Source organism: Glycine max, chromosome 2 (assembly GCF_000004515.6).
Source record: "Glycine max cultivar Williams 82 chromosome 2, Glycine_max_v4.0, whole genome shotgun sequence".
NCBI classification, from domain to species: domain Eukaryota; kingdom Viridiplantae; phylum Streptophyta; class Magnoliopsida; order Fabales; family Fabaceae; genus Glycine; species Glycine max.
Genome location: NC_016089.4, coordinates 34,339,136 through 34,483,314, shown reverse-complemented (window position 1 = coordinate 34,483,314; position 144,179 = coordinate 34,339,136). Strand labels below are relative to the sequence as shown.

Here is a 144,179-nt window from a genome sequence, read left to right as displayed (position 1 = left end):
CACTCATACTCCCTTGTCTAAGCCTTTGGAGCTTGTCCATAAGCTCCCTTTCATAGTAGGAGGGAATGTGCCTCTTCCTAAGGGCACTCTTAAGATTATTCCAATACTCTACTGGAGGATCCCTATGAATCCTTCGTTCCCTAACAAGGGAAGTGCACCAATAGAGGGCATACCCTTGAAAGCTAAGGGTAGCCAATGGAGCTTTTCTCTCTTCGCTAATATGATGGCAAGCAAAGAGTTGTTCAACCTTCATTTCCCAATCTAAGTAGGCCTCAACATTATCTATTCCATGGAAATATGGGAGGCTAATGTTAACATCTTGAGGCCTTCTATCCTTTTCTCTTCTTTGAGAGTGATGTTTAGTATGTGAACTATGGCGCCCTCTATAATAGTCGTTAAGTTCTTCACTTAAACTCTTGCAAGAGTCATGACTACTATAGGAGACATGTTTTTCTCTGTTCATTTCTTTCATTATTTTTCTTCTTTCTTCCTCTCTTATTTTCTCTCTTTCATCTTGACTTATTTCTTCCACTCTTTTTTTTACCTTTTTCTTTTCTCTCTTGTTTTTCTTTCCACAACTTAAGGGATGTCAACTCATCTAATATCTTATACAAGGGGTCCTTAGGAGTAGAACCCTCACCATTAACACTAGATGAAGAATGAAGACTCATGTTGGTTCCTAAGTTATGGTTCTTTCTTGTTGGGGGTTTGAAAACAAAAGGTAAAAGAAACTATGGTTGAAACTAGCCAAAATAAACACTAAAAGAGGTGTGAAAGATAAGGTAAAAACTAATTGGTAAAAGGCAAGCTATTTAGGCGGTTTGACAATGGAGGGTAAAGGAAATAAGATATGAAAGTAAGCAAGAAATTAAAGTGCAAGAAATGCAAACTAGGCGGATCCTAAGAGTTCTTGGATGACCTCATTTAAGGTTCCCAACAAAACACTCACTATCCTAAGGGAAAATTGCCTAAAATTATTACACACAAATGGAAGTAGGGTGACCTAGTGGAGGCTCCCAACTTACTTCCAATGAAAGGCCTTTTTGTTACAAATTTGAAAGCAAAACAAATTGTCAATTACAAAATTACAAAGAAAAAAAGTCCTCAATTGTGGTGGCTATTCTCTCTTTAGTGTTTCACTCAATTTGGAGTGCTTCTTATTCCAATAGCTCTTAAGGTGGTTGGCTCCTTGCTTCTTGACTCAAATTCTTCAAGATATGGCACCAATCCTCCTTCCCAATTCCCTATATGGCAACTCACAAGCAAGGAAACAAAGAGACAAGCAATAACCAAAGACCAAAAAAAATGAAACGAAAGCTAAACCAATAGAGTTTTAAAAAGACAAATTTTCAAGGATGATTCAACAATTAAAGCAATGAAAAGCACAAAAAAGCAAGCTAGGACTCAAAGAGAATCTTATAATGGCTCTAGAGTAGAGTAGAAAAACTAAAAAAAAAAGACTCAAGAAACCTCTAGTTTTGGCACTTGTTTTCACAATAATTTTCAATTGAAATTTCAGAACTAGGATTGGTATAAAATAGGCACCAATTATAGAACAAATTTTGAGCCAAAACAACAAGCACACTTTCCTTTCACTTTTTTTTTCCTAGACACTGATTTTTCTTCCAACTTGTGTGATTTTTCTTATTTTTTTCCTTTAATCTAAATCGCTTGGTTCTTTTTTTATAATTTTGGTACAGATGTCTAGAAAATTCAGTTAAAGTTTCATCTCAAAACACGTAGTTACCAATTCCCAGTCATTTATACAAGTTCGTATGTTCAAGCTGCCAGCACCAGCGATTTCAACCTAGAAATCAAAAGTAGTGTTTATGTTGCTTAAGGCTTGGATAGTTACAATTTGTGTTTGATTATGCTCAATTATCTTGAATAACACAATTCAAGAGAGCTTAAGACTTATTTGATTCACAAATCCAGCCACAACTCATCACCACAACTCAACTTCGTCATAGGCATCATGTAGGAATCTTAGAAAACAAAAAAAGAGTTCAACAACAAGACTACTTCTAGGAATTGATTTAGAACATGTTATGAACTAAATAACATGCATGAATTAGACTCAAAATTCAAAAGATAGGCTAAGAATGACAAGAATACATGAAAAAATGTATCTAGAATTCAATAAACAAAATAAAATTCAACACAAACTTAGAGCATAATGTGACAATTACTATGACTAAACATGACTCTAAGACAACATGGATTAAGTGATTTACACTTAGATTTTTGTGTTTTTTTTTCTAATCAATATTTTGGAAGAAAATTTATATCTAAAGGTTCAGCACAAGAATATTATGAATGAAAAATGATAGAACCTAAAATCAACACAAAAACATGATTCAAGAGTAGATCTACAAAATTTGAACCATAGAAATGCAAGAACAAGTGTAGATCTAAGATTTAATCGGTTTATTTTTTTGAATCTACTCTAAACAAAACCAAACCACAAGACAATGGAGGATATACATGTAGAATAAGATGAAGAACAAGGAATTAAAGAGAATTCACCAAACAAAAAGATAGAGGAAGCAAAAGAACATCACCTAGATGAAGATGCTCTTGATACCACATGGTGTAAGCTCCATTTGAGCTTGTAGGCCTAGGATCTTCTTCATCAATGGATTCCCTTGCTTCTTGGAAGATGAATGGCAGTGTAATGAAGAAGGAAGAGAGAGAGGAGACGCCACTTCAAGGAGAAGATGAGTCTTGAAGAAGCTCACCACCATAGGAGGCCATGGATAAGAGCTTGGAGGAAGAAGGAGATGAATGAAGGGAGAGGAAGAGAGGAGCCCAAAATTTTGTGCTCTAAAAGAGCTCTGAAATATGAAGTTTAATATTCAAATGATCAAAGTTGAAAAAAATTCAAACACATGACCTCTATTTATAGCCTAAGTGTCACACAAAATTGGAGGGAAATTTGAATTTCAATTCAAATTTCACTTGAATTTGAAATTGAATTTGTGGAGTCAAACTTTGGAGCCAAAATTTCACTAATTATGATTAGTGAATTTTAGTTATGGTTCAGCCCACTAATCCAAGATCAATTCCAAGATTCTCTACTAAGTGTGCTTAGGTGTCATGAGGCATGTAAAGTATGAAGGACATGCACAAAGTGTGACTATATGATGTGGCAATTGGGTGTAGTAAGCAAATGCTCACCTCCCCCTCTAAAATTTAATTGGATTGGGCTTCTACCAATTCAATTAAATTTATTCCCAACCACACACATCAAATATTCACTTAGTTCATGTGAAATTACAAAACTACCCCTAATACAAAAACTAGTCTAGGTGCCCTAAAATACAAGGGTTAAAAAATCCTATATTTCTAGGGTACCCTACCTATAATATGGAGCCCTAAATACAAGGACCAAATATAATGACATCCTAGTCTAATATGTACAAAGAGAATTGGACCCAAACTTGGCCCATGGGCTCAGAAATCTACCCTGAGGTTCACGAGAACCCTATGGCCTTCTTCAGCAGCTCTAGCCCAATCCTCTTGGAGCCTCTTGCTCATGGCTCAAGTGACTAGTCCCCTCCTAGGGAGGATTGCATCACCCTATACCTCTGTTATAGGGTCTAGTCTATTAGTCCTTTGTAAATCCACATGATTTTTTATACACTTTGGCTTTTAACCAACATAACTTTCTGGTCGACTATGCAATTGATGCACATGACCTATCAAAATGAAGCTTCTGACGAAAGCTACAAAAAATTTTCATTGCATGTGGCTTTCATGAACCCAAAAATAACAAGCAAGTCTCAAAGAGGTTCAGCCATAGGTGGAAAAAAGAAATGTTTCACACTTTCATTACCTTTTTTGACTTCTAGCCTACGAAGAGTGCATTAAGGTTGCAATCTGAACTTAGTCAACAAACTAAGTAAAAACCTTTTTGCTTAAAAGTTAATCGAAGTCTTTTCCAAAGGGTAATTGAATCCTTTTTTTCTAAAATGCAAATGAAACTTAAATGACTAAGTAAAGACCATTTCCTCAAAAGGGAAACAAAACTTAAAGTGTTGAAAACTTCACAAGGATGATCAAACCATGATAAGTTAGAAAAGTTCAATGAAGAACCAAAGAGAAAACTCTCAAATTCTAAATTTTAGAAGCAAAATTCATATAACTATTCATGATTCTTAATACACATGGTTTAAAACATAAAAATAGACTCTTTAAACTTTCTAATTGTTGAACTATGTAACAACTAAACATTTAAACAACTTAATTAACCTATGTAACAACAAATACATAGTTATTGCTAAGCTATTAACAACTTAATTAAGTTGTGTAATAACACTACATTTATTATCCCTAGGAAAAACTAAAGGATAATGTTGGATTTCCCCTACAGTTACTTTTTGATCCACTTTTTCTTTATACAAATATGTTCAAGGGAAGTCCAGTTTGCCGAAAAGTGCACCGGATCGTCAAGTATTTAAAATTAAAATGGATGAATCCGAGTATCGAACTCAGGGAACTAGTCTTAGACAAGGTTAAATTTAGAAATAAGGCATTGATGAAAGAAACATTGATAATTGATGATTTAGAACAGAATTAAACTAAGTCTAGGCTAAAAATAGTAAAAATGCAAGTAAGTAAAATTAACAGCAGTAGGTAGAAGTGTTGGGTCTTTCTAACAGACCAACTGATGTGTATAGAGATGTTTCTCTAATTAATCATGCTTTTGTGTTCTATGTTGTAGCCTAAATTACTAAACCTCGATCCCTAGTTAGACTGAATCAATCCAAGCTTCGTCCTCAGATCCTTCTTGTTGGACTAGGCTAAATTTAGACAGCCCTCCTAGGTTTAAACTAACTTAAACTAAGCTTCATCCTCAGATCCCTCTTGTTCGACTAGACTTAGCTTAAATAGCTTACAAAAGTTTAAACTAATTTAGCCTAAGCTTTGTCCTCAGATCCCTCTTGTTGGACTAGACTTAGACGAAACAGCATTATTGTAACAACATATTTAAAACCAAAACTTAATCCGCTGATCCCTCTTGTAAGACTAAGTTTCAATTCTGCTTCATTCAAGTTCTAAGGCAACAATACATTTCCCAATGCTAAAGTCACCTAACCATGCACACAAATGGTTGATCAGACCAAGAGCATACATAATTTAAGCACTAAGAGAAGCATTGAACACAAGAAACACAATCAATTAGATATTAAAATGATTACATCAGCTGTTCTTTAGAAATCCCCAGCAAAGGTGTTTAGCCAGCCATTACAGAAGAAACCCTAACAATAATGAGATTACAAAACCTAGGTATCTCTGCAAAAGCAGCTCCTCTTGCTGCCTCCAAAGTTGTTTTCCCCAAATAGGCACTGTGGTGTGCTATGGAATGTTGCTAAAATTCTGCTGTAAAAATTTTGTTGTTGTCTTAAAAGTTATGTACCCTAATTTTGCACAAGACAAGCTTTAAATAGGCTCTGAATTTGCGACGTTGCGCTTAGCACCACCCTCGCGCTTAGCGCGAGTAAGTGGATTTGAGCTTAGCGTCAGTCATGTGTTGAGCCTGGCTGAAGATAACTGTTGCGCTTAGCGCACTGATGTCGCGCTTAGCGCGCGACCTTGATATTGATGCTCTGCCAAATTCTTCTGTCGCACTGAAGCTGCGCTTAGCGGTGGATGCGCGCTTAGCCCACTGATGAGCTAAGCTCAACTGTCACTTTTGGCAGTTCATGACTTAGCCTCTTTTTCACTTGAAATTGCACATATTTCATCATTAAATTCAATGGACATATTCTAGAGACAACTTTAACAATAAAACAAGATTTATTTACAAAATAACCATAAATTGGGGAACTATACAAGTTTTGGAAAATGTTTTCTATACAAAAGTTAGTCGTATAAGACAACTAACAAACTCCCCCAAATTTATAGTTTTGCTTCTCCTCAAGCAAAGAAAGAACAGTTCACTTGCCCTCAAGTGACAAGCTACAGTGATCACTCAAAATGGTGTTTGCTTCACAGAGAAATTCAACCATATGAACTAAATATCATGGACTGCTTCAATCAATTGATTTTCACAAACATGCAGCTTTTCAAAGATAGGAACATACACATTAGAGTCACAACTGAAATAAGCTAGTAAGGATGGCAGAAATCAAGGAAGGATCATCAACCACAACCTCACAGTCATTGTTTCACTCAAGCTCAAGTGTTTAGGCTCATTCCATCATAAACAACTAACACAAGTCCTAACATTTGCATTTCATCTCATATCATACAACAATGAACACACAAAATGAATCCGAAGGACTTTCTAGGCTTGTAAAGGGGTTAGGCTGCCAACAAATCATGGTTTTTCTAGGATTCAAAATCTTAGGTTCTAGGCGAGCATTCATCCAAAGATAAACCTTCACTTTTTCATTCATTCACACCCCATACTTGCCTTTTATTTAGGCACTCAACTTCATTTTATTATTTTGCAGCATACACACTTATTAATTTCATTTGTATTTACATTTCTTTTACATTGAAACAGAGACATTATACAGAAATAGTGTGTGTATGCTCTTTACTTTGACCATTTCAATTCTTACCTAGTGCCTCCCCCAAATTTGGAATAAATTTGCTTTGAACCACGCTTCCTGTAGATGATGCTCTCCTACAACCTAAGTCAAGGTAGCAGGAGATAACATTGTATAGGCTCAGGGTTCAATCAATCAATAATTCATTCAGCTCAAATTGGGTACAAGCGATAATTCATTTAAGCACATGGTCAGCTTTTTGGCTAAGTGGCTATCACAATAAAACATGGCCTTCATCATCCTTAATTTCATGCATTCAATCCATACTTTAGAGATTCATGCAAAAATCAGTACTAAATGATAGTCATTTCTCTCAAAATTTAAGGATCACACTCTCACCGGGATACGGTTAATGCATTCCTTCACAATCAATCTGACAAACTAACTAACATTTTTAGTCATACTTCTAATCGCATGCTCATTCTCTTCTAATGGCTACAAGCTTGATCAAAACAATTATCTAATCATTCCAATCCACTCAAATCATACAATTGCTCATTCAAATTATTCTCAAACACTCATTTCATACCAAGCAATCCACTGCATATCATTTTCAATCAATTCACTATTCAAACACACTTTTGGTACAAGCAAACAACTCAAAGTGCTGAAATTTAAATAATTGAAATTTAAAAGAACTGAAATATAAAAACTGAAATTAAAATGACTGAACATAAATCATAAAATAACTGAAAATAAACTAAAATATTCAAGATGCACAAATTTAAATGTTCTGCTCCTGTGGTTGATCTTTATTAAGATCTAGTGTTGGAGCTACTGATGAATCCTGGATAGGCTACTTTGGCTCTGTGACTAGTGTAGATGGCTGGGTCTCATTAGGAACAGGTGCAGGAGATGGCTCATGTATCTGATCTGTAGAAGTCCCCTCCTCCTGAGCTATGTGTGCATCTGCATCAAAATAAAAGGGCTCAAGAGGGGTGAGCTCATCCTCCCCCTCTACTGTTGTTGTTGGCTCCTCAGGAGCAGGCTTCTGGGCTGCGGAGGCCCCACCCCCTCCAGAAGGAGAAGGCTGGGCTCCTGGCCAGGCCACCTGCACATCAAACTCATCCATGCTCAAAATGGATGACAAGCCCAAGCCCTGCAGGCTCTGCATGATGATGGACTGCCCCCTGTGTAGGCTCTAGAGCATGGAATGAAGCATCTGAGGTGTAAATATGAAGTCTAATGGTCCTACAAATATAGGAGCTGGAAGTGGTAGCTATGTAAATGTAGGAGGAATAACTGGAGTCTGAATGAGAGGTACTGGAGCTGCGGAAGAAGAAGGAGCTGGTGTTTCTGGTGGTGTTGAAGTAGTGGGGACCTCTGATCTCTTACCCCTGGCCTTCCTTGGCCCTCTAAATGTCACTATTGGATCATTAAGATTCCAACAATTCTTCTTAATATACGCCAAGTTAATGGCAGGGCTCAAGTTCTCCAGGGATCTAGAATCTGATTGGACTCCTCTGGCCTTGCATAGAGTTGTGATTAAGGCAAGGAATCCAAGTCTGGATGTGTCATGCTGTGCAATCAGAGAGATCTGGTGGGAGATGAGGTACCCCAAATTCATATCCATCTTCATGATAATACCATAAATCAACTTGGCTCTGTCCAAGGTGACATTAGATGTGTGGGAGGTAGGAATGAGGCTAGAAAAGGAAAGAACACTCCATGTCTGAGCTAGAGTGGTCATGTTCTTCCTCAATATCTTCAAAGGATGCCCATCAGCATTAAGCTTGAATCCCCTCCCTGGGATACAGAGCTTAGCAACCAATTCCTGAGGATCAGGCCTCAGGAGTGCAAATCTGGAATAAGTACACAAGTTCTCCAATTCCTCCAAAATTACTGGGGTCTTCAGAAATGTGTTTAAAGTATCCTCATCAAACTTCACTAGGTGACCTCTCACCCTCACCTGCTTAGTTGATTTATCCTCGGGGTAATAGAGGTTGGCGTAAAACTCCTTTACAATGGCGATGTCTATGCTACTGCCAGAAAAATCAGTCAGCTTCTCATCCTAATGTCTTCTCTCGAGTTCCTCCTTGAACTCATCAAACTCTGCGTAATAAACTACTACATTTCTCTTTGGTAGTAGCTTTCAAGGCACCACAATGTCTGTATATCTCTCCCAAGCATCTTGGGATGTGAACCTAGATCTATCAAATCTGGTTTGGGTAGGTGTAGAAGGTGCCTTCCTTTTCTTAGATGCCATCTGCAAAATATAAGTCAAACACAAAAGATTAGTACAGGTTATTTTCACAAAAACAGAAAAATAAAACTAAAATTTTGACTGGGCGCTTAGCGTAGCAGGCTGAGCTTAGCGTGCCTTATGAAATTTTACTCAGGCGCTAAGCACAACAAGCTGGTGCTTAGCTCGAAGATAGAGAAAAAATTTCTTCTGCATAATAGGCTTAGTGCATAGCTGAGCTTAGCCTAAGTCTACAATTTTCAAAACCGAAGAGGGTTGGAGCTTAGCGCAGCATGGCACGCTTAGCTTAGCCTCAACTGAATAACATTCAGGCTTAGTGCACAGGGCGTGCTTAGCCTTACTACAAAAACTTAAAAGACAGTGAGGGAGTTGAGCTTAATGCAGCAAGGTGCTTACCTCAACACACAACAAGGGCTTAGCACATAGACGTGCTTAGCCTTATTCAAAGGAAAACTTACAGAAGCAAAGTGGCGCTTAGCCTGACAGGTCAAGCTTAGCGCTGAACAAAAATTCTCAAAATCTTAATGTCTGAACACTTGTCCCACTTAGCGCACAGACATGCTTAGCGGGCTCATCACTTATGTTCATTAGCAGGGATGAACGCGCTTAGCGCGACATGGTCCGCTTAGCGCGTTCATCTGGAAATCCAAAATTTTGACAGCTGCGATGAACAGGCTAAGCGCACAGGCACGCTTAGCACGTTAGTCACGATTTCCAGACAAAACCACAGGGTTCTTCACCCCTTTCAGCCACATTGACCCTATTGGGCTTCTAAGTTACATAAAATCCTACATTGACTAACCCTAAAACTAATAACCTTAACCTAACATCATACAACTAAGAAAACAAGAAGTCATCTATCCTAAGGTTTGAAGAATGAAAAATAAAAATTGAAATGTGCTAACTTACTTGGATTGTTCTTGAAATGAAGCAATGAAGATGCAGGCAAGCAGAAGGTGCAGAGGTTTCGGTGCAAAGGTGTTAGTCGATGAATACGAATAACTTTTGTGTATAAAACTTGTGTAAATTGTATCAAACTCTTCCAATTTATGGTTATTTTGTAGTGTTATAAGTATTTTCTGTTAAGTATAGGTAATGAATACTTAGTACTTCCATTTTGTGTATTTAATAATCATTTTCTCTCAATTTCAGGTTAATTAGGCAAGCTTTGAAAAGTGCTGTTTTTCACCTTCTCGCTAGGCCAATCTACTAGCTTAGCGAGCGTCCGCTAAGTGCGAAGAAGACTCTAGAAGAAGATGAGCTATACAGGTTCGCTAAGTGCACCGCTTCATCTCACTAAGCGCACCGCTTTAGTTCATCCACTAAGCGAGAAAGGCACGCGCTAAGCCGAAATTCACTAATGTGCGCTAAGCAGTCCATAAGTGCGCTAAGCGCACGAGCACGAACAAGACCACCTATTTAAGCCTAAAATCAGATTTTAGAGAGGGAGTTCGGATTGAGATTTAGAGCTTTGCATGTCTAGATTTTCTAGAGAGAGCAAGGTCCAAGTTCTAAAGAGTTTTGAGAGATTATGCTGTGTGAAGATTTGAAGAGACCAGAGCTTGAAGCAGGAGCCAGTTTAAGAGCTTGAGATGAGTTTGTGAGTGATTGTGAGATCCTAGAGGTGAAGGAGACATCCTCACCACTTGTATTTTTGCAATCTTTCATCTTGTTCTTCTCTTTGTTGTAAAGATGGCTTCCTGGTATGGAAAGCTAAATCCTCTGTTGGATCTTCCCTGTAGGTACCTGATGTAAATATATTTTTATCTAATTAATGATGTTTTGTGTGTTCTCTGTGTTATCTGCTTTTCATTCCAGTATGCCTTTAGCTTGATCATGTAGATGCATGCTTTGTTAGGGTCATTCAACAGTGGAAACTAGTCTGACTCTAAAGTCCTTGATAGTACAGGGCTAAGTTGTTGTACTATCACGAGGAATCGGGGTGCGATAAGTTAGTTGTGTATGTGTGTCTTAATGCGGTCCTGGTTGAGTTTAGTCTTACAAGAGGAATATGCGGATGATGCTTGATCAGGATTAGGCTAAACTATCATGAGTAATCAGGTTTAGAATCTCAGGAGACACCATAAGAACACATGAGCATTGTTAGATAGAGAATGTCTTTTCAGCATCAGGCACCTATTAAGGAGACCAACGTGTTTCTACTTGTTTTTACACATTATTTATCTCGTGTGATTTTCTTTCTTTTTGCACAGATAGTTTATACACCTGTTCATATTCACACTTATCTTTACACACCAGACACTTATTTGCTGAAATAGCTTACCAAATAACACAAGTTCCTCGAGACTTCAATACTGGGTTCTTACCGTTTTATACTACTTGTGCGATCTGGTGCACTTGCCGGAATCTGAACAAGTTTCCGGAATCTGAACAAAAGATAACACCCAAAGTGCCTCTGCCTTTGATTTTTTAAAAACTGAAATTCGTATGGCACGCTTAGCGTGCCAACGTGACATTTGAGTTTAAAACCCAAGCGCTTAGCCTAGCCTTGCGCTAAGCCTAACTCTAAGTTGTAAAGTCCCATAAGCATCTGGGGCTTTGCGCGACAGGCTGTGCTTAGCACTTTCTGCAACACAAATTTTTTTCTGCAATATGCGCTTAGCCTGAGATGTGAGGCTTAGCTTACCATCAAGCTTCAACTTACAGAGAGTAGTTCCGGCTTAGCACAACAGGCGCGCTAAGCGCACTTCCAAGAATTCAAAACCCGTAAGAGATTGGCGCTTAGCGCTTCCTGGCCCACTAAGCCCGGCTTAAAAACTCAAGTTACAGAATGAATCTGGGGCTTAGCACAGGATAGTGCGCTTAGCGCTGCTACAATAAAATTTTTCCAAAGAAGAAGTGGTGCTTAGCGCATCATCCACTCTAAGCCCACTGGTTAAAGTTCAATTACCATAAAGATGTGGGGCTTAGCGTAGTGATGTGTGCTTAGCTGAACTATTCAGCCAACCAATCAGGGGTCTATGCGCTTAGCGTGAGCAAGCTCGGCTTAGCGCGTGAAGACAAAGCGCTTAGTGCAAGGTCTGCGCTTAGCGGATAGACAATTGCAAAAAAAATTTTGAGTCTTTTTCTGTCTATCTCTTCACACAAGCTTAAAACCCCTTGTTCATTACTAAACAAGCTGAAATTAATCACAATCACAATCAAGGTATCCTAATTACATGCAAGAGATAAGAATGAAAAATAGGAAAGGGAAAGAAAAGTTGGGTTGCCTCCCAGTAAGCGTTCTTTTAACGTCACTAGCTTGACGCATTGTCCTGTTATCCAGGATTCAATAGAGTTCCTACTTCAAGGACCTTCTTCTCAAGTCTCTTTTCCTCCATCACATGCACTTTAAGACAGACATTTTGGCTAGGTGGATCTTTGTCCTCATGGAACAAATCAAAGTTGATCTTCTATGCCCATCTGCAGTATCTTCTTTCCCACGTCTACCATGCAGCTTGCAATAGACATGAATGGGCAGCCAAGAATGAGAGGAATGTCAGCATCCTCTTCTATATCTATGACAACCAAATCAGGTGGAAATATAAGGTGTTTAACCTTCACCAAAACATCTTCAATGACTCCATATGGCGGTGTAATGGAGCAGTTAGCTAACTGGAGGGTCATGCGTGTGGGCATTATCTCTATCTCTCCAAGTCGCCGGCACATGGAAAGAGGCATTAAATTGATACTAGCTCCCAAGTCTATGAGAGCTTTGCCAACAACAACCTCAGCAATAAAACACGGTATTGTGACAACTCCACGATCTTTGTGCTTGGGTGGAAGAATGCATTGAATAACAACACTACAGTAACCTTCCACAACAATTTTGTCACTATGGATGTACCGGTTCTTCTTGGTTAACAAATCCTTCAAAAATTTTGGCATAGAGGAGCATTTGTTGAAGTGCTTCTCCAAATGGCAAAGTAATTTCCAGTTTCTTGAAGATATCAAGAAATCTGGCCAAATGTCGCTCTTTATCCTTCCGGGAGGGTACCAATGGATAAGGTTCCTCCTTGCATTCAATAGAAGTAGCCTCTTTCTTCTTTTCAATGTTAGCCTCACTCTTGCCTTCCTTCTTTTCAAACTCAACAACCTTTTCTTTTTGTTTTTCAATTTTCAACTTTTTTACTTTTTCTTCTTCTTCTTCTTTTATTTCTTCTTCTTTTTCTTTTTCTTCCTTCTTCTTTATTCTCTCTTGACAGTCTCTTATTGGTGTCTCTCCTTCTTCATCACCTTCTGCTTCCTCAATAATTTCTTCAAGTTCAACTAAATCATCAACCGGTTCTAATGCCAGTTCATCAGCCAGTTGTTGTTTAAATCCCTCCACCTTCTTATCAGCTCTACTTTCCTCCGCTTGAATCACCATTTTGCTCCTAGTCATCACAGCTTTGCACTCTTCTTTAGGATTTTTCTCTGTGTTTGCTCTAAAGCTATTTGATGGTCTTTTAGCTAATTGCTTTGCAAGCTGGACCACCTGGACTTCCAGATTCTTAATTACACTCTCAATTCTCTTTTGGTTAGACATTGACACTTGCATGAATTGAGCTAGATTTCGGTTATAGAGACTTGGCATCTGTTGTTGTGGCCTTGTAGATGAACCACCCTGGTCTCTGTTGAATTGGTTACCAGGGTGATTTTGCCATTGTCTCTGTTGTTGATACTGCTGGTTGTTCTGAAGTCCTGGAAATCCACTTGTATTGAAATTACCTCTAGGTTGATTCCCCATATAATTGACTTCATATGCAAATTGCTCTTCATTAGGAATACAGTATCCGGATTCATGAGCTCCACCACAAATTGTACATCCTGTAACCTGCAAAATAGAAGAATGTGATGTTTGTGCAAAATAAAGCTGAGTTGGCAACTTACTGAGTGTTTCTGTTAGTGTCTCTAGTTGCTTAGATAGCAACTTGTATTGTGCCAATAGAGTGTCCTGTGAGGTTAGCTCCAATAAACTCTTCTTGGTAGGAATATGGGCTCGGTCTCTCAAAATGGCAATGTCACTAGCATCCATGCTTTCAATTAAGTCCATTGCTTCATCAGGGGTCTTCATTTTGATCTTACCCCCAGTTGAAGCATCCAAGAGCTGCTTAGATTGTGGTCTCAACCCATTTATGAATATGTGGAGCTGTATTGGTTCTGAAAACCCGTGAGTGGGAGTTTTTCGCAATAAACCTCTAAATCTTTCAAGTGCCTCACTCAACGATTCATCTGGAAACTGGTGGAAGGAAGAGATGGCAGCTTTGTGTTGGATCAAGTGACCTCAAAATAATTAAGAAGGGGGGGGATTGAATTAATTATTAATGTGTCTTGACTAATTAAAAATTATCCTTCTTAATATTACTAGATTCAATTAGGCTTTTACTACTAAGTTAAGAAAGTAAAGAACAGAAATAGAAACTTAACCAAAAGTAAAAGCGATAAATAAAAGTACACAGGGGAAATTAAAGAGTGTAGGGAAGAAGAAGACAAACACAAGATTTATACTGGTTCGGCCACAAATTGTGCCTACATCCAGTCCCGAAGCAACCTGCGGTTCTTGAGATTTCTTTTTAACCTTGTAAAATCCTTTAAAAACCAAAGATCCACAAGGGATGTACCCTTCCTTGTTCTCTTTGAATAACCAAGTGGATGTATCCTCCACTTGAACTAATCCACAAGAGATGTACCCTCTCTTGTTCTCAGTATAACAATCCCCAAGTAGATGTACCCTCTACTTCTACCACAAAGGATGTACCCTCCAATGTGTTGGGACAAAGAATTCTCAGGAGATTAGCCCTTTGAATCTTTGTAAGGGGAAACAAAAGATATCTCAGGCAGTTAGTCCTTTGAAATCTTTTGCTTAAAGGGAAGGGAAGAAGCAAAAGAATTCTCAGGCGGTTAGTCCTTCTGTTCTTTTAGCAAAGGGAGAAGAGAATGAAAAAGATGAATAACACAAGTTTTTGATCAAAGAATTTTTCTTGAAAGAGAAAGTATTGAACAAAAACTTTTTGAAAGATGAAGAGAAATGAATCAGAAAATTCTGTAGAAAGATATTGAAAGATTGATTGAAAGATGTTGAGAGATGATGTTGAAAAAAGATTGAAAGATAGATGATTATTATGAAATTTATGCCATGGTCACATATTTATAATCTCTTGATGACTCAAGTCGAAGTTTGTGACTCTTGGCAATTTCTTTAAAAATAGTCACTTAAAAAGTTATGACTTTTGAAAAAATCTTCAGAAACAAGTCACTTGAAGAATTGTGACTTCTGGAAATTTATTTTTTGAAATCAGTCACTGGTAATCGATTACCATTAAGATGTAATTGATTACACATCAACAGATGTGACTCTTCATTTTAAATTTTGAAAATCAAAACGTTTAGAAGCTTTGGTAATCGATTACAAGTATTGTGTAATTGATTACACAAGTTTAAAATGATTTGAAAATGTTTAAACACAAGTTGTAACTCTTGAAATTTGAAATCTTAACATTTTAAAACATTGGTAATCGATTACTACCTTCTAGTAATCGATTACCAGAGAGTAAAACTCTTTGGCAATGATTTTGTGAAACTTCTTGTGCTACTCAATGTTTTTGAAAAACGTTTTTAGTACTTATCTTGATTGAGTCTTCTCTTGATTCTTGAATCTTGATCTTGATTCTTGAAACTTGATTCTTGAATCTTGAATCTTGATTCTTGAAACTTGATTCTTGAATCTTTGGAATTTGCTTAACTCTTGATTCTTTGGCATCATCAAAATAACCTTGGAAGACATTGCTTCCACAATCTCCCCCTTTTTGATGATGACAGTCCTGAAATCAAGAGAATGCATACAAGTTTTGTTCTACGGTTCACTCATCCCTTTCTGCCCCTTTCTTTTTGAATTTATGCTTAATTTTAAAGCTTTTAAAATATAATATCTTGATTTCTAAAATACCCATTTTCTCTCCCCCTTTGGCAACATCAAAAAGTCCAAAGTGAGTAAAACATACATAATTTAAAACATACACAAAGCATATTTTGTAAAGTAAACATAAAAGATTCTAAGCCATTCATGAAGCAAGACATGAATAAACCAAATTAAAATGCAAACCACATAGTCATATATTACAACCCATAAATATTCAGTCATACTAAGCAAAAACATAAACATCTAAGTGCAACAACAAATATCAAGTTCAGTCATAATTTACTAAGTACTAAATACTTAAAACATAACCAATGTTTAGAGAATAAGTAAATAGCATAATGTCATAAATCATTCACAAAACATAATAAAAGTATGTGTATTAAACAAGTCATAAGTCATCATAACAAATCATTTTTCTAAGTCACTGGCATCTAGAAGTCCAAATTCTCTTCTATTGGTGTAGAAGGAATCTTTGGGTAGAGGTTTTGTGAAGATATCTGCGAGTTGATTTTTGGTATCTTCAAATTCTAGAACACAGTCACCTTTTAGGACATGATCTCTAAGAAAATGATGCCTAATTTCTTTGTGCTTGGTTCTAGAGTGGAGAATTGGGTTCTTAGATATATTTATGGCGCTTGTGTTGTCACATTTTATGGGAATATGGTCTAATACAATCCCATAATCAGATAGTTGTTGTTCCATCCATAGAATTTGTGCACAACAACTACCAGCAGAGATGTATTCTGCTTTGGCTGTGGATAATGCTACACTATTTTGCTTCTTGTTGTGCCAAGAGACAAGAGCAGATCCTATGAATTGACATGTGCCACTAGTGCTCTTCCTATCTGTTTTGGATCCAGCAAAATCTAAATGAGTATCCTACTAAATTGCATAAAGAATTTTTTGGGTACCATAATCCTAAGTTAACTGTTCCTAAGAGATATCTTATGATCCTTTTTATTGCAGTTAAATGTGAAAACTTTGGATTTGATTGAAATCATGCACACATGCACACACTAAACATAATATCTGGCCTACTTGCAGATAAGTAAAGTAGAGATCCAATCATGCCTCTATATTGCTTTTCATCAATGGGTTGACTGGACTCATCTTTATCAAGGTAGCAACCAGTGCTCATAGGAGTAGCCAAGTGTTTTGAGTTCTCCATTCTAAATTTCTTGATGAGTTCCTTGAAATATTTTTCTTGGTTGACAAAGATCCCATCATTTGTTTGTTTGATTTGTAGTCCAAGAAAGTAGTTTAACTCACCAATCATGGACATCTCAAACTCACTTTTCATGTCAATAGAAAATTCCTTGCACAAAGATTCATTAGTAGATCCAAAGATTATATCATCAACATAAATTTGTACCAATAAGATATCATTATCCTTCTTCTTTATGAATAAGGTGGTATCTACCTTTCCTCGAATGAAATTCTTTTCTAATAAGAATTTACTTAATCTTTCATACCAAGCCCTAGGTGCTTGTTTTAACCCATAAAGTGCTTTCTTTAACCTATAGACATGATCTAATTTTTGTGAGTCTTCAAACCCAAGAGGTTGTTCTACATATACTTCCTCTTGGATTAGACCATTTAAGAAGGCACTCTTGACATCCATTTGATATAGTTTAAAGTTCATAATAGATGCATAAGCTAAAAGCATCCTAATGGCTTCTAATCTAGCTATAGGTGCAAAAGTTTCTTCATAGTCTATCCCTTCTTCTTGGTTGTACCCTTTTGCAACTAGTCTAGCTTTATTTCTAATTACTATACCATTATCATCTAGTTTATTTCTAAATACCCACTTAGTTCCTATAATGGGGTAGTTATGTGGTTTCTCAACTAGTTCCCAAACATTATTTCTCTCAAATTAATTTAACTCTTCTTGCATAGCAACTATCCATTGATCATCTATTATGGCTTCTTTAAAGTTTTTAGGTTCTATCATAGAAACAAATGCCATGTTATTGCATAAATCTTTAAGAGAGTGTCTAGTTGTTACCCCTTTTGAGATATCTCTGATGATGTTGTCAAGAGGATGATTTCTTGAAGTTTTCCATTCATTGGGAAGATTATCATTTTCTTGGGGTATGTCATCTTCAACATCCTTGTTTTCTTCATTTCTCTTCCTTTTTAGATTCCTTTCTTGATTGTGCATATCTTCCAAAGAATCTGCAATATCATCAAGAAACTCCTTTCTCAGAGAAGTAATATTAGTTTCATCAAAAGAAACATGTATTTATTCCTTAATTGTCATGGTTCTTTTGTTGTATATCCTAAAGGCTTTGCTGTGTAGGGAATAACCAAGGAAGATGCCTTCATTTGCCTTAGCATCAAATTTACCTAGGCTTTCTTTACCATTTTTTAGGACAAAACATTTACATCCAAAAACATGTAAATGAGCAATGTTTGGTTTTCTATTGTAAAATAGTTCATATGGGGTTTTCTTAAGAATGGGTCTTATTAAGGCTCTATTCATAATATAACATGCAATGTTGACTGCTTCTGCCCAAAAATATTTTAGAAGTGGTGTGTCATTTAAAAGGGTTCTAGCGATTTCTTATAAAGATCGATTTTTCCTTTCTACTACTCCGTTTTGTTGGGGTGTCCTAGGTACAGAAAAGTTGTGTTCTATGCCATGTTCATCACAAAACATTTCAAAATCATTGTTTTCAAATTCACCTCGATGATCACTTCTAATGGAGATAATTTTGAGATTTTTCTTGTTTTGGATGACTTTGGCAAGTCTTCTAAATGCATGAAATGCATCATTTTTATGAGTAAGAAATAAAGTCCAAGTATACCTAGAATAGTCATCAACAATTACTAAGGCATAGTAACTACCACCAAAACTCATGACCCTAGAGGGTCCAAACAAATCCATATGCAATAATTGTAATGGTTGAGTGGTAGAGACAATATTTTTAGATTTAAAAGATACTTTTGTTTGTTTACCTTTTTGGCATGCATCACATAACTTATCTTTTTCAAACTTTAATTTTGGTAAACCAACAACTAGGTCTTTTGAAATTAATCTATTTAGATGATCCATGTTAATGTGAAAATTTCTCTTATGCCATAACCATGGATCACTATCTTTACTTAGAAAGCATTTATCATTTTTAGATTTTTGTTTCAAATCAATCATGTAAACATTATTTTCTCTGAAATCTATATGCTCAATATCCTTGTCATGCTCATGCTTGATAATACATTTTTCAGACTCAAAAGATACTTTATATCCTTTATCACACAATTGACTAACACTCAATAGACTATGCTTTAAACCTTCTACAAGTAACACATTTTCAATGGGAGTAGAGGAACTCGTACCTATTTTGCCGACTCCAATGATTTTTCCTTTGTTGTTGTCACCGTATGTAACATGTCCACTTTTCTTGGGGGAAATGGTTGTAAACTTGGATACATCTCTCATCATATGCTTGGAACATCCACTGTCGATGTACCACTTCTTCCTTACAGATTCTTCCTCGTTGTCCTTTTGAGATTTTTTCATGAGACACAAGTTGGCTTGGTCATTATCATGATCTTGAAATGACTTCAGATTTGATCTTTTCCTGAAATTACTTTTGAGAAACAGAAAATTTAAAGAGGCCATTTATCTTAAAGTTGTGAAACTTTCTACAAGATACCTGCTCTGATACCACTTGTTGAATTAAGTGGCCTCGAAATAATTAAGAAGGGAGGGGCGTTGAATTAATTATTAATGTGTCTTGACTAATTAAAAATTATCCTTCTTAATATTACTAGATTCAATTAGGCTTTTACTACTATGTTAAGAAAGTAAAGAACAGAAATAGAAACTTAACCAAAAGTAAAAGCGATAAATAAAAGTACACAGGGGAAATTAAAGAGTAGGTCCTCAGCACCCAAGCTTACAAATAAATCTCTTTTAAGTCCAGGCCCAAAAATGAAGTAAAATAAAATTGGACAAAATAAAATAAAATTGTCTGCTCTCTTCAAGTCCAAGCCGGTTCAGCCCAATTCCAGATCCAAGCCCAATTGCTTATAATTCTCCTGAAATTAAATTAAAAACACAAAATTAGTCAAGTATGCCCAAATGATAAAACTGCATAATTAATTTGACAATTAAGGCTAATCAGTATTTAAAATGGTGACAAAAAGGGTTAAGAAATAGGAGAAAATAATGACACATCAAAATCCCCCACACTTAGTCTTTTGCACTCCTGGGCAAAATCAAAAAGCAGAGCAAGGAACAAATCCAAAGACATTAGAGAGAGACAAACAAACACAAAAACAATTACATATTTCTCAATGAATCTCAAGGAATGAAAGGAATGGGCAACATCCAACACGTAAATAGTTAAAGAATCAAGACAGTCATGAAAATAATCCAAGCACCTCAAACATGGTAAGATAGTCAATCAGCTCAATAATGAAAAGTGATAAAGTCTCATAAGATATACACTTTATCTCTCCAGTGTCTAGGCTACTGTTTACTCTCAGAGCACCCATGAAAACAAACACCACATAGACTTGGCAAAACTCTAAAATTGACAACCAAACTCGACAAACACATACACATGAGGATCAAAAGGTCTTTTATGGTTGTAATGGGGCCAGGAACAAGGTAGAGGAAAGTATGGGATAAGTTAGCTAAAACCCAAAGGAAAAGAGGAGCAATTGGGAATAAATGGAAATTCAGAAAAAGTAGTAAACCCAAAATCTCCAAAATCAACCAAGTCTTCAAACTAGTCAAAGTCCTCAAAACAAGACCTCATTTATTCAACTTCACTCTTTTTCTGTTTTTGTCTCTTTTTTTTCGAGAACAGAAAATGAAAATTTAAAAGCATTTTGAATATTTGAAAAATAAAGCAAGAATTAGGCAATATATGTATATACATCAAGCATGGCCAAAATACATCATCAAGCATGGCCAACAACCACATATCATCCAATAAAACATACCCCCCCTGATGGAAGCTTGCTTGTGGGGCTTTTATGGAGTCTAAATCTTTGAGCTTCAATGAGGTCCTTTAATGGTGATTTTCCACCATGGAGATGAAGCGGAAGACAAAGGAGAAGAGGTGAGAGGAGGCGCCATCCACTAGGGAATAAGCCATGGAAGAAGGAGCTTAACCACCAAGATGAGCCATGGATAAGAAGCTTGGAGAGGATGCTTCAATGGAGGAAAAGAAAGAGGGAGAGAAAGAGAGAGGGGGGAGCACGAAATTGAAGGAAGAAAAAAAGGGAGAGAAGTTGAACTTTGAGTTATGTCTCACAAGACTCTCATTCATCAAAGTTACAACAAGTGTTACACATGCTTCTATTTATAGACTAGGTAGCTTCCTTGAGAAGCTTTCTTGAGAAAACTTCCTTGAGAAGCTTCTTTGAGAAAATTTCCTTGAGAAGCTAGAGCTTAGCTACACACACCCATCTAAAAACTAAGCTCACCTCCTTGAGAAGCTTCCTTGAGAAGCTAGAGCTTAGCTACACACACCCCTCTAATAACTAAGCTCACCTCCTTAAGAAGAGAAGCTAGAGCTTAGCTACACACCCCTATAATAGCTAAGCTCACCCCCATGACAAAATACATGAAAATACAAAAAAAAAAGTCCCTACTACAAAGACTACTCAAAATGCCCTGAAATACAAGGATAAAACCCTATACTACTAGAATGGCCAAAATACAAGGCCCAAAAGACGGAAAAAACCTATTCTAATATTTACAAAGAAGAGTGGATCCAACCTTGACCCATGGGCTACAAAATCTACCCTAAGGTTCATGAGAACCCTAGGGCCTACTTTAGTAGCTCTAGCCCAAGCCTCTCGGAGTCTTCTATCCAATACCCTTGGGGGGTAGGATTGACTCATCCCCTCCACCTTGGAAAGGATTTGACCTCAAATCCTGAGGTTCTTCATACTCTGGGCTCCTTCCCTCGACACCTGTAAAAAGAATAAAAACATATTGTCGCAACCTACCCTTCAGCGGGAGGGCGACGCGTGACTCGTGGGATGCGTGTTTCACGAACGGAATACGCGCGGAGTCGCCACCAACGTTTATTTGAGGAAAACGTCGGAAAAACCGGAAAAGACGCGATCTACAAACTTTTAAGTGAAAGGTTCGGGAGTTGTATTTACGCACGGGGAAGGTATTAGCACCCCACACGTCCGTCACAAAGGACAACAGCCCTTAATCGAATGTGCAAATATGACTTTGATTTTTACATTCCCTTTTATGTCCTTATATCCTTTATACCCTTTTTTATATTTTTTCTCATTTTGTGGTCGACAAGGGTGTTTCCCTTTGCTCCTACGTATTCCTCAATTGCGATGAGGAAATCAGACCTACGTAGTTCTTTCTTATCAAGTGATTCTTTTTTACTTAAGTGGTGATCATTTTAAGGCGTTGGACCTTGAGAATGATCCATTTTACTTAGTAAGAAATTGAAATGACAAACTTCAAAAACCTATTTTTATGGACGAGCTTGACTAGGCGAGTTGATTTTAGCCTTAATTTCACTTTAGTTATTAGTCAATTCAATTAAGAATGAGAATCCCAAAGAGAAAACGTCCGATTGATTTTCCGCTTTATTTTACTAAAAGATATTTTTTTGATTATTATATTATTATTTTACCTCTTTTTTTTTTCAACGTGGTTACGGCACGACCGAACGGTCGGAATTCATTTTAACCGAAGTTAACGGATAATACAATTCAAATGTTCGGTGGAAACTTATTTTATTTTTAGGTTAAGCGAGAAATGACTTAAATAAAATGGCTTAAGCACGTCAAGAGGGGGTATAAAAAGTAAATGAAACGAGAATAGAATTACAAAAAACACAATGTGGACCACCACGGGTACATAGAATGAATTGAAAAGCTTGGTTCGAGGTACTTACCCGTTGAAGATCGAAGAACGATGAAGAACGAATGAAGAACGTCGAAGAACAGTCGAAACCTTTGTGAAATTCCTCACGGAAAACGTTACGGAAACGTTTCGGAAGCGCCTCGGCTTAGATTTTCTTCACGGAAACAATTTTTCCAAGCAAATTCGAAAGAGAGAGAAGTGCCTAAGGGGCTAAACCCTTTTCCTTCTCACTTCCTCCCCTATTTATAGCAAAATAGGGGAGATGGTTGCCGCCCAGCTCGCCCAGGCGAGCCAGGTTGCTTCCTCCAGAAGCAACAGCCTTCTGGAGGGCCCAAGTGGGCCTGGTTGCTATTTGCACCCCCATTTTTACTAAGTACACCCTCCTCTGCTTTTTTTTTGTGATTCTTTTTTCGTAAAGTTATTGAAACTTACGAATTTCGTAACGATACTTGTTTTCTTTCCGTAATGTTACGGAACCTTGCGGATTACATAATCATCCCCTTTTTGACTTACGGAATGTTACGGAACCTCACTAATTATGCAACGATGCTTCCATTTGATTTCCGGTGTGTCACGGAACCTTACGGATTGTGCATCAATATTTTCTTTTGTTTTCCGGCATGTCCCGGAATTTCACAAATTGCCTAATGATGGCTGCCAAGCACCTTACAAGGACCAAACAAAGGTCGCATGTCACCAAGCAAAGGTCCCTGGACGAAATTAGGGTATGACAGTTGCCCCTCTTTACTTGCCTTTTATTGGAGATAAAAGGAAAGTAAAGATAAGACACTAATTTCGTTCCTCTCGATTGACGAGAGTCGCAGGTGACCATAAAATCTCCACATGCGAATGACTTGTTGTTCCTGAGGGAACAAAAGGTGCAGAAGACGATGTCAGTCTCTGCATGCTATCAAGCGTTCTGTCTTACAGATAGCAAAAGAATGTTTATACGGATAACCACTCGGGTATTTCCGCCCGTCAGCGTGACTCAAAAGTCAGTATGACAGATCTTGTGAGTGCGGAAGATAATGTAAATCTCTGCGTGTCATCGGGCCCGCCGCCTCTGGATGACAAAAGGGTGCAGAATGACCAAATTTTGTCTCTGCGTGCCATCGGACACGACTGTGTCTGAATGGCAAAGGGGTGCGGAATGACCAAATTTTGTCTCTGCATGTCATCGGGCCCACCGCCTCTGGATGACAAAAGGGTGCAGAATGACCAAATTTTGTCTCTGCGTGCCATCGGACACGACTGTGTCTGAATGGCAAAGGGGTGCGGAACGACCAAATTTTGTCTCCGCATGTCATCGGGCCCGCCGCCTTTGGATGACAAAGGGTGCAGAATGACCAAATTTTGTCTCTGCGTGCCATCAGACACGACTGTGTCTGAATGGCAAAGGGGTGCGGAATGACCAAATTTTGTCTCCGCATGTCATCGGGCCCGCCGCCTCTGGATGACAAAGGGTGCAGAATGACCAAATTTTGTCTCTGCGTGCCATCGGACACGACTGTGTCTGAATGGCAAAGGGGTGCGGAATGACCAAATTTTGTCTCTGCATGTCATCGGGCCCGCCGCCTCTGGATGACAAAGGGTGCAGAATGACCAAATTTTGTCTCTGCGTGCCATCGGACACGACTGTGTCTGAATGGCAAAGGGGTGCGGAATGACCAAATTTTGTCTCCGCATGTCATCGGGCCCGCCGCCTCTGGATGACAAAGGGTGCAGAATGACCAAATTTTGTCTCTGCGTGCCATCGAACACGACTGTGTCTGAATGGCAAAGGGGTGCGGAATGACCAAATTTTGTCTCCGCATGTCACATGACCTCAGGGTCAGTATGACAGATCTTGTGGGTCGGCCGACAAAAGCAAGGCTCTTGCTCCTACGTATCCTCCAATGAGGAACTCAGACCTACGTAGTTCTAGATAACTTGTGAGACTTGAAAAAGTCTCCACCGGAAGATGCTGACATCTCCGGAAAGGGCGCAGATGACCACATTGGCCTCTGCTCATCAATCACACTTGGGGTCACTGAATGACGAGGTGCGGATAACCGTAAGGTGTCTCCGCGGGCTACCAGCTCTTGGGTCATGGTAACGAAAAAGCGGTGTGGCCGACAAAAGCGGGGCTCTTGCTCCTACGTATCCTCCAATGAGGAACTCAGACCTACGTAGTTCTGGATAACTTGTGAGACTTGAAAAAGTCTCGGTGTTTTCTCCACTAAAATGCAAACATGCTTTAGTAAAGAGACAAATATTCCAACTGATTAGAGCAGCATATGCTTTTTTGAGTGAAAAACAATGCGTCTACCGGGGAAGGAGAGTATGCTGATGAAATTTTCTCATAACCATAAATGAGATTTTGAATGTTAGCATTTCGTTTCTAAACGACCATTTAGAGGAAACACTGGGTTCGACAAAAATAGAAGAAATCCACTCAAAGTGTATCAATCTCGCACAGGTAAGTGTTTCATCCTAATTCCGAACCATAGATATGTCATGACTTGATTTTGCAAATTATTTCCTATCAAATCAAAAATTACATGCGTGATCATGGATCAATAGGACTTCCCTTGGGAATGGGTTCTTTTGATGGGTTTTTCGGGTTTTGTGTGTTTTTGGCTTTTGATTTTTGTTGGCTTTTTCCCTTTTCTATTTTTGTTTAGTGCGGGGCGAAAAAGTCGCTAGCGCACAAGATTTTGGTTGGCAATTAAAGGGAGAAGACCATTTTAGGTCGTGGTTTCCTTTCATTCTTTTTGTTCATTTGGTGACAATTCTGTATTGTTCAGATATTGTATGGTCCAAAGACCTTTCTGCACATTTCTTCTGGTTTCTTTGACCAGGAGCTTTCTTCTTTTTCTTCTTTTTTTTTTCTTTCTCCCATTCTTTGATTGGGAATTCCCTTGCTTCCTTTTTTTCCTTTGATTGGAAATTTTCCTTCTCTCTTTCTTTTGCTTTCTCTTTGATTGGAAATTTTTCTTCTCTTTTCTTTGATTGGAAATTTTCCTTCTCTTCTTTTTTTGCTTCCGAGGGTAAGGATTGACATTCTCACCCTGGGTCAAGGTTTATGGTGAGTTAGGATTTTGGCTCAAGGCTTGTAGAATGGCTAGACATGATATATGTTAGGGTTTGGTTTGGCTCAAGGATAAAAGGGATGCCCCACATTATTTCCATGACACAAATGCAAAAACGATGATTTGGAAACTTTATGCAAAACTGGTCATGCATGCACCTATGCGGACACTCAAGTGTCAAATTTTTATGGTCATGTGATGCTAGGGCTCAGGATTCATTTCCTCTATTTTAGTCAACCCAACGTTTCCAAAATATGTTCTTTTATCAATTTGTGCATTCATCCGAGTCCATTTTGGGCGTCCGGGAAAATTTTCACAGCATTCACCCTTCAGGTGTATACACATTTTTTTCAAAAATTGGTTATGATCAGTGAATTTTTTTTTCAAAGAAAAGTTGGAAGTTATCTCTTTCAAAAGCATGTTGGTTTTTTAGCTAAACAACTTATTTTTCTTTTCCCTTTTTCCTCTCTTTTTCTTACTTGCTCTCTTTTTTCCTTACTTGCTCTCTTCTTTTCAGTTCATTTTTCTTTTCTATTTTTATTTTTATCATGATTTTTGTTTGTTTTACATATATATATATATTTTTTTTGACGATGTTCCTAAACGAAGAACTCTACACGGTTCCAGAATTTCAAACATCATTGATTGTAATGATATAAACACTAACGCAACAATCCAAACAAAAATGTATGCGCTATACAAATGACAATCGAAACAACAAAAACAAACATTAGTCTCTCAAGTCAAAACATAACATATAAATGATAACAGAAATACGAAAGAAAACATGAATCTGGGGGTCTCCCAGTCATGTAGGTCCACTCCCTCCCAAGAAGTCAAGCAAATCGGCCATCTCCTCGTCCTCGTGGGCCTCTTCTCCATCGCCGGGAGCTTCTGGGGGCGCCTCTCCTGCTTGGGCCTCGGGCCAATCTCCGGGCCATGCAACCTCTGCCCTGAACTGGTCTGGAGTAGGGCATGAAAAAGAAGCGAAACCCTGGCTCTGCATGCTAAGGCTCATCTGGTACAGACAATCATGGGTCTGTACATGTGCCCGGTGGTTGGCCGCCTACTGGCGAACCAAATGCTGTAAATACTGCTCCATGTCAAATGACCCAGCCTGGCCAGCCTGATGAGGTGGTGGGGGCGCGCCTGCGGCCTGTGGAGCATCACCCTGAGCCTGTCTCTGGGTACAGTACTTCTCAATAAAAGCCCGGGTGATGGGCGGCCGAATTACCTTGGTAGGTGCAACGAGGACTCCAAATGACTGGCAGAGTCCTGTGATCAGTGCGGGAAATCCCAGGGCCCTGTTGGACTTATCTGGGTCCAAAGGGTGCCTAGTAGGCGCCATACCTGCAAAAATATAGATGGCATCAGCGATCAACTGAGCCACATGGACGCTCATCCGCGTCAGGATGGCGTACACCAGCTGACACTTCGGCAGGGGGAGGTCGGAATTATGATCACTGGGCAGGATGTTGCTGAGGAGCAACGTCACCCATATCTGGGTCAGGGTGGTCATGTTGGTGCGCATGATTCGCACTCGCCTCCCTGCAGCAGTCCGGGCAAAATCTTGCCCCGGTATACATAGCAGCTGGGCGATGGCCTCCTCATCGAACCCATCAGACCGGTTCCTCCTCTGGCCATACTCGCACTCCTGGCCCTCTTCTAGCACTAACGGATATCCCAGGAGCTGGCCGATAGCATCTGCATCGAACGGGATCCACTGACCCCTTACCCAGGACCTCATGTCGCGCACACCCTCCTCTGTTGGCCAAGCATTGGCATAAAACTCAAGGACTATTTCTGGATCGAACTTGGCCATGGGAGTAACCAGTGATGTCCACCGCCGGTGCCCTATCTCCTCCTGGAAGTCAGTATACTCGTCGTCCCTGAGCTGGACGCGTCGCTCTCAGAGAAACGACCATCCCTTGATGGCCTCGAAGCGCTGCTGTGTACAGCGCTCCTAAAGCGGTGACTGTCATACTCAGGAGCGGAACTAGTTCCTTCGGCTGCCTTATCCTTCCTGGACCTCTTTGAGGCAAGCTTCCTCGGGGCCATTTCCTGCGAAGGCAAACATTTGGAAAGTTAGTTTTACCAAGAGATGTTACTCTTAAAACAAAAATGGCATACAACCTCCTCCACCAACATCAATGTAAATTTAGCGCAAACTCATGCACATACTTCTTTACGAACATTCACTCGCACAAGACATTCTTCTAACTAAGCAAAATGCACCCATGCACAATCAAGGCACCTTCTTTACCTAGATTATTTATATGTACTTCCAAGGTGTATTTGCTAACCACATCACATGCACTTCCTTGGCTAAATTTACATACATGCATGCTCAAAGCCTCTTGGCTACCAAAAGTTGCACACATGCAAACTTTATGATGAATCTTGGCTATCTACACAATAAGGTGCTACATTTCATGCTTTATTCAAGTGTTTTTGCTACCTAAAGCCGCACGCAAATTCAAGTATATTTTCTTTTGCTGACTAAAATTGCATTCAAATTAAAAGGTATTTTTGTAATGTATTTGCAACATATATGTATGTATTTTTTGTGAGACATTTTGACTACCAAAAATTTCATGTACATATACCCTAGTATTTTGCTACCACACCCAAAGTGTAAATTGCCAAAGGTATTTTGCTACCTATTTTAAACCTACACATTTATGATGAGCAAAATTCCTAAACATCTAGGCATAGGGAAATTATTGTAGCGTGGCCCACAGCTAATTGCTAGCCAAAAAGGGTAACTTTACCCAATATGCACCTCCTCTTGTGTTCTTTTGCATAAAACTTTGGCTCCTAGGCCTAGGATATATGTGGGGTAATTACTCTAGCCTTTTCAAAACTGAATGCATGTCCCAAAAATATGTGCAAACCAAATTGCCCCATGGGTTGCTTCCTTACAAAAATCACGCGCTAATGCCATTGAGGCATTTCACCGAACACTTGGTGGGCGCGCGTTTAGGCATCAATAGCAAGAGAACGGGGACAATGTGGCATGTCCCATTGCTTCAAAATGCATTATAGGCCTAGGGCCATCTCATACAAACCCCCAATTCAACCCAATCAAGCAAGAAAACAAAACAAAATTGCCCTACATATTTGAGCACATTCCCACAATTTAGAGCACCAAAAGGAGATCAAAATACACCGATGAAAAGCTAGAAAGCTTAGGGACGGAATACTTACTTGTTGGCGATGAACAAAAGCGTGAAACGGAATCAAAAAATGCGAAAAATGATGACCCTAGGGCTGAAAACTCGTAAATCCCGTGGGTATGGCTTTTGAAAGGGGGGAAAAGAAGTTTTTGAATGCAAAAACGTCCCCCCTTTCGTCATTCTTATATTTTGGTGCAGGGGTGGCTCGCCCAGGCGAGCTAACCTGCACTTTTTTTTTTTTGAGAGGAACATTAACCATGTCCCCTCCTTCCTTATGGTTTATCGTTTTGCCTAACTTGAACTTACTTAAGTTAGAATTAGGCGTTGATTACTTATTTTTTTTTTAAAACAAACAAATAGTAAAAGACAACTGCGAATACAAAGGATACGAGGCTGCCTTGCAGCGACGTTCTCTGCTTGTCTAGCGCAGAGAAAAGGGCAACGATCAGTCGGTCGTGACCCCATCCCCACCTGCATCTGTTCCTAAGTACCTGCAAGTAATAAACAACCAGGTTTGGCCAATCTTGACCGCGTTATTGTCTTACCTTGATTGGTTTCTGCTATCCATGTTTTGTCCCCACCCCAGAAGGTAGCTCAAGATGATCCTGCCCCTGTTTTACCACAACAATATGCATGCGTATGCGTATGCATGAATGTTTTCAAATGCAGCAAATTTTAGTGAAAGTTGGTTTAGGTTCAATTTTAATTAAGCGCTTAGGGCATCCCATGAACTGAGCGGAAGGGCTCAGGTGATCACAAATCAACGCAAGGTTTGAAACCAACGTGAGGACTAAAGCCTCGAATCCACGTTCATTTCTTTGAAAAGATTGTAACAAGAGATACAACAGACGGGAAATCCCTGGGGGAAATCCAGAAAACACATAAAGATAAAGAACATGCAGCAACATCCTTAATTGCCCCAGATTCTAAGCATAATATCGCTTGACGACATCAGAATTCACGGGTGAAGGTAGCTCTTCGCCATCCATGTTGGTAAGCACCAGGGCTCCTCCGGAAAAAGCCCTCTTCACAACAAAAGGCCCTTCGTAGTTCGGGGCCCATTTTCCTCGATTGTCCTTGACAGCATGGGACATTTTCTTTAGGACAAGGTCTCCCTCATGGAACTTGCGCAAGCGTACTTTCTTGTCGAACGCACTCTTCATTCTTTGCTGGTACAAACGCCCATGACTCATGGTCGTTAAGCGCTTACCCTCAATGAGGTTGAGCTGGTCATAACGCGTTTGAGCCCACTCTGACTCCTTTAATCCGGATTCCGCCAAGATCCTTAATGACGGGACTTCTACCTCAAACGGTAACACAGCCTCCATCCCATATACCAATGAGAACGGCGTTGCCTCAGTTGACGTTCGCACTGAAGTTCGGTAACCGTGTAATGCGAATGGGAGCATTTCGTGCCAATCCTTGTATGACACGGTCATCTTTTGGATAATTTTTTTGATATTTTTGTTGGCCGCTTCCACGGCTCCATTCATCTTTGGCCGGTAGGGTGTGGAATTGTGATGCTGGATTTTAAACTCCTCGCACATTTCCCCCATCATCTTGTTATTCAGGTTGGTGCCATTGTCCGTGATAATCTACCTTGGCAAACCATATCGACAGATGATCTCTTTCTTAATGAACCTGACCACCACACCCCTCGTGACGTTGGTATAGGAAGCCGCCTCGACCCACTTGGTGAAATAATCTATCGCTACGAGGATGAAGCGATGACCATTCGAGGCCTTGGGCTCAATGGCCCCGATGACATCTATTCCCCACATGGAGAAAGGCCAAGGGGCGGACATGACATTCAGAGGATGCGGTGGAGCATTGACATTATCTGCGAACGTTTGACATTTGTGGCATTTCTTTACATGGACACAACAATCACTTTCCATGGTAAGCCAGTAATAACCTGCTCTTAGGATCTTCCTGGCCATAGCATGCCCGTTGGCGTGCGTTCCAAACGAGCCCTCATGGACTTCTTCGATCATGTGATTTGCCTCCCTGGCATCTACACACCGCAGGAGTGTCATGTCGTGGTTTCTCTTATACAATATGCTTCCGCTCATGAAGAAACCGGCCGCCAACCTTCTCAATGTCCTCTTATCATTGTCGGCAATCTCTGCCGGGTATTATTTGCTTACGACATATCGCTTGATGTCGAAATACCAAGGCTTACCGTCCCGTTCCTCTTCTACTTGGCAGCAATGCGCAGGTTTGCCGCGACACCAAAATTCAATGTAGGGTAAATCCCCGTGCGGCGTTAGCTGGAACATAGACGCCAAAGTAGCAAGCGCATCTGCCATTTGATTTTCCTCGCAGGGAACATGATGGAAAGAGATCTCATCAAAGGTTTTAGCCAATTCCTTGATATAGGCTTTGTAGGGTATCAGCTTGGGATCTCTAGTTTCCCATTCCCCTCTCAGCTGATGGATTACCAACGCTGAGTCACCGTATACCTTGAGTAATTTAGCATTGGAGTCCATTGCTGCCTGGACGGCTAGGGCACATGCCTCATATTCGGCCATGTTGTTGGTGCAGTCGAATCCTAGCCTGGCTGTGAAAGGTACACATTGATTGTCCGGAGAGACCAATACTGCCCCAACGCCGTGGCCTAGAATGTTTGACGCTCCGTCAAACCATACGGTCCATTTGTCCCGATCTTCGTCCAATTTTTCCTCAAACAAGGCCATGATGTCCTCATCCGGGAATTCAGGAAGCATGGGCTGATAGTCGTTAAGAGGCTGTTGAGCCAAATAATCTGCTAAGGCGCTTCCTTTTATCGCCTTTTGGGTGACGTAAACTATATCAAACTCGGATAGCAGGACTTGCCACCGGGCAATTCGTCCTGTGAGAGCTGGCTTCTCAAAGATGTACTTAACCGGGTCCATCTTGGATATCAACTAGGTAGTATGGCTCAGCATGTACTGCCTTAGGCGATGGGATGCCCATACTAAAGCACAACACGTTCTTTCGAGCAAGGAATAATTCATTTCACAGGTCGTGAACTTCTTACTCAGGTAGTAAACAGCGCGCTCTTTCTTTCCGGATTCGTCATGTTGCCCCAGCATACACCCCATTGACTCGTCTAAGATTGTCATGTACAAGATGAGAGGCCTTCCAGGTACTGGTGGCATAAGCACGGGAGGATTTATAAGGCACTTCTTGATCCTTCCGAAAGCCTCTTGGCAATCCTCATTCCAGCGATCAGTTTGGTTTTTGCGTAAGAGCTTGAACAACGGCTCACAAATGGCAGTGAGTTGCGATATGAATCTGGCAATATAATTCAAGCGTCCCAGGAAACCTCGAACTTGCCTCTCAGTACGTGGTTCCGGCATCTCAAGGATAGCCTTTACCTTTTTGGGGTCTACCTCTATCTCTTTCTGGCTTACAATGAAACCAAGCAGTTTCCCTGATTTGACCCCAAAGGTACACTTGGCGGGGTTCAACCTTAATTGATATTTCTTGAGCCTTTCGAACAATTTCCGCAGGTTGACAAGGTGTTCTTCCTCGGATTTAGATTTAGCAATTATGTCGTCCACGTAGACCTCGATCTCTTGATGCATCATATCATGGAACAAAGCTACCATGGCCCGTTGATAAGTTGCCCCGGCATTCTTGAGTCCAAAGGACATCACCTTGTAACAGAACGTCCCCCACAGGGTGACGAAGGTAGTCTTTTCCATATCCTCTGGCGCCATCTTTATCTGATTGTAGCCGGAGAAACCGTCCATGAAGGAAAATAAAGCGAAATTGGTCGTGTTATCCACGAGGATATCGATGTGTGGCAAAGGAAAATTGTCCTTGGGACTGGCCCGATTCAGGTCCCGATAATCCACACACATTCGTACTTTCCCATCTTTCTTAAGGACCGGTACGATGTTGGCAACCCATTCTGGATACCGAGCGACGGCCAGAAAACCAGCGTCAAATTGCTTCTTCACTTCTTCTTTTATCTTCAAGGATGTTTCGGGCTTCATCCTTCTCAGTTTCTGCTTTACCGGGGAACACTCGGGATTTAGGGGTAATCGGTGTTGTACAATGTCAGAACTCAAACCGGGCATATCTTGGTATGACCAAGCAAAGATGTCTTGGTAATCTTTTAGCAGGATTATTAAGTCTTCACGGATAGGTGCGGTAATATCTGTACCTATCTTTACTTCCCTTTTTCCATTGCCAATTCCTAAGTCTACTAGTTCTGTTTCTTCTTGACGAGGCCCCATTTCTTGGTCCTCATGGGCGACCATTCTTTCTAATTCTGGGGGAAGTCCCACATCCTCGTTTCCTTCATCTTCCGTTTGACTCATTTCTTGCTCGAAGCTGATAAGCGGGTCCCAGGTATTAGTACCTTCGGGGGACTCGTCATCGGATCTGCCGTTTCAGAAATAAAGAAGTAAACATGCAAATGAATGAGAATGGGTAGAGACGTAGGAACAGATGAAGAAAGATCCTTGTATTATAAATTCAAAAACAAAAGACACAAAGCCTTAACAAAAGAAAAACTCTAAAGCCTAGGCCCAACTATAGAGCTTTTAAAACCGTAAAGGTTTACATTATGCTCGTTGCGTAAACGCCGGGGCGTTCCTCCACTCGCCAATTTCCCAGCTGGAAATCAGGAGGGCATGGCCGTACCAAATCCAATGTACTCGGGACATCATCTTCGTATATCGCGACCACTTGACCTTCGTCTCCCAAACCTGCGCTTATAAAGCTTCTGCTTATGTGGCAGGGCGGGCTTCCTTCACTTTCTTGTCTCAACTGCGAGCTTTGGCCACTGCTTTTCCTTCCCGCGGTGCTTCTCTTCATATTCGCCTGAGTGGGCTTATAGCCTAAACCATACTTCCCACAATTTCCTTTGGCATTTATCAGGCTAGTTATGCCGCCGTTGTCTTTGCCTAAACCCATTCCGGGTTCGTAACCGTTCCCCAACATAACTCGGGCCATCATTACCGCTGCGTCGGACAGGCAAGGCTGCCCAGAGAAGGAGTCCACAGAGGAAATGCTTACCACCTCAAAAGACTGGAAAGCGGTTTCTAACGATTCCTCTACGGCTTCCACATAAGGCATAGAGGATGGGCAGCTCACCAAAATGTCTTCCTCGCCTGATACGATGACCAGATGCCCTTCCACTACGAATTTCAACTTTTGGTGGAGTGTAGAGGGAACAACTCCTACTGAGTGGATCCACGGGCGCCCCAACAGACAGCTGTAGGGGGGGTTAATATCCATTATTTGGAAGGTGACTTGACAGGTGTGAGGGCCTATTTGTACTGGGAGATCGATCTCTCACCTAACCTCTCGGCGGGTGCCGTCGAAGGCACGAACCACCATTGAACTCGGCTTTAAGTGGGAAGCATTGAATGGTAATTTCTCCAAAGTGCTCTTAGGCATCACGTTTAAACTGGAACCATTATCGATGAGCACCTTGGCTACGATATGGTCCATACACTTGACCGATACGTGTAAAGCTTTGTTATGCCCTCTCCCCTCGGCGGGGATTTCTTCTTCGGCAAAGGCGAGATAGTTGTTGGCAGTGATATTATTGACCAGCCTTCCGAAACCTTCTACCGAGATGTCTTGGGCCACATGGGCCTCGTTCAGAACTTTTACTAGCAGAGCCCGATGAGGCTCGGAGCTCATGAGTAACTCCAACAGCGAGACCCTGGCCAGAGTTTTGTTGAGCTGTTCGATAACCTTGAATTCGCTCTGCTGAATTATACGAAGGAATTCACTGGCTTCCTCTAGCGACACCTCCTTTTTACCATCCTTTTTCTCCGGAATACCTTTCGCCGGAATATCTTTATTCGAAGTGGGGGGTGCTTCACCATCTTGCTCCTCCACCACTTTTCCTTTTCCCTTGACGTCCGCGGGTTGGACTGGTAGGTCCGGAGGCGCAAACACACGACCACTACAGGTCACACCACTCAGTCCCGTGATATTTGTTACCTTAGCCGACAACGAGCTGACGTCGGTGGCTTCTTCTTCCTTCCCCCTCGGAGGTGCATATCTCCATGGGACTGCGTGGCTATTTTGGTATGGGAAAGGAACAGGTTTTGCGAAGCTATGCCTTTAGTGAAGTATATCACCAAGGGTTTGGGCTTCGCAACACTGCTCCCATCCGTGGACTGCATGCATATGTGCTGCTCTTCTCTTCCTTCACTGCCAATTTCCAGTCGACCTTGATCTATCATCCGCTGTAACAACTCCTCTACTCCCAAACACGTTTCCATGTCATGCAGCTCGCCGGAATGCAGCAAACAGGAATCCTCCTTACACCCACTATAGGGAATCACACCTCCCTTTTGTAGGGCCTCAAAGATAAACCTCCTAGGGGTTGCCACATCCCTTAAAGGTTTAGACTTGCGCGGCCTATCGGACTCAACGGCGTTAACCGCTCCCCCTCCATGATTGGCGAGCGGGTTGGTTCTCACATTGGGTCAATCCTCTTGGAAGGTCAGCCATCCAGCATCCATCAAATGTTGGACCTTGTATTTAAGGGCCAAGCATTTTTCAACGGAATGCCCCGGGACACCCCCATGGTATTTGCAAGTTGCATTAGGATCATACCACTTTGGGAAAGGGGGTTGGAGGACCCTTCCGGGAGTTACCACGGCCAAATGGTTGTCGATGAGGGACGACAAGAGGTCTTCGTACGTCATTGGGAGTGGGGTGAATTCTTGAAATGGCCTCGGAGGGAAGTTCCTTGTTGCGTTGGAATTACCGGCCGGGCGAGTCGTGTTTGGAGTTGGAACTTGGGGAGCTTCCCTCTGAGTGGGTGCCTTAGGCTGCACGGGTGCTGAACTAGAGGCGTTCCCGGTATGAGCCGAGAAGCTCGGGTGATGTTGCGCGTACTGATGGGTACCATGAGGTGTCTGCGGGGGTTTGACCCATGCGGGCGTTGAAGAGACGGCATGGGCATCTCCTTCCTTCCTTTTTGCCCCTGTTGTCCCGATTCTTTTGGCATTCGCACTCGTGGAGGAAACGTAATCGAACTTTCCTCTTTTCAATCCTACCTCGATTCTTTCCCCGGCGAATACTAGGTCTGCAAAACTGGACGGCATGTAACCTACTAACTTCTCATAGTAGAACACTGGCAGAGTGTCTACCATCATGGTGATCATCTCTCTCTCAACCATGGGAGGAGCTACTTGTGCCACCAAATCTCTCCACCGCTGCGCGTATTCTTTAAAGGTTTCGCCCTCTTTCTTGAACATATTCTGCAGTTGGGTGCGGTCGGGAGCCATGTCGGAATTGTATCTGTTACTTGAAAAATCATAATTATTCTGCTCTTGTTGGTTTTGATGCTGAGGAGGCCTATTATAAATGTTTGTAGCATAAGCTTCAGGTTGCTCATTGACTCCAAATTGTTGCAAAGAAGGACAGAGATCTGTATGGTGATCTGCAAAAAAACATAGACCACAGACTCTTTCAATAGGTGCAGATGCAGATTTCTGATTCATGGCAAGCTGAGTTACTAGGTTGACCAAGGCATCAAGTTTTCCCTTAAGCTTTTTATTTTCAACAGATGAAGATGAATCCGTGGCCACCTCATGGACTCCTCTAAGGACAATAGCATCATTTCTTGCACTGAGTTGTTTTGGAGTTGGAAGCCATCTTCTCAATCAAATTCCTAGCCTCAACAAGAGTCATATCACGAAGAGCTCCACCACTGGCAGCATCAATCGTACTCCTCTCCATGTTGCTAAGTCCCTCATAGAAATATTGCAGAAGGAGTTGCTCAGAAATCTGGTGGTGAGGACAGCTTGCACACAATTTCTTGAATCTTTCCCAGTACTCATACAAGCTCTCTCCAATAAGTTGTCTGATGCCTGAAATGTCTTTTTCTGGTGGCAGTGGTCCTAGATGCAAGGAAGAATTTCTCCAAGAACACCCTCTTAAGGTCATCACAACTGATAATGGACCTGGGAGCAAGGTAGTACAGCCAATCTTTCGCCACTCCCTCCAGAGAATGTGGAAAAGCTTTTAGAAAGATATGATCTTCCCGGACATAAGGGGCTTTCATGGTGGAATAGACAATATGGAACTCCTTAAGATGCTTATGAGGATCTTCACCAGCAAGACCATGAAACTTGGGCAGCAAATGTATTAGTCCAGTCTTAAGAACATATGGAACACCCTCATCAGGATATTGAATGCACAAGCTTTCATAAGTGAAATTAGGTATAGCCATCTCCCTAAGAGTCCTCTCATGAGGTGGGGGTTGAGCCATGTTCTCAGTATGAAAATTAGTAGTCGAATGCTCAAAATCAGAATGTTCAGAATCACCAGCAACAGAATACTCAGAATGCTCAAAATGCTCAAAATGCACAAAATGACCAAGATGCACACTATTCCTAAGTAATCAATGAAAGGTTCTATCTATTTCAAGATAAAAGGGTTGTAAATCACCTAGATTGCCCCTACTCATGCACTATATGCAGCAAATCATGTGTTTCTCAACAAGCACCAGGGGAGGGATAAAACTACAACTATAGTCAAACGATATCCAAATGAGCTGAAATTTTGTAAGCAACACCCTAAAATCATGAAAAGATAGCACAAAAAATTTCAAACAAAAATTCAAAGTCTAACTAGGAAATCTGTCGAAGGAAAGTTTAGAAAAATAAGACAATAATACTTGAAAAAAAAAACTTAGTAAACAACTGATTTTTCGAGTTTGGGAAGCCCCAACTGGCTAAAGCCAATTTTCATAATATGGGAAAATTTTTCTACCCCAAATGCATATATAATAATAGTCATTCTGATACCCGGAGCAAAAGTTATGACCGTTTTAAGTTTTGCTAAAAACAAGTTCCCAAATTTTTTGTCTCTCTCAAATTCAGCCACACCAGGTGCTTCTGGTATTTTTCATACAAAATATGGATCAAAAGAAACCACCACACAAAAAATCAGCCAAAAATAATAACTCTAACTATCAAAAATAAATCACCAATTAAATTGCAAAATCAGTCGCTAGTTCTCAGTCGCTAATCACTGTTCACAGCATTACACAAAACTGAAACAGGGAAGTGCTAAACAGGGGACGCGACTGAAATGCACAATAGAACACTGCATAAAACAAAACAACACACACTCACAACACTAAACAACAGAGCTACACTCAAAACAACTAAACACTATTATGAACCTTTGGACCACTACTCCCCGACAACGGCGCCAAATTTGATCGAGGTCGTACCCAAATCAAATAAACATTAAAAATGCAGTATCTAGGAAGTGATCATAGGTTGTCTCTCAGTGAGCAATGATCAACCAAACATTCATAACATATGTTAATCAACAGTAATGAATTGGGGGGGGGGAGTTTATTTGTTTTGTAAATTAAACAGCAAGCAAACTGGAATAAGAAAATAACAGAATCAAAACGTTTTGTTTCCCTTGATTCAAAAACAAGTCTCTTATCCTAGGTTACGAGAATTTATCCCTAATCAGTTCAACCACTTAATCCCACTCGAAATTAATTGACTAAGCGAAAATTAACATAAGGCTGTCATTATGTGATTAAGCAACACATACACCAATTAATCCCTCTCACATGTCCATTAAGCATGAACGAAATGATCATTAAGCAAGAACGTAAATTAAGCACAACGGAAATTAATCAAGCATTAAGCATGCATGGATTAATAGCAACAAATACAGAGCAATTGCTGAATGAGAAAAACTTATCAGAATTCAATAGTAATAACAAAACCTCAAAGAGAGTTGTGCTTGATCCTCAAGAGAAAACAACATTGGAGACTTAGTCTTCCATTAATCAGCAGAAATGAAAACGAATTCAAAGACAGAAGCAAAAAGACGAAATTGCAATTGAAGCAGAAAACGAAATTTAATTGCTACGCGAACAGTGCGCTGAGCGGTAACTGAAAATGCAAAACCCTAAAATTCTCTCCTATGTCCACAGTCTGTTCTACTAAAACCCCGGTGCTATTATATAGGTCCTCAGCACCAAAGCTTACAAATAAATCTCTTTTAAGTCCAGGCCCAAAAACGAAGTAAAATAAAACTGGACAAAAAATAAAATTGTCTGCTCTCTTCAAGTCCAAGCCGATTCAACCCAATTCCAGATCCAAGCCCAATTGCTTATAATTCTCCTGAAATTAAATAAAAAACATAAAATTAGTCAAGTAGACCCAAATGATAAAACTGCATAATTAATTTGACAATTAAGACTAATCAGTAATTAAAACGATGACAAAAAGAGTTAAGAAATAAGAAAAAATAATGACACATCAGGAAGTCATCATATAAGGTCCAAATAGCTTCAAAACAGGTCTTTTATGTTGCTTTCGTCTAGTTTGGTTTTCTAATCTTGGGAGAATAGGCCTCTGATCAGATTTTAACCATCCTAGATGGACCACCACACCCTCCTGAAACTTCAATCTCCAGTCAAGATTAATAAGGCATCTATCTAGTCTCACTCCCATTCTGTCATTCCTCCAAGTCAGCATATTCCCTTAAAAGCCCATATCTAACAAGTTCCCATGATGTAAGAATTCATGAAACTTGTCCATATCTCGGTGACCTTGCATATTAACACCTCCAATACTATCCATAGGGAAAAAGTGCAATTAAAATCCCCTATGATAGCCCAACTCCCATTCACTTGTCGGCCAAGCTCATAAAGCTCATCCTATAAGTTCTGTCGTTGGGCAACTTGAGGGGCCCCACACACTACTGTAAGAAGCCAATCACTGCTATTCCTCCATTTAACTTTCATATGAACCAGTTGTGTCGAGCTTTTAATCACCTCCACCTTCCAGTCCTCTGATCTCCATAAACACCATATACCCCTTAATGGCCATTCGCTTCCTGGATAAAAGAGCCTCAAAGACCAATATTGCGAATGATATTCTTAGCCCTATCTCCACTATTATGTGTCTTCAATAGGTTAATGAAAGAAGAATTATTTCGCTTCATCAAATCCCTAATCAGAACTCCAAAACCCTACAATTCCAACTGATAAAATTCATAATTAAAGAGTGGCTGAGTTTGGTACATCACTACTTTTACATCATGAGAGACTTCACGCTCCAAATCTTACATCATAGATTCCTGCACTCCTACCATATCAGTACATTCCATAACTGCCTCCCCTTGTAACTAACTTCATTATCTAGTTGCCTATTTTGAAGAACAAAAGCTGCTACTTCTTCGTCTATATGCACATTCACAACGGATAAATTATAAGCATCACTAGATTAATTGTCCGTAGGAGGCCATCTTTAGAAGCCTTCAGCTTTCATCCGGGACTAATTCTCTTTTCGCAACACCATCAGGTACCTTTGAAGCAAAATTCTTCACTAACACCTCACCCACATGGTCTTTGTATTTAATGAGTTGCAGTACATTCCTTTTAAACTTTTTTTTCCTCCTGCGTGAAGCTCCCCACCTTTTGTCAATTGCGGATTCTTCCCCCCATTAGTGTTACGAACACGGGTTACATTGCTTTGATTGGCTTTCTCCTTTTCCTTCCCCATGAGAATAAGAGGACTGTGCTTGGGGGCTATATATGTTTTGCTGGAGACAGCACGTCCAGACCTATGCGGCTTTTTCACGTTGTTTCCTGTTGCCACTGCTTTGGCTTTGTTACTCTCTCCTCCCTTGTTGACTCCATCAACCATCCGTTGACTTTCTCCATTTGAGCTTGATCAAATACGTTCTAGTTTCCATTATTAGTTGTGAGGATATCGAATTTGTTATTATTTTGGTGTGTTAATTAATTTGTTTATTAGATTTTAGAAACACGTATTTAATTATCAATGTTTAAGAGGTTTATTGACATTCTATCTGTTCTTATTGCCCACCATAGACGTTTCATTTTAAATCTTATGATTAAGTTTTTATCACTTCAATCCTTAAAAACATTTACTCTAATATTTCCCCCCAAAGAAAACAAAAATAAAAAAAATTACACTATTTTATCTAATGTTTTCTTAGTAATTCATAATCTTTAAAAGAATTCCAATGGTCCGACTTTATTTACTTCCAGTCAAACCCCAAATTAGTCAGGATTTTTTTGTCTCCTGATGAACTGAAAGGTTAAAACAAGAAAATATGATAAAACAGAAAACAAGTTAACAAAAAATAAATAAATTAACCATGGCTCACTTTTCCCATTAGCACCTTTCATACCATTATTTCATTACTTGAAGAGCTATATTTAAGTTACGAGGCACAAATTGGTTCAGTTAAACCCGCAAGGCCCAAAAGCAGCCCAATTAGCCTTTTAATTCTCCCAAAATGAGAACAAAACCCTCCAGAGCATTAGGTTGGAGAGAAATTTTTTAATGCCCGAAAATCATATTTACTGGACCAGTAAAATCTATTTAGTTGATTATCATAAACATTTAGTTAAGTTTTTTAAGAATTGAAGAGTTACGTGATATTTTTACCTTTTATTTTAATTATTTACCACATTAATAAGAGTAATATGATATTTTTCCTGAAGTAAAAGAAAAATTAAATTCGTGAAAGTATGATTCTCACTTCTTCCATGGAAAAGTTTTTGTAGGAAACTTTTTAAAAAATATTATCAAGAAGCATTATTTCTCAGGAATTTTATTTTTAAAATTAAAACTAAGATTCTCAACCTTGATTTTCAGGAAATTCAGAACTTCTCCCCCTACCAAACGACTCCTTAGTGTGAGAAAAGAGAAGGAGGGTTCATGGTTTTACAAAGACATTAATGACACTATTGAAATAACAATAATTGCACTAAAAGGAAATAAAGAATATGTTAATCAAAGATTTTGCTATCTCGGTTATGATGTAAAATGATATTTATGTGAAGAAGAGAGTTCTAATAAGTAAAGCACAAGCATTGCAGTTATATATATATATATATATATATATATATATATATATATATATATATATATATATATATATATATACATTTGAGAAATGGTACATATCTCAGTTATGTATATTTTTGTGTGAGAAATTTTACATATGCACTCCCTAAACTTTACTAGTTTTTACGATAGTTATAATGAATTTTTAGTTTTAAATAAAATGTCCTTAAATTTTCTTAAACTTGTAAAAAAAAAAAAAGTTTTACACAATTGTATAAAATTTGCATATGCATCATTATTTACTATCACCGCATCACATCCATCTCCATTATACCTTTATAACTAATTAAGGTTATTAAATTTGAAAGACTACTTGAACTTATGAAACTTCTGAAAATTCAACCCATTGCAAGAATTTACTAATTATTAAAAATAACATTAGAAAATTTATTAAAGAGATATATGCATAAGATAACACTATTATAACATATTAATAATTCAACATTTTAACTCTATAATAAAAATAAACTACCAAACCACAATTTTAAAAAAAAACTACATAAATAATCAAATCATACTTTTTAAAACATAAGTTCATAAAGTGAAAACATTTCAAAAAGAAGTTGATTTCTTTAAATCATTTGAGTTATAGTAAAATACAAATACTGAAGGGTCAACAGGGGCAAAAATAACAGTTATTTCTAATTCACTAATTTGCTTCTTGAATCGAGAGTTTATGGGAGTTTAAACATTTGAGTTTTTCCAGATAAGACTTTGGCAACAAATAAACTAATTTCTTTACATGTTCACTAGTAATTAATTTGAGAGTTTGATAACATTAACTTTGCATCTTCATCTATCAAATAATTTATTATTATTATTATTATCATCATCATTATTATTATTATTATTATTATTATTATTATTATTATTATTAAGGTTTTAATTAAATTGTGGTTACGGATGCAATCGTAGTTGCGATTTTATTACAATTATAGAAAAATTTGATTGATATGGCCACAATTGTGGTTATGAAGCAGTTGCGGTAAGTAAAAAAAAAAAAAACTTTATGGTGTAGTCGCAATTGCAATTTAAAATCATGATTATCATCATTATGAAAATAAAACATGTAGTTGAATAAATCGTAAAAGTACTTAGTGAACTGAAAAGGAAACAAATTAAGCTAATAAAAAACAAAAAATTAAAACAACTAAAAATTGTGGACAACGAGTTCAATTATAAAAATAGAGGAAAAAGATAATAACACCTAATATATACTTGTATTTTTTTTCAAAGTTAGGATGCACCCCAACTGATAAATTATTTGTGCTACCAACAAGGTGTCCTCATATTCTGTTATAAGGTATATTGACAAACATTCATCTTTTAAGGTTAAGGTACCAACAAAGTTTGTATTTGAGCTAACATATAAGTAGCAATATTGCATAATTCGGTAATTCCTCATATTCTGTAAATAACATTATTCTTCTTACACAAAATGAAAATTTGTCCAGCTACATATACATGATAGAGTTTATGCGAATTCGGTAATATTTTATTTTCCTCTGATTTCTAAAACCCATGTAATACGAAACTAGCAAGGAAATTCAAGCTACGGGTTCCACATTAGCCGAGCAGAAACGCGAATGCCATTGTTGGATACAAGCTCTGCTCAAATTTGTTGTTTTCCAAATCAGACATTCAAATCCCAATCACTCGTCTGGCTGAAAAATGGTGTACGTTGAACTGGTCTCAGTCTTCGCAACCTGCACATCAATCGACCACTTAGTGAGGTGAATTTTTAAGAATGTGATAAGTAATTCCTGTCTTTCCATATACGGCCATCAGGGGTTGAAGGGAAAAAATTTTAACTGATATTTTGAACAATTACTGTGCTTTCCACCTTATTATGGTCTGATAGTTTTAATGCCAAACGGGAAGCTTTTCCTCTATAAATCATCAGATGATAATTAGAAAATACGGGTTAGAAAGATGGGCCAAATAGTTGTGATGTGTCTAAAATTGTGAATATCCGGCTACACAATGAAAAAAGGTACCATTTCTCATAAAGATTGGCCATCGGCAACTATTCTCTCGTTATATTTGAACATGAGAGAAAACATTCAATTTTATCTACACTACCTTGTTAGTTTCATGGCATAAAACAAGTATATATAAACATGCAATCACCTAACTTAGGGAAAGTTATTATGTTATGGTATTGATTCAATCAAAGAATATTTTAACGTAGACATACATATTTATGCAGATTATTTACTATATTACCATTTTTGTGAGTGATTTTTCTGTTCATATTTGAATTTTATTTCTGATTCAATAAATTTTTATCTTGAATATCAGCTATTACTTAATTTATAATATGAATCATTATTTCAAAACTACAATGACTAACTGAAAGGTTCTGTGCTATTTGCAAGCAATGTTCAGCAACTATACCTCAGCTACACCAGAAAGGCCAGCCGAAAGTATAGGAACCTGTGGCGTCCAGAGAACAGGATCTACCGATGGATCAACAGTGTTGTAGGCAGTCAAAAGTGGAGCAATCAATAACGATGCCGGTGGGTAAACATTTCTTTGAAGAGGCAGCGATCCACTCATTCCCATTGCAATGTCAAGTCTTTCATTGCCACCATCATTATTCAATGATTTCTCTGCTGCCTTCCCATGGTCCAACTTATTGATGATGGTATCTTTATTTTCATTCTCGTCATTATAATTGCTATTTTCCTGTCTCGTTGATGCTCTCTGTTGCAAGTTCTTGTAAGCAGCTGATTGTAACACAATACTTAAAGCCGAGACAGAAGAATGTTCATGTTTGATCCTTTCACAGGGCATGCCTAATGCTAGCAACTGGTATGGTTCTGAAGGATGGACGTTTTGTTCCAATGTTTTGTGTTCAATGCAAAAATCTCCAGCAAAACCATGCTTTCTAACATCTGAAAATCTTACTCTAGAATCAGGTTGCTGACTTTTATTTGACCCCCACCATTTGATGTAACTTGTTAAATCAATCTTTCTTTCTATGCAGAAACTACTTAGATATTTGGTTTCTGCAGCTGAATCTTCACCTGCATTTTTAACATTCAGAAGCAGGACAGGATGATCATAATCTTGAATATAAAACAGGTGAATTTAATTGAATATTTTAACTCCCTTTCAATAGCCAAATGTGTTGCCCAAATGAATTTGATTTCTATAATTTGGTTCAATAGAGCAAAGTTCAAATTTGAATTTGACTAGAACTTACCATAATATCTACTGTTGAAGTAGTCAGATCCAGCCATACGACCATATGTTGGATTCCATCGACTAATTTTAGTACCACCACATGTAAAAAAGAAATGCAAAATTAGACCATAACATTCACATATATGCATTGAACGAAAGCCATGCTAGGTCACAGAGATATAGCAGAGCGGAAAAGGACAATCTATTGATCAATGAAGAACTAGTTGTGCTGACAAACCCAGAGAGGCCTGAGATGTGCGTATAATGTTAATATAAATAAAATTTCAATTGCCAAAAGTTTCTATTGGAGATGCCACATTGACTTAACGATATGGTCAAATTGTATATATAAGTGAAGCACAACCCTCACGACACGAGCTAGCTTTTAGAGCAGAGTAAGCTCAAAACAAAATAAATTCTAAAATGGTATCAAATCTTATTCTAATAGTTGGGATTGAGCCTATCAAGCCAGTCGTTATCAGGTTGTTATCAAACCATGTGCAGATGTCCAATCCTACAGACTTCACACCTGATATGTCTAGTTTTGCATATTGGAGATCAATGCGTGATTAGTGATATTGCCAAAATAGTATAAGCGAGAGACATCCCTCACTCCATGAGTTAGCTTTTGGAGTTGTTAGGCTCCAAACTAAATTATAAAAGTTTTTTTAAAACTAATATGAGGTTTCATGATGAATGTATGTATAACAATAGATGCCTAAAAACCCTGACAATGGTGTATGTATAACCTCAAACTGATTTCTTCCACCTAAAAAGTTATTAAAGAAAAATAGCTATCAACACCTTGAAGGCTCCTTTAAATGGAGCAATGATGAGCATTACAAAAGCACAAAGATGATGAATGAAAAATTGTGTACGTGAGCCTGTATGTGCACTTTAATTGCAATCATTTGGTATTCTTTTCACAGAATCACACCTGGAGAGTCCCCGGTATTTGGAAAGTCCTCTTGAAAAACCACTGCTCTTCCTGCACAAAGTATCACAAGTAATCAGTAGGATGGTTTCATGCTAGAAAATATTCCGGTGCAGTATATACACACCTCCGTAAAGATGCAAGGTATTCCTCTCTGGATACATTCTGCATTTCTTCAAGATCTCTTGCATAATCAGTCACCTGTAGCATACAGTTCAAACTTAGCACAGAATTATTAAATTACCAGAAAAGAATAGGTGGTGTGTGCTTTTACTACCAGATGCACTAGATTTATAGCACCAAACCCTTGTTTCCAACAAAATATCAATCTTATGCTAGTGATATATAAGGTCTTGCAAATGCTACCGTCAATAGTCAACAAGGTATCTGTACCAAACTCTAGAAGCACCAATCCCAACTAATGGTTTTTAACATCAAATTTATGCAATCTCCAAAGCATCTTTTGATATCAAAAAGTAAAGCAGGATATAAGCAGACATCATTTGCACCCAGCACTATGAAAAGACAAAGTACCAAACTATATAGCATTTCTGAACTGAAGTATCCTTCAAATCAATATTCTCATTGAAGCAATTTTCTTACTGGAAAGTTTATGAGAGCACTCGGACCCCAATATCTCAGAGCAGCAAGGTCATATGCTCTAGCTGCTGCCTCTTCATCATCATATGCCCCTGTTTGAAAACCATCAGCAACAAAGCAGCAAGTTCATTACAAAACCAGAAGAAAGGAAAAGAATAAGGAGGGGGAGGGGGCAGGGTTCAAGTAAAGTGAGCATCACATATCCAACTTACCCAAGTAAACTGGCATCATAAATAAATTGTTGTCCAATCAATTCATGCACCACAAAAAAATAGATTATGTAAGTTAGTTACTGTAAGAGATATTTTCTTTTTCTTAATATTAAGAAACAGGTTGAGAAAGAAAGTTACACCTTAGTACTGACCTTGCTTTCCTTTCTTATTCTGATTCTGGTTCCAGGTACTTTTGTCCCAAAGATGTGCTTCATAACGACCAGTCCATCTATGCCTAAAAGTAGTTCATGAAGCTAGGACAATGAGTCCATGATCAGAGACACAAACCATTAAATCCCAACACCAGTGACAAACATAAAAGCATTTCAACCTTGAAAACAAAGCCTAATGACAGAAATAATGTGCCAATAGGCAGATCTGCAAAGCAATGATAGCATATTGATAAAAAAATTATTTCAAAATCGATTCTGGTGTGGGATATATCTATTGTGGCATGTTTGGAAGTGAGATTCTGGAAGAAAAGGGAAGGGAAGACAAAAAAAAAAATTAAAACAAAGTCTAATGACAGAAATAATGCGCCAATATGCAGATCTGCAAAGCAATGATAGCATCATGATAAAAGAATATTTCAAAATAGATTCTGGTGTGGGATATATCTATTGTAGCCTGTTTGGAAGTGAGATTCTGGAAGAAAAGGGAAGGGAAGACAAATTTTTTATTTTTAAATTTGTGTAATGCTTATAAAAAAAAAGAAACAAAATATTAGAACATTAAATTTATGCTAATATTATTTCATTTCTCTTATTTACTCTCCACTCACTTTCCTTCCAAAACTTGACTTCTAAACATACCCTTAACATCTTCGATGTAGCTTTTCATATTCATAGTACGAATAAATTCTTCATTTGGTTCCTAGCTGCCTAAGTCGCACGCACTATTTCACTAGTTTGTCACACAAACACAACGGTATTTAATTTTTTTCTATAAAAAGAAACATTTAATTCTTTCTTACTGTAATTTTTTTCTGCTTTGTGAGTTACCATGACAAATGCTAGGGAATCGAGCTGGCCACCTGTGATTTCTCCTCCTAACTATGGTTTTACCTTGCACAAGACTCAAATACCTTGCTTAAAAGATCTGAGTTCAAATCCACTCGCACCAACAACATGTTGGTATAGCATAATCTTTACATTTTAATCCCTAATTAAAAACTACTCAGTTTACTCCCTATACATGCACTTTTTAATCCATTTTTAGTTCCTGCCATTTGAAATTATACAGACTAAAATGGTTTAAAAATTGTACATGTAGAAACTAAAACGAGTTAAAAAGAGTATGTACAGGAACTTAAACAAGTGGTTTCAAACTAAAGAACTAAATGGTAAAAATTGTACAAGTATATGAGGACCAAATAAATAACTAAACTATATGTTATTATATCAGGCAAATGGTCCCGAAATGCATCTTTTTTCAATCCAAAATGAGCAAACAAGAATGCAAAGCAGAACATTCACTTGCCACTCACTCCACTGCAAAGAATCATCTTTAAGAGGCGAACGCAAACGCAAATCACCCAAACGGAACATTAAAATTACATAATCCTACACACACACACATATAGTGGATCGCTTTCTCAGCAAGGGAAGCGAATAATTGACCTGGTGACGCCGCGGTAAATGGAGCTGCGTTTGCCCACAGCGCAAGGAGGCATCTTGCTGATTCGCTCCTTCGCAGTGCACACTCTCTCTTTCTTTGCCTTCTTCATCCGTAACTGTCCATCCTTCGCCGCCGCGGTTGCTTCCGACAGAGTCTCCGAACTGCCGTCAGCTTCGGACTTGCCAGGATCGGAAGAAGAAGAAGCCATTGACGTAAACCAAACCAAACCTAACCTAACCCTAACGTTAGTGAGAGAAAACGCTTTAGAAATATAGTGTGGATGTGTTTCCATTGGCAGGGGAGGGGGATGATTACTAACTGCATAGGATTCGCTGGGAAGGAGAGGAGAAAGTGGTGAAATTATGAAAAAGGGCTTTGGAGGTTACTGGCGTGCGGTCTTAACTGAAAGTAACGGCTAGGATGGGATGAGGGGTAGAAGCGTCATTTAGGGATTTTGAAAACATAATGACTGTCGTGCATGTTCTGAACACCCTTGTCTCCTGGTTCCGAAGCTAGGGTGATGCTTGATGAGCTTGTAGCCCTTGAGGGAACAATTTTTCAAAAAGTGTAGGTTTGGACTTTGGGTTAGTTGGTTGGTTTAGCTTTCGTGATGTGTGGAAAATAGATTACCAGGCCAACGTTTAACAAATATTTAATCAATATTAATAGTTACATTTAACCAATTCGCATTTTTCATCTAATTTGTTGTTCTCACTAGAGGAGGATTCTTAGGAATTCTAAGCTAGTTGAGAGCCATGGGTGTTTCCCGAAAGGAATCCCTTTTATTAGTGAAATGTGGCTTGACTATATGGTGTTAAGCTTATTTAATTAAACTTCAAGTCTCTTCTAGCATCACAATATGTGTCACTTATGATATGAAGATGCTTGCTTACTACACAGGTTTGAGTGTCTTGGAGTGTCGTTAGGCCTGATTGTTGTAGGGCTCGACATGCATGTCTAGCAGTATATGCTTCTGCACCCCCGACATGTTAGAGGTGGTATTTGTGATTCGGTAATGTCGAGGGGTGTCTCCTAATCAATATACTTTATAATTGTTGGCAGTATTACTCATAAGTTAGTTGTGATGACTGGTCTTATGCTTAGTTGGTCGACCTTTTAGTGCAACCCTTGGAATGGCAAGATGCATGTATGGGCATATAAATCAGCCTCTGATGTTGTTGAACTCTTAGATAGGTATTTGTATAGACAAAGGTCGATCTTTCTACACGGTTCACAACCCCTTAAGTGTCAATCCTTAAGGTTATGGACGGTAATAGTGTGGGTTGAGGATGAGTTTTTGTCCTTTGTTCTAACAGTTTTTCCCTTCTTTTCCCTAAAAAAAATGAGGTAAGTTCGCGTTTGAATTTAAATTACAACAACAACAACAACAACAACGCCTTATCCCACTAGGTGGGGTCGGCTACATGGATCAACTTCCGCCATAATGTTCTATCAAGTACCATACTTCTATCCAAACCATTAATTTCGAGATCCTTTTTGATAACCTCTCTTATAGTCTTTTTGGGTCTTCCTCTGCCTCGAATTGTTTGTATTCTCTCCATCTGGTCTACTCTCCTCACTACAGAGTCTATCGGTCTTCTCTCTACATGCCCAAACCACCTAAGTCTATTTTCCACCATCTTCTCTACAATAGGCGCTACTCCAACCCTCTCTCTAATAGCTTCGTTTCTAATTTTATCCTGTCGAGTCTTACCACACATCCACCGCAACATCCTCATCTCCGCTACACCTACTTTATTCTCATGTTGGCTCTTGACCGCCCAACATTCTGTTCCGTACAAAATCGCCGGTCTTACCGCAGTCCGATAAAACTTTCCCTTTAGCTTGATCGGTACCTTTGCATCACATAACACCCCCGATGCTTTTCTCCATTTCATCCATCCTGCTTGAATGCGATGATTCACATCCCCTTCAATTTCCCCATCATCCTGTATTATAGACCCAAGATATTTAAACCGTGTGACTTGAGGGATAATATGGTCTCCTATTTTCACCTCTGAGTTAGAAACCCTCCTTCTTTTGTTGAACTTACATTCCATATACTCCGATTTGCTTCTGCTTAGGCGAAAGCCATGTGTTTCTAGAGCTCGTCTCCAAGTTTCCAACCTCTCATTCAACTCCTCCCTCGACTCTCCAAGGAGGACTATGTCATCTGCAAAAAGCATGCATCTCGGCGCTATCTCTTGGATTTGTTCCGTGAGGACATCCAGAATTAAGGTAAAAAGGTAGGGGCTAAGGGTTGACCCTTGATGTAAACCAATTGTGATGGGAAAATCGTCTGACTCTCCACCCTGTGTCCTAACACTAGTCGATACCCTATCATACATATCTTGGATAGCTCGAATATATGCAACCCTAACCCCTTTCTTCTCTAGAGCTTTCCACAAAATCTCTCTAGGCACTCTATCATACGCTTTCTCCAAGTCAATAAAAATCAAGTGCAAGTCTTGTTGGGCCATGCGATATTGCTCCATCACCCGCCGTAATAAATAAATCGCTTCCATGGTCGACCTTCCCGGCATGAAACCAAATTGATTCTCAGTAACTTGAGTCTCCTTTCTTAATCTCCGTTCGATCACTCTTTCCCATAATTTCATGGTATGACTCATGAGCTTGATTCCCCTATAATTTGCACAATTTTGTATATCCCCCTTGTTCTTATAGATTGGCACTAACGTGCTTCTCCTCCATTCCTCCGGCATGCGTTTTGACCTCATAATTTCGTTAAAGAGTTCGGTGAGCCACTCAAGACCTCTATCTCCAAGAGTTTTCCACACTTCAATAGGTATGTTGTCTGGCCCCACCGCCTTACCATTACTCATTCTTTTCAACGCTTCCTTTACTTCCTGTTTCTGAATCCGACGATAGTACTTATAGTTCCGGTCCTCTTCTCTTGTGTCTAGACTGCTAGAGTCATATCCATATCCATCATTAAATAAGTTGTGGAAATACACCTTCCACCTTTCCTTGATATCTTTTTCATGCACTAAGACTTTGCCTTCTTCATCCTTAACACACTTTACTTGATCCAAATCTCTAGTCTTCCTCTCTCTACCCTTAGCAAGCCTATATATAGATCTTTCTCCGTCCCTGGTTCCTAGAGCTTGGTATAGTCCGTCAAAAGCTTGGGCTCTTGCCTCACTCACCGCCTTTTTGGTTTCATTTCTAGCTATCTTATACTTATCCCAAGTTTCAGAATTTCTACACCTAGACCACTCCTTGAAACACTCCTTTTTTACTCTAACTTTGCTCTGAACATTTTCATTCCACCACCACGATTCTTTACCCCTAGGTCCAAAACCTCTAGATTCACCCAACGTCTCTTTAGCCACTTTAATAATCTCTTGGGACATCTTGTTCCACATATCATTTACACTTCCTTGTGATTGTCCACACCAACCCTCCCATATCTTTTGTTGGAAGATTCCTTGTTTCTCACCCTTCAAGTGCCACCATTTGATCCTTGGTGCTACCAGAGGACTTCTTCTCTTTGCCCTATCTCTAATTCTTACATCCATAACCAAAACTCTATGTTGGGTAGTCAAGCTCTCTCCCGGGATAACTTTACAGTTCAAGCAATACTTCCTATCAGACTTCCTGATAAGGAAGAAATCTATCTGAGAACATGTCCCTCCACTTTTGTAAGTGATAAGATGTTCCTCTCTTTTCTTAAACCATGTATTGGCTATAGAAAGATCCAAAGCCTCCGAAAACTCCAAGATGGATTTACCCTCCCCATTCATCTCCCCTAGGCCAAAACCCCCATGCACCCCCTCAAAACCTCTAGCCACGCTACCTACATGTCCATTGAGATCCCCTCCTAGGAAAACTTTCTCTCCTTGGGGTATATCCTGAAGTACCCCTTCTAGATCCTCCCAAAATTTTACCTTAAAGTGTTCTGCTAACCCAACCTGAGGTGCGTACCTACTAATAACATTAAAGGTGTCCTGTCCCACTACCAATTTTAAGACTATGATACGATCTCCTACTCTTCTTACATCCACGACATCCTTCTTCCACTCCTTGTCCACGATAATCCCTACCCCATTTCTTGATCTGATTTTTCCCGTATACCACAGCTTAAATCCCGAGTTGTCTAATTCTTTCGCTTTTTCACCTGTCCACTTAGTTTCTTGTAGGCACATAAAATTGATCTTCCTCCTCACCATAACATCCACTATTTCCATAGATTTTCCAGTAAGTGTGCCTATATTCAATGTACCAAAGCGAATCCTCCTGTCATGAACTAGCTTCTTTACCCACACCCGTTCACGAAAATGTGGGAACCCTTGCTTACTTTTCACTACATCCGAGCGGCGATGCAGCGGCCCTTGCTCTTTTAACACTGTACTCGAGCCATACAGCGCGTTGCTTCCGGGCAACGACCTAGCATTCACATTATTACGTAATTGATCCATGTCATAGAGATTCGACAAAGTTTAACGTTGGCTGTCGAAAGCCTAACACAACCCTCTCCTTTTATCCGGACTTGGGACCGGCTAAGAATAGCAAAGCTACCCTAGGCAGGATTGCGTTTGAATTTAAATTAGACGAGTTTAAATTTTTTGGACTCCTCCCTATCCTCATCGAGTTTTATGAGGATTAATAAGTTTTTTTTTAAAATAGTTTGATAGTGTTATTATGATATCACCTGTAATATTCTGTTTTTTTATCGACAAATGTTTGTTTATTAGCTTTGTTACAAATGTCAATGGAGGGATTCAAACCTAGGTTGAACTTGTAACCTCTCCTCTCTTCCTTCTTCATTCACCCTTAAAGACCTTCTTTCCAACTGTAAGTTAACTTTATATCTCTCACTAGTATTACTCGATGAAATTGATGGTTTGTTTTTTTAACATAAAACACCACATTATTGTTGAGAATATATTCGGTATCTTTAGTTTAAGAAAAATTAATTTAGTTTAACTTTTAAGAATTTATTATTTGTTTCAAATCGTTAGGATATTTTTAGATTTAAAAATATTATAAATTTGTTTATAGTATTTTAGAATTTTTTATAAGATTAGGAATTGACTTGCGCTTTGGTGAGCCTTCTTAAAACTCGAACATGAATCAATACCTAATTCGGATTATCTCTAGGGATAGAATAATCTTAGTTAAGTCTCATTAATTTTCGACCATTAATGTTGATTGCTTGTGTCGGTTATAACATCCCATTTTTTGTAAAACAAATTAAAATGTGTTTTATTTTAAAATAAATATATTTATAAAAAAATAATGAGGTTTTTATAATTAAATAAATCAGGAAAAATAATTTTATTAATTAAAATAATGGTTTGAAGGGAAAAAAAGATGTTTTATTTATTCATTTGATAGGGAGTAAAATAAACTTCATTTTTATAAAATAATAAAATAAAGAAAAATAAAATAAATAATAGACTGAGAGTACCTTAACAACAATAGTCATATTAGGTCAGTTTTTACATTTTATGATACGTCTCTACATTGTCTCTTTCTCTCAAATTTGTTTTTTCTTCCCTCTCTCCCAAAATTCTCTCTTTTTCTCGTATACACTCAAATCTATACTAGTAAAACTACGATTCCAGTCTCGTTAACCGTTAGATCATCGTGAAATTTGAACACTAGGTTCGGAACTCAATTTATCACATCTCCACCGTTGGGATTTCGAAATATCATTTGTGGTGAGAGCAATGTCCCTCATACAATGCTCTCTTTTTCCCACATACACTCAAACTTATCTCGGTAAAACTATGATCTTGGACACATTAACCATTGGATCATCATGAAATTTGAATACAAAGTTCAAAACTCGCTTTCGCACATTTCCACCATTGGGATTTGTGAAATAATGTCGACAGTGAGAGATGTCCCTCTCACAGAGACAGTGAAATGGAGACTTCAATCTCTTCTCCTTCTCTCTAACACTTGGAAACCCTAGCAGAGTAACCAGAGGAAAAGCTTGAGGAATCTTAGGGAACCTATAGACATGCCGCTATCATTGTCGAACTACACATGTGAGCCCGCTTAGAGGTAAGGGATGCGTTTATCGCAGTTGGGGTTAGAATGAACATGTGTAAGGATCTTTAGAAGATTAAAATGAGATTTATTTTGGGATATTTATTGAATTATAATTCTTCCTTTATGATTATAATTACAATATTTTGTGTTTGACGGACCAATTGATGCCCTTATGTGAATTGATTAATAAAATTGAATGCTCATGGTGTTTCCGTGTTTTTGGCCTATGATTTTGATTTCTTTGATTTTGATATGATTATGTGAAATTGTTTGAGGGGTTTTACTCCTCATGTTGTGAGAAACATTTTTGTATAATTCGTTTGTGCTTTGGATAAGATTTACTAGATTAGTGTGATAAATTGTTATATTGGGATTATAACATTGTGATTGAGATTGAGTGTCTGTGATAAATTGAGTAGTGTTGAATAGTAAGATATATGTGTATTGAGATGTTATGTGCATTGAGTTATGAGCTATGAACCGTACAATCACACGATTATAAGACCCTTTAAGGGCGACGAGTATTGCGATGAGAACCACTGTGGGAACCTGACAAGTTTAATCACTTTGAGGCACGACGAGATAAAATTATTTTTAGAACAATTGAGGAGTCGTGTGTTTGTACAATTCATAGATAGAGTCTGCATGCTAAAACATTTTCGAGGTTGAACCTGAATTAAGAGGAAAAGGCCCTAATGGACTCTTTGGAGTCTAGGCCTTGGAGGTAAATATACCCGGTTTGAGTGCTCCTTTAAGCCTATGTCGATCCCACATGCTTGGAGCATTCTCGCAAAACAGTGTGACTCTGACTAGTCTCCCTATGATTTTACCTGGTGAGAGTGACCTGACTTACCAGTGTGTGGTTTGTCTTGTCATGTACTCCTAGGTGCCTGACGAGGTTTTTCACTGACATGGTATCACATTGCATATAGGATTGAGTCTTAGTATATTTGTTGCATAACGCTTGTGTATTGATTAATATTGATTGGTTGAGTGATATTGTGTTTTGATCCTTAGGTACGTGAATGATGTGAAAATCTGTAATACGTGTAGTGTTGAGATGTGATGTTACTCGATAAGTGGTGGAATGACGTGAGCTATGTTTATATGATATGTATATCTACATGTTGTCTCGTTTCTCTCTATTAGTTAGGAATGTGATAAGGCATTCCCCATGTGTCGTTTATGTTTGGATCCTGTGATGATATTGAACCTTGTATTCATGGGAGCAAATGACTAGGTGGATTGCTTTAAAGAGTCTTGTGCTGAAGGACATCAGGACACAATGCTCTAATAGGATGTGATATTAGGGCATGGGTTTCTGTTTTAATTGCATGATGTTTTGAGCCGAAAATTTTTCTGACAAGTTTTATTTGGTAATAGTGAAGTGAATGTGAACCTTTTACCCACGTGAACTCTTTTATGCTTAAAATAAAATCTCATTTTATGTAATTTTGTATTTTCATGTATTTTATCATATAAATATGTATATTTGGGTAAAGGGTATCACATTTAGTGGTATCAGAGCAGGTCGAACCTTTTGGCCAATGTGTTATGTGCTTACCATATTCTAGTGTGCGCTTTGTGTGATTACTTATGAGTACTTATGTTGAGCATGATTATTTGTATTTTCTTCTACATTATTAAATGAGACTGAATAATGCTTGTGATGTGCTTTACATCCTTAATGTTTATTATACCATAAATCCACTATTGAGTCACGAGTTATGACACCGGCCATCTCTATAATTCGTGAAGTGCGGTAGGATATCATGGCAAGCCGTTAGATGATACAAGTGGTCTTGAAAACTTGATATGTGTATTAATGACGTAAAGAACATTGAACCTACAGGTGTGTTGTAAATGAGTGTGTTTAATTGATGTGTTAACATGTGTCGGCTAATCCCTTCTTTTCTTTGTGTGTGATCATAAACGTGATTGTTGAAACTTTTGATTCCTTAATACATCCTTAGTGATTGTTTAATTCTTACTTCTTATATGTTCGTTATATACTTGTTATAGGAACCTTATAATTCTATGTATGCTTGTAGTATGGTGCTCTGCCTTAATTGCATAGATAGTATGGTTGTTTGCGATTTCTCATTCTTACCGATGTTAATACCATATAGTTCGATGACCCATATCGAGATATATTTCATCAGGAATACTCTTTTGACCGTACCTTCCAGTTCTGGTACAACCCATTTCCATATGTTGCGTGCTGAAGTCATGTAACTCGATTATACTTGCAAGCTCGAGTATAATTCTTTCTTTGTGTTGTGAGCCTACATCAAACAAATTTTACTACTGATGTTTCTGTCACAATCAAACGATTGTTAAAGTCTCCATATGTGTGTACACTGTGGTCATGCTTTCGTTTCTAGAATTAATTTGGAATATTTGTTGTTGATTCTAAACGAATGATCCTTCTTGATTTAAAATTATTGCATCCTAGTCAATCAACTGTTAATCTTGTTATGGATTGATTATCTTTCAATCATGCCTTGTTAAATTGCTTGATAACTTGTCATGTTGTTACTTTCATTACGAATATAGAGACGAAGACTTTCACCCTTGTCAATAATGTTAAGGTGTTCCGAGAGGAAACACCCGAGTATGCCTGATCCTGGTTAACCATATATGGAAATCAAGCTTAGTGAGTGTCATACTTGTGTTCCTTGAGGATATGCTTAGTTTACCATCTAAGTGCAAGATTGAGAATCTTGCAGGTGTAGTACCCATACAAACTTGTAACCATAGTTCCAGGGAGATGATTGGTATAGAGTTGTTTAAGAGTATAGAGTAGTTGGGAAAGTTGTGAAGAGTAGTTAAAAGGTTTAGTGTGAAATCGCCCTAGGAAAAAGCTTTACCCTTTTTTAAAATTTTGAAAAAGGAAAAAAGATTTAACTGGACGGAAGAATGTGAAGCGGCCTTTCAAAAATTCAAAGAAACACTATCTGCCCTACCGACTCTAACAAAGCCAGACCCAAGAGAAATGTTGTACTTGTACTTGGCAATAGCGGAAAAAGCAATCAGTGTTGCACTGGTCAAAGATGACAATAAAAGTCAGAAGTCTTGCACTTTGTAAGTCAAGCTCTTCAAAATGCTAAGGTACAATACTCGAGGGTGAAAAGGACAATTTTAGCTCTAGTATTCTAAACTCGCAGATTATGCCCATATTTTTAGGCACATCTAATCATAGTCAGGAAGGATCAACTAATCAAGCAAATACTACATCACTTGACCTAGTAGGAAAGATAGTAGCGTAGGCCTTTGAATTGTCGAAATATGGTTTGCGGTACCAAGTGAGATAAGCACTCAAATCCAAATGTTTGGTTGACTTCAAAACTGAAATGACACTAATGAAGAATAAAAGAGCCAAGAAGAACTACCTTGGACCTTGTTTGTTGTAACAGCTGTAACTTTTAATAAATAAATAAGAAATAAATAAATAAATAAGTAAAAAAATAATTAGGACAAAAATTTCCACTATATAAATCAAATGTTAACCTAGAGCAGCTTTTACAAAACACTTTTGTTCCTTTTTCTTCTTTTGACGCAGAAGAACCATAACAGAGCAACCGGAGGAGAAGCTCTAGAGAGCACCAGAAACGTCACAATTGCTAACGGAGAACGATTGAGGGACTACGTCGAGGTAAAGGATGAGTTATTCACGCTTGGGGATTAGAATGAACATGTATAGGGATCCATAGAGGATCAATTTTTGGGTATTTTGGGTTGTTTCTTAACTGGTTTTCCCAAATTTATGCTTGTCATGTGACTGAATTTCACTTTTTACAAATTTGATTTATTTACATATATTGCAAGTTTTGATTTCATGTGAATTATTTTCTTGTTTCAATGTTTTGATTTCAATTTAAATTACATAATAATGCATATATGTAGGCACATTATATGAATTGCTTACCCACGTTTGTCCGGATGCGTATATGACTGATTTTGAATTATATCTAATCATCTAATGAAATTAGATTTTTTTAGTAGATACATATATTACTAAATATTAACGCGTATGATTGTTCGTTGTTTGGCGCTTGTAATTTACCATTTTTTTTAAGAATGTGTCAGTAAATTGTTATCATTGGAATAAAAAATTTGATTCAAATAATTGTATTCTTTTTTTTGTTTGTAATCAAATTTTTTTGAACCACGCATACGTATTAGGCTTTGTTGAAATATATATATATTTTTTTTGCTTGCAATTCACTCACTGTAGCACGTTGGTTTTGTACATATACATAAAGCTTATTTCTTTTTGGTTTTGTACATATATATAAAGCTTATTTCTTTTTGGGTGCAAGTGTCTGTACGTGGGTTTTATATATATATATATATATATTAGATATTAAGCTTTTTTTAGTGAAAGTGCCTATACGTGATGATTCCTCGTGGTACCATTTGTTGTTTGAGGTTTCTATAATAATAATAATAACAAATAAAGTAAGGTTATAGAAATTATTTTCTTTTCATAAATAAATTAAATATTATTATAAAATTTTTATTTTATTTCTTTTCAGTTATATATGTTACATAAGCTAGTAATTACAATTATTTTTTATAAATGGCTGTACATAAATAAATGGTGTACAGTAGTTATGCTTTCCGTTTAAATATGTTGTAAATATTCCTTCATCATTGGTTGTGCAGTAGTTACGGTTTCTGCTTTAATACTATTCAAATATTATTTTATGTAATTATATGTGTTAATAATTGCAAATATTAATTCATAAAAGCTGTGCAACAATTACGGGTTCCGCTTTACAAATTTACATATATATACATATTTGTTAATTCATGTAACTGTACTATGTATGATATATATTATTACATATAAATATATTTATACGCTTTAAGGTTAGATATATTTCATTGATTATAATTGTGCTTACCTATTAGTTAAATTCTTACTGGTTAATTAATCGAGACTTAGAGGTACATATCATTATTTTATCCCTAAATATTTTGATTTGGTTAGTGCGTATATACTACTTGGAATTCGTATTACTAATACATTTCAGTTTAATTTATATTTTTGTTGTGTCAAGTAAATGTTACTATTGAATAATATGTGTAGGATGCATGAGATGCGATAAATTATTTTATTATGAAAATGTGATTGAGATGATGTGTAAGTGATAATCATTTGATACGTAATGGATTGTGAATTACGTGACTCTTGAGATGTTGTATGTTTTGAGTTATAAACCATGAATTATGTAATCACACAACTGTAAGACCCTTTAAGGGCGACGACTTAATGCGCGATGAGTTGTGATGGGATCCACTGTGGGAACTCGATGAGTTTAATCACTTGAGGCGCACTGAGTTAAATTATATATATTTTTTAAATATATATATATATATATATATATATATATATATATATATATATATATATATATATACAATTGAGATTTTGAAAACAATTGAGTAGTTGTGTGCATTGCATTATTCATAGGTAGAGTCTGTGTGTTCAAATGTTTTTTTTGGGTTGGACCTGAATCAAGAGGGAGAGGCCCTGACGGACTTTTCGGAGTGTAGGCCTTGGGGGTCATCCAGTTTGAGTGCTCCTGTAAGCCTGTGCCAATCCCACATGGTTGGAACATTCTCGCAAAACAGCGTGACCCTGACTGGTCTCCCTATGATTTCACTTAGTGAGAGTGACTTGACTTACCCATTGTGAGGCATGTCCTGTCATGTACTCCTAGGCACCCGACGAGGTTTTTCACTGAAAAATGGTACCACATTGCATGTAGGCTTGAGTCTAGAGTAATGGTCGTATAACGCATGTGTTTGACTTTCATTGGGTTAACAATTGTGGTTTGATGTTATTTTTTGGAGTGGATGAACTAGAATGGATGTGCATAATGTATGTGATTTTGTGAAGTAGTGTTAATTATATAAATTCAGCCGTAAGTATTACATGTTTTACATGCTCTAATATTTTATTATATATGAATGTGATAACTCATTCCCGGTGTGTGTTTGTGTTTTGGCTGATTGCCATTTGTTCAGGTGAGCCATCACATGATAGAGACATGCTCTGATAAGTGTGACATTGGGGCATAGGATTTACTTCGCATGCTATATTTTCCGTAACCGATATAGTTGTGTTATGTTTTTGTTTTAGTTTTTTTTTAATATTATTCATTCAATATGGACGGCCTTGTTTTGAGCCGGGATAACTTTGTTGTTTTTATTCGAACAATTTCTACTATGTTTTCATTAAATGAATGCAAATCCTTTATCTTTTGAAATCAATTTAAAGTCAATATGTTTAAAAAAAAAATCTGCATGATTTTATTTCCCTTTATTCGTTATTTGTGAGGGTAGAGGGTGTTACATTTGTCAATGGCCCATCCAGTAAAACACGATGTGGAGCAAGAATCTTATAGGAATCCTGATATGGGGTGGTACTTGAACAAGCATTAACAATAGCACTTCCACTCACAAATAATAAAAAAAATACAAAATACGTGTTCAACGACTCGAAACTAATGGTCAATAAGTTGAACGGAAAATTCCAGGTCAAAGAGTTTATTTTGAAAAAGTATGTTGACTAAATCAGAGTAATCAAGGAAAGGCAAGAAGCTTGAATTCATCTACATCCCAAAAGTATGAAACACAAGAGCGGATTTACTTTCAAAGTTATCCAGCATCAAGGAAAATGTCGGAATAGAAAATGTTGTCCACTAAGAAAGTTGGATGACACCAATCCTTGAATACATACAAAATGGCATTGGCCCAAAAGATCGAAAGGAAAGGTGGAAGTTGGAAGTTGGAAGTTGCAAAGAAAAGCTACCAAATTTTGTATAATAGATGACAAACTCTACAGAAGGGGATTCACCCAACCACTCTTGAAGTGCCTAAGAACGACTAAGATAGAATATATAATGAATGAGATATATGAAAGGTTTTGTGGTCAACATTATGAACATAGGACTTTGGCAATAAAAATATTGAGAGTCGACTATTATTACCGACTATAGAAACTGATACAACTAACTACCTGTAGAGATGCGAAAGATGTAAAAAATGTGCCAGCATACCATGCGCACTAGCAAACAAGTTGCAGAGCTTACCATCCCCATGGTCATTTCTATGGTGGGGAATTAACATACTAAGGCCTTTTCTAACGGCTACAGGCAAGTTAATACCTTGTGGCTTTCGTCGAATACCTCCTCAAGTGGGTCGACGGAGAAACACTTTCCACCGTAACATCCTAAAAACATTGAGAATTTTGTATTCGAGCAAATTATTTGTAGTTTTCAAATTCTTGATGTCATATTGACCAAAAAATGACACTCAGTTCATCAGTAGGCAACTTTGTCAATTGCTATCAGAATTGAATATCAAACAAAGGTTCATCTCAGTAGAGCACCCCCAAACCAATGGTCAAGCTAAAGCATCAAATCGAATCATCATGCGAGGTCTAAAAAGAAAAGTAAAAGAGGCTAAAGGAAGTTAGGTAGAACAATTGCCACATGTTTTTTTGGCCTACATGACAACCCCACATTCTCCACAGGAGAAACACTGTTCACAATGGTGTACGACACTAAAGCCATCATTCCTGTGGAAATAGGAGAGCCGACCTCCAAAATTGCAAATATGACCCTAAATTAGAATAAGGAGAACATCAGACTCGAGCTTGACCTCATTGAAGAAAGAAGAGAAGTATTTTTTGTGAAAGATGTTGTGCTAAAAAGAAAAATAGCTATTAGATACAATAAAAAGGTCATCTCGTATGCTTTTGAAAATGACGACTTAGTTTTGTGTAAAGCTGGCATTGGTGGGAAAACAATTGTCAGGGAAAACTTGCAAAAAATTGGGAAGGACCATATAGGGAAATAGCTAAAATAGAAAGGGGAGTTTATATTTTGGGAACACTCTTAGGAGATAAAATTTCATGCATTTGGAGCACGTCCAACCTGTGCAAGTATTATAGCTAAATGAAGAAAATAAGCAAGGGCAAGAAATTACAAAATATATTCCTAGATGCATTTTGAGTTTTGTAGGGAAGTTTGGCAACACATACACTGCCCATGTATCCATTTCACTAAGGAAATTAATAAAATGAGAAAGTTTCTACAACATCATCTCAAAAACAATAACTGGAGAAAAGTCCTATTGTAGGAAAATGACATGTTCAACTACAAGTAGGCATATCGGGAAATGGGTTCCTAAACCAAGATAAATCTTATAAAAAAAAACCTATGAAATCTATAGGCACCCTAGGAAATGGGTTCCTAAAACAGGGTAGAATCTTATCAAAGTAATTTACGCAAAAAAAAAAACGATTTGAAACATAAAGGCACATGTCGGGAGCAAAAGCAAGTGTGAGAAACATAAAAGGTCAAAAGCCATAATGCAAAACAGGCAACAAAATATGGTCGAAAAAAATCTCTTATTATTTACCATTGGCAATATTACATTAACTTCGGATCAAGTCCTACATCAGAACAATCCACATATACAACAAAGGAAACAAAAAAACCTTCATAGTATATTTCACACAAGGATAAACATTCAAAAGAAATACACAAAGGGAAAGGAGAATATAGAGATGATGAGGACCATCTCAGAAGCAATCCATAACCCACAAGAATTTTCTAAATGGAAGAAAGCCAAAACATAAACCTTGATGCCATTCTCCAATGCAACATCCAGATCACATGAGCAAGCCAGAGGAAGAAAGTCTTTTGATGCCTTGGACCCTTCCATATTCTAGGTGGAGTGAGTGCAAAAGAACGCTAAACCACACCATTTTGACCTTGAAGGAGAGCTCTTGGGATGATCTCCAGACACCAAAATTAGGTAAAGAGACTTATTGGTGTCTGAACCTTTAGTCACTCGATCCATTTTGAGGAAGATCAGAGGTGCTTCCTCGTGTTCGCAACTCTAGGATTTTCAAGACAACAAGCATGTTGGTCAATATGACTAGAGTGACTAATGAAAGGAAAAAGAGGTCGAGCATCAAGCAAAAAAGAAAGTGATTAGAGAAATTTTTGAATGAAGGAAACTTTAAAAAAGGGAATGATGCACAAAAAGGGAAAGAAATGTGTACTTATAAGCAAAAGAGGAAGGAAAAATGTCAAATCAATAAAGAAGCCTTCTGTTGGGAATCGCGATAGTTACAAGAACAAAGATAAAATGTGGAGAGGTGTTGAAAGACACGTTAGCACATTAATTGGAGCCAAAGTTGAAAACATAGAACAATTTGTGTTTCAAAATAGCTCCAATGTGAAGTACTTAACAAAGGATCATGATAAGGAAGCCCAAATCTCAAACCAGGGTAAGACCTTATTCAAAAGACATACAAAATCTTTAGGCACCTCAAGAAATAGGTTCCCAAAACTGGGAAATAAATAATGGGGTCAAAACTAGAAAGCCAAAACTGACATGCCCGAACAAAGACAAATTGCATTAACATATCAACATAAAAATCGACTTAAGAAGCCAACGAACGACCAAAGGTCAAAGGTAAAAGACATATCTAAAATGAAGGTATAAAAAATTCTACCAAAGTTACCAGTCATGTGAGCAAACGCCAGAAATAATATACACATAAGATTCTTACAAAATAAGTCAAATAATACGACTAAAAGAACAATACATTGATATTCCTCCGTTTTATTTCGCGGTTGTTACATTTAAAAGAACAGGTGTTACAATGGTCACAAGATAGAACGGAAATTTTGGTCTTGATGACAACAAAACAAAAAGAAAGTGACTCGGCATAGAACCCAATCTAAATAAAGACAAGAGCCATCATGAGCTATAAGGGAAGGATACACACCACGAAAATCAACACATCATCACAACCTAGTCGACATCTTTTATCTACACAAAATATCTTGATAACAACAACACAAAAAGCAAATGCAACAAAAACACATCAATAGATCAATTCAATTTTCTTCATCAGCTACCAAAACATCTTAAACCATCAAGAACAAAGAACAAAATCTCATAATGTTGATTAAGATATTTGAATAGCTTATGAGGATAAAGAATCAAGAAGAAGTGGAGCAAAAAATGGAGCAAGGGCAGTCATTTATAGGTCAAGGCATACGACCAAAATTGACACGCAAAATGGCACCGACCAATCAACAAACAAGAAAATTAAAGGAATCATCAATGAATGTCGGCTGCAATATAGGAGATTGTTACGCAGATAATAATAACATACATCACCAACAATATATGGTCAAGACTTAGCACAAAAGATAATACCAAATAGAAAATAACAAGTGTTCACAAATAACAAAGGAAAAATAAACATTCAACACGGAAATAATTGTTCAACAAGTTATTATGTTCGCCCAAATACATCCAAAACTGACATATGGGCCCTTTAAGATCCCTCAGGTCGGCATTAGCATTAGAAGTCCTAGAAATTTTATCATCAAAGTTAGCATCTAGGGTATCAATAAACCCATAAGCCATCTCTTCATCAGGAGTTTCGTGTCCCACAAAATATTCATTCACGATCCCCGAAGCTCCAAGATGAGTTGGATGAACCTCACCATCAAACCAAACACATAGTTATCCATTAACAACTTCACAATGAGAATTGTAGAGAGATTTTTTGATACCGACTTTAGGATGCATAAACTCAACCTGCTTAAGGGCATTGTTGAAAGAATCCTCAACAGCCTTTTTGAAATTCTCTTTCTATTGGTCTATGGTCGCTTCAGCATTTGCAAGCTTCTCAGTTAGCTGATTCACATTCTCCTTAAGTCAAAGAATTTCCTCCTCTCCTCATAGTGCAGAAGTTTCTAAGCCTTTAGCCCAAACCTTATAATTATTGAGCTCTTCTATCAGTACATCAGCTTGATCCTCGGCCCTCTTTAAGGTGGCATCTTTTCCTCAATTAGCTTTAGAGGGTTGACGTTACCCAACGATTTCATTAGATCCAGAAAGCTTTTATAGCCTAGAGTAACATGAGTCAGATATTGCTTTACCCTTATCAACATCGAGATAGTTGAATCCAACTCGGCATGGTTACTCTTCTGAATCATATCCCAATATTCCGACAAAATAACATGATCAATCTCTTCGCCCAAAGACATCCACGAAGGAGGACCATTGAACTTCCTAATAGGCACCAAACTAGAACCGATTAAATCCATGTTATAATCAATATTGACGACCTTTTTCCTTTTCAAAGGAGAATGAGGCATGTCATGAGATGTTTTAGAATGGGTCTCAGTGGCGATGCCTTTCCCTCAGTCAGATGCTTATGACTTAATTGAAAGTTTCTTCTTTTCACCCCTCACTAGCAGCATAAAGAGCGACAATCGACATAGGCTTGTCCCTTGATTTCCCCATAAGTTTTCTTGCAACAACAAAATGTTTACTAATGTCAACAACATTAAAATTCAAAATAGAAATAAATCACAAACAACAAACACACATTTAAAACCAACTCCCAATCTTTATCAGAATTTCATAAAATCAATTTACAAGGGATGGCATCTCCAATCTCATTAATCAACTCAACAATGGAATTTGCAAAAGCGAACTCTTTTGAAGACAACTCTTCATCTTGTTTCCCATAAAAATTGATTGACTCATTATAATGAATGGAAGTCTAGTAAAGTTCAAAGCGAGGCTTAAATTGTTCGTCACCCTCACCCTCATGGACAACAACGAGGTCATCCTAACAATCTTTAAAAGGTCTCAACTAGAAATACATCACCTTAAAATTTTTTTGCAGCTCTTCATAAGCCATAAGGATCACCATATCTCTGCAACCCTTCAAAGAGAGACATGAATAATGAGAGGATTTCTTACTACACCATTGAGCAAAAAATAATGGAATACATTGAGGGATAAAATGAAGATATGTCAAATACATAACATTTCAAATTCAAGAATAAACCCTCAGGCAGGTGAAGTTAAGAAGGGAAAATCCTATGGTAATTCAAAACCCTGGTTTGGAAATAACTAAAGGGTAATCACAAACCAATCTTGTCAAAATAGGTGGCATACATTAGCATAAAAATCCTTATAAGTATGTCATGTTTCCTTCTTCTTCGAAGAAGTAGAAGGCACTCCAACATCTTCTCTCATACCTTGAAAGAAAATTTGGCCATCATCACTAGGCCACCCACCAACATTATTGTCCTTAGTAATTGGAAATTGAGGGGTCAAAAGGTCAAGGACCATGGGAGCCAAAACATAATGGATTCCAACGGATTTGCTCATTGTCCCAATTGACATCCACTAAGCCAGGAGCCTCATGGAGTTCTAAATTAGATACCATATCCATATCACAAAAAAATGGATTGGATTCATCGTTAGAATCAACCCCTTCACCCTTAAGGCAAATAAGTTGTCTTTCTGCCCTAACAAATTCAACACAAATTTTCGTACTTCCATCAAAACCAATAGACTTAAGGGCGTGGCTAGTTTTCTCTATAAGATGATAAATTTGATGCATTTTTTCTACATTAGATAGATTTACAATGGGATCAGGAGGGTTCATAGAAGATGAACCCTCACTAACTTGCATATATTGGGGGTACAAGAGGGAAGCCCAAGCAAGTTCTAGCCTATCCTCATATCAGTAAGGTTTCCCCGACGACTTCAAATACTCACAACATATCCTCACTTTTGAATTAGGCTCAGCCGTCAAAGGATGCTCCTTACGAAGAACATATTTTCCGACCCCACCACTCGCACCTCAACATTAGAATCTGTATTGACAAAAGAGACAACCGCAATTTCACATTAATTCAAATGCCTTCGAGGACACAACTCAATTCCCCTCTCAGTCGCATCCTCATTGTCCCAAAAATTCCTGCCACCCCCACCTCTATCACTAGCAATTGGAGAATTCTTAGGGTTTCTAGAATGGCTGAGGGCACCACGACCAAATGATCCCTTCAAACTGATCTTTTGGGAAGACATCTTCAAGAATGAGACCAAACCCAGAATACCCTCAAATAAGAGACTCGATAGGACATGAATAGACAAATGGGAAAGGTAAAAATGTAAGTAGAAAATACACACCTGTAGACAATAAAGTTTGAGAAATACTAACCATACACAACACTTGCATGGATTTTCAAAGAACTCCCAAGCACGAATGCAACAAAATGACAATTATGATGAAGTAAAAATAGTTAAGACAAACAAAGTAGATAAAGAAACAATCAAACAAAAAGCAATTATGGGCTTTTGAAAATCAAAAGAATGAGCAATTAGAGCATGGTTACTTGATAATTCATGCCAAAAAAATCAAATGATGGGACACTCAATAGCCACAACTACATAAGAACACCACGTAGCATCAACACTCAACTTTACACTCGTTAAGCTGACATTGTCTCTCTGAGATAATATCAACTTAGGGGCAATTGTTGTAGGGTAAATATCAACTTTACACTTGTTAAGCTAACATTGCCTCTCTGAGACAATATCAACTTTACACTCGTTAAGCTAACATTGTCTCTCTGAGACAATATAGACTCAAGGGAAACTATTCGGAGGTAAATGTCAACTTTACATGTCATGTACATGTGGCATGCAACTTAACGCATATTGTTAGACTTAAGGATCACGAGCTGACTACAAGCTCAACAATGACACAAGTCAAAAACGCCTTAGCTAACCAACTTATGATAGGCTTATGATAAGTTTATGACAACCCTCAGAATAGGACCCCCAACGCAAATATTTGTAATAAGTCATATGGCTATTAAAGCCATGATAGCAACACTATAAATAGGTATCTTATAACCACACCAAGGATAGATTTAAACATTCACACTTAGTTATCCATAAAAACTTGTAATGAATATAATGTACAAAGAGTTTACAAATTTTTCATAAAAACTTGTCATTACCATGAAAAAAAAAAGATCCAAAAAACTCCTTTACACAATATATCTCTCCACATAAAAAACCCATCAGGTATTTCCTTACTAGGAGTAAGCATTTTCTTATCTTCCACATGTTCCAAGCCTGATGGTAGTCTAGAAATACATGGGAGCAAAGATTCTTAGATTCCTCCTAGTTTTACATATATAGCAAGCGGATTCAGAGGTGAGATATTTTTTTTTTCTCAGCTCATTGGTGGGGAGGGCCTCCTTGTATATCTTTTAGAACAAAATTATGATTCTTTCAAATCCATCCAGTGTCGAACATGGGATCTTTAGGGCTGTTGAAATTGGAGATTGCCTTGTAAGCATTAGCCAAAGCTCTTGGAGGTTTAAATGCACCTTCTCATTTTCTCAAGCTTAGTGGAATAAAACCACAGTTGATAGTGCTAAATTGGCAAGTCATGTCTTAAGGACAGGATGGCTCGAGGGTAAGGCCAATAAAGTTGTTGCTTTAGGTCTCCCAAAAATAGTTATATTTAAGGTTATTAAACTCGAGAGTTTACGTAGACTTGTGAGAGTTTCATAGACTCAACTTGTGACTCAACTTGTAGACTCATAAGAGTCCACTTTTTATAAAAATAATAACAAAAATATCTATAAATAACATAGCAATTAAACATTTCAACAATATAATAAAGCAAAATAGTAAATCATAAATTTCACAATACTTAAATAATTAAGTCTAGTAATGCATCACTACTAGATAATAACTTGTAGATGATATAGTAGTGGTTGATCATTCTCATCAAGGATTTGATGTTATTAGAGAACAAGAGTTTGATGTTATTAAAGGTAAGAATTTTTGTATTTGAGAATAACACACTAAACGAAGGTATGTTGAACACTAAAAAGACAAAAGCAACCCAAAATGACTTACATTTTGGTCTAATTTTTTAACTTGTTGACTCGGTGATAAACTCGATAGTCTACCAAATTTACTTAGAGTTTCTAGAGTCTACTAAAAAAAGAGTTTACTCAAGAGTCAACTTACATATGATAAGTAGACTCGTACACTAATAAGAGTTAATGAGTTAACTCGAGAGTTTCATAATCATGGTTATATTTATTAATAATATTTTAAAAAGTATTAGTTACTTGATAAATGGTTTTAGTCGATTAGAGTAAAGAATAACTAAATATTTTTTTTATCAAACAAAAAAGGACCTCTCAAAGTATTGAATTAACAACATATAGTTATAATTAAATTCATGTACACATGATAAATTATGTAACTATATAAATTTCAACAGTTACTTTTTTAATTCATGACTATACATTTTTATTATATTTTCTAATGTGAATCCCTTTTTTAGAGAATAATGTTATGATCTGTAATCTTTTCAATTTTTTCTAAAGAAAAAAAGTCAATAAGCTGAAAAGCTAGTGCCAATATCATATTTGTTTTCTGTTTCCTATATTGCATTTTAAACTTTCTTTCGATAATTTAGAATCCGATTTTGTACATGTAATTATGTTAAAACCTAAAAGTTAAAACTATCCTTGTGTATCTATCATAATAATTCAATAAATGATTTTGCATCCAAAAAAAAGTCAAAAATAAATTTCAATGAAAATATGATAATTTTAATAAAATTGTTATTAGTTTTTTTTTTGTCAAAATCATTATTATTAATTATTTTATATTAAAATTAATAACAATATTTTTGGCAAAAATAATAATTTTAAAAGTCACATGAAAATAAAATTAAAAAAAATGCATTGGTAGGCTCTTTAAGGAATTGGAATGGTTGGCCAAAAATGCTCCTTAGCATGACAAGACATATGCCAATGCAAATGTTTGTGGTCCATGCTTTGAACTTTTGAAGTGACAAGCACTAGTTGGTGGTGCAATATCTGTAGATTGTTTGCAATCAGGATTCGCCTAAACACATGGGAAACTAGCGGTGTCTAAGATGAAGAACGTGAGCACAAAGGATCTGCTTTCCTTATTTGACGTTAATTTGAGCCTTTCACCAGAGCCTTGACATGTGATACGAAAACATTACTCTTCCCACTATCCGGTGGATGTAATGTATCTCTTCCTTGTATAGTTAAATGTACTGCATTTCTCTTATGTATGTATGCACAAACAAGTGGATGAATTAGCACATGTTAAATTAGTTAACAGTTATATTAAATATTTAGAAGAAAAGTTTTTGTGGTTAATAATAATTTTACTCAACCTGTATAAGGTCGTCTTTCATAAAAAAGTACTTGTGATATCATATAAAAAAAAATCAAATAAACAGATCCAAATGCGAAAAGACTACTTGTTATAAGACGGTACTACGAGGAAGGATCACTATATGCTGTCTTAGCTTTACATATACTTGAAGACTTTTTGGTTCAACCCATGATTTACACTTCTGATACTGTTTACAAAAAATCAACATGTTACAATTAAATCAGATTTATAGATGGTTGAAGTCTATAATGTCCTACAATAAAAATAAAAAAGAGATTGTCAAAAGATTAATTAAAGAATGCATGCAAAAAAGTACCACTTCCACAATTATGTTGCCTGCCAAACTTGACCATAGATTGAGTTTTATTGTATACTATTATGACTGAACCACTTGATGATATTAGTGGAAATAAGCACCAACTTACCAAAAAAAGAGTGGCTTCATGAGATCAGCTCTTAATCATTAGACATGATAATGGTAGTAGTATCATGACGAGCAGATCACTACGATTCATAATGTGTGATTAGAAAATATCTGAAGCATTGATGTCAATATCCACCATTACCAACATGCATTGGAAATAAACTATATAAGTTGTATACAACACGTTCAATTAATTCGGCACCATTTGAACCTTAGCCGCTAAAGGCAGAAAATATCAAAGAGAAACACTATTCTCCTTTGAAAAATGTCAGACATTCTCAACAAAAATGAAGCCCCAGAAAACCAGAAATTTGAAGTCACATTTAGTAGGAAAAGTGTTGTAAAAGCACTCAACCCTTCACTAGAGCCATTTTCAATCACTCTCTCAAATCTTGACCTGCTCTCAGGTCGTTTTCCTGTTACATACTTGTATTTCTACCGCAAACTAGAATCAGATAACTTCAAAGCCTTTGTTGATGCTCTTAAGAACACTCTAGCACAAGTTCTTGATCACTACTATCCCTTTGCTGGCCAAATTGTTCAAAATCCCAAAACTAGTGAGCCTGAAATCATTTGTGACAACAATGGTGCTCTAGTCATTGAAGCTCACACAAATATCCCATTAAAGAGTTTAGATTTTTACAATCTCAATGAAACTCTTCAAGAAAAGGTAGTCTCAGTTGAACCAGACTTCCCCTTGCAAATTCAGGCGACTGAGTACACTTGTGGAGGCATTTCCATAGCATTTACTTTTGATCATGCATTAGGTGATGCCACTTCCTTTGGCAAGTTCATTGCTTCATGGTGCGAAATAGCTCAAAAGAAACCACTCTCGAGCATACCAGACCATACTAGACACCTTCGTGCGCGTTCTTCTCCCAAATATCAACCATCCTTGGATCAAACTTTTATGAAGTGCACCATGAAAGAGATACAGAACATGCCAATGAATCATGTCTTGCTTAAACGCCTTTATCACATCGAAGCATCAAGCATCGACATGCTGCAGAAACTTGCTTCTTTGAATGGGGTCAAGAGAACAAAGATTGAGGCCTTTTCAGCATATGTATGGAAGATAATGATTGGTACAATTGATGAAAGGCATAAAACGTGCAAGATGGGTTGGTTGGTGGATGGAAGAGAAAGAATGGGAAGAGGCAAGAATTTGATGTCAAACTACATTGGTAATGTGTTGTCTTTGGCTTTTGGGGAGGCAAGCATTCAAGAACTGAAGGAAGCCTCCATATCAGAAATTGCTAAGACAGTGCATGAGGCAATTTCAAAGGTCAATAATGAGGATCACTTCTTGGACTTGATTGATTGGATTGAGTGTCATAGGCCTGGTTTGATGCTAGCAAAGGCAGTGTTGGGTCAAGAGGGGCCAACCCTAGTGGTGTCCTCAGGACAAAGGTTTCCTGTCAAAGAAGTTGACTTTGGATTTGGGAGTCCCTTGCTAGGGACAGTTTACACTTCCATTCAAAAGGTGGGAGTTAGTTACATGAACCAAAGGCTAAGTGCCAAGGGTGATGGTTCATGGACTGTGTCTGCCATCTTGTGGCCAGAACTGGAAGCTGCATTGCAGGATGACCCAATTTTCCACCCCATGTCTGCTTCTCATCTTCAACTTTAGTGCAATTATGGTTCTATATATTGTCATTGTCAGTTTTTTATTAAGAATTATTCTAATAAATATTGTCTATCTTGATCGTTAGTTTGTCATTAATGGTTGTGTAGTTAAACATACCAATATGCCAACCATTACACTCTAAAAACATACAGTTGTCTTGCTTCCTTCCCTCGGGACTTTGTCATTTAGTACAATGACTTGGGCATGATGTAAGATCAATGTAATATCCCTAATTCACTTGCTTAACTATGCAATTAATTAGAAATTAAATTTAACTTCAATATAAGCACAACCTGAATGAAGTAAAATAATTTAAAATAACATAAATGGGACATATTTCAGAAACTTATGAACACCGAAATAATGTATAAAAGAAATTAAGCAAAATAGTTAATTTTATGAAAAGGTTTATTTAAAAGGAAATGAATATTGAATGCCAACTGCCGTAAGACGCTCAGTTGATACAACTAGCAGCGTGCTTTTATTATTATTATTAGTAGCAGCAGCTTAAATTAGTTTATTAGCCTCTAGTTTATTTTTAGGTTGGATTTAATTCTTGAACTTTTGATCCTGTTGTTTAAATTACATCAAGAGCGTTAAGAAACCATACTGTGGCTTAAAATCACTTAAACAGTCAAAAAATTGTTCATTTAGGCAGGAGGACCAAATTTAAATGATAATACTACTTAAATTAATTTAGATAAAGAGACAAAATTAAACTGATTTTAATAATTAGAAAATTAAGTTGAACCCAAAAAAATTTAGAGGACTAAATCAAACAAATTTTAAAAATTACAAAATCAAATTAAACCCTAAAAAAAAATAAAAGATCAAATTAAACGTAAAAAATAAATTAGAGAGGACCAAAATCTAATTTAACCTTATCATTATCAATCTAAGTGAATGTTTTGAAACATTTGATAACTTTTAATCCTCATTAAGAGAAAAGATAAAAGTTGCATAGCTTTTATGTTTTTTTAACTTTTAATCCCCATTAAGAGCACATCTTTAATATTCAAACAAATGCTAGGATATAATATGCTGGAAAAAAACCAAGCCAACCAAAAGGCAAAACAGATTAAGTGCGGACAGCAGCTTCAACACTGAAGGAATTCTCACCTCATTTTTTTTAACCATATTATTGGTACAAAATATTCACTGACTTTACTGATAATTAATCTTCATCAAAAAACCTAAGTGGTCACCTTTAATGAAATTATCCCCTCTCAATCACGTTTTTTCTATCCACAAGACTCGAACATAAGACCTTACTTAAGAAAATCGAGTTCAATATCACTCAGACCAACGACTTGTTGGTCCTCTTGCGTTATGTTTGATTGACTATTTCACAAATATATGGAAAATAATGTAAAAATAATAAAAGATTAACTCATTTGTTAAGAGTTAAGACATACTATATTTGGTAAGAATTAACAGCAAGGTTAAAAATCCTCCCGAGGGCAAAAGATGGCAAAACATAGCCATGTACACAATCAACCATGACCACACATCCATTACAACAGCTTTTCTCACCACGATCTTTCTCCCACCAAAAATATGCATACAGTATGTATCTGTTCATTTTCTCAGCCCTACTCGAGGCATCAAGCTCAAAGAATGTGCCAAGTTCCTCATTATAGTGGTTGCTCAGCAGGAAAGACAATCCTGCTTGTAATGCTTGATTTGTTATCCCCCCAGCTTATATATGCAGTTACGTATAAAAATGGCATTATCAATGCCACCAAACTCAGGGCGATACGACATCTCAGAAGTGTATCGCCAGCTTGAGTATTGGACTCGTCTATCAATTTCTTTTGAATTTCCTTTGCAGCTTGTGAGACTTGGAAGGTTGTATAGGTACATGAGAAGCTGCTTTATCCTTTCCTGTACTTGTTACCTTCACCTTTCTCTTCCCACCACCACCAGTGAAACTCTTGTTCCAACTTTTCTTGCCTTTTTCACTTTCTTCTGGCCTTCCTACATTAGGATTTTTATCGTTAGAATACCTACTTCTCTTGGGTAATCTTAATCCATCATTACTAGTAGACATAAGTGACCCCTTTTGGCCAGGCATGTCTGTCTCAAATTTCTTGTCCCTCTTTCTCTTGTTGTCCTTAAGTGAATTTTTCTCTAGGTTATCTGAATTTTCAGGCTTCCTCCGCTCTGGTCTACAAAGAGAGAGGAGAGGACTCTAAATCAGCTTCCAAGAAACAGAAACTCAACTCATTTTTCACAAGCAACTGAAACATACCTCTTGGCAGATGAATCTTCAGGCATATTTTTTGTATCATTAGTGACTGCTTCACTTGATTTGCCATGTCGATTCTGCAAGTCAATAGACACCATAATAGAAAGTTAGAAACTGTTATTAAACCTGTGAAATCAGTCAACAGAATACCATCTACAGATATTACAAATTTCAAATGAGCTAGAAAGTAATATACAAAATCCAAAGAAACAGAAAAAAGAATTTCCCACCAACAACTCATTAATATGAAATTTTGAGCCCCTATGTTGCTGACATTATGGAGCATACAATGCTGTAACATGGCTAGACTGAAACCAAACTTAAGCTACAGAAGAACCACCAAAAAGAGTACCTCTAGAACTGTCTTGAGAAAAACCTTATATTTCTCTGGGGTAACCAGTTTGACAGCAGCAGAACCACACTTCCGTAATAATATTTCAAATATAACAGTGACCTGCAGAAAACCAAAAACGCATTATTCCTATGGTTCTATCAAGTATACAAGTGAATGTGTTCATGTTGTGCAGGTGCATCAAATTAAGCACACACCAGCATGTTAAGGACAAGGAGCTAAAGCTAAACATTGGATATTGTACATGCCTTTGATTTAAAATGATTTCTTGAAACAGATGACCAGGGGAGGATTTCAGTAATAACTTCTGAGAGAATATTCTGCAGTTCTCTTGCTTCTAAGCTAGATACCATCACTTTAACAAAACCCAAGACAGCCTGTTATAGATGTAAGATTAAACTCAACAATGACAGAAAGATGCTCAAACCCAAAATATGATCTTGAAAAGGTAGAACACTCACTTTTATGATTTCCACATCTTTTGTTTGCAGCAAAGATAAAAGAGAAGGGACAAGATCAGAAACGGAGATAGGAAGATTTGTATCCTTGTATAACAATACAGACAGCGCAGACACTGCTCCGCTTTTTATATGGGGAGATGAACCAGAAAGATATCCCATTATCTGTATATTGAGAGTATAAAACTATAAGTCACTGACACATTCCACAAAAGGCATATTATCAACTATTACAACATATTATGTAAGCTTTTCCATATACAAAATAAGTTCATCCACACACTGTGAACACTGCATTGATTACATGATTATTGGCTTAAAACAAAACAAGAAAAATGCATGATAATTGTGGAAAGTTCAATACTTAATAGAGTGATATCCCACAAACATACATGAACTTACCATGCTAACTAGTTTGTGATACGGTTCAATAGAACCAATGAATGATGAGTCTCTCAAGGTAGAACTTATATTTAAGAGGTAATCATATGCTTCCTTCCTGGTTTCATCCTTTCCCTAAACAGAACAATTGAACCTAAATCAGTACAGTTATCACCTCTTCTGAGTCATTCAATACATGGAAGACAAATCTAAGCAATGAACTTCAAGGAATGTGTATGGCATGTACTTGATATACTTACATCTTTTAATGTGAGAATGATTTCATTAAGAATAAGAAAAGCCTTTGAGTTCTCCTCTTCTTCTAAACTAACCTGCAGAATGCACATATATACAAAAGAAAAAGAAAAAAAAACACTTAATAGTGTACAATACAACTACATATAAGTGATATTCATCCCTCCCATCCTCCTTCAATGATCAAAGAACAAGAAATACAAAGATCATCAAATAACTTGGCGTACAAGCAACACCCAGCGAGAAAACATCTTTAATATGCAAGAATTTTCTGCAGGCTCTTTGCAGAATATTAAAAAAGAAAAAAATACAGATATCTAACTAACAAAAGTGCCATGTACTTTGCTAAACTAGTTTCAGTGTAATTTCAACAATCAAAGGAAAACAAAAAGCTATAAAATTTCTAAAGAAACATAATCATATAAACTGCTATGCTGAGAATGTGTAACAACCTAAATTCTGACAACCTACAATATACAGTGGTCATATAAACAAGCACAGCAAGTGATGCTTCAATGCTGCAAGTTGGTAACAATAACATTAATCTTACCAGTTTATTTAGTTAAAAAGTTTGCAGTGCTCAGAATAAGAATTTTAATTGCAATTTGAAATTACTATTAATAGAAAAAATTGAAAATTGAAAAGTATTTTAGTACGATAATCAAGATACCAAGTTAAACTTAAATCTTGAATGTGAAGCTATAATTGAACTAGAACCAAACTAGTCAAAACTTAGTCAGGCTAGCTATCCAGTTTTGGTTGGTTTAGATTATTAGATACAGCAATAGTTGAAAATGGCACATAGACTTAGCAGTAGAAGGAGCTGGATGCTGAAATGAATTGCCAAAAAAAATATAAAAGCATGTTACAGATTGTAATATTTAAGACATGAGGAGATTACAATAAATTGTATATAAGAAGGAAATATGATCATAATTCATGACTAAGAATTCTGACCTTCACTGCATGCACCATCAGCATGTGGAAACAAGCATATCGACTCCTAAGAGATGCAATAGAGGTTGGAGGTTTTAAGCCATGTAATAAATCAATTAGCTCGATGTACCGAGCAGAAGATAAGCATGGATTCTCCTGCATCATTCAGCGACAATACTGAGATGGATAGATATCAAGACTGACAAAAAATGAAACAGAAAAATCTCGCACAAATGCAGACCTCTAAAATTTTGCACAGAGTGTTGTATGCTTCGTGATGAACACTCTCATCAGTTGCCTACATAAACAAACATAACATGATATTCTTTTACAATATTATAAAGGTGTTAGGAGTCCCACATTGAGTAGAATAAACTACTTGATGTGGGACTCCTAACAATAGGTTAGTCAAAAGAATAAAAAGAGAACCCAAAAAAAAATGTATTCTTCAATCTCTGAAAAATACCTGAAATGAATGTATAGTGAAATTGTAAATTATCTCAATAAGATTATCCTTTGCTCCTTGAACAAGACAATATGCTAATTCCAATATCAGACACCTGAAGAACAAGTGACTTTAAAATCAATTATACAATAAGAAATTGAAAGGTAGTAGTTAGTTTTCGGTTCATATGGTTTCCAGATTATCCAATTCAAATTTGGAAAGGCCAGATTATTGCTCAGGATGATGTAAGCGCTCAGCCATTCAGATAAGAATAATAATAAAAGAAGGTTGGCTTTTGAACAAATTAACAAACAACTCTCAGTTAATTTTATCCAGCTACAGAAAACAAATGTTATAATTATCATGAACCAATTGTCTAAAACTTAAGCAGTTGGGTGTAAATACGAGAATGATTTTATCAAATCTCTTAATATGCTTCCCTATGCTATAGTCCTTTAGGCATGAAATATGCACGATGCACCAACCTATTTTTATCATAAATTTAACTTCTATTTAGAAGAATGCAGCTCTTCGCCACTTGGCCAAGTTGGCTTTAATACCATGTCAAGAAGCAACTCTTATAAATTGAAGGTGTTGGTATAAGCACATGAATGGTTTTACTACATCTTTAAGCAATAAACAGTCAAAATCAGATGAAAAATAGTCTTTATATTGGTAATTCCAGCCAATCATTCAATTATTTTCCTATACGAGTAAATGGCATATTTCTATGGTTAAACTTAGTGGAACGGTCTACATAATCTTCTATCTCAAACCAGGTACTGCAGTGTAGCTCTCAAAGGAAATAATAAACCTGTGTGATCAGAATTGACAAGATGCTGACTACATTCTTTTAGTGAAGTTATTATGCAAAAACTCTAGATGAAAGGCGGGCAGAAAATAAAAGGGCTTATTTCTTCTAAGAAACAAAAAGAAATGATAGGCCAATATATTATGGGAATTCCTGACTTCCATATCAACACTGACACAATTATTCTTCTATAAATTAATCATTATACCTCTGAGAATATCCCTTCAAGTCATTTTGATCACTATCTACCACTCCAGCTGGACTTGTCAATATTTCACCTTCACCTTCACAATCTACAAATTGAAAACTCTTAAGCAGAGACACAAAAACCTCTTTGGTTACAGAAGAATCAGTGACAGAAGCAAGGCACCCAATTGCACCCTGAAAAATGAAGAGGAAAATAATTATTCCAAATTACTTAAACACTGTCAATACAATAAAAGTAAATAATGACCAAGATCAGAGAGCAGTTGAGAACTGCATGTAAATAATTCATATTTCATAAAACATCATATTTAGGGCAAGGAAAGCTAGAGGCAACATTACAAGCCACAATATACTGTTAGCCTAGAAATTATCCAAAATTATTTTAAATGGCCCAAGTAGAATACTATTCAGACGTTTGAGCTGAAAACAATAATTCATGCATTTTCTGCAATAAAATAGAACATAAGACAAAGGTATCATTCTATATGGAAGAATGAGTAACATAAGTGATAAATGCAGAACCTTTAAACAAAAGCGTGTTTCAGGAAGTGAACTGATAAATAAATCTGACAAAACATAAAGCAACTGATTCGAACAAGACACCAAAGACTTTATGTTTTTGGTAGCAGCTTTCTTTGAATAAGTAGGTTGCATGCCAAACTCTGACAAAAAATCATATTCAGCATGGCAATCTTCCATACTCTTTTTAGGGATAAGTGCAGCTTTGTTTTCATTCACAAGAATCTGCACAAAATTCATGAACATTTTAGAAGGAAAATCAATATTTTTTATAAAAAAATATAACCACAAAAGTACATGGGTCTCCACCAAATCGTGGAAGTGTGACCTGTAATGCCGTGGAAACATTTTGATGCATAGAAGGATCCTTTTTGAGAAAAGTAACAAGGACATCAGAGAGACGAGTAAAATGTTGGTGAGTATCAGTTGCATGACGACAAAAGCTAGGTAGCAATCCCCACAGTTCATAAGCACAAGCCAGCAAATCCTGACTAATCCCTGGCTTTTTGACTGAAAGAAACAGGAAAAGATTTGCTCAACAATTTGAATAAAATAGTGATTGTCAAAAAATTGGGATTGCATGCACAACATCAACTGGAAAATATATGTAAAGTAAGAACAACCAAAAAAAAAACTAACACAATGCATTTCCCTCAACATCATCAGAATATTCCAAATCATCTAATTGCTACAAATTAGTTTCCTTTTACTATTCTTTGTTCCCAAACAAAATGGAAAAGAGTTATCTTTCACTGTCTACAAACTCAAGATTACTTTGAGAAACTTCTCTGATACGAAAGTAATAGAGGTCCAACATTAGGTCCAAAGGAGGGAAGCCCAAGAAACTGACCAGTCTATCCTAGAATAAATGGTTATCTGGTTGATTATCAGTCCAGGAGTGTATCCATGATACATTCCACATCACTTTGTCTTGGCTGAATATCTCTTTAGTGTTCCCCTCTAATCCAATCCAACATTTTCTTCATCACTCTTTTGTGCAAGTGGAAGGGCTTAGAAGAGGAAGGTGGCAAACTTGGTGGATGGCTGTTGTTTGGTCTATATGGAAGATGAGAAACAGAATTCTTTTCTCCAATGATTCCTTTAATGGCAGCAAACTTGTTGACGATGCAGTTTTTTTAGTGTGGTCTTGGCTCTCAAATTTGGATAAGGATTTTAAGGTCCCTTTTAATCTTTGGTCATCTCACATTAGAGAAGGTTTTTTGGGCTAGGCCTCAGTGGCTCCCAGTAGGAGCTGCTGCAGATCTTTAGTTTTATTTTGTAGCCTTTCAATGGTTCCTCTTCAAACTGGTGTAGTTTTTACTGGAACCATGAGCATGGAACTATCTCTGTATTTTTTCAGTACCTCTGGTACTTTTATAAATATATTATTTTTGCTGATCAAAAAAAAAAGAGTAGCAAAAACTAGAATGTATTGAAGCCACAAGACAAAAGATGGAAAGTGTACACAAGCAAATTTAACACTCCTATGGGTGTATGTTTTGCTTGTACACAAGCAAATTTAGTAGTCCTATGGGTATTATATATCTGCTCTGGGCATGATGCAGTGCATAAGGCGTAAGCAATTAAGCATTTACTGGCTCACATTGTTTTCAGTTATATAAACCCCAAACATTTAAAGCTTCGAGCTTGCGAGAGAGCAATCAGCAGAAAACCAGACAAGCTTCATCCATCTCTAAGCCCAAAGAAAAGGAAAAAGGGGACTGGGAACCATGCTCAAAGCAATACAAGGGGCAAAGGTAGAGAGAGAATAAAAATCTAACGTGCCCCGGTGCCAGAATGCTTCTTGCTATGTGAAGGTATGGGGGAGGGTCATTATACGCAGCCTTAGCCTTGCATATGCAAAGAGACTGTTTCCGGATTCTAACCCATGACCAACCAGTCACTAAGGTGCAACTTTACCATTATGCCAGGGCTCTTCCTCAAAGGTAGAGGGAGAATAATCAGAAGAAAATCACTCAAGTTTACTCCACCTCTAAGCCAAAAGAAAAGAGGAGGAAAAAATAAACCATGCTCAAAGAAGTGCAAGTGGCAACGGAAGATTATAAAAGGAAACATATTTTAGACAGTAAGTAGATACAGAAAATGTAGTAAATATACCTTTTTGACTAGCCTTCTTAAAGGACTTGGCAAGAGACATGATATGCTCCATGTAGTATGCAAGTGATGCACCAGTAACATATTGCTTCAAGATAGGTACAAGCCAAATATTTGAGTAAGTATAGCTGTGTTCATTAAGAGATATAGGTACAAGTGTAAGAAATCTCTCTATCCCCATAGCATAAACAGCAGACCCAATGCATTTCTCAAGCTGCAAAAAATTGAAAGCAGATGAACCAACAATCAGTAGAGCGGTTTGAGCTTAAATAGTACCAGAACAGAAACAACAGTAATAGTAGTCCGAAGTAATCGATGTTTTAGAGAGTACAGGCTGAAACTGAATTGGTAAAGAGAGAGGACACAGGGTTAGAGGTTCAACTAGGGTTGAGTTGTGGATGAAGTGGCATTCAGAATATGCCTACGATGTAACTCAAGTATTATGTAGGAGATAAATAATCAAGTTAAATTAATTAAATATACATGAAATAATTCAAACATTATGAAATTTATTTACATGCTAGATATTTTTTTATTATCTTTAAATTAAATAAGTAAGAAACAAGTAAGGTTAACATTTATAAGATAAACTAATTTATTTCTATTAGAATATTCTTACTCTACTAAGTAAAGTGTATTGGTTTTTTGCTTAGTGTTAGTTATCAACAGCAAGCTGTCAGTCTGTTAGAGTAACTAACTATAGTTAGTAAATAACTGTCAGGGTTAGGTTTCTGTTAGTCACTCTATATATAGAGTTGACACAGATCTTTGTAACTTGGCTTGATAATTTTCTGATCAATGAAATCAGTTTTACAATTTATCTCAATTTCTAACATGGTATCATGGAGCTCGGTTGCGATCCGCAACAGATTTTCTTCTTTTCTTCTTTGTTTTTCGACTTTGACCTCTGTTTTTCCCTCCTACACCACCTATCGCTGCCACAATGACAACTCCAGTTGCCTCCGGTGGTGGCGGTGGTCTTCCTCCGCCAAACGGTGGAGATGTGCCACCGACTCAGCCTGCTTCAGTAAACAAGAACTTCAATCACTCTAAAAATGAGAGAAACTAAGGGATATTTGGACTGAAAACCGTGTGTCAGAGCACAACGGATGCTCCTTTATATATATTAATTACAATTAATACAATTAATTATAGGAGACATAATCTTGATCCTATTTTGATTCTCAACACTCCCCTGGAAGCTGAAGCTTACTAAGCAATCAGCTTGTTACAAGAAAATTTATTCCCAACAAAAAAAAACATAAAAATTGAGCTCCGCTAAAAAAGACAATAGTTTGAATGGCAATTCAGTGATCTTGATGAAGTCGGGGAGCATTGCTAGAAAGAGAGAGTTGGAATATTCATCAGCCTAAGAAAAGCAAGTTCTGACTTTATTAAAACCATTGTATCGAAACTTCAAACCAATATTTTGAAGATGACTCAGGGATCTTTTTGATATCGGGGAATATTGCTAGGAAGAGAGAGCTCGAGTATCCATCAGCCTAAGAAAATTCAAAGCAAGTTCAGATCTTCTTAAAACCAAGATTTGGAAGCTTCAAACAAATATTAGTGAATACCCAAAATTATTTTAAACTTGAAAAAGAGAAGATCTTCATCAATAACAAGATTCGCCTGAGTTTCACAACGGGCAATAAGACGAGCAAAGCAGGTATTGCAACAAAGGTTCTAGGGTTTAGAAGCCATCAAGGGAAAGAAACTGTACACGAGCAAGCAGCAACTACAAAAGAAACACGTATGCAAAACCTAGACTAAAGAGGCAAGCATGCAAAAGAACTTTGGTGAAGGCAAAAGTACAGGATTAGGGTCGTCCAAGGTGGTCGACCTCAGCCGTAAGTGCGGTGGGAACAAAAATCCAACCCCCCATCAAGTGCGGGAAACGAAAACCTAAAGGCATCAAAACCCGGGGTAACAGCTCTTATTTTCACAAGTTAATAAATTTCAGTAGGAGGAGAAATGCGATCAGGGGGCTTTTCATTGATGATGCTTGGGTTGAAGATCCTCCCTTGGTCAAGGCAGAGGTTTTGCAGCACTTCCAAAACAGATTTCATGAATTGCAGCAGCAAAGACCCAACCTAGATGGAGTTCATTTCAATGCTCTATCTGATCTTCAAAGGGATAGCATGGTTGAGCCTTTTAATGAAGAGGAGATCACTTGTGCTGTGTGGAGCTGTGGCAATGATAAAAGCCCTGGGCCTGATGGGCTCAACTTCAGATTTATTAAGCACTTTTGGAAGGAGCTTAAATCTGATTTCCTGAGATTTTTTGATGAATTCTTTGTTAATGCTACCTTCCCCAAAGGCAGCAACTCCTCCTTTATTGCTCTTATCCCTAAAGTGAAAGATCCCCAAACTATCAATGACTTCAGACCTATATCCCTTATAGGCTGCACTTATAAAATTGTTGCCAAAGTGCTGGCTAACAGGCTGAAAAAAGTCATGTCTCATATTGTAGATGAAAGGCAGACAGCATTTATTCAGGGCAGACAATTACTTCATGGTGTCCTGGTGGCTAATGAAGTGATTGAGGAGGCTAGAAGATCCAAGCAGCCTTGTATGGTGTTTAAGGTGGACTTTGAGAAGACCTATGATTCTGTATCTTGGCAATTTCTCATGTATATGCTGAAGAGATTGGGGTTTCATGAGAGATGGATTAGATGGATAAGGGCCTGCATCAATTCGGCTTCCATTTCGATCCTTGTTAATGGCAGCCCAACTTCAGAATTTTTCCCTCAAAGAGGATTGAGACAAGGTGACCCTTTGGCACCTTTCCTCTTTGATTTAGTGGCTGAGGGATTGACAGGGTTGATGAGAGAAGCTGTTTCTCAAAACTTGTTCAGAAGTTATCTGGTGGGGAAGAACAAAGTGCCTGTAGATGTTCTTCAATATGCTGACGACACCGTGTTCTTTGGAGAAGCCTCCATGGAAAATGTCAGAGTAGTGAAGACCATCCTTAGAAGCTTCGAGATGGTTTCTGGGCTAAGGATCAACTTCTCTAAGAGCCAGTTTGGGGCTGTTGGCCAATCTGCGGTTTGGTGCAACTCTGCTGCTACCTACCTCAATTGTGCTTTACTGCAGCTCCCCTTCTGCTACTTGGGAATTCCAGTGGGTGCTAATCCTAGAAGGAGGGCAGTGTGGGACCCTGTCATAAGGAAGTTCGAGGCTAAGCTGAGCAAGTGGAATCAGAGACATATTTCTATGGCTGGTAGGATCACACTCCTCAATGCTGTCCTAACAGCATTACCTCTTTTTTTCTTGTCTTTTTACAGGGCCCCATCAGCTATAATTCATAGGATTTCTACCATCCAAAGACAATTCCTTTGGGGGGGAAAACCAGATGGAAGGAAGATTGCTTGGATGTCTTGGAGCCAGTGTTGCACTCCTAAGCATATGGGAGGATTGGGGATCAGAGATATCCAAAGTCTCAACAAGGCCTTGCTGTTCAAATGGAAGTGGATGATGTTCCACCAACCAGACCAGCTTTGGACTAGAATTCTGAACTCTAAGTATAATGGCTGGAGGGGATTGGAACATGGTCCTAGAAAGCAGTATTTCTCTACTTGGTGGGCTGACATAAGGGTCATCTCTCAACATCAGAATGTGATAAATGCTGATAATCAAATTAGGTGGAAGTTGGGGAGAGGCGACAAATTCCTGTTTTGGGAAGATCCTTGGGGCGATGAAGGTGTTCCTCTCAAGGACCAATTCCCGGAATTATTCTCTATTTCTTCTCAAAGGGATTTAAGAGTGGCAGAGGTGGGATCTTGGACTGACACTGGGTGGGTCTGGAATATGGTTTGGAGAAGACACTTGTTTGATAATGAGGTGCAGCTAGCCTCTAAATTCATTGATCACATCCATCAAATCAGATTAACAATCTCAATGACACCTGGATTTGGAGAGCTGAATCCACTGGGGTTTACACATCTAAATCTGGTTATCAAGTTATTAAAGCTGATAGGGATGATGAAGATCAGTACCTGGGTTTCAAGAATCTCTGGGAGATCAAACTCCCTCCTAAAGCCCTCTCCTTTGTTTGGAGGTTACTTTGGGATAGACTCCCCACGAAGGACAATTTGATTAAGAGGCAGATTCAGGTGGATAATGATCTATGCCCTTTCTGTCATAGTCAACCTGAAACTGCATCCCACTTATTTTTCACTTGTGGCAAAACTATGCCTATATGGTGGGAATTCCTATCTTGGATAAAGGAAGAAAAGGTGTTTCATCGCAGACCTTTGGATAATTTTCTCCAACACTTCTCCTCAGCAGTTTCCAAGGATGCTAACATAAGAAGGGCAATGTGGTGGATAGCAGCTACAAGCTCAATTTGGAGGCTCAGAAATGATATAATTTTCCAGAATCAAACCTTTAATATCAATAGACTGACAGATAGTACTCTGTTCCTCTTATGGACCTGGCTAAGGGGTTGGGAAAGGAATTTCCAGATTCCTTATTATAGTTGGTCTTCAAATATGTCTATAGCTTTTAGCTAAAGCTTCTGTTAGTAGGGATTTCATCTGTGTAGGGTGTTGTATCTCCTGAATTTTCAGGACCCTTTTCTGTAATTTGTAGTACCTCTGGTACTTGCTATTATATATTATATATTATCTTTGCTTTTCAAAAAAAAACAAAGGGGGCAACGTCAAACCAACATGGAATAGCCCCTAACAAGATGGTGAAGTCGCTTTCTGAACAAAGCGACAATGCGCCGGCAGAAATGTGCGTGCAGAACCTGTTTGGCATGGAGAAACAAGGCGTATATAGGAGCATGGCTCGTCGTTTGGCAACACTGAGACCACTAACGTGTAGATCGTCGAACAGCGAGTACAACGGTGTAGTCACCAGTCAGAAAGATCATTGGAGGATGGTGGCAGTTGACGAAAAAGGAGCAGCTAGTAGAAGGGTCTACTGGAATGCGGAAAACAAAGGAAAGAAGTAAGTCAGAAAAAGTGCGGCGACTATAAAGGTGAGGGACAATTTTTGTTATTCCCTCAACCTAGCTCTAATACCATGTAAAAATGAGAGAAAGTGAGGGATATTTATTGTGTTAAAGTATACAGAAGATGCTCCTTTATATAGATTAATTACAATTAAGTATAGGAGATATCGTTCCTATAATTTAGATATGATAATAAAGACATAATCTGAAATTGATCCTATTTTGATTCTCAACACACTTCATTACAAAGAAGCTCGACGCAGTTAACTATCTCTTCTGGAAGTTGTAGGTCGAACTTGTGATACGTAGTCATCAACTTCTTCACTTCATTCAGGATCTACAGATTCCGAAGGGTTTTGCGACGATCGCGTATCAAGATGTCGGTCGAGTCACTAAAGCTTATCGTGCCTGGGAGCAACAGGATCAATTGATGCTCTCGTGGCTTCAATCTATTATTTCAGCTTTGATTTTGTTCATCAGATGCACGAGTTCGTGGTTCTTGTGGGATGTGGATTTACTTTTCTTTGATAAAGTGAGAGGAAATGAGAGAGAGATTGGAGAGAAAACTGATATTATTCACTCTGAAAAGTCAGTTACAGAATTAGTTATAAAGAGGTATATATAGACCTCTAATCCTTTGAACTAAGCAAAACAGAATTAACCATAAGGAGGGAAATTCTGTTAATAGAAGCTAACATCCTAACACCAGTGGGGTGCTGTTAGCAAAAGCTAACAGCCCTTACAAACTGTTTTCACAGTTATACAAACATATACTCTAATACCCCCCTCAAACACAAGGGGAAGAATTTTCAGAGGAAAAACTCTTCACATTGAGTTTACACCTAAGAACTTCAAATCTTGCTTTAGAAAGAGGCTTGGTCAGCACATCTGTCACTGATCTAGAGCTGGGATGTGTAAAACTGAAAGCTGCTTGGCCAGAACTTTTTCTCTAACAAAGAAGACATCAATTTCCATATGTTTTGTGCGACTGTGGAACACAGGATTGTGAGCAATGGATACAGCACTTTAGCTGTCACAATAAAGAACAAGAATAGTGAAGGGAGCTTGCAATTCTGTTAGAAGAGCATGAATCCATGTCAACTCAGCAGAAGTTTGAGCCAAACTGCGATATTCAGCTTTAGTACTGAACCTGGCTATGACTTTGTGCTTGCGAGACCACCAAGATATCAAGTTTGGGCCAAGAAAGATGGCAGCCCCTGAGGTGGAACGCCTATCATCCACATCAGATGCCCAATCAGCATCACAAAATGCATAAAAAGCCAAGGGTTTTGTGAGAGAAGCAGGTTGAAGAAGTAATCCATGAGACAAGGTACAAATGAGATACCTTAAGATCCTTTTAACCACTGTCCAATAAGAGTCTAAAGGGCTAGCCATAAATTGACAAACTTTATTGACGGCAAAACTGATTTCAGGTCTAGTTAGAGTAGCATATTGTAGAGCACCCACCACAGATATGTAGAGAGTTGGGTCATGAAACAAATCAGCACCATGTCTAGTTAGATACCATGGGGGAGGAAATAGAATGAGCTTCAGCCATGTGAGTTTTGTGGAGTAAATCACGAATATATTTGCTTTGAGTCATCAATATAGAGTTATTAGGCAAGTACTTGATCTCTAGGCCCAAAAAATAATCCAAATGACCCAATTGCTTAAGAGAGAAGGCAGTGTTCAGATTGGTAGTCAGCTGCTGAACAAGAGGGGTAGAGCTACCTGTGATGATGATATCATCCACATAGACTAAAAGATAGACAACATGCACTTGATGCTTATAGATGAACAGAGAAGAATCATATTTGCTTCCCACAAAACCAAACTGGAGTAAAGTAGATTTCAGCCTGTCAAACCATTGCCTTGGGGCTTGTTTCAAGCCAGAGAGCCTTCTTAAGCTTGCAAACTAGGTACTTATTTGCAACCTGAAAGCTAGGAGGACGCTGTGTCATAAATACTGACTCCTCAAGAAACCCATTTAGAAAAGCATTGTTCACATCAAACTGAAATAACTCTCACCCATGTGAAAGAGCAAGAGTGAGAACAATACGAATTGTGACAGGCTTGACCACAGGAGAAAATGTCTCATGAAAGTCAAAACCCCATGATGAAAACCCTTAGCTACCAACCTTGCTTTAAACTTGTTGATGGAACCATCAACATTTTCTTTTACTCTAAAAACCCACTTACACTCAATGGCATGTCTATTAGAAGGTAGGGTAAGTCCCAAGTTCTGTTTTTCAGCAGAGCATCATACTCCTGTTGCATGACAGCAAACCAATCCGAATTTTCTAGGGCCTGTTCAATAATTTTGGGTTCAGAATGAGCAAGAAATAAGAAAGGATGCAGTCTAGGATTGTGGATTCTAGACTTGGACCTTGTTTGCATAGGATGAGTGTTAACAGGGATTGAATTAGGTGCTGGAACAAACTCAAAAGAAGATTCACTAAGGGTTATGGTCTCTGATGATTAAGGGTGGACAAAAGCAGACTCAAATGAAGGTTGATTGGAGACAGGAAGAGAGACTGTAGGAGGGTTGACTGGAATAGGAGAAAAACGAGGGGGAATAAGAGGTGCAAAAGAGGAATGTGAAGGGGACAGTAGAGAAGATTAAGGGGTAGGAGCCATAGATGGTGGAGACAGGTTAGGATTAAGACTAAAGTAGGAATCAAGATTCTATATTGAGTTAGAGGAGGAGGCAAATAAGTCAGAGTAAGGAAATCTTATTTCATTAAACAGGACATCTTTGGAAATGTAAATCCTACCAATTGAAGACAAACATTTATAGCCTTTGTGAGAGGAGGAATACCCCAAAAATAGACACTCTTGAGAACGAAAGTTAAGTTTCTGTGTATGAAAAGGCCTCGTTGATAACACTGGAAAATCGCGGATAATGAAAATAGAAGAAAACAGAGTCAAACACCAAGAACAGAGAGTAAACCACTGAGAATCTTTATTGCTTATAGAAGAAGAACTCAGAACAGAGAATTACAATTGAAAAAGGTTCAACTGAATCCCAATTCAGTTGAACTTCTGTACCCAATTCTAACTGAATCCCAATTCAGTTAGTCCCAAATCCCAATATGCCAAAAAACTCCTTTACCATCAGTTAGAGCTCTTATTTATAGTACTCTTTAACTAACAGAATTCAATTAGTTATTCCTAACAGAACTCAATTAGTTATTCCTATTATTGTTAGGCTGGCGCCTAACATACACTTTGGTAACAAGAGGTTTAGGCCTTCTCTTAACCTTATCAATACTCCCCCCCTCCCCCCAAAAGAACCACATTGTCCTCAAGGGGAAACTGAGGAAAAACCTCTAAAATCTGAGTAGCAGTTCTCACAAGCTGGTAATTGGTCCCATTGAACCAAAACTTCCAAATTTCCCCAAGCATCCTCTCTCCATTGAAGAATTTCAGCCAGCTGAACCTGTAGTTCCATTTCTTCAGAAAGTAAAGGAGGTAGTGGTTGAGGGTGCTGAAGAGGCTTGAGTGACTTTTTCAGCAAAGATACATAAAATATAGGGTGAACTTTAGCATGAGCAGGGAGCTCCAACTTGTATGCTACAGGACCAACCCTCTCCAGAATCTTATAAGGCCCGTAACATTTAGGGGATAGCTTTGCTACTGGTCTTCTAGCCAAAGATCTCATCTTGTAAGGCTGAAGCTTCAAAAATACCCAATCACCTACTTCAAAATCAATCTGTCTTCTGTGTTTATTAGCTTGTGCTTTCATCAGATTCTGGGCCTTTAAAAGATTCTGCTTTAACTCTTGTAAGACCACATCTCTGGCTACCAGTAGCTGATTCACTACGTCAATCTTGGAAGTAAAAGTGCACCCTTTAATCAAAGTAAGAGGATCTCTTCCATATAAAGCCTTGAATGGTGTCATGTCAGCAGAAATATTGAAAGTAGCATTGAACCAAAATTTTGCCCAAGATAACCAATCAACCCATTATTTTGGCTTTGGTCCCACAAAACATCTGAGATAAGTTTCCAAACTCCTATTAACCACTTCTGTTTGTCCATAGGTTTGAGGATGGTATGCAGTGCTATACTTCAATTGTGTTCCTACTAATCTGAACAATTCCTGTCAAAACTGACTGAGAAAAATCTAATCTCTATCTGAAACTATAGAAGCGGGAAAACCATGGAGTTTGACTACTTCTCTGACAAACACAACAGCCACATCCTTAGCAGAAAAAGGATGATTTAAAGCATAAAAATAAGCATATTTCGTTAATTCCACATTCTATTTCACATGCCCTCCCAATAAAAAAAACTAGATACCCTTTTGAAAGTTCTGAAGAAACCTGAGTGGCCCCCAGCAACACTATCATGGCATTCAGCCAGAATAAGGAATTCTATTTGAAGATTTTGACAACACTAATCTTCCTTTGTACAATAACCTCCCAGCTTGAAACTGGAATCCAGGGTGAGAATTACGATCCCCAGCCAGATCCTGAATAACCTTCTATCATTTTGGTTCCGGTTGCACCTCTTGAAACAAATCCTCAAAATCAACTAACTGTATTACAAAAACAGCAGCATATATAGCCTTTCTGGAGAAAGCATCGACGACTGGATTTTCCTTGCATGGCTTGAATTGGATCTCAAAATCTAATCCAATGAGCTTCACAGCCCACTTAAACTGCTCCTCAGTAAAGAGCCTCTGGTCTGTGAGGAATCTCAAACTCCTTTGATCAGTCTTGATAACAAAGTGTATCCCCATAAGATAGTGTTTCCATTTTTGTACAGCTTGCACAACTGCCATCAACTCCCTTTCATAGACTGACTTCAGCTGTGCTCGAGGGGAGAGTCCTTTGCTCCTAAAAGCCAAAGGCCTGCCCTCTTGCATAAGAGCAGCCCCTACTCCTTTGCTAGAAGCATTTGTCTCCAGAACAAAGGTTTTTGAAAAATCAGGAACTGCTAATAAAGGCAAACTGACCATGGCAGATTTTAAAGTTTCAAAAGCTAGAGTAGCTACTAGTGTCCATACAAAGCTATCCTTTTTCAGTAATTCAGTCAAAGGCTTTGCTATTTTACCATAGCCTTGGACAAATCTTCTATAGTAGCCTATCAATCCTAAAAATCCCCTCAAACTCTTCGAATCTTTCGGAACTGGCCAGGAACTCATTGTAGCCACCTTGGATTTATCTGCTGCCACCCCAAAACCAGAAATGATGAGGCCAAGATACTCTAAACTGGGCTTAGCAAAACTGCATTTCTTTCTGTTGGTAGTTAAAGAATGAGTCCTTAAAGCTTCTAACACTTGCCTCAAATGATCCACATGAACCAACTCATCCTTGCTATAGATTAGAATGTCATCAAAAAATACCAAAGCAAATTGCCTAAGGAATGGCCTCAATACGTCATTCATAAGGCCTTGAAAAGTTGATGGAGCATTGGTAAGACCAAAAGGCATGACCACAAACTCATAGTGCCCCTCATGTGTCCTAAAGGCTGTTTTCTCAATATCTAAATCTTTCATTTTGATTTGGTGATATCCAGCCTTCAAATCCAATTTAGTGAAGATAGTAGCTCCACCAATTTCATCCAAAAGCTCCTCTATTATTGGAATTGGAAATTTATTAGGTATGGTTATCTTGTTTAAAGCTCGATAATCCACACAAAATCTCCAGCCCCCATCTTTCTTTTTGACTAAGATAATAGGGCTAGAATAAGGACTTATGCTAGGCCTTATGACCCCTGATTCCATCATTTCCCTAACCATCCTTTCTATCTCATTTTTCTGATAATGAAGATACTTATAAGGCCTCAGATTGGGAATAGAAGCACCTTCTGTTAATTGGATGGCATGATCATGTCTTCTTATTGGAGGTAACCCTTGAGGATCAGCAAAAACATCCTCAAATTCTGCTAACAAATCCAGAACAGCCGCAAGAATTTCCACTTTTTCAGTGGCAGCCTCAGTAGAAGATTCACAATGAATCATTAATCCTTCTCCTTCCTCCTTCAGAATCTGCATCAAAGCCCCTAAAGGAAGTGCAGTTCCTGTCAATGCAGGATTTCCAGAAATCTTAATCAATTTGCCTCCCTGTTTGACAGTAAGTTCCAGCTTGCCAAAATCAGCCTTGATTTCCCCCAAACCAGCTAACCAACCCAACCCCAAAACAATATCCACCCTTCAAAGTAAACAAATAGAAATCCTGTTCAATTTCTAGTTGCTGCAATTGGAACTTTAATTTGGGACACTTTCCTTTGCACCTCACTTTATGGCCATCTCCCACCTCCACAAGGTAAGGAGTATCTTGAACTCTCAAGTTCAGTTTATCCACCAATTTTGTAGCTATAAAATTGTGGGAAGCCCCACAATCCAACAATATCACAATAGAATGGCCCTGTAATAAACCCTCCACTTTCCAGGATTTTGAAGTGGTAAATCCAGACATAGAGCATAATGATAATTGCAAGGATTTAAAAGTCTGCAAACTGTCTTCTTGTTCCTCTTCCTCTGCCTCTTCTTCTTCTGCTTCTAGAATTATCATTCTGAATTGCCTATTTTTGCATGTGTTCTCTAGTAAATGGCTCATCACATCTAAAACATAGTCCCTTTTCTCTTTTCTCCCTCATTTCTGCCCCAGTTAAATGCTTAAATTCCCCACTCCTATTCCTCCCACTTTCTACAATTTGGCTTTGCCCTGTACCACTCCCTGTACTACTCACAGCAAAAACTTCATTCTTCTTATCATTTCCCAATTTAGATTCCAGAGTAACAATTTTAGTGTAGGGACTGCTTCTAGAATAAATAGAAGTTCTAGCATAGCCATAACTATTCTTCTTATTAAGCAACACATTCTTTTGTTCTATCAATAAAGCTTTTTGAATGATTTCTGATAAGGAATGTAAATCATACAATTTTACCTCTGCTTGCAACTCTTCCTTAAGGCCATTCAGAAAAATTCCTCTAACGAATTCTTGATCAATAGTCCTCAGTGCTCCCACATACTTCTCAAAATCTTCCACAAATTCCTCCACAGTGCCTGTTTGCTTGAGATAGCAATTGTTCAAACGGATTTTGAATCATGGAAGGTTGAAATCTCCACACAACAGCAAGTTTGAACCTCTCCCAATTTGGATTTGGATTGCACCTCTCCCACCATTGATACCAACTCAAAGCTTTTCCCTCCAAAGCCATCACTGTCGCTTGCATCTTTTCATCTTCAGTAACATTTTTCAACAGAAAATATCTCTCCAGTCGATGCATCCAGCCAAACACATCTTCTCCAGCAAAAATCGGAATCTCCAGCCTGCGCCACTTCTCCCTTCGATTCGTATCCTCAAGATGACCACCACTGCTGCCAATTCCTTCAAGAATTGGACCTCCCTCGCGATCACAATCTCGATTTTGGCCAAATCGCGCGACAATCTCTGCGATTTGTTCCTCGTGTTTCTTCGCCAGAGCTTCAACAAGCTCCAATCGAATCTTCATCTCCTCACGCTCTTGCTCCCAATCTTTAGAGTTTCGCGCCATACTCCTAGTCTTCATACACAGCGTCTGGAATCGCGGATCTCAGGGCACCAGATCGGTGCTCTGATACCAGTGATAACACTGGCAAATCGCGGATAAAGAAAATAGAAGAAAAAAGAGCCAAACACCAAGAACAGAGAGTAAACCACTGAGAATCTTTATTGCTTATAGAAGAATAACTCATAACAGAGAATTACAACTGAAAAAGGTTCAACTGAATCCCAATTCAGTCGAACTTCTGTACCCAATTCTAACTGAATCCCAATTCAGTTAGTCCCAAATCTTTACCATCAGTTAGAACTCTTATTTATAGTACTCTTTAACTAACAGAATTCAGTTAGTTATTCCTAACAGAATTCGATTAGTTATTTCTATTACTGCCAGGCTGGTGCCCAACATACACTTTGGTAACAAGAGGTTTAGGCCTTCTCTTAACCCTATCACTCAACAAAGAAAAACAGGCACAACCAAAGGTTTTAAGAAATTGAAAATAAGGGTCTTTATTGAAAAGAGTAACAAACGGGATAGGAAAGTTTAGGGAAGCAATGGAAAGTCTATTAATTAAATAGACAACAGTAGTAAAAGCATAGTCCCAAAACTGTAAGGGTAAGGATGCATGATGTAACAAATAAGGCCCATGTCAACTATATGTTTATGTTTTCTTTCAACCACATCATTTTGAAGATGAGTATGGGGACAGATAAGTCTGTGAGAAATGCCATAGGAGGTTAGGAGAGCAGAGAGATGTCTGTATTCACCCCCCCCCCCCCCCGAAAAAAAAAGTCAGATTGAACACTTTTGATTTTAGTATTGAGTTGCAGTTAAAAGTTTGAAAAACAAGAGTTTCAGCTTTAGATTTAATAGGAAATATCCAAGTGTATCTAGAAAATGCATCAATAAAGGGCACATAGTATTTAAAACCAACATAGGATGTCAAATGAGAAGGTCTCCACAAACCTGTGTAGACAAGTTCCAAAGGAGATTAAACAGAAGTAGAGGTGTTAGATAGCAATCTATGAGACAATCTGAGACTTTCCCATACAGCATAAGGAGCAAAAGTCTGAAAAAATTTATTAGATGAAGAAATATTACAATGATTGAAAACTAGCTTCATGACATGACTATTAGGATGACCTAACCTAGCATGCCAAAGACTAGCATTGCTAGGAGATGAGATTACAGAATTCGAAGCTACACTAACATTTTTATTGACAACAGGAGCTACATTAGACAAATAGTTGTCTGAAGTTGAAGTTGAAGTAGACAACAGTAGAGAAGGTTGTCTTGAAGCTTGAGATTATGAAAAGAGTAAAGACCATCAGCACCAACAACTCCCTGAAGAAGGATTTTATTGCTCTCCCAAGATTTATCAAGACATAAGTAAGGATGAAATTCAAAGAAAACAGAGCTATCTTTAGCAAACTGACGAACTCAACAATTTTTTTGATATTGAAGGAACATGTAATAATTTGTGATGTTTAAAGGTAATTTGAGAGTCATTAGGGGACACAAATGAAGAGGAACCAGCACTAGAGATACTTAAACCTTCACCATTTCCTACGAAAATTTGATCAAGTCCATCAAAGTGAGTGAACTGCTTGATATTTTGTGATTCACCAATCACATGGAAGCTAGCACAAGAGTCTGGTATCCAGGTGGAACTAGGATGACCATTTCCATGAGAGGAGGAATTGGTAAGCATAGCATTGGTTGATTTGATGCTGGAACAGCAGGCTTGGAATTGGGACTAACCCAAGTATTAGAGGTTTTGGCAGAATTAGAGGAGTAGGGAATAGGTGGAAGTGTGGTTGGATCAAAGAAAGTAAGCGATTCATAAGGCTGAAAACACGTATCAAACCGGAAGTGACAAACATTTGCAGTGTGGTCATACTTAAGGCAGATTTGACACTGAAAATTGGTAAATCAGCCACCACCTCGACCTCTGCGAAGGCACCACCACTACGTCCGGCACCGCGATCAAGAAAACCACCACGACCACCACTGCCGCGGCCATACGCTCCCCTAGAGCCACCAGAATCACCAGACTTGTATGAATTGGGGTGTGAATAGCCTTGAGTGTAATTCAAGAACGGAGAACTTAGTGCTTGAGTTTCTTTATTGTAGCAAACAATATGAGTTTCATGACCGTAAAGCAAGGTCTCAATCTCGGCAATGGACAGAGTATGCTTCTTGCTCTCAATAACTGAGATCATCAGCGTGTAATCGAACGAAAGGCCTTCAAGTATCATGTCAACATACTCATGGTGAACCGGAACTCCAACACCAGTGAGCTCATTGACATAACCTTTGATTTTACACAGATATTCATCAATGGATTTACCTTCAAGCGAAACTGCACGCATCGCAGTTCGCAGCTGGCATGCACGAGACTTCTTATGGAGGCTGAAGTACTCATGAATCTTTTTCCAAACCCTATAGGAACGATTCAAACCAAGGACACACGAAAGAACAGACTTCGATAGAGTGAATTGGAGCCAAACAAGGAGTGTTTGGTCCCAAACATCCCACGCCTCATACTCAGGATTGACAAGATCAGCTATGTGATCATCTTCTATGAGATAGCGAGGCAGAACAACTGGATTTACGATGAAACGCTACGATTTTGCGATTTGATAACCAGTTCGACATGCTGTCACCAACGGAGATAGTTCGCATCATCGAGCTTCTCAGCGATGAAATTTGGAAAGGATTGCGAGACAAAACTCTGAGAAGCGGAAGCCATGGATACGATGCAAGGATCTGGAATTTGCGAAGATGAGAGCACTACGAAAAATTGGCTCTAGATACTATATTTGATAAAGTGAGAGAAAATGAGAGAGAGAGAGAGAGAAAGATTAGAGAGAAAACTGATATTATTTACTCGAAAAAGTCAGTTACAGAATTAGTTACAAAGACGTATATATAGACCTCAGATCCTTTGAACTAAGCAAAACAGAATTAACCATAAGGAGGGAAATTTCTGTTTATAGAATCTAACAGCCTAACACCAGTGGGGTGCTGTTAGCTTTTGCTAACAGCTCTTACAAACTGTTTTCACAGTTATACAAACATATACTCTAATAACTTTCATGCTCATACGAATGCAAAGGCAAGACAACTTCGCACTGATCTTCGTCAGATCTCTCTTGAAGGTCAATCTGTTTCCGATTTTCTTTCTGCTATTCAAAATAGGGTTAATTAAGTTTTAGTCCCTAAATTTCTTCGAAATTCAATTTTTAGTCCCTAAACTTTTGTTTGACTGGTCAAGGTCCCTCAACTTTTTTCCATTAAGGTTTTCAGTCCCTAAACTTCTATTTGACTGGTCAAGGTCCTTAAACTTTTAGAAGTTTCAGTTTTTAGTCCACAAACTAAAGTTTGAACCCATTCTTTTTATTTATTTGATGAGATTTCAAGGACTAAACACTGAATTTTTCAAAAGTTTAGGGACTAAACCTTAATGGAACAAAGTTTTGGGACATTGATCAGTCAGACAAAAGTTTGGGACTAAAAACCTTCATGGAAAAAAGTTTAGGTACCTTGACTAGTGAAACAAAAGTTTAGGGACTAAAATCAAATTTCGAAAAAGTTTAGGGACTAAAATCTTAGTACAAAATATCGTTGATTCTCTTATTGCAATTGGCGATCCAATTTTTGTGAAAGAGCATGTTGATATTATTGTTGAAGGCTTGTCGGAACATTATGATTCCTCTATTGCGTTCATCACGAACAAGCTTGAACTTCCTTCTCTTGATGAAATTGAAACTGTGCTTCTTGCACATGAGTCTCGAATTGAGAAATTTAGCAAGAAAAATGTTATCTCTATTAATGTTGCATCAACTTCCTCTGCTTCTCAAATCTCCAATTCTAACACTGCTCAATCTAATTTTGTGCAACAAACCTCCAATCGGAGTCAGTATTTGACTTATTCCCAAACTGATTAAAATCAATATCAGCAGTTCAGTGGTGGTCATGGAGGTCATTTTTGTGGCTGTGGTGGTTGCTATGGTGGCCGTGGTGGTAGGAGCTCTATTCAATGCTCCATTTATTTCAAGTTTGGTCATGATGCTGCTAATTGTTGGGATAGACCCTCCCCTTCCTTCTGTGGAGCAGTTTACCCTATGTTTGCACCTATGACTCAACCTAGGAACCCTATGCAAGCTGTGACTCAGTCTGTGCAAGTCCCTCTTGCCACACAGAAACCCTATGCAACTGCTTCTATGCAGCATGCAGCTTCTCCTATGCAGTATGCTGCTTCTCCCATGCAATATGGCACTGCCTTTACACCTATGCTCCCTCAATATACTGCTCCTCAAAAGTTACAGCAGCAACCTTAGGCAATCCCTCCCAAGTCCCCATGATTACCAACTATCAAGTACCACAGACACAATCAGCTCCTACACCATCTACTGTTCCCAATCATCCTCAAGCAATGCTTGCTGGTACCACTACTAAGCCCTCTAGCAGCTGGTTTCCAGATTCAGGTGCCCCACACCATGTCACTTCCAATGTTCAGAACATCCAGCAGTGTGCTCCCTTTGAGGGTTCTGATCAAATCATAATAGGAAATGGTCAAGGTTTGCCTATTCAATCTATTGGTTCCTCTTCCTTTTCATCCCCCTTTAATCCTAATGTCACTCTTACTTTGCACAAACTGTTGCATGTTCCTACTACCTCTAAAAATTTAGAGTGTCAGTCTATTAGAGTATGCTGTCAGTCAACTATGAAAACAGTTCAGTAAACTAATTGTAAGGGCTGTTAGCTTTTGCTAACAGCACCTATCTTAGAGTTGGTTAGAATCAGTTAGAGTTGGTTAGGTTCTGTTAGTTAGTTCCAATTCTGTTAATTAGCTACAATTCTGTTACAATAACAGAACAGAGGTCTATATATACCTCTTTTGTAACCTTCTGTAATTAACTTTGATAATCAATAAAATCAGCCTTTCTGTTAAACAAGTTTTCTCTTCCTTCTCTCTCTCAGTTTATTCAACACAGTCAATATGCCAAAGATAACTGTCTTTTTTTAATTTCATCCTAATGTTTGCTTGGTGAAATCTCAGGGATCCAATGAGATACTTCTCAAAGGAAACATATGTTCTGATAGCCTGTACAAATTTCCCAGTTTGCTGTCAAGCTCTTCTTCCACTGTCAAGACAAGCTCTCCTAGTCCTTGTTGTCCCACACAAGCTTCCTGTCATTCATTGTGACAACACAAGTAGTGTATCTCTTGTAAATAACCCAGTACTTCATGCTCGCACCAAACATATGGAATTAGACTTATTTTTTGTTCGTGAGAAGGTTCCGAACAAGCTGCTCCAAGTTTATGTGCCTGCCACAAGGCAGTATGTTGACATCCTTACCAAAGCTTTATCTCCTAGCAACTTTGAAGCTTTCAGGGCCAAGCTCACACTGTATGATCCCTCAAATTCTTCTCGGTCTCACCCACCATGAGCTTGGGGGGGTAATTAGAGTATTCTTACTCCAACTTAGTGATACTTATCAACAGCAAGCTGTCAGTCTGTTAGAGTAACCAACTATAGTTAGTTAATAACTGTCAGGGTTAAGTTCTGTTAGTCACTCTATATATAGAGTTGACACAGACCTTTGTAACTTGGCTTCATAATTTTCTGATCAATGAAATCAGTTTTACAATTTCATATTATTATATGCAACAAATAGAGTATCTTAATAAAGTAATAATTTTAATTTATAACCAATAAATTAATATAGTCAGTATTATGAGACATTGGCCGTGCCAAGTGTCAACAAGTAAAAGTGTTTAATATAAAAAGAAGAAAAAGAAAAAAAAAAACACATTATACTGAAAATTAAAAAAATTATCCTCATCAAGTCTTACAGTATATGAGGCTCCCGGTGGCCGTGATGATCTAAAAGCAAATTGGCATCACACACAGATATATCCTTTTTTTCACCTAGCATCCTTACCAACAATTTAGCCAGCCAGATTTGCAAAATATTTACTCATGTTATCTAGAGCCAAATGTTAATGACTTAAATGTTCCTTGTCAATAAAGGAAAAAATCAACATATTGACTTCATAAACTGAAGTTACTGAACTACTCACAAATTTTAAAATGAGTGAGAAACAACACATGATGAATCATATTACATGTTTAAGACAGAAATCAATCTAACAAAAATTTAAATCAATGTGGGAACAGCTAAAGAATTTTTCATGGGTACTTACATGCTCATTATGAACCTTGCCTCCAGAAATTTGAGTCATCAAGTCAGCAAGTTTAAGCACAATATTCCTCATCAACACAAATGAGAATTCTCCTTCAACAAAAAAGGATTATAAGAGATTAAGATATCGACAAAAATGTAGTTTTATGACTATTATATTTCTAAACAAGAAAGTTTATTATTAATAACGAAAGAAGGGCAATAACCAAGAATAAGACATAATCTCCTCACAATTAAGCACTTCAATCCCTCAGATCAATTAATCAGATACAAATAATCAACCCCATATTTTATTTTTACAAAATATAACATTGATAAGAACTTATTAAAAAAACATTAATAAAATAGAAAAGATACGATATCTAGCTAGAAAAAACCAAAATGAAAACAGTGAGCCAAGTTTGACAACCCATATCAAAGCATGCAACTGAAGTTTGACAATGCATTGAAGTTGTGAAATCTCTCAGCATGTCAACTCTTCTAAAACATGTTCAGAACACCAAAGTGAGACCAGAAAGGCACAAACACAACCATAACATCTATAAAGGGAAAAGAATGCAACTGACAGCGTATTGTTTTGTTCCAACAGAAAAACTGCACAATGCCAAAACTAGTTAGGGTGTGTCTGACTGTGTTTGTTTTTTTTAGTTTTTAAAAATTATAAAGTAATTTTTAAAAACTGACTTTTAGAGAGTAGAAGAGAGGGAAGATGTAAAAGTGTGAGGAAGAACATCAGTAATAAAAAAAATAGAAGTAGAAAATCAAAACTTGAAGTTTTTTTTTGTTTTAAAAACTACACTTATCAAACAACTATTTTTGTGTTTTTCTTTTCCAAAATAAAAAAATTCAAAAACAGAAAACAAGCACACCCTTAGTCTCCTCACTCCTTCCAAAACCTATGAAACTTTTCAACAGCAAAAAAGAGGAGACACACACATGACAATGCAAAAAAAATGTGAAGCCTTTTCCAGTCTAACCTTGTACCCTAGGGTTTCCAAAATTTACTATAAAGTCACATAATTTCCAATCTTTTGTTATTCTATTCTACACCACAATCATCATTCTCGCCTAATAAGCAACCAAATTTTAAGTTAACTGATTAAACTGAGGCTGAGCAACCTCTACTAAAACATGGCACCCTTGTTCAGTCCAGATAACCTGGTACATAAGTTAAGAACCTGGAATATAAGATATAGCAACATATTTCTTTATAAACATTATTGGTGGCAATAAATAATCAAAACACTACAAATCAAACAGTAACATTCAAATCAAGACAATAGAATACAAAATTCATGTGGACAACAATTTCTGGTAAGAAAATTATATGTAAAACATCTTGCAATCCAGAGTAACTTGCTTAACATAATTATGCCACTGTCTCTCACAATCACAACTAACACCAATTAGATACATTAAAAGAAATTCAAAAAAAAAAAAACAATTATTATATATATTAAACTAATATAATGATAGAGTTCCATACCAAGCTCAAGAAATAAAACAGATATGACTGACAAAACATGATCATTTGGAATTCCATCAGAGGCAGAAAGGGCATTCTCAAAAACTGCACATGTTGCTTTTATTGCATTAGCTTCCACAGTTTCCCGACAATTATCATGAAATGTTTGATCTGTGCCCATTAACAAGCTTAAGGAACCAACATGATGCTTGAGCACATCATTCAAAATACTTGAAGCCTGTGATGCAGTGTTTCCTTCAAAAGCTAGAAGACCTATGTATAACATTGGCAGCTTGAATCAGAAGAACATAGCATAGAAAAAGGAAAATACAAGTGGCAAAAACAGCAGTATCAATAAAATTAATCAAGTATTTAATAACACAAATCCCCCAAAATAAAATCATTAACTAAATAGAAAATAACCTTCAAATGCTGCATGGAAGCTATCAAAAGACAAATTAAGCAGGTGTTAAACAAAAGATCACTTTCAGAACAATGTTCCCAATGAAACAATTAGCCTATAATTTTATCATTAACCAGAAACAAGTTCTTTAGAAATAAGAGTAGATTCAAGCTATGGAAATCTTAAATTTTGAAGAGGACACAACTTGCCAGAAAAAAACCCTGCAGACTGCAGCAGGAATCCATGGGGAAAAGCCACCAACTATTGCTACGTGGCTATGGAAAATGTTTTACAGGGGAATGATTAATAATTTTTTATTTCTAATTCACTATGTAGTGATATGATCAATCGTAACTTAATACAGCATATTTTTGATCGAAAAATCAGAAGATAGTGCTTAGCATAACCAGATGAAATGAAATAATCAGAACAAATCACTGGAATGAATTGATTACAATTAAATGATTTCTGTAATTGATGGATGTGGAGGAACCATACATACCCATCACAGATCTACAAACTGGAGGGAGATTCTTGATCCACAAGTTTGACTGTCCGTTATAAAGTAAGTCCATTGCAACTCCTAATAATTTTGCTGCAAAAATCACAGTATCCAAGGGGTTCCTATCTCCCAAAGATACAAATGAAGCAAGAGAGACTACAATGTCCTCTGTCTCTAGCACTATATTTTGGATTCTCAAAGCTTCAAAAATAGCTTTAATAGTTTTAAGAGCATGCCTTGCAAGTTCTGAAAACTTAAAACTAAATAATTTACGCACTTCTGAAAGAACTTTCAGAATGACTTCTGCAGAAAGATATGGAGCAATCAGATTAATTAAATTCAGTAAATGTAGGACCTCCAGGTGTTCATGTTTCAAAACCTTATCTTCTTTACATTCATCAGAAGTGCTCAAAGCATTTAATTTCAGTGCCAAAGCACTGCAACTTTTCAGCTCAGACAAAACAAACTTGCTAGCTTCCTTGGTAACTGTGGAGGATTTGATAGACTTGAAAACCTTCTCAACAGATTCTTGAGCACATCTGCGTACCTAAAAAGCAAACAAACCACAACACAATTTAAACAAAGAAAAAATCCATAAGCTCAGAGTAATGAAATGATTAATAGGCATGGACCAATGTCTCGAAATCAAAGGTCATATCATAACCAAATGCTGATTGCATTGTAAGGTAAAACCATCACCAAATCTATACATAATTGGATATAAACAAGGTTTAAAACTAAAGTTGCAGACACATTAGCAGCACCAAAAATTGCAGAATATTGAAAATAGATTCAGTTGATTCCTTTTAAAAGTGACTGCAGAGGCCTCCAAGATCACCATAGTAGCGCCACAATTGTGATTGCATCCGCAATTCAAAACATTGGATATAAATGAACAAAAAAATAATAATAAAAATACATTATTATCACAAGATTGGGAATGATACAGAGGCAGGGGCCAAACACAGAATCCTGATTACATTGCAAGGTAAATACTATCATCTAATGAATCTACCGCAACTTAAAACATTTTATATGAATAAACCCAAAAAAGAATAAAAGATTGTCATAAAAAAAAATTGAATAATACGATGGCAGGGATCAATATCTGCAAAATTGAAGGCCATAAATAACTAAATGCTGAATGTTAATTACATTACAAGCTAAAAAATACTATCATCAAATGAATCTACGCATAATTGAAAATAAATTAAGCATGAAAAGGCATAGCTAGATAGAGAGTAACCTTGGGGCGCTTGCAAATGGAGAACTTGAGCAAGGTTTCAAAACCTAATCTAATTCCATCCCAATCCTCCAAGTCACAAAACCCAATCAAAACCCCCAAACACTTCACCATGGCCCTCACGCACGCCACGCCCACTCCCTCCCCCTCCCTGGCCAGTGCCACGATGAGGATCGCGGCCGCCTCGTGGGACTTCAGCGCAGCGATGCCGCCGGGCGGGACGAGGGGGAGGGCGATGGCCATGAAGGACACGAGAGCGGAGAGCGCAACGGGATCCAGCGCCGCCTCTGCTGCGTCAAGGGCGGAGATGGCGGCGGCGAAGTAGGCAGGCGGCGTGAGGGGGAGGCGCTCCACGGCTAGGTTGGAGCGAAGGGCGGCGGCGGTGGCGAGGAGGTGGCGGTGCTGCGGCGCGGCGGAGTTGGCGTAGCGGTCCATGAGCTGCTGGCAGAGGTCCGCACCGTCCTTGAATGGCTCTGTGTGTTCGTCTTCCATGGAATTTGAACGGTTCAGAGAATTTTGTTCCGCCGGTGGGTGGGTGTGTGGGTGAGGAAGGCAATGAGGGCGCAGAGGTGAAGAAGGTTTAAACGTCTTAAGGGTTTATGCTTTCCAAGCGGAAAAAAAATTATATATATATATATATAATAGTATAATTATTAGACTTAATTTTACCTTTAATTTTTTATTTTTTTTAATAAACTTTACTTACAACAAATTAATTTAATAAATTTTACACTTAATTTTTAAAAAAAGTTATGAATTTTATTCTTTGTAATTTTCCTCTTTACATATTATATCTTTTGTCCTCAACTTTTTATTTTTTTTACAAATTTTTTATCCAACTTTTTTATTTTGTTGATGAATTTTACCATCAAGTTTTTATTTTTTGTTAAATTGTATCTCAACTTTTATTCTTATTAATGGATAAATAAGAAATATTGAAATTTACAAGTTTCTTAAAAATAGAGTTAAAAATTGAGAGTTAGATGTATTAAATTAAATTGTTGAAAATAAAATTTGTCAAAAAAATAAAAAAGGTTGAAGTAAAAAATATAATCAAGTATAATGATTATGCACCGTACAAGACGAAATACTTTATTTTTCAGTGTTTTTTTTCACTCAGTTTTTTTAAATACACTTCTCTTTTTTTGTGCACAATGAGTAATACTACTTCTTGTGTGTTTTTTATGTCAATTGACAAATAATATATATGTCAAATGAACAATTAATTAAAATTATATAGTCAAAAAGATAGAGTTACAATATTAAGAAAGAAGTTTAATTAAATCTTCTATCTTAAATATAATTATGTCTATTATAATAAATTAGTAAAGCAACATAATTGAATTTGGATGTCCTAATATAGCAATTACAAACCCTTTTCAAAAGGAACTTATAATCCAACTTGACAAAAGTTGGTCAATGTATAGTTTGTTGCATATACACTTGTGGTTGAATCTGTTGTTGTAAATTGGTACCTAATGGCAAATTATATTAGCAAATTAGTGTTTTATGCAATCAGAAATTTGAATATTGACATATTAGTGTCAGCACAAATGTATATCTCTAAAAATATTTATCATTAGAATTTTTAGTATAATAGTTGGTATTATCCTTCTTTAGACTTTTATATCAAAAAGTATATTATCAATAATTATTGAATTTGTGAATTGGAAACAAGAGTACTGAATTTGAAAACATCATTTTCTAAAAGCACTTACAAGAAATATTCCATGTCATTCAAAATGCACTCAATTATTGTTATAGTGTGCAAATTTGCATGATTATCAGGAATATGATTAGTATTTTATAGAAAGATAAATATTATAAATACAATGAATCAATTTTGAGATACTTATCATAAATTTTGGAAAACTTTCTTAAAAATCACATTCATGTGTTTGCATGTTTAGGTCATATCCAATTTTACATATTTAAGTAAAGTTGTGAGAAAATTCATCACATTCTTAATAATTTTAACTAATAAGGCACGGGTGCATACGCATGGATCATGTTTGTTGTTTGCACACATGTTTAAAAATGATTAATAAGTACAATTGTTTTTTTAAAATAAATAATAGAATATATTAGATAAAATTAACCAAATAATTTGAAAAATATACTTTTCTTTTATTATTTTTTAAAAAAATGATAGAAAATCAAACATTTTGATGGAAATTAAACAAAAAAAGAAATTTACTTATATATTTAAATTTTGAAAAAAAATAACATGATAGAAAATTAAACAAAAAATTTTAAAACAACACTTTTATATTTAGTTAATTACTTTGATATAATATTATTTTGTATTTAAATTTGTATGATAATAATGTAGATGTGAATAAATTATATTGTTTTAATAGAGATCATGTGTATCCTCACTTGCTTGAGTCAAATAAGATCAATATTGACAATAAAACTCTACTTTACCTAGCAAGATTCAAACTTGAGTTGAGACCACATATTAAACCAGAAAATAAATTTGCTGTTGATTCACATATTTTGTGGTTTAATTTAAAATATTTAAAATTATATCTACAAACTAAAATGATAAAATAAAAAAAGTAATACATTGATTTAAAAAAATAAAAGTTAAATAAAATTAAATAAAGATATTAATGGCCCATTCATATAGAGTATATACACCTATTTTTCTATCGATTGATTTAATACATGTTTTGTGTACATTTTTCTAATTTGAGTAAAATTTAAAAATACAACTTAAACAATTCAATACTAAAAAAATCTAATTAATTCATATAAATAAGTAATATAAATAATTATATCTAAAGAGAAAAGGAATATTTACAAAATAATTCAATTTTTCAGAAGTTGATATTTGAACAAAATAAATATGCTATTTAAAATTGTTATATCAGTAGGTATAAGGATAGATACAATTTTTTAGAATCATTTTATCTTTATATTTAAGATACAGAACAAAAAATATATTAATACAAAATAAAATAAAATTTTAAACCTCGGTAACATTAAATATTATAAAGAAAATGATAATTTTATATAAATTATCTTCATTTTAAACATGGAAAATAATGCTTTATCAAGTAAATTATCTTTTAAAAATTATTTTTATTTTTCAAATATGTAAAATATCTACAAATTAAAAATCATAAAATGTATATAAAAGTAATACGTTGAAAACTCATAAATAAAACTAATCAGAGTTAAATAAAAATATTTTATATTTTAAAATATTTGATGAATTTATAACACTTTATGTGTTTATATATAATATATGGATAATATTTTTTCTTTTTATCAATTGAATAAATTCTCTTTATCTATTTAACTTTTTCTTGTTTTCTCATACAATAAAAGTTTGTCGTGCATGTGTCAAAAAAAAAGTCTCATATAATATAAGATGAGAAGAAGATAGAGAAATATGTGATATAAAATAAATTATGATAAAATAAAATAAATAATTATAAAAATTTATCATAATAATATATTTGTTGATCAAACTTTCTCTCAAAACAAAAAATAACAAATGAAGTAACACACTAAAGTTATTTTTTATTTTTGTAATTATTTATAGAAATTTATGCAAATTAACCTAATCCTTATGAAACTTATCCTTAATCTATCGAAAGTAACAAGGAAGAAGACTATATAAAAAAAATACTTAATAAAATATATTAATTGGCACTCCTTTAGATCAGAAAAAAGTACATGATTTGCAAATCAACATAGTTGATCGATCACCCACAAACACATTGCATGAGCATTATATTCCAATATCCATGTACATATTATGTGGCATGTACATTCTAGATGTCAATGCTTGACTAACCTAAGGTACAAACGGGAATGTGCCATACCCCTACACAAATAGACTTGTACATAAAGGAGGTCATAAACCTAAAACCTAATCGCATGAGATGTTTTCACATAGACTCTTGCATCACATACAACCCTTGACGCAACCTTGTGACATTTTGTGATTCTTAAAGCAACACTGAAGATTATATAACCAAAATCATGACACAACGAAAAAAGCTCCCCTGCATCACATTATTACAAATATGCAAATGATTATAACTTCTTTAGATAAAGCAGTGGTTCCATATTACAGTTAAATAAAGAACAATTAAAACCTTTCATGTTAGCCTTCAACCAATTCCAAGACTTGAATTTAATTAGGTCACAAATTTCTATATCTAGCATGACATTACTAAACAAAATATCATTTCACTTCTTCCAAAGAGACCATACAGCGGTCATCCAAACTACCCACCATTGACACTTGGATTTGAAACCTATAAAGTTACCCGAATGTTGCCAAAAATGTGTTTCATAGTGAATTGGAAATACTCTTAATTCACCTATCCAATTATAACATTCCAAACCTCCATAGCAACTGAGTCAGACAAATTGATACAAACTTAAATATGATAATATATAGTTTTTTGTTTTTTTAGTAATATGTTTGTTAAGATGGGGATCCTTCCAACTATACAATGTGATGTAATTATGCAGGAAATTTTATTTTCATGTTGGACTTGGTTAAAGACTTTAGGGTATTATTTCATGCAGTCGATCTTTGAAGTGTACATGTAAAGATTGTAAATATGTATTTGAAGTGTACATGTAAAGATTGTAAATATGTATGAAGTGTAGAGTGGTATTGAAGGCAAAAAAAAAAGTCAAGCGCTGAATAGGAAATAAGAAAGTACTTACTATCTATTATATTACTTTTCGGTTTAGTTTGAAACAAATGAATTTTTGGTCTTTGAAACACCTGCATATTATAGCATAAGATGCAAATATAAGTTTCAGTCATGAATGAAACCTTGTTGCAGCAATGTGATTTACTCCGTTATCAAGAAACAACTTACAAAAAGAAAAATAAAAAACACTTTGGGTAGCACAAAAGTGGAATGATCACGTTGGAGCAAGTTGCACAAAATACCATGAACCAAGTACTTGCAAAATCATTACTCCAACTTGAATATCGATTAGTGAGATGAACCTTAGCTAAACATAGTAGTTGGACATGAGCACAAGCACTAAAAATTACTCAATTATATGATATAGCAAGTTTTCTCAACATCAGCCATAAAAATCATGAAATCCATGTATTTATCTAGATGAAACTACTATTAGGAGAGCTTCTAATCAACTTTTAATTCAAACTCATCGGCAGTTCTAGGTACATCCTCCTTGATTAATCTTTCCTTAGCAACCCTTATTTTCTTCTCCCTTCAAGTATACTTGCCACATATTAGAAATCCAAAATCAAAAGAGATAAAAATGATTTAGGGGCAAAGATCATCCTTATTTTGTTAAAGAAGTAGGCTAAGGCTTAAGAATGAGGTTCCACCCCCAACCCATCCCAAGTTGTGGTCTATTCCAATACGGTCATTGCTACCTAAACTAATATTAAGTAGTATTGTAAAATTATTAAGAGGTCAAAACAAATGAAGAATTAACACTTTATTAAAATAGTAACTTTTTACACGAAAGATTTCTAAATCTAGATTCTTAATCTCTAAATAAAGTGTCACCATGAATGAAGGATTCTAGCGTTGGTAGACAAATAAATTAAAAGGGATAATTTATCAATTACAAAGAAGTCCTACTAAATAGACAAATAAAGAATACAAAATCTTATATGATCAATCCTTTTGCAATTGTTGTTACAAACAACTATTTCCATGATGGTATGCTTCAATAATTGCTTCCATGTTGAGTTTAAGTCAACTACACAGAAAGAAATTTCATTTCAAAAATCTAGAAAAAATACATATCCCAAAGATTGTAAACCACTATATTTGAATTGAAATATAGACAAAAAAATACTTCTTATGTAATAGTAAAAAAGATTTTACTTTTTGAAAAATTGAAAGTGCATGGTAAGAAAAGAAATAGATCGAAAGAGGAGATTACTCATCTCATTGTGATAGCTTGCAATCCCAAGCTCGTCCAACCAAGTTGAGATTATTTTTTTTTGGAAAAATGAAGAAAAAGAAGAAATTTCAAGAGAGAAACTTTAAAGGATACAAAACAAAAGGAAGAAAGCAAGGTTCAACTTGATAAAAAAAAAAAAGAGAAATTTGAGAAAAAAAAAAGGGAAATAAAAATCTTAGAACTAAACTAAGAAAGGCAAAATGAAAAGTTATAATTTTTATCACCTTAAACATTGCAAGGCTAAAACAAACATTAACTCAATCCCATACAACAACACCATATATGCTATCAAAATAAATAACAAAATAAGTGAAGATAAGTTCAATTTTAAAATGAAATCTTACCGAAAGCACACAATTCTAATTTATTCAAGGAGAAGATTCAATAATATGGAAAAGAGAAGATGAAAACCGCATAACCATGAAAAGAAAATTTTCCTCTTTGTTGTAGTAGCATTCCATAAAAAAATGTTGGACAAAATCAATCAATTGAAAACAATTACCTCTTTCCTTAGCTTGAAAGCAATAATATTGGTTGTTCTAGATCTAAAAAATATATAGCTAAAATCATAAAATAAAAGAAATGGGCATAATTCATCAGCCAGATCATGATTCATCTTTCTCATTAATTTGGGGATTATTTTAATTAAGTTAAAGAAAATTACCTAATTACTCAATTAAAGTAAAAATGACAAAAATAGCTTAAGATTCAACCATCCCCTTTTAAATTACCACTAATGATTTATAATTTTTTTACTATTACTTAAGAGTAACTAATAGTCACTTACATGTTAACATGTGAAATATGCTCATCAAAACCTATTAACAATTCTACTAAATGCATTTAAAGAACATCAAGATCATGATTAAGGGATGAGTACTGCTTCAAAGTGTTTTGCTTCTTTTGAATAAAGGGAGTGGGACTTCTCTAATTGCATGATGGAAATAGCTATGGGTAGACTCAATTGATTATATAGGGTTTATGTTTATGGATGGGTTGTAAATGCCCTAAAGCACTTTGGATTATGTTTTGAATGAGTTTAATTGAATGTTTGGCTATGCTTAGATTCTTACTTTCACGTCTTTAATTTAGAAGGATCTAAAACATATGCACGTATGAGACTATATAGTTAATGATGACTTAAAAGAATTAATTAGTATTACTTATATCAACAAGATGTATATACTTTTGAAATATATTTTTTTAAAATTCTAATAAATTAATAATGTAAATATTCTTTAAATTTTTAAATAATGTTTCTAAAGATTATATGTTTTATATATATATATATATATATATATATATATATATATATATATATATATATATATATGTGTGTGTGTGTGTGTGTGTGTGTGTGTGTGTGTGTGTGTGTGTGTGTGTGTGTGTGTGTGTGTAACTTACTTTGTATAGATTTAAAAATACTTTTTCAAATTCATATGAGTATATTTTATAATGTATTAACTTTCGGTAGTCCATCATTTAAGAACTCTACAATAAAACATGTTTGATTTGGAGCAATTATGGATGAGTGACTTTCTCGAAAGTTTTCTGGAAAACATGTGAAGACAAAACACGCTCAAAAGTTTCATGTTGGTTTGTGGGGATCGACAATATTTCTAAAAACATTCGGATAATTTTGCTTACCCTAATATCTTTTTAATCACGGGTTACTTATTTCACATGTTTCAACTTGTAAATCACATTATAAAAACAATCTTGAAAAGCATATAAGTAATCAATTTTCTTTATATTATTATTCCTAGGATCAATATATAACTTTTTGTTAACCAACCAAAAAAGTGATTATTTAATTCATTTACAATAATGAATCAAATTACAAAAAAAATGAGAAAACAAATCCAAGTGTATGCAATTTAATATACTTTATTTTGATTAGATACAAAGTAGATTTTTGACCCTATAATGCACAAAATAAACATAGGATTTGAGTGTCTTTATTTTTTTATGATAAAAAATGGATATAGACGTTTGTCAAAGAATATGACAACCTTCATTTGAATTTTTTTTATCTCTAATTGACGTTACAATTGTATCTTAAATATATTTAATTTTATTTAATATAATTAAATGATGGGTAAAAAAAATTTCATTCTCATAAATACAAAAATGTTTAAAATTTGTCCCTACAAAGCTTTCAGTATGTTTTTGCCATCACACAATTTAAATGTGTTATTTTTTTTACTTGGATCAAGGTTCAGACATCTAAACCTACGTGCACGACTTTTTTATATCGGTTATGCGTACAATTGATGTAAAAAACATCACATTTTACATTAGTCATGCAAAAAACATAACATATGTAAACAAATATCAAATTTACATTAGTTATATGTATAACCAATGTAAAAAGTCATCAATGTAGGTCTGGATTTACCAAAACCCATGTTCGGGCAAAAAAAAAAATACAATTCAATTTTTTATGGACAAAAAACATACTAAAAATTTTGCATGAACGATTTCTAAACATTTTTATATTTATCAGGATGAAAAAAATATTTTAACCTTAAATAATTTAACAATATTTACTAAGAACACTCTTGAAATATCCCTAACCACAATAGAATTAATATAACAAGTGTAGTATTTAACTTGTGCATAAACATACATAATAAAATTAAATTGTTTATTTAACTTGTATTATTCACTCAAGTGATTTCTAACACCCTAAAAATAACATCTCATATGATAGAAAATTTTATGTTATGTGATATGTAGAAATATAATTGAAATAAAAAATTAATTATAATGGAATTTTAATTCAAGTAGTTGATCTAAAATTTCAATTATATGCATGCTATTTTATGTGATAAGTTAAGTAGAAATTATAATTTCTTTAGAACATGATTCTTACGTGTAAAATTACATTGTGTAAGTTTAGATAGTGTAAATTCACACGGTGTAGATTTGCTTTGTGTATGATAATTTGTGATTAGTCTTTAATCTGCATAATTAGTTTCATTATACCCATGATAATTAACTACAGATTTACTTCAATTTCAATTGGTAAAAGCAAAGTTTCATTTTATGTTTAAATCCTAGCTTAGCCATCTATAGCAACAATTTCAAAAGAAAAATTAGGCAAATATGGCCTAGTAACACACGTTCAGCTCTCTCTCTCTCTCTCCCCCCCCCCCCCTCTGCATCAAAATTTCTTTCAATCAAGTGTCTTTGTGTGATAGGGCAGCTTAAGAACCAATAGGTGCTTGAACTTATTGAGTATTTGATTGTTTTAGCATTGTTAAACACTCCAAATCCCCTCCCTCATCTGAACCACATTGCTGTAATTTTTGTTTTCTACCTTGGCTAAGCTTGTGGAGAAGATAGGAGAAAGTGCTTTTGCTTGGTTTGCTTAGTTCTCGAGTCTTGAAGCTTCAAACCACTCATTATTCACCATTTTCATGCATTAAGTTGAGGTATGGAGGAGTTTAACCCCTCTTACTCCTGTTTTCTTGCATGGTTATGGAGTAGCTTCCATTAAATGTGTTATAGGAGCATAGGAAGTTAGCTCTCCATAAATCAACACTTTAGGTTCCTTTACTTTTAAATCTTGTGCTGAGATTGTGATAACTTGTAAATTTCTGTCATTTTGGGCGCTTAATGTTGTGGCAACATGTTTCTAATGAATGAGATTCGATTAAGGTTGATTTCAAATCCATGAAAGATAAAAATACCCTTTTCTCAAAGCTCTACAATTTCTCATGCTTAAGCATGGAGTAACTCGTACTTAAGCCTAGAAAATTGAAAAAGGAAGAAGTGGATTGGTCTTGAGGCTTAAGCACAAGTAAACCCAAGCTTAAGTGCTAGGATCAAAACATATAAGGTGCTTTTGTGATGCAATGAGGCTTAAGCACGAGGTAGTTGAGGCTTAAGCATGAATTTTAAGCATAGACTGCTAGTGCTTAAGCTTGATTGTCACGCTTAAGCACAACCAAACTAACGCTTAAGCACGACTTTACCAATTGTGTGCTGAAAACCTTGAATGTGTGTGCTTGTATATTGATGTAGTATTGTTTGGTGTGATTAAGAACTGTAGAATCCTTGATGTGAGACAAATGGACTCAATGCATGAGTGCCTTTGTGGCAACTAGAATTCAATTCCAGTGTTAATTAAAAGTTCATTGTAACAATGGTGAATAAATATTTAACAGTAGTGTGAACGTCTTAAACTTAGAGACTTAGTAAAATGTAGGTACCTCTGCACATTGCAATATATTCTTGAGACTTGGATTAGAATGAACCATTAGGACCTTTGCTTGGAGAATATGGACTAAGGGATAGACATTGCATAAATGTGAGTGAGAATCTCCATAAGATATAATAAAATGTGAAAGTCATGAACGTGGATCATGATGTGTTTTCATGGTGTTTGATGCACATGTTTTCATGAGTTGAGTTTGATGTTTATAAGATCACGCTTGTTTGTGAGTACAGAGGGAGAAAGGAAAGCCCTTTCCCATTTTGGTCATAGTGAGCTTGTGAAGAACGTAAGGAGAATAACACGTTGTCTGAGAAATATGATCTCCTTATGATCGCTAGTTGTGGAGGCAAGCTTTGGAGAGGTCGTGCAGGGTTCTCCATCTGTGTTGTGTGTCATGTATGTGAAGGATGGGTTAACAATGGATTGACCACATGAGATAGTGAGGGAGATGTTGATCTCCTGTGATGTGTCGATGAGCTTATGTTGTTTAGTTGATTATCATCTGATACCATTGACAAAAAAGCTCACACAGACTTTTAAAGGACAATCCCAGTGAGCAAAGTCGTTGAAGAGTCAGTTCTTAGAGATTGGATGACCACATAAAGGAGTGCCTATAGGATGGATCGCTTACTTGTTGTTTCTTAGGGGTATGACACTGAGTTTATGGTCATGTTTCCACAGTGTCGACTTGAAAATCTCAACAAATGCAAGACATAACCATTTGGTGAGAGCCCGCCATTGTATCATGGTGAGGGTGTACTCCCAACAATCATCTAACTTAAATTGTGCAAGACCACTGAGTTTTGGAAGTTCCAGTGGCAAAAGGCCATGATGTGATAAGTTAAGAATCTATTGAAAATATGAATAGGGTTACAAGTGACATCAAGAGAGGATCACCTTGTGGTGGTTAGTATGTATGTTTGTGATCATAAGGTAATTTGCTCTCGGTTTTAGAGGAAATGGCTGACTCACTCCATACACCCTTTAATTTTTAGAGAAATATGTAGGACTCGATACCAACAACGAATATCAGATGGAAAAATGAAGGTCGAATAGAAAATTTGCGATGAGCACTAAAGAGGGGGTTGTACTTGTTTGAGAAGAAGAAAAATCTACTAATGATACATCGAGAGTTTTGAAGTGAGTATATAAGAATTGGGTTTTCTTTGAGTCACTGCTTTGAATCTCAGTCTTGTCTTGTACAAAAGATGATGAATTAGGTTTTAATCTTATGTTGTTTTCATTATTTTGTATGTGAATTAGATGTAATAAGTGTAATAATTTGGTCTGTACATTTTGGAAAATGAAATGCTCCATTAGTTTTGGAATTGAGAAGTCAAATATTGAATGACTATTAATGGGTGGTAATGACCACTAATGAGTGGTAATGACTACTAAATGCATTCTTGATGGTAGAATGTCTATATATAGCACATGTATTTGGTTTTGAACCCATGACATATAGGATACCAGAATACGCACAAGCCACTCGATCGTTGAAGGTTTTTTATATGTATTTGTTTTTCATATATTATATCCTTATTCTGTTTACCTTTACAATTTATGGAATTTTGATTTATTTTATGCATGAATTTATTTTGGAAAAAATTTATTCTATGCATATATATATGAAATCAAATGCATAATATTATGTTTCAATTATGAAATTATATATGAGAAGTTTATTCATCATTGTATTATATCTTGATCTTGAAAAACATAATATGATTTATTCTCATATGATTAAGTTTTATGTCTAAGTGATCTTTATAATTTTAATTAATTATGGATTATCCACAACATCTATAATTTGATTAAAATTATATATTAAGTTGTTTAAAGATCATATAAGGAATTAGACATAATATTGTGATTAATTGTACTTTATATAATGAATTTTATCCCACATGAATTTTTATTATATTTGTATAATTAATTAGGATAAAATGACATTATTTTTCATGGTTTACCCATAGGGATCATGAGGTGTGTATAATTTTTCAATTTTATCTTAAAATAAATATTTGCGATAGAAAATTATATTATTTTCATGTTGTAAACGCAAAGTGTGAATTTGAGTATGTAATTTAATTATTCTACCCTAAGGTTCAATTGTTTCTTATTGAATTAAAAATTTAGTCCATAGGCAATTTTTTATGTCACAATATATTAGATGAGTTGAGATCCTTTGAATTGTGGAAAGAAAGACAAGAGAGAAAAGAAAAAGGAAAAAAAGAGTGAAAGAAATAAGTCAAGATGAAAGAGAGAAAATAAGAGAGGAAGAAAGAAGAAAAATAATGAAAGAAATGAAAAGAGAAAAACATGTCTCCTATACTAATCATGACTCTTGCAAGAGTTTAAGTGAAGAACTTAACGGCTGTTATAGAGGGCGGTATAGGTCACATACTAAACATCACTCCCAAAGAAGAGAAAAGGATAGAAGGCCTCAAGAGGTTAACATTAGCCTCCCATATTTTCATGAAAAAGATAATGTTGAGGCCTACCTAGATTGGGAAATGAAGGTTGAACAATTCTTTGTTTGCCATCATATTAGTGAAGAGAGAAAAGTTCCATTGGCTACCCTTAGCTTTCAAGGGTATGCCCTCTATTGGTGGACTTCCCTTGTTAGGGAACGAAGGATTCATGGGGATCCTCCAGTAGAGTATTGGAATGCTCTTAAAAGTGCCCTTAGGAAGAGACACATTCCTTCCTACTATGAAGTGGAGCTTATGAACAAGCTCCAAAGGCTTAGACAAGGGAGTATGAGTGTTGAAGAATATAGACAACAAATGGAACTATTCCTTTTAAGAGCTGGGCTTAGGGAGGAGGAAAGAACAAACATAGCTAGGTTCCTTAGTGGGCTTAATATGGAAGTGAGGGACAAGGTTGAACTCCTTCCATACAGGGACCTAGATGAGCTAGCCCAACTTTGTATAAGAGTGAAGCAACAACTTAAAAGAAATCCTTGTTCAAAATCTTATGGATTCCACTTCTATCCAAGGAAGGACCAAGCCTAAGGAATTCGGGGGGCTGCACCTTCAAAACCCAAGGATGATAAGGGTAAGACCATAGAGAAATCCACCCGTAAGACTAGTTCCCAATCAAGGACTAACAACATTAAATGCTTCATGTAGAAGCAAGCTTCATGATGATGAATCAAGTTGGTTCAAGTAGTTTTGATAATGACAAAGATGATGACAAAAAGCCCAAAGAATGATTTCAAGATTAAGTCAACAAGAAAAAATCAAGAAGATTCAAGAAAAGATGAATTCAAGATTCAAGAGAAGAAATCAAGAAGACTTCACAAGGGAAGTATTGAAAAGTTTTTTTCAAAAAACAAACATAGCACGGTTTTGTTTTTCAAAATAGTTTTTCTCAAAATTTTCTAAGTTACCAGAGTTTTTACTCTCTGGTAATCAATTACCAGTTTCCTGTAATCGATTACCAGTGGCAAAGTTTGATTTCAAAAGTTTTTAAATGAATTTGCAACGTTCAAATTGATTTCAAAATGGTGTAATCGATTACAAGAGATTGGTAATCGATTACCAGTGTATCTGAACAATGAAATTCAAACTCAATTGTGAAGAGTCATATCCTTTCATAAAAAGTTGAGTATTCGATTACATGATTTTGGTAATCGATTACCAGTGATGAGTTTTGAATAAAAATCAAGAGATATAACTCTTCCAATGGTTTTCAGGTTTTTCTAAAGGTTATAGCTCTTCTAATGGTTTTCTTGACCTGACATGAAGAGTCTATAAAAGCAAGACCTTGACTTGCATTTGAAGTACAATTATTACAACTTTTTCATATATTCTTTTACAACCTTTGAATCTCTTTGAACATCTTCTTGAACTTCTTCTTCTTCTTCCTTTGCCAAAAGCTTTCTAAAGTTTTCTGATTTCCAAACTTTGAAAACAAAAATGTGCTATATCTTTTCATTATCTTCTCCCTTTGCCAAAAAGAATTCGCCAAAGACTAACCGCCTGAATTCTTTTTGTGTCTCTCTTCTCCCTTTTCCAAAAGAACAAAGGACTAACCGCCTGAATTCTTTTGTGTCTCCCTTCTCCCTTGTCAAAGAATTCAAAACTACATAGTCTGAGAATTCTTTTGATTCTTCCCTTTCCCTTAAACAAAAGATTTCAAAGGACTAACCGCCTGAGATATCTTTTTTTCCCCTTCACAAAGTTTCAAAGGACTAACCGCCTGAGAACTTTGTCTTAACACATTGGAGGGTACATCCTTTGTGGTACAAGTAGAGGGTACATCTACTTGGGTTGTTGTAATTGAGAACAAGAGAGGGTACATCTCTTGTGGATCAGTTCAAGTGGAGGATACATCCACTTGGTTGTTCAAAGAGAACAAGGGAGGGTACATCCCTTGTGGATCTTTGCTTGTAAAGGATTTTACAAGGTTGAAAAGAAATCTCAAGGACCGCAGGTCGCTTGGGGACTGGATGTAGGCACAGGTTGTTGTCGAACCAGTATAAAATTCTTGTGTTTGTCTTCTTCATCCCTTGTGGATCTTGGGAGAGGTCACATTGCCTCTCAATTCCCCACAAAGAAAACCATGATTATGAGGGGTCAAGACATTTATAGTAGTCAAGAGGAGACTAATTCTTCCCCTTCCTCTAGTGGAAGCAAAGATAAAGTAAGGGGTGAAGAGTCTAGTGAGGAAGTCTACCCCCATGAAGAAGGTGACCTCCTAATGGTTAGAAGGCTCGTTGGAGGACAATCTTGTGATCCATCTCAATCCCAAAGAGAGAACATCTTTCATACAAGATGCAAAATTTTAGATAAAACTTGTTCTCTCATTGTGGATAATGGATCTTGTTACAATTGTTGTAGCACAAGATTAGTTTCCAAGTTGAACCTCACTATCATTCCCCACCCAAAACCTTATAAGCTTCAATGGCTCAATGAGTAAGGGGAAATGATAGTTAACCAACAAGTGAAGGTACCTTTCTCCATTGGGACATATAAGGATGAAGTTAATTGTGATATAGTTCCCATGGAGGCAGGCATATTCTTTTAGGAAGGCCATGACAATTTGATAGGAAGATCATTTAAATGGCCTAACGAGATTATCCTCACCCATCTTGGAACTAAATTTGTGTTGCATCCTCAAACACCTTCACAAGTAGCTAAGGATTAACTTACAATGGGACAAGAGGGATGAGGAAAAGTTAGAAAAATAAAAGAAAAAAAGATAGTAAGGCCTTAGCTCCAAAAGTCAAGGAGAAAAAAAAAAGAGGGAAGGTGTTCCTCTATGAATGTTGTAAAAAAGTAGAGTCATTTTGCAATAAAAGGAGATATTAAAAGAGCTTTTCTTCTCAAGAAATCTTTCTACCTTCTCCTTTCAAGGGAGACTTCCCTTAGCACTGCCACAATTCCCCCACTTGAGACCATTCCCCTAAAGGTCTAAGAACTCTTATAGGAATTTGGTGATGTATTTCCCATAGAGATACCCCCTAGGTTACCTCTTCTTAGGGGAATAGAACACCAAATAGACTTAGTCCCAGGAATAAGCCTTCATAATAGGTCAACTTATAAGACTAATCTTCAAGAGACAAGGAGATTGAATCCCAAGTTAAGGAATTATTGGAGAAGGGCTGGGTCCAAGAGAGCCTAAGTCCTTGTGTTGTGCCTGTGTTGTTGGTGCCAAAGAAGGATGGTAAGTGGAGAGTATGTACATATTGTAGGATCATCAACAACATAACTGTGAAGTATAGGATCCCCATTCCTAGGCTTGATGATATGCTTGATGAGTTGCATGGTGCAAATATATTTTCCAAAATTGATCTTACAAGTGGTTATCACCAAATAAGGATGAGAGAAGGTGATGAGTGGAAAACCGCTTTCAAGACCAACTTTGGGGTGTATGAGTGGCTAGTGATGCCTTTTGAGCTCATTAATGCACCAAGCACCTTCATAAGGCTAATGAATCATGTCCTAAGGGAGTTCATAGGTAGGTTTGTAGTTGTTTATTTTGATGATATCTTAGTCTATAGTTGGGACCTAGATGATCACTTAGGATATCTAAGGCAAGTTCTTTTAGTTCTTAGGAAACATTTTCTCTTTGCTAATATAGATAATCAAGGCCATCCAAGAGTGGCCCACCCCAAAAAGTGTAGGAGATATTAGGAGCTTCCATTGGTTGGCAAGTTTCTATAGAAGGTTTGTTTCTAATTTCTCTACACTTGCTTCGCCACTCAATGAGTTGGTGAAGAAGAATGTGGCATTCACATGGGGAGAGAGATAAGAGCAAGCCTTTGCTTTTCTCAAAGAAAAACTCACCAAGGCACCCGTTCCAGCTCTCCCTGACTTTTCTAAAACTTTTGAGCTATAGTGTGATGCCTCTGGTGTAGGTGTGGGAGCTATGTTGTTGCAAGGTAGGCACCCTATTGCTTACTCTAGGGAGAAACATCATGGTGCCACACTCAACTACCCCACATATGATAATTAGCTTTATGCCTTAGTTAGAGCCCTCCAAACTTGAAAACATTACCTTGTTTCCAAGGAGTTTGTTATTCATAGTGATCATGAATCACTTAAGTACATTAGAGGGCAATGCAAGTTAAACAAGAGGCATGCAAAATTGGTAGAATTCCTTGAGCAATTTCCATATGTTATCAAATACAAAAAAGGAAAGACCAATGTAGTTGCATATGCTCTTTCTAGGAGACACATTGCTTTCTTCCCTTGGAGCTCAAATTTTAGGATTTGATAACATAAGGAAATTGCATGTTTCTGATGAGTACTTCTCTCCCATTTATGCTAGTTGTGGGCACAAGGCCCAAGATGAATTCTACATTGCTAAGGGGTATTTGTTCAAGGAGGGAAGGCTTTGTATACCCCAAGGATCCATCAGAAAGTTGTTGGTCAAAGAGAGCCCTGAGGGTGGGCTAATGGGGCATTTTGGAATTGATAAAACTCTTGTCTTCCTCAAGGAAAAATTCTTTTGGCCCCATATGAAAAAAATGTCCATAGTGAAATTCTGATACCAGGGGACAGATGTCGTACAGGATGTCACGACATCACGCTTCAGAACATGCAGATTGTATGTGTCCGTATGAACAGATTAAACAAGTAAATAACACAAGAGAATTGTTAACCCAGTTCGGTGCAACCTCACCTACATCTGGGGGCTACCAAGCCAGGGAGGAAATCCACTCTCAATAGTGTTAGTTCAAGGTCTAACAACCCCTGTTTACAACCTTCTCACCTAACCACTACCCGTGCGATCTCTACCTAAGACCCAATCTTAGATATGAGAACCTCTGCTCACTCCCTCTCACTCACACTCCCGTGTTTACAATTAATTCAAAGACACTCCAGAGATCAACTCTGTACAAAAGGGATCAACCCTACACAATAGAGATCAACTCTATACACTCAGGTCCAACACTTGATGTTAGGATACCATCAAGGTGGCTCACAAATGACTCAAGTCCCAAAAACTCACAAAATAACTCTTCAATCCCGGACTTGGTACAGAACTCGTGCAGCTTCCATGATTATATAGCCGTGTACGATTCTGGGCTGCAAGTTCTTGATGCTGGAGGAGATCTATCTTCTTCCTGAAAATCTGCAGTTAAAGAACTAAAAGATACCTTTTGATCTTTTAGTTTGAATCTTTAATCTTTAATCTTTAATCCCTGAACGAACTCTTCTACTTTGAAATTCGAACTATAATGATCTTTTAATTCGTTCCTAAAGATAGATCATCTAATCTCTTGCTAACTGCACAATAATCTGTTAAAGATATAACAGATTTATATGTCCAGTATTTTCGGGCCAGATGTCAGGACATCGTATCCGACATCTTGGATCCTGCAGCTTCAATGCTTCACTTGACTTTTATCTTGCATTGTACAGCAATTCCAGTATTCTTGAGCAGGATGTCAGGACATTGTATCCGACATCGTGGATCCTTCAACTTCAATTCTTCACTAGACATTTTATCTTGCCTTGTGCATTGTGCAGCCCGATCTTATTCCTTGACATAACGTTGGACATCATGTGCAGCAACTCCAGCTTTCCTTCATTGTCTAAGTGTTCATGTTTTAACAAAATCTTAGCCAATCTTTTAAACTCAGTAGTGCTAAGCACTAACACATAGGTATTGCACTAGGTGTGTGGCTTGTTTACAAGCCAAGTCTAGAGTGATGCCTCATGGGCTATACACACCCTTACTCATTCCATCTACACCCTAGGTAGATATAAGTATGGACTTTGTCCTTGGGCCAGATGGGTGTAGACTCTATCTTTATGGTGGTGGATAGGTTTAGCAAGATGGCACATTTCATACCATGCCACAAGGTAGATGATGCTAGTCACATTTCAAGACCTTTTTTTAGAGAAGTTGTGAGGCTTTATGGTTTGCCAAAGACTATTGTGTCTGATAGAGATGCTAAGTTCCTTAGCCATTTTTGGAAAACTTTATGGGCTAAGCTAGGAGCTAAGCTCCTTTTCTCCACCACTTGTCACCCACAGACTGATGGGCAGACAGAGGTAGTGAATATAACTCTATCCACATTATTAAGGGCTCTCCTAAAAGGCAATCACAAGTCTTGGGATGAGTACCTTCCTCATGTGGAGTTTGCCTGTAATAGGGGGGGTTCATAAAACTACCAGCCAATCACCTTTTGAGGTTGTCTATGGGTTCGATCCTCTCACACCTTTGGACCTAATTCCCCTTTCACTTGACACTTCTTTTATACATAAAGAAGGGGTATCTAGGTCAGAGTTTGTGAAGAAATTACATGAGAGAGTTAGGAACCAAATAGAGAACCAAATAAAGGTGTATGCAGCTAAAGGCAATAGAGGAAGGAAGGAGTTGGTGCTTAATAAAAGGGATTGAGTTTGGCTCCATCTTAGGATGGATAGATTTCTTACTAAGAGAAAATCCAAACTTAGCCATAGAGGTGATGGCCCTTTTCAAGTCTTGGAGAGGGTCAAGAACAATGCTTATAGGCTAGACCTCCCAAAGGAGTATGGAGTTAGCAACACCTTTAACATTACTGATTTGGTTCCTTTTGCATGTGTAACTGATTCAGATGATGATGGGTCTGCGGATTTGAGGACAAATCCTCTTCAAGAGGGATAGGATGATGCAATCCTCCCAAGGAGGGGACCCATCACTAGAGCCATGACTAGGAGACTCCAAGATAATTGGGCCAGAGATGCAGAAGAAGGTCCTAGGGTTCTCATGAGCCTTAGTGTAGATTTTGGGCCCATGGGCTAAGTATGAACCCACTTATCTTTGTACATATTAGATTAAGGTTTCATTATTTTTGGGCCTTGTATTTAGGGCTCCATAATATAGGTAGGGTACCCTAGAAATGTAGGATTTTTCAGCCCTTGTATTTTAGGGCACCTAGACTAGTTTTTGTATTAGGGGTAGTTTTGTAATTTTATATGCATTAAGTGCACTATTTCATGTGTGTGTGTTGGGAGAGAAATTTAATTGAATTGGGAGAAACCCAATCCAATTAAATTTTGGACCATCCTAAGGGGAAGGTGAGCATTTACTTGTTACACCCTATTGACACATCATGCAGTCACACTTTGTGCATGTCCTTCATGTTTTACATGCGTCATGATACCTAAGCACACTTATCGGAGAATCTTCGACTTAATCTTGGATTAGTGGGTTGAACCATATTTAAAATTCACTAATCATAATTAGTGAAATTTTGGCTCCACAAATTTAAATTTAAATTCAAGTGAAATTTGAATAGAAATTCAAATTTTCCTCTAATTTTGTGTGACACTTAGGCTATAAATAGAGGCCTTGTGTATGCATTTTTTCAACTTTGATCATTTGAGAAATTACACTTCAAAGTTCAGACCTCATTTGAGGCATAAATTTCGTGCCTCTTCTCTCCCTCTCCCTCCACTCATCTTCTCCTACCTTCAGGCTCTTATCCCTAACTTTCTATGGTGGTGAACTTGTTCTTGACAAATCTTCTCCTTGAAATGGCATCTCTAATCACTCTTTTCCTCCTTCTCCATTCCGCTGCCATTAATTTTCAAGAAGCAAAGGACTCCATCGATGAAGAAGATCCTAGGTCTACAAGCTCTACTTGGAGCTACATCACCAAGGTTGTCCCAAAGTTACCTTTTGAGTTGTTTAAAGGTTGGAAACCGAGTTTGAAACATATGCACGTTTGGCGTTGTTTGTCTGAGGTGAGAATATATAACCCACAAGAGAAGAAACTTGACTCGAGGACTATTAGTGGGTATTTCATTGGATATGCCGAAAGGTCTAAAGGTTATAGGTTTTACTGTCCATATCATATTACTAGGATTGTGGAATCAAGAAATGCCAAGTTTCTTGAAAATGACTTGATCAATAGGAGTGAACAATTGAGGGACTTAGGTTCTAAAATTGAATATATAGAGTCTCAACCTTCCACATCAAGTGAAAGATAAGTTGTAATTCATACCCCTAAAGTTCAAAGGGATGATGAAAAACACATGATTGACATTCCACAGCTTGTTGCTTGTGAATGTATGTATACATGATTTTGATGATGCCAAAGAAGAATCAAAGAAGGCTGCTACATTTGCTTCAAGATTAATACAAGATTACTTCAACAAACAAAGCCTTGATTCAAGATTTCTTCAAGACCAAGCCTTGCCTCAAAACAAAGGGTTTCAAAGTCATGCAAGGCTCTGGTAATCGATTACCAGGAAGTGCAATCGATTACCATAAGGGAAGTTTGAGAAATTGCTGTTGAAAAGGGTTTTGAATTTGAATTTTGAACATGTAATCGATTACCATATGTTTGTAATCGATTACCAGCAACGAAACTTTGGAAATTCAAATTCAAAAGTCATAACCCTTCAAAATATAACTGTGTAATGGATTACCAGAAACCTGTAATCGATTATCAGTGAGAAAACTTCAGAAAAGCTTTTTGAAAAGACACATCTCTTCAAACCATTTTGAAAAGGCACGAAGGGCCTATATATATGTGTGTGTATGACTTCAAAAAGCAATGAAAGAGATTCCAAGAGAACTTCATTGCCAAATGCTCTCTCAAAAGAAACTCTTGGGCAAACACTTGCAAATCCATTAAGTGTTCATCCATAGACTTCAATTGTAATATGTGACACCATCTACCCTTCACATATATATTAACAAAGGAATAAAAATCCAAATATTAATTAAAAGTATTTTTTTTTTACATTTTTAAATACAAGTCTTTCAAAGGGATAAAAGGCTCACATTCACTTTCTTCTACATCATATTCAAACTTGTCCAAATAAATAATAAAGTTATCTCAGTTTAAGCAAGGCCGTCTAAGACTTCATGCAATTAATATAAAACCCTATACCCCAATGCCACATCCTATTAGAGCGTTGTGTCTCGACGTCCTTCAACACAAGGTTCCTTAAATCAATTCACCTAGTCATCTGCTGCCCCGAACACAAAGTTCAAGATCATCACAGGATCCAAACTTAAACAACACACGAGGAGTGAGTTATCACATTCCTAACTAATAGAGAAACAAGACAACTAGATATACATATCATATAAACCAAATAAAATTTACTTACACGTAATTCACGTAATTCCACCACTTTGTCTTTCAAAGTTCACTTTTCATCCATCAGTCACACTTTTCAATCATCAATCACATTACACAAGAATCACATGCTCTGATCAAAACATAATAACATATCAATTTCATAATAAACAATTAGCAAGCGCATGAAATAGTTATGCTAAGACTCAAGCCTATATGCAATGTGGTACCATGTCAGTGAAAAACTACCCTGGGGCACTTAGGAGTACATAACAAGACACACCACACAATGGGTTTGTCAGGTCACTCTCACTAAGTAAGATCATAGGGAGACCAGTCAGGGTCACGATGTTTTACGAGAATGCTACAACCATATGGGATCAGCATAGGCTTAAAGGAGCACTCAAACCCGGTGACCCCCAAGGCCTACACTCTGAAGAGTCCATTAGGGTCTCTCCCTCCTGATTCAGGTCCAACCCCTAAAATCATTTTAGCACACAGACACTGCTCGTGAATTATACAATACCCACGACCTCACACTCGTGTTTAAACACGTACAACATATTGCGCTACAATTTAACACTGGTTCCTAAATAGGAAACCTACACTTTATCTTTAACGCTGCACATTTAAACTTTTCTCAAGATAACACTGGTCGGGTTATTGTACAATTCACAACTTACAACACAAATAATGTCACATCAAGAGTTAATCACACACTTATTCACAACCAAAACTCATTCACAATTTCACATCTCATAATGTTACAATCCACCATCACATGTTTTCAAGTATCTCACAATTCAACACCTGTTCTACTTTACACTTCTACTCAATCTCAATAACAATATTATAATCTCAAGGCAACATATTATTCCACAATTCATCACATATTTCATTTATAAGCACTGCTCATGAATTATACAATACCCACGACCTCACACTCGTGTTGCAAACACGTTTAACACATTGCGCTACATTTTAACATTGGTTCCTGAATAGGAAACCTACACTTTCTCTTAAACACTGTGCATCAACGCTTTTCTCGAGATAACACTGGTCGGATTATTGTATAATTCATAACTCACAATATAATTATTGTCACATCAAGTGTCAAACACACACACACACACACTTATTCACAATCAAATATCATGCCCACAATTTAACATCTCATAATATCACATCAACCATCTCATTTTTACATGTATCTCGCAAATTGACACATTCAACTTTGTAGTACTCAATCTTCACAATAATATTATAATACCATTATAATAACTTATTACACCTTATAACTCATATACACATTACACAATAATAATATTTGCATGATACAAAACATATATATGTAACTACATTGATTTTAATCAAAGGATTTCTATAACAATTTAATATTACATCAAAAGAAATTACCACTAGGCATTAACCTTACAATTTTCTTTAATTTATTATTCTGGTATTACAATAATTTTATACACATAACATGTTGATCATCGTCGTAGAAAAATTAGAACAAGATAATAATTTATATAAAATAAGTCATTGAATAATATTATTTAAAATATAATTTACGTTAATAAAAAAAGCTTAATTTTTCTAAGGGGTTCACACTCAACACAAGAACACATCAATCTCAGCCGTTTCTCATTGGGACATCAACTGATTCATCAAGCAAATATAATTCACTGTAATAATTATAAGGATAAAATGAAAATTTGCAAAAATACCCAAAAACTCATTCCAATTGATATCTCTAAGGATCCCTACACATGTTCTTACTAATCCCCAATTGTGAATAACTCATCCCTTACCTCTAAGCGGGCTCACGTGTCTTTAGCCAGCGATAGTAGCATCTCCAGCGGTTCCTTGAGATTCCTCTAGTTTTTTCCTTCGACTGCTCTGATAGAGTTCCCTAACGTCAGAGAGACGGAGAAGGGATTGAAGCCTCCATTTGTATTATCTTCATACGATTCCTTTTTCTCCCTCCTCGAACATTGTCTCACAAATCCCAATGGTGAAAGCGTGCGAAATTGAATTTCGAACAACATATCAAAATTTCACTACAATCCAACAGTTAACGAAACCAGGATCGAAGTTTTATCAAGACAGCTCTGGGTTTCTGCGGGAAAGAAAAAGGCTACAATGCGAAAGGTATTTCTCTCAGCTCCAACATGATATCAAAATTCCCAACGGTGAGAATGCTTGGAATTGGGTTGCAAACTTAGTGCTCAAATTTCATGACGATCCAAAGGTGAATGAGTCCGAGATCGTCATTTTTCTGAGACATGTTTAATGGGCTGCGGGAAAAAGAAAGGGTTTTGGGAAAAGAAGAGAGAAAAAACGAAATTGAGAGGCAGATGAGGCTGAGGAGTCAGTCTGAAAACTGACCTAGCATGTTGCGATTTATAGCTAGGGGTATTCATGACCTATTATTTACTCTAGTTATTTATTTTTATTATTTTATAAAAAAAATAAACTCTATTTTATTTTCTATCAAATGAATAAATCAAATGTCCTTTTTTTTTCCTTCAAATCATTATTTCTCATTATTTATTTATTTATAAAAACCTGATCATTTTTCTAAAACTCTATTTATTTTAAAAAAATAAAAATTCTTTTTAAATTGGCTTACGAAAAATGGGATGTTACATAATATCCTTCTCTTCAAGAGAGAATTCCTCTTCTTTCTTCTTAATCAAAGAAATTGTTTAAGGGATCGATGGTCTCTTAAGTTGTAAGAATTCCTGAACACAGGGGATGGGTTGTTCCTGTGTGGTTCAGAAGTTGTAAAGGAATTTACAAAAGAAAGGAAAATCTTAAGTGGGTTGCTTGATTACTGGACGTAGGCACAGACTTTGCCTTTCCAGTATAAAACTGTGTTTGTATTCTCTCTTCCCTTATCTCATTTTTTTGTTACAATCAATTTTGTCTTGCATGTTTAAAGAGCATTATTAAATTGAGTGCTGCTTATTCTGCATTCTAAGCCTGTCCCTCTTAAGTTATTGAGGCCGCTGGTCCAACAAGTGGTATCAAAGCGGGATTCTTGTATAAAGTTTAAAAACTTCAAGAATAGATATGGCCTCATCTAACTTTCCATTTCCTGAGGAAAATTCTATTAATAGGCCTCTTATGTTCAATGGTGAGGGTTATCATTATGGGAAAACCCGAATGCAGATCTTTATAGAAGCCATAGATTTAAAGATATGAGAAGCCATTGATTTTGATTCCTTTATTCCTACAATGGTAGAGAGAAATGCAACTATATAAAAAAAAACTAGAGAAGAATGGAATGATGATGAAAGAAGAAAGAAGAAGATTCTTCTTTAGCCCCAAAATGCTGAATGCGATCAACTTGGGCAGATGAGATTCGATTGTCGTCCTATTTTTAATATAAGAATGGAAAAATCTGACAAGAGGAATTTCAAAGAGAAGAAAGAAAAGTAATGATACATCACTTGGGAAGATAATGTCATAAATTCTTCAAGTGATTTAGAGAATAAAATCATAAGTCTGGGTCTCATGTTGAAAGACTATGAAAACGAAAAAGAGCAAAGTTGATACATTAATAGCAATTTCTCCAAACACATGGTAGGAGATGCATCAAAGATTATTCATATTTCTCCCCAAAATAGTGAATATGTGATTTATGAAGACAACAAACAAAGGTCACATTTCTCCCCAAGAAAAATGAATCCCAAGAAAAGTGAATATGTGATTTATGGAGACAACAAACAAAGGCCACTTGATCAACAAGCCCAACAAGTGATATCAAATGATACCAACAGGTCACTTGTCTTTGATTGATTACTTTTGATGATTTTTGTTTATGATTGTTTTTTTATTGAGTTTTTGATTGTTATTGATGATTATGATTGATAGTTATGTTGATTGTCTTTGATAATTGTTTTTGATTGTGTTTTGATGATTGCTTTTGATTTTGTGTTTGATTGTATTTGATGATTGTCTTTGATGGTTGTTCCTGATTAAGTTTTTGATTGTCTTTAAAGAATCTATTAAACTTTTCAAATTAGTTTCATATTTTAAGAAAACTATTTCAAATTTAGAAAAGGAAATTTTGAAATTGAATTTTGAAATTTTAAATTTGAATTTGAAAATTGAAATTTGAAAAGTTAAATTTGAAAAATGAAATTTGAAATTTGAAATTAAAATTTGGAAGTTGGAAGTAGAAGTTATTGGAAGTTGGAAGTGGAAGTTATTGGAAGTTGAAGTTGGAAGTGGAAGTTAGAAGTTGGAAGTTGGAAATGAAAGTTATTGGAAGTTGAAAGTTGAAAATGGAAGTTGGAAGGGGAAGTTATTGGAAATTGAAGTTGGAAGTTGGAATTTGAAATTTGAAATTTAAAATTTGAAAATAGAAATTATTATGCATTGTTAGTTGATTGTTGATTTAATTAATTTGATTTGAAATATTTGATGATTGATTGTATTTGTTTGTGTTTGAAGGTTATGTTGATTACTTTTGATGATTTATTATTATTATATATTTTAATTGTTTTATAGTAGATATGTATTTTTGTGGGTGCAAAATAATTTGTTTTAATGCCTTTTGGTATCGCTTGACTCTCATACATTGCAACAAGTGATAACATTTTTCTCCTCTTTATTCATGATTTGTTTTTGATGTTGACAAAGGGGGAGAGAAAGATAAAAGATAAAATAGTAAGGAAAATTATCTATTATTTCTGAGACAACTTTTTATATATGAAATCTATGAAATCTTCAACTGTCTCATATAATCAAACATTGCAAAACCAAGGGGGAGTAAACTATATGCAAATAGATATTTTTTTGTTATTGCTCCTAACCTACAGGTGGTTGTCATCATCAAAAGGGGGAGAATGTAAATCATGCAGGTTTTGATGATGTCAAAAAGAATTTGCTTGACAAAGGGGGAGAATGTGAATCATGCATGTCTTGATGATGTAAAAAAGAAATCACTTGATTGTCATCATCAAAAAGGGGGAGAATATGAATGTATGTATACATGATTTGATGATGCCAAAGAAGAATCAAACAAGGCTGCTACATTTGCTTCAAGATTAATACAAGATTACTTCAACAAACAAAGCCTTGATTCAAGATTTCTTCAAGACCAAGCCTTGCCTCAAAACAAAGGGTTTCAAAGTCATGCAAGGCTCTGGTAATCGATTACCAGGAAGTGCAATCGATTACCATAAGGGAAGTTTGAGAAATTGCTGTTGAAAAGGGTTTTGAATTTGAATTTTGAACATGTAATCGATTACCATATGTTTGTAATCGATTACCAGCAACGAAACTTTGGAAATTCAAATTCAAAAGTCATAACCCTTCAAAATATAACTGTGTAATTGATTACCAGAAACCTGTAATCGATTATCAGTGAGAAAACTTCAGAAAAGCTTTTTGAAAAGACACATCTCTTCAAACCATTTTGAAAAGGCACGAAGGGCCTATATATATGTGTGTGTATGACTTCAAAAAGCAATGAGAGAGATTCCAAGAGAACTTCATTGCCAAATGCTCTCTCAAAAGAAACTTTTGGACAAACGCTTGCAAATCCATTAAGAGTTCATCCATTGACTTCAATTGTAACATTCTTCTCTTCAAGAGAGAATTCCTCTTCTTTCTTCTTAATCAAAGGGATTGTTTAAGGGACCAAGGGTCTCTTAAGTTGTAAGAATTCCTGAACACAAGGGATGGGTTATCCTTGTGTGGTTCAAAAGTTGTAAAGGAATTTACAAAGAGAAAGGAAAATCTCAAGTAGGTTGCTTGAATACTGGACGTAGGCACGAACTTTGCCGAACCAGTATAAAACTGTGTTTGCATTCTCTCTTCCCTTATCTCATTTATTTTGTTGCAATCAATTTTGTCTTGCATGTTTAAAGAACATTATTAAATTGATTGCTGCTTATTCTACATTCTAAGCCTATCCCTCTTAAGTTATTGAGGCCGCTGGTCCAACATTGCTAATAATCCAATATATCAAGTTGATCATCAAATTCCTGAAAATGATGAACAACCAACTAAGCAACATGGCCCCCAAGAAAATGTTGATTCAACACTAAGGAGGTCTACTAGAGTAAGAAAATTAGCTATTCTTAGTTATTATATTGTATATTTGCAAAAATTTGACTATAATATTGGAGCTGAAAATGATCATGAAACGTTTGATCAATCCATAGTTGTAAAGAGTCAAATTTATGGTATGATGCCAAGAAGGATGAGATGAATTACATGCAGAGTAATGGAGTTTGGAGCCTTGTAGAGTTTCCTAATGGGGCAAAGGCCATTGGCTGTAAATGTCTTTAAGATCAAAACGGATTCATTAGGCAACATTGAGAGATATAAGGCAAGACTCAATGCTAAGGGATTTACTCAAAAAGAAGAAATCGACTACATAGAGACTTTTTCTCCTGTATCTAAGAAAGATTCTCTTCGTATTATCTTGGCATTAGTTGCTCATTTTGACCTTGAGTTACAACAAATGAATGTGAAAATAGCCTTTCTTAATAGTGATTTAGAGGATGAGGTTTATATGAAACAACCTGAAGGCTTCTCCTTTAGTAGTGGTAAGCATTTGGTTTACAAGCTTAATAAATCTATATATGGTTTAAAACAAGCCTCCCGTCAGTGGTACCTTAAGTTTCATGGACAATTTCTTCATTTGGTTTTGACGAAAACCCCATGGATCAATGCATATACCACAAAGTCAGTGGGAGTAAAATATGTTGTCTTGTTTTATATGTATATGATATTTTACTTGCAGCCAATGATTGAAGTTTGCTAGATGAGGTGAAACAATTTCTCTCTAAGAATTTTGACATGAAGGATATGGGTGATGTATCTTATGTCATCGACATTAAGATTCATAGAGATAGACCTTGAGGTATTTTAGGTCTATCACAAGAAACCTATATTAACAAAATTTCAAAGAGATTTCAGATGAAAGATTGTTCACCAAGTGTTGCTCCCATTGTAAAGGGTGATAGGTTTAATTTGAACCAATGCCTAAAGAATGACTTTGAGAGGGAACAAATGAAAAACATTCCTTATGCTTTAGTTGTTGGAAGCCTCATGTATGCTCAAGTGTGCACATGGCCTAACATTGCTTTTGCAGTTGGAATGTTAGGAAGATATCAGAGTAATCCAGGTATTGATCACTAGAGAGCTGCTAAAAAAAGTGATGAGGTACCTTTAAGGGACAAAAGATTACATGCTTATGTATAGACATACAAACAATCTAAATGTGATTGGTTATTCAGACTCAGACTTTGCTGGCTGTGTTGATTCTCACAAATCAACATCTGGTTACATTTTTATGATGGCTGGTGGAGCTATTTTGTGGAAGAGTGTTAAGCAGACTTTGACTACTACTTCTACCATAGAAGTTGAGTTTGTTTGTTGTTTTGAGGCTACAGCACATGGTGTATGGCTTAAGAGTTTCATTTCAAGGTTGAAGATAATTGATACTATTTTGAGACCTTTGAGAATTTTCTACGATAACTCAGCTGCTGTCTTTATGGCTAAGAATAATAAAAGTGGAAGTCGAAGTAAGCATGTCAACATTAAGTACTTAGCCATAAGAGAAAGATTAAAAGACAAGAAAGTGGTCATTGAGCATATAAGCACCGAGTTGATGATCGTTGATCCTTTAACTAAGGGCATGCCACCATTTAAATTCAAGGATCATGTAGAAAGAATGAGACTTGATTCCACTTTATGATTGTATACATACAGGTTAGAGTTGAAACTTTTATATCGTGATATTTTCTCATATTCAGGCGCACATTGATTTATTTGAGAAAAATTATGTTTTGGACCAAGAATAAACATTTGGTTTATTCATTAAGTTTTATTACCACTTTGAGTATACTGTTTGGGAAATTAAGCATTTTGTAATACATGGATGATATTACTTGTTATAAGAGGAACTATCACTATGATTTGTATATTCATTTCTTAAGAAGATTGAGCATTGACATATTTTAATCATTGAGTCAAAACATTTGGACCAAGTGGGAGAATGTAATAATTTGGTCTGTACATTTTGGAAAATGAAATGTTCCATCAGTTTTGGAATTGAGAAGCCAAATATTGAATGGCTACTAGTGGGTGGTAATGACCACTAATGAGTGATAATGACTACTAAATGCATTCTTGATGGTAGAATGCCTATATATAGCACATGTATTTGGTCCCTGAGCTCACCTTTTCTGATTTTATCTGATACACCATCTATAGAGAGAGAGAGTGAGAGCTTGGAAGAACCAAAACGAGACAACTCTTTCATGGCAATGGCTGAAGGTACATTTTGATTTTTGTTTTTCCGCATTTTGTTAATGACCCGTGTTTTGTTTTGTAATTTGTAACATCATAGGTTAAAAAATTTAGTCTAACAATAAGTATATAATTTTAGGAATATAAACATGTGTTATAATTGTATAATATAGTTGCTTAACAAGGCATAACTAAGATTGTACAAATGAGCTTTTATTGTTTGGATTGGTTTAATGAAAATCAAGTATTTTATAAATTAAATTGTTGTTATTGAAAGATATGATGTTGATGGATACTTTATTTACGTATAACGAGTATTATCTTAATATGGCTTATATTTTTAAAACATCTTTGGTAATAACATTTTTAAAGTAATGACAAAAAGTTATTCATTATTTTGAAAAATGATGTTGGACAATTCATTTTAAATTAATTCATTTATTTCAAAATTTTGTAAATAAATTAAGAGAAATCATAACAATAACTAGGGGTGTTACATGATTATTCTAAGTGTGAAATAAGCATAAATAATGTCAAACAATGTGACAAATTTTACTTGAATTTTTTTTTTTGTTTCTAATTAATGTCACAATTTTATCTTTGATATGATTGTCTTTATTTAATGGAAATTAAACAATTGTGTAACATTTACTAAAATTATATTTGAAATATTCAAAACCATAACAAGATTAATATATTATAAAATTGAAGTGTAATATTTGACTTGTGTTGTTCACCCAATATGATTTGCCTAAATGTAAAAAATAGGCATAGATAATTTCCAAACACGTGTCAAAAATTAAAAAATAAAAGCCTCTAGTATAACAACATGGGATAAATAAAGGGAGTGGGTATGTTTATTTGGATTCTTATAATTACTCTTACAACTAATACCAACTTTTATAAAAAAAATACTTTTTACTCTTACAACTAATTCTTTTTCTATCAAGATATCCTTTATTTTTTAAAATTTAAAAATATAAAAATTTATTTATTTAATATATTATATATTCTATTTATGTTATTTTAATCCATATTTATATTCATCCATGACACAAGTATCCATACCAGGACAAATTTATTTGGGTATTTTTTTTATAATCATTGGTTTTTTGTTTATGTCCAGGGACTCTTTGATATTTATATTTAAATTTAAATTTAATGTATATAACTTTTATATAAATGATGTTTATATTTCTTTCTTTTATCAAAACATTCTTCATTTTTTAATTTAAAATTATAAAAATATATTTTTTAACTATTATATATTCTATTTATGTTGCGCTAATTCATATTTATATCCTTGTGTCACATAGGTAATCATAATAGGAAAAATTCATTGAGAATTTTTTTTACAATCATATATTTTTTTATGGAAGCTTGCTTGTAGGGCTTCTATGGAGGCTGAATCTTTGAGCTTCAATGAGGTCTTTTAATGGTGATTTTCCACCATGGAGATGTAGCGGAAGACAAAGGAGAAGAGGTGAGAGGAGGCGCCATCCACTAGGGAATAAGCCATGGAAGAAGGAGCTTTACCACCAAGATGAGCCTTGGATAAGAAGCTTGGAGAGGATGCTTCAATGGAGGAAAAGAAAGAGGGAGAGAAAGAGAGAGAGGGGGAGCACGAAATTGAAGGAAGAAAAAGGGAGAAAAGTTGAACTTTGATTTGTGTCTCACAAGACTCTCATTCATCAAAGTTACAACAAGTGTTACACATGCTTCTATTTATAGACTAGGTAGTTTCCTTGAGAAGCTTTCTTAAGAAAACTTCCTTGAGAAGCTTCTTTGAGAAAACTTCCTTGAGAAGCTAGAGCTTAGCTACACACACTCATCTAAAAACTAAGTTCACCTCCTTGAGAAGCTTCCTTGAGAGGCTATAGCTTAGCTACACACATCCATCTAAAAACTAAGCTCACTTTGTTGGATCAAGTGGCCTCAGAATAATTAAGAAAGGGGGGTTGAATTAATTATTCCTAAACCTTTACTAATTAAAAATTTACTCTTCTAAGGCTTTTACTATGTTGTTAAGAAAATGAAGAATAGAAAAGAAACTTAACCAAAAGTAAAAGCGGGAATTAAAGTGCACAACGGAAATTAAAAGAGTAGGGAAGAAGGAGACAAACACACAAAAGTTTTTATACTGGTTCGACAACAACCCGTGCCTACATCCAGTCCCCAAGCGACTTGCGGTCCTTGAGATTTCTTTTCAACCTTGTAAAAATCCTTTTACAAGCAAAGATCCACAAGGGATGTACCCTCCCTTGTTCTCTTTGAACAACCTAGTGGATGTACCCTCCATTAGAACTGATCCACAAGAGATGTACCCTCTCTTGTTCTCAGTCAACAACCCAAGTAGATGTACCCTCTACTTGTACCACAAAGGATGTACCCTCCAATGTGTTAAGACAAAGTTCTCAGGCGGTTAAACCTTTGAAACTTTGTGAATGGAGATACAAAAGAATTCTTAGGCGGTTAGTCCTTTGAAATCTTTTGTATAAGGGAAAGGGAAGAATCAAAAGAATTCTCAGACTGTGTTGTTTTGAATTCTTTGACAAGGGAGAAGGGAGACACAAAAGAATTTAGGCGGTTAGTCCTTTGTTCTTTTGGAAAAGGGAGAAGAGAGACACAAAAAGAATTCAAGCGATTAGTCCTTGGCGAATTCTTTTTGGCAAAGGGAGAAGGGAATGAAAAAGATGAATAGCACAGTTTTCAAGGTTTGGAAAACCAGAAAACTTTGGAAAGCTTTTGGCAAAAGGAAGAAGAAGAAGTTCAAGGAGACTCAGAAATCAATTGACAAAAGTTTGTTGTCTAAAAAACTGAATTGAAAAGATGCATTGAAATGCAAATCAAAGCTTTGCTTTTATAGACTCTTCATGTCTGGTCAAGAGAACCATTAGAAGAGTTATAACCTTTAGAAAAACTTAAAAACCATTTGGAAAAGTTATAACTTTTAGAATAACTTGAAAACTATTGGAAGAGTTACATCTTTTGATTTTGTTCAGAAACTATCACTGGTAATCGATTACCAAATCAGTGTAATCAATTACACAAAGCTTTTTGTGAAAGGATGTGACTCTTCACAATTAAATTTGAATTCCAACTCTCAAACACACTGGTAATCGATTACCAAATCATTGTAATCGATTACAACATTTTGAAATCAATTGGAATGTTGTAAATTCAGTTGAAAGCTTTTTTGAAAACCATTTTGCTACTGGTAATCGATTACAATAATCTGGTAATCGATTACCAGAGAGTAAAAACTCTTTGGCAAAAGGTTTTGAGAAAAATTCATGTGCTACTCAGTTTTTGAAAAAACTTTTTAATACTTATCTTGATTGAGTCTTCTCTTGATTCTTGAATCTTGAGTCTGGAATCTTGATCTTGATTCTTGGAACTTGAATCTTGAAACTTGATTCTTGATTCTTGAAATCAAATTTCCTTTTGAACCTTGAAGTGTTCTTGATTCAATCTTGAACTCATTCTTTGATTCTTGAAGTCATCATCTTTGTTAACATGAAGTGTTCTTGACTTTTGAGCTTTTTGTCATTATCTTTGTTATCATCAAAATTCTTTGAATCAATCTTGATTCATCATGAAGCTTGCTTCTACACACCTCCTTGACAAAATACATGAAAATACAAAAAAAAAGTCCCAACTACAAAGACTACTCAAAATGCCCTGAAATACAAGGCTAAAATCCTATACTACTAGAATGGCCAAAATACAAGGCCCAAAAGAAGGAAAAACCTATTCTAATATTTACAAAAAAGAGTGGATCCAACCTTGACCCATGGGCTCAAAAATCTACCCTAAGGTTCATGAGAATCCTAGGGCATTCTTTAGTAGCTCTAGCCCAATCCTCTTGTAGTCTTCTATCCAATACCCTTGGGGGGTAGGATTGCATCATGCCCTCCACCTTGGAAAGGATTTGACCTCAAATCCTGAGGTTCTTCATATTCTGGGCTCCTTCCCTCGACACCTGTAAAAAGAATAAAAACATATGTATTAGTGGTGTTGGGTAAGTTAGAGTAGGGTAAGGTCTGAAAACCCCTTTCATGGACATCTTCCCATGAGGGAACATTGTTCCTCACTAACTCAATGAGTGGTGCTACAAGTATAGAAAAATATGGGACAAACCTTTTGTAAAAGTTTGTTAAGTTATGGAAGCCCCAAATTTTTCTTATACTTGGTGGAGTGGGCCACTCAGGAATGACCTTTACCCATTTTTAAAAACATATAATTAATATTTATTTTAGAAATGTTAAAAATTGTATATTACTACATTTGTACTTATATATACAAGAAACAAATGGAAGTATCTTTGTTCCTAATTACAAGAAACATATGACCACTTATCAATGCATTGATGTCAAATTTTCTTTAATTCTTTTAATTTATTGTGAAATTTGTTAACAAGATATTACCACTATAAAAGTAAAAGCATCTATTAAGTTATTAACAATATAACTCATATTTATCGGTTGAAATAATTATTCATTGAATTATGAGTAGTATCATATATCTAACCACTATTTAAACTAATTAGTTCTATGAATATTTTTGGAATAAAATTTAAATTTATGACAATATAAAATAAACTAATTTAACTATTTTTATATACAGAAACAACGATAATATTGTTACCTATTAATGCAAACAATATTTAATTTAATCATTCTAATAATATTATTAATATATTTATCACATTGTTGGTAGGTGTAACACTGTATTTTTTCATAATGTCCAATTAAGTGGTTTTAATTAATTAGCAAGTGTAATTAAATTTAAATAAATGCTTGAAGTAAATTAATTATTTAAGTGGTGATGTCATGCTTATGTTTGTGTGTGTTTAGTTAGTTTTAGTAAGTTTGGGCTTAAGCAGATGAACCTTAATTTATGTGAGGGGGTGGGCGTACTAGGAAAAATTCTAGGTATGAAAAGAAGAATGGTAAAGGTCATAAACCCTTCTCTAATCCTCACAATTCAGATTTTGCATTTGCAAGCGGTTCTCTTTCTCTTCTCTTCTTCTCCAAGAGAGATCCAAATCCTAAAAGCTTGAGGTTTGGTGTTGGCGATCAAAGAAGACCTTTTTCCTCTCCCTTTGATGTTGTTTGGATGGGCCATGGAGTGGTAAGCACCTCTTCTTCTTTCCTTTGACTCCATTATTTTTTTCTCATAGATCACCCATGGGAGCTCATGAAAAAGCTTTGTTTTTAGGTTTTTGATTTGGCTTGTGGTTGTTTTTGGGTTTTGGGTGATGTTGTTGTGATGAGCTTGTTGTTGGGGTGGAGGAAAACTCCTCCTTGGACCCAAAACTCATTCCTTTCTCCTCCTTCTTTTTCACAAAGTCCTCCTTTTGCTTCTATAGAGGTAAGGGAACCTTTAATTTGGTTTGATTAATGTTGTGTGATTTATACTTGGAATGATGATGTTTTGTTGTTGTTATATGTTGGATTTGATGGAAAAATATTTGGGTATGATGTGGGATGAATGGTTTTTTTTTTTTTAAAAAAAAAACTTAAAAAATGGAAGCTTGGGGGAAGAGGATGAACCAATTTGAAATTTGTTCTGCATGATTCTAGTTGGGTGCAACTTTTGACTCAATTGGCTAGAATTTGGTTTCTAAAAATGTTGTCTTTAGAGTGTTTTGGTTGGGTTGCACATTTGTTGGCTTGCAGGACTAGAGTTGACTTTTGTAAATTCTCTTGAAACTTTTTTTTTTATGATTCAAATGACTTTAAAATGATTATGCAAATGTAGTATGCTTATTTATACGATGATTATGTTATTCTTGAGGTGTTTATATTATGTTGAGGTGATTGCATTGTTGCTACAATATTTATGTCTTGATGAGGTAAATGTATTATTTTGAGATGTATATGAACTATAGAGGAGATAATGATGCATGTGATGTGATTTTGGGGTCGGAATCGTCCGTATGTGTTGAATAGAGATAGTTATGTCCTTTGGGAATATTTTATTAAAAATTGTATACTTGGGAAGGTGAGTTCCATGCCAGAACTCTGCCTCACTAAAGTGATTTGGGGATCTTGCCTAGTGAGATATCTTCTTGAGTACTACCCCTACGTTTTAACTTCGAATGACATGTCGAAGTGTTGAGAACTACTTCCCAAAGGGATTAGTAATCCTTTTAGTGTATATGGGAGGATTTTTGTTGATGGTGAAACTTGAATCCTTGAGATAGACCATGAGTGAGATGGTGGGTACGGATGTGTCATAACTCAAACCTCAAGGAATCTAAGTTTAATTGTTGTTTTGAGAAGACATGTAAGTTGGCGGTGCTAGGAAGACCCTCAACCTAGTGCTGAAGGTTGTCATGGTGACTAACAGTGAAAGGGCCAATATAATGATGGGTGGGCAAATCCTAAGATAGGTTACAATATTTGCAAGCCTTATTGAGGTAAACCACTACTCACACTCTCCATTTTTTATAAAACCACATTTTCTTTGTAGGATTAATCTAGGTCTCCTCAAATGGTCAAGGAAGCGACTATGTTAAGGGATGAACTTGGGTTAATCACTCATGTGGTATAAATCTCCATGAAGTCAAGTCTGTCTTTGATGAAGTACTGGCCATATTACAGAAATAGTGAGAATGGAGAGGAAATTTGTGCCTAGTTCGAGAATGGGTTGAGGGTTGATATCTACACTGTAGTGAGCGTGTTCCAGCTCACTGATCTGCCAACGTTAGTATTCAAATGTCACATCTATGAGACCAGTGCCAAAGGCAAGCAAGCGAAGTCTAAGTTTGGAGGGCCACTAAGGAGAGACATGAAGCTCCATGGGCACCACAATAAGCCATATCAATGATCAAACCAAGCTTAGGGAGGTGGCTCAGGGTACAAGAACAACAACAACAACTACAACAATCAGGTTAAGTGTTTCCAATGTGGAGGACCGCACTACAAGAGGGATTGTCTACAGTCAGTCATTGGTTGTGCTAATTATGGGAAAATAGGGTGCTTACTGAAGATTGCTGGTCTGCATCTAAGAGGAACGACAACCATGGAAGTGGAGCCAAGGTTGACTACAAGAACAACAACCGGGTGAAGCCGAAGGTGGAAAGAAAGGTGTTTGGGAGAGCGGGTTTGAGGCGACAACATTTGATGATCTCATTCAAGGTAAATGCATCATAAGGGATAAACTTGTAGATGTGCTATTTGATTTTGGAGCCACAAACTCGTTCATATCTTTTGATTGTGTGAAGAGTCTAGATTTGTCTGTGTCTTCTTTGCCATATAAAGTCATAGTGTCTAGATTGTTCTATGATGGTCAACAACAAGACTTTCTCTATGAGTTTGATTTGTTTGCCTCTTTCTTATCTTGATGTGGTGTTGGGAATGGATTGGTTATCATCCAACCATGTTCTTTTCGATTGTAAAAACAAGACCTTGATCTTTGCGCTTGTGCCTAAGATATCCTAGGATCTTCAAGTTTAGAGATCTCCCATGTAAGTGAAGCCAAAAGGGTAGAAAATGTTAAAGCCTTTATGGTTTTATTTTCGTCCAATACCAAAGAGTCTCTTGATATTGGGGGGATGCCCATAGTATGCAAATTTCCTAAAGTTTTCCCTAAGGATGTGACTGAGTTACCACCTGAGAGGGAACTTGAATTTGCCATAGACCTAGTTCCTGGGTCTAGTCCTGTATCGATAACACTATACCGGATGTCTCCAATAGAGTTAGCTGAAGGGAAAAATCAAGTGGAATAATTGTTGAATAAACAGGTTGTGAAACCAAGTGTGTCATTGTGGGAGCACTAGTTGATGAGAATCATGAAACTGGCCAAATACAGGCTAAAGGCCCAAGTGGAGAAGGACGAAGGCCCAAGTGGAGAAGGACAAAGCCCCCGAGTGGAGAAGGATGAAGGCCCAAGTGGAGAAGGATGAAGGCCCAGAGGCAGAGACACTATCAAGACTATTAATTGTTGCTGAAGGCCCAAACTAATTTGAAGGCCCAAGTTAAATAAGTTTTTAGTTATAATTTATTTTTATTGTAATTTTGGCCCAAACTGTTTAGAAGGCCCATGTGATGAGAATCATGAAACTGGCCAAATACAGGCTAAAGGCCCAAGTGGAGAAGGACGAAGGCCCAAGTGGAGAAGGACAAAGCCCCCGAGTGGAGAAGGATGAAGGCCCAAGTGGAGAAGGATGAAGGCCCAGAGGCAGAGACACTATCAAGACTATTAATTGTTGCTGAAGGCCCAAACTAATTTGAAGGCCCAAGTTAAATAAGTTTTTAGTTATAATTTATTTTTATTGTAATTTTGGCCCAAACTGTTTAGAAGGCCCATGTGATGAGAATCATGAAACTGGCCAAATACAGGCTAAAGGCCCAAGTGGAGAAGGACGAAGGCCCAAGTGGAGAAGGACAAAGCCCCCGAGTGGAGAAGGATGAAGGCCCAAGTGGAGAAGGATGAAGGCCCAGAGGCAGAGACACTATCAAGACTATTAATTGTTGCTGAAGGCCCAAACTAATTTGAAGGCCCAAGTTAAATAAGTTTTTAGTTATAATTTATTTTTATTGTAATTTTGGCCTAAACTGTTTAGAAGGCCCATGTCTATTTTTATCTTTTTGTTCAGATACACTATAAGTATTGGTTTTTATTTTCAATAAAAGAGACTTTTAGCATTTGATAAAATTTGGGTGAGAGTTTCTCTCTGGGTTCCTTGTTGAACCAATTATCAGACTTATCAAGGTAATCCTTGTGGTGTCTACCCTGACTTATCTTCCTTCACCGGAAGTGGTGTCTACCCTGACTTATCTTCCTTCACTGGAAGTGGCGTCTACCCTGACTTATCTTCCTTCACTGGAAGTGGCGTCTACCCGAACTTATCTTTCTTCACCGTAAGTGGCGTCTACCCTGACTTATCTTCCTTTACCGGAAGTGGCGTCATCCAAACCTTCGTAGCCTGTATCGAACGATCCGCACCTACTCAGGTTCACATCATCTGGTATCAGAGCTTCGGCTCTTGATACAGGTTCTATCCTATCCTATTATTTTCTTTGTAATTTGTCCAGGTTCGTGTTTTGTCCTTGTTCTGTTATTTGCATTTTTGTTTACGTCTTGTTTCGTTCTTGTTTGCGTCTTGTGTTCTGTTATTTGCGTTTTTGTTTACATCTTATTTCGTTCTTGTTTGTGTCTTGTGTTCTGTTATTTGCGTTCTTGTTTACATCTTGTTTCGTTCTTGTTCTTGTTCTTGTCACGTTCTTGTTCTTGTTTCTTGTGTCTTTCACACTTTGTGTAAAAAAAAAAGTTGCAAAAATTTTGAAAAAAAAAGTGGGTGTTTGATCTTTGAACACGAAATTGAGGCATTTAGAGGTTTTTTTTTGAAATAAAATCGTGGAACAAATCCCCTTATCTAGATTCTCCTCTGAATTCTAAGCGTTTTGATATATAGTGGGCCTCAAACAGACAACCGTAGGAAAAGTTATGAGCATCTTATCTGTTATCCTATCTGTTATCTTATTTGTTATCATATCTGTTATCCAAATTAAATCTAATTTGTTATCCAAATCTGATCTATTATCCAAATCAAATCAAATCAAAAAAATTTATCCAAATCAGATTTGTTATCCAAATCTAATCTGTTATCCAAATCAAATCCAATCTGCTATCCAAATCAAGTCCAAGTTGTTATCCCAAATCAAATCTGTTACTCTGATAATTATATTGTCTTTCCTTTTATTTTATATTACCTTGTGTGTCTAATTCGGTCCATCCAGGAACTTAAGAGGGAGTGAGTGGTAAAAGGCAAGAGTGAAAACATCACACAAAAGCCTATATTGAGAGCATCAAACACGAGTGAACTACCATTAAAGAGAGAAACACGTGAGTAGAGTATGGTGAGGTCCTGAATTTTTTTTAATTTACTGCAAAATTCTTTGTTCCTTAATCATGGCAAGAGTTGGTGACAATGGTGGTGTATATCATCAACTGGACGAATCTCAACGCTTATTTCTGGATGCGTGGACTACACAAATGCAACGTTTGTTGAACCGTAACAAAGAAGAGCCCTACAGACGAATAGCCAAATCTTCCTCATTTACTCTTAAACCTTTATCCCCTAGAGAAGTGTGTGATGACCAAATCAGAATGGGAGAAAAGAGAGAACAAGAGAAAGAAAATAGTGAGGCACCACAAATGAATATGAAAAAGAAGAGTGATACACCCGAGGAAAAGAGTGATACACATGAGAGAAAATTTAATTATTTTGCAGAGGCGAGTGAAGTGAGGGAAGTGTTACCTGCTCATGAACCACTCAATCTACAGTATTGCAAAGACAGTAAAATTTCTACTGATAATTCTAATGAGTTTACTATTTCTATTTCTCCTAGTGTTCAACCATTATTGCAGGAATTTAAAAATGTCTTTCCTAAGGAGATTCCTCATGGACTACCACCTTCAAGAGGCATAGAACATCAAGTTGATCTCCTCCCTGGAGCTTCATTGCCTAACAGACCAACTTACAAAAGTAATCCCCAAGAGACTCAATGTAAGGATGCACATGCCAAAGTTGAGTATGTGAAAAGATTGTATGACCAAGTGAAGGTGCAAATTGCAAAGAAAATTGAAAACTATGCCAAGCAAGCCAACAAGAAAAGGAAGGAAGTGGTACTTGAACCCAGTGATGATCCTGGACATTTGAGGACAAATGTTTTCCAAGAAGGAGGGAATGATGAGAATCATGAAACTGGCCAAATACATGCTAAAGGCCCAAGTGGAGAAGGACGAAGGCCCAAGTGGAGAAGGATGAAGGCCCAAGTGGAGAAGGATGAAGGCCCAGAGGCAGAGACACTATCAAGACTATTAATTGTTGCTGAAGGCC

At 36.5% G+C, this 144,179-nt stretch overlaps 5 protein-coding genes, 1 long non-coding RNA gene and 1 other non-coding gene across 7 annotated transcripts; 3 read left to right on the top strand and 4 right to left on the bottom strand.

The window, feature by feature from the left end:
* Positions 1–12,159: 12,159 nt before the first annotated feature.
* On the bottom strand, positions 12,160–13,816 carry LOC102661293 (uncharacterized). Its single transcript, XM_006575951.1, has 3 exons — positions 13,633–13,816; positions 13,043–13,515; positions 12,160–12,630 (listed from the first exon to the last, which is right to left on the bottom strand). The coding sequence occupies exons 1-3, from the start codon at positions 13,814–13,816 to the stop codon at positions 12,160–12,162; spliced, it is 1,128 nt and encodes a 375-aa protein (XP_006576014.1).
* Positions 13,817–36,511: 22,695 nt separating this feature from the next.
* LOC113000949 (small nucleolar RNA R71) lies at positions 36,512–36,616 on the top strand. Its single transcript, XR_003266252.1, has one exon. It is a non-coding gene; the product is annotated as a small nucleolar RNA R71 (small nucleolar RNA).
* A 6,384-nt stretch (positions 36,617–43,000) lies between these two features.
* Positions 43,001–48,734, bottom strand: LOC100795084 (AP2-like ethylene-responsive transcription factor At2g41710). The gene is made up of 9 exons (XM_003519037.5): positions 48,200–48,734; positions 46,733–46,815; positions 46,581–46,589; positions 46,372–46,460; positions 45,896–45,969; positions 45,772–45,822; positions 44,854–44,915; positions 44,043–44,674; positions 43,001–43,351 (listed from the first exon to the last, which is right to left on the bottom strand). The coding sequence occupies exons 1-9, from the start codon at positions 48,487–48,489 to the stop codon at positions 43,298–43,300; spliced, it is 1,344 nt and encodes a 447-aa protein (XP_003519085.1). The 5' UTR covers positions 48,490–48,734; the 3' UTR covers positions 43,001–43,297.
* LOC102664093 (uncharacterized) lies at positions 44,279–46,512 on the top strand. Its single transcript, XR_413228.4, has 4 exons — positions 44,279–44,459; positions 44,635–44,732; positions 45,764–45,912; positions 46,379–46,512. It is a non-coding gene; the product is annotated as an uncharacterized lncRNA (long non-coding RNA).
* A 22,200-nt stretch (positions 48,735–70,934) lies between the features above and the next one.
* Positions 70,935–72,565, top strand: LOC100795616 (HXXXD-type acyl-transferase family protein). Its single transcript, NM_001317682.2, has one exon. It carries the CDS (start codon positions 71,003–71,005, stop codon positions 72,365–72,367), a length of 1,365 nt encoding a protein of 454 aa, NP_001304611.2. The 5' UTR covers positions 70,935–71,002; the 3' UTR covers positions 72,368–72,565.
* A 1,196-nt stretch (positions 72,566–73,761) lies between these two features.
* On the bottom strand, positions 73,762–103,969 carry LOC100795433 (RRP12-like protein). Its single transcript, XM_003518086.5, has 18 exons — positions 103,371–103,969; positions 102,125–102,671; positions 101,241–101,492; positions 99,756–99,847; positions 81,095–81,305; positions 79,305–79,486; positions 78,980–79,201; positions 78,459–78,631; positions 77,461–77,554; positions 77,236–77,292; positions 77,016–77,150; positions 76,064–76,135; positions 75,825–75,938; positions 75,426–75,587; positions 75,213–75,341; positions 74,965–75,066; positions 74,616–74,689; positions 73,762–74,532 (listed from the first exon to the last, which is right to left on the bottom strand). Exons 1-18 carry the CDS (start codon positions 103,857–103,859, stop codon positions 74,169–74,171), a joined length of 3,471 nt encoding a protein of 1,156 aa, XP_003518134.1. The 5' UTR covers positions 103,860–103,969; the 3' UTR covers positions 73,762–74,168.
* LOC102667494 (uncharacterized) lies at positions 92,633–94,292 on the bottom strand. The gene has a single exon (XM_026125901.2). The coding sequence runs from the start codon at positions 93,567–93,569 to the stop codon at positions 93,033–93,035; it is 537 nt and encodes a 178-aa protein (XP_025981686.1). The 5' UTR covers positions 93,570–94,292; the 3' UTR covers positions 92,633–93,032.
* Positions 103,970–144,179: the final 40,210 nt, after the last annotated feature.

Coding starts and splice junctions, on each gene's coding strand:
- LOC102661293 (XM_006575951.1), bottom strand. CDS start 13,816: ATGAAGACCCCTGATGAAGCAATGGACTTAATTGAAAGCATGGATGCT. Junction 13,516..13,632: donor GACACTAACAGAAACACTCA/GTAAGTTGCCAA, acceptor TTCCTAATGAAG/AGCAATTTGCATATGAAGTC. Junction 12,631..13,042: donor ATGAACTGGCATTAGAACCG/GTTGATGATTTA, acceptor AAATTTTTGAAG/GATTTGTTAACCAAGAAGAA.
- LOC100795084 (XM_003519037.5), bottom strand. CDS start 48,489: ATGGAAACACATCCACACTATATTTCTAAAGCGTTTTCTCTCACTAAC. Junction 46,816..48,199: donor ATTTACCGCGGCGTCACCAG/GTCAATTATTCG, acceptor AACTACTTTTAG/GCATAGATGGACTGGTCGTT. Junction 43,352..44,042: donor GCCTTTCTGGTGTAGCTGAG/GTATAGTTGCTG, acceptor ATTGATGTGCAG/GTTGCGAAGACTGAGACCAG.
- LOC100795616 (NM_001317682.2), top strand. CDS start 71,003: ATGTCAGACATTCTCAACAAAAATGAAGCCCCAGAAAACCAGAAATTT.
- LOC102667494 (XM_026125901.2), bottom strand. CDS start 93,569: ATGAAGACTAGGAGTATGGCGCGAAACTCTAAAGATTGGGAGCAAGAG.
- LOC100795433 (XM_003518086.5), bottom strand. CDS start 103,859: ATGGAAGACGAACACACAGAGCCATTCAAGGACGGTGCGGACCTCTGC. Junction 99,848..101,240: donor TGTTTTATTTCTTGAGCTTG/GTATGGAACTCT, acceptor TTTTTGTTGAAG/GAGAATTCTCATTTGTGTTG. Junction 74,690..74,964: donor TTCTCAAGACAGTTCTAGAG/GTACTCTTTTTG, acceptor ATTGACTTGCAG/AATCGACATGGCAAATCAAG.